We start from the raw sequence: 142,781 nt of genomic DNA on the forward strand, positions 1-142,781 counted from the left end.
TAGTGGCACTGCCAGCCCCTGCTCTGCGGCGTGCCGGCGGCTGGCTGGGGCTGTACTCTGGGCCGTCCATCTGGCATCTTCCTGAGGCACCGCACTCAGCTTTTCGCCATGCCAAAACAAATCCTAGCAGACTATTAATCACTGGCTTGGAACAGCATGCACCTTTGGTTCGGGTATGATAAGCAATGCCAGCCCTTGTCTGACATCATGTAGCCATTTGAAGAGGCCATAATTGCAGCAATTGTTAGGCATTTTTCTACTCTTCCCCCGCCCGACATCCCCCCCAGCCCCCCCCCCCCCCCTTCCCCCAATCTCTTATAGGTAATGTTATGTGACAAATGGCTTTCCCTGACGATCCCATCTCCGAGTGCTCTGCCCAAACACCACGGGCAGCCCAGCTGTGTTGCAGTGTGGAAGCATCAGGCTCACTGTACCCAGCACAGGAGGGGTGCCATAGTGTGCCAGTCTCAACTTGGTGTGTGAAAGTGATCCCTGTGGCCATGCTGGGGGAGACCTGGGGGGTTGATGGGTGTATTCTGCCGTTTCCCCACATCTGCAGTTGCAGAAGTGGCAGGGGCTGCTGGGGAAGAGGGAAGCGTGCCAGCACCAGTGCCTGTGCTCCTAATTGTCAGGTGTAGGATACAGGCAGGCAGAGTCTGAAATGCTGAACCACAGTATTCTGCTTATACCAGTGAGGAACCTGAGCCAGAGTCTCTGATGTGGGAACCTTAGTGGAATGGAGCTGGAACCTGGTCCCAGCTCTGTGGCTGTTCCTCAGCTGGTGCTGCACATCTCCATTGGCTGCTCCAGAGCTGGGGCAAATTGCACCAGCTGAGGAATGCTGCTGAAATCTCCCAGCTGGCATTCAGCACCATGGCAGGAGGCTCTATATCCCAGAAATGTGCTCTCCTGCCTGGTAGTGTGCTGGGCAGGGGCTTGTGGCTCAGGTGTAAAAGCCAGTGAATACTTGGGAGCTGTCAGCTCTCTGCCAGTGCTAGCTATCTAATTTCTGTGGGAAGAAGGGAACATTGCGGTTTGTTTCCCGTCCCACAGGGTCAGCAGCAGAATAAGCAGCATACAGGAATAAAGTGGGGGAGAAAAGTAGAAAGAAAAATGTAGGATGAGTGATTTTGTTGTGTTCAGGACTGCTTTGAAAGAGGGAGTTAGTGTTGCTGGAACGGAGTTTGCCAAGCTCTGTTTGTCAGCCATGTAGCCATTCAGATCAGAGGTACTGCACTGCTCTGCTTCTCCAAATCAGTCCCTCCCCAGGTGGCTCTATCCCCCCAACGTTTGCAATCTGTTTGTCCATGTGGGGACCTGGAGACTGAATTAAGTTGTTCTGTTTGTAAGCAGAGTAGAGAGAGCAGAATTTCTCCTATCACCTAAGGTAACCTTTGCCGGCAGGCAGATTTCCTGCAGAGAGAAGTTTGGTTGCCTCTTAATTCATCCATGGCACTGCTGTCTTGCAAACCCTAAGGCTGTCTGCTCTTCACCTGTGTGGGTAACAGCACACAGGGTTTGTAAATCCAGGCAGGCATCCAACATGCTGTCCTGAAGGTCCACCAAGCCACAGTGCGCCTCACTGCATTGCAGAGCTCCCCTGCCTTGGCTTCTGTGTGTGTGCCCATGGCACAGACTGCAATTGCCTTGTGCTTCATTTTCTACCCTCTCTCTTCTCTCCCCTATGCTTTTAATCTTTGCTTAACTTGTTGTGCAGGCAATTGCATGGCATTTAGTGCATGGTGATGTGTGTTTGGGGCCTGTGCTGGAAAACCAGCTCATTATCTGGAGTGGATAATATTAAGCACTTTTCTCTGTTGGCCATTTGATCACAAGGTTATCCTGTTTGATGGTTTTATACCCTGGAATTGATTGCAAGGGAAATATTTAGCCAGCGAGGCTGAAACGTCTGTCAGTCCCCAGGCTGCCAGAGGCAGGTGTGCTGTGGCACCCAAGGGCCTTGGGAGCACCTCAGAGGGCAACCAATAGCCCTTTTCAGACCCTCAGGTCAGGTTTTCTTGTCAGATATTGCATTAAATCCATCAAGCCAAATAGTTTTATTTTGTGTGTGTGTGTAGCCCTGCAGCAGAAAGGAGGGTAAGCAAAGATCTCAGTGCTCTCTACAACTCCCTGAAAGGAGGTTGGAAGGTTGGAATGAAGTGGGGGCTGGTCTCTTCTCCCTAGTAACAAGTGATAGGATGAGAGAAAATGGCCTTAGGCTGTGCCAGGGGAGATTTAAGTTGGATATTAGGAAAAATGTCTTTACTGACTTAATGGTCAGGCATTGGAACAGGCTGCCCGGGGAGGTGGTGGAGTCACCGTCCCTGGAGGTGTTAAAAAAATGCATAGACACAGCATTTTGGGACATGGTTTAATGCCCATGATGGTGTTAGATTGATGTTTGGACTTGATGATCTTCGAGGTCTTTTCCATTTGAAACAATTCTATGATCCTAAGTAGCCTGAGAACCAGAGTGCTCATTTGCCACAGCTCGTTGAGTAGCCACTGGTTAATGAATGCCAATATGGTATGGGCCAGCAAGATCAAAGGCTGCATTGCCCCTATGGCCCCCCGAATCTCATGGCACTTCTTGCTTTCTATATCGATGCTCCCTATTGGAAAGAGAGCATTGGACGATGCTGGCTGCCTTTTGCCTTAACATTGCCCCATGCGGGCTGCTGAGAGCCAGCCTCTGCCCAGCTCCTTGCTGCGACTTGCCCTGCCTTCATTCCCATAGGGATGCACCTGCTTTCCTCCTTTGGTACCTCCAGAAAGTACTACCTTGCTATTTCCCCCTCCCCAAGATATTTATTTCGTCCCCTTCCTGCATTTTGCTGTCAGGCAGGCTGTGGAACACGGGAGCAGTTCCAGCAGGCTTCCTCTGGACCAACACCAGTGTGGGAGCAGAGAATTAAGCCCTGCACCTGCCACTTTGTTAATATAGGCTTTAAATCTGATTATAACTGCCTGTCTGGCTCTGCATTATGGGCTTCATGATTATTCAGCATTATGTAATCTCTGATAAAAGATGCTGCATCAGTAAAAGTGAATTAAACTATTGAGTGATAGGAGTTTATCGAATTCCTCAGAGCGATGCTGTCCTCTCTTTGGCACTTTAACCTCTCCTGTGGAAGGAGCATGCCAGACGCTGCCCTCGCTAACAGCCAGGAAACCCTGCTGACTTGGGTGGAATTGTGAGAGTACAAATAAAGTTAGATTTCAGCTTAGAAAGACTTTTTTTTTTTTTTTTTTAAATAGTTTAAAGATTCAATATTTTACAGTGCCCTCTTATCTGCATTGTGTGCAAACTGCTAACGGACTCACCCAGACAGATGTCTGTAAGTCCCAGGGATGCTTAGTAAAGTTTGGCTCTTGGAGGGCTGAAGTGGGGAGAGCTGGCCAAGCTGTCCTCACTCCAAAACCTCTTGAGAGTGGGCATGCACTTGAATCCTCATGTTCTGGGAGGAAAAAAATACCCAAGCCTGTGTTTAATTCTAAGCTGAGTATTTTGTCTCATTGCTCCAAACACCCACAAGATAAAATGTTGTGTTTTTCTCCTTTGTAGGTTTTTCCCTTTCTCCACACATGGCAGATATCTGATGGCTGAAGGGTCTAGGGATTTTGCTCTGAGTTTTCCTATTCCTCCCTCCCCTCCCTGCCTTCCTTCCCTCCCTGCCTTCCTTCCCTCCCTGCCTTCCTTCCCTCCCTGCCTTCCTTCCCTCCCTGCCTTCCTTCCCTCCCTGCCTTCCTTCCCTCCCTGCCTTCCTTCCCTCCCTCCCTGCCTTCCTTCCCTCCCTCCCTCCCTTCCTTCCCTCCCTCCCTCCCTTCCTTCCCTCCCTCCCTCCCTTCCTTCCCTCCCTTCCCTCCCTCCCTTCCCTCCCTCCCTTCCCTCCCTCCCTTCCCTCCCTCCCTTCCCTCCCTTCCCTCCCTTCCCTCCCTTCCCTCCCTTCCCTCCCTTCCCTCCCTCCCTTCCCTCCCTCCCTTCCTTCCCTCCCTTCCTTCCCTCCCTTCCTTCCCTCCCTTCCATATTTTTTCCCCCCCTAGTTTTCTATGATATTGGAAACATTGCTAGGGGAAGAAAAAAGCACAAACCCAAACTGTAACTCCTGACACCCAGATGCTTTGAAATGCTTTCAAGTTTTGCAGAACTGGATAAGCAAAGCAAAGGGGGAAAAAAAAAAAAAAGTAAAAATAAACCTACATAAATTGTTTTACTTCACTGAGCAGCTAAAAGAAAAAGGGTGCTGGAAAGGGGGAAAAAAACAACACTTCAGAAATAGGGAATTAAAAGGAAGGCTCTTTAAAAAAATAAAAAGATTAAGTTCCTCTCTGATGGTTAAAATACATTTCAAAATTTCAAACTATTTCATGCATGTTTTCTCCAGTTCTGCACCACAGCTGGAGCAATGGGGTGCTGGAGGAGCTGGATCCAGGAGGGTTTGCTCCCTCCTTGCCGCAGCAGAGATTGCAGTGATGGTTTGTATACCTCCACTGGAGCAGGGTAGCAGCGGGAAGCTTGTGCCACAGAGGGATGCAGAGTGTGCATTCAGCCCCCCAGACCTGCCAGCTTCTGCAGCAGTGCATCCCAGGAGAGGCCAGGAGCAGAGGCAGGGCTAGGAGCAGGAGCTGGCCAGGCAGGAGCTGAGGCTGTTGAACTGCCCTGTCTGTGGGGCATGGCTTTGCTGGCCTCATCCCATTCTTGTCCTTTCCCTTCACTCACTTCATGAGGGATGTTTAACAACCCCCCCTCCCAGCTTTGACAACCCACTGATATTGTAGCTTTTAATATAGATGTTTTAGATCCTGAGATTTACTTTTTGACAGGTACAAGAGTGGCAGCTATAAATGCTGGGCTGGAGAGCCATTTGCATTAGTGCCCAAACAAGGGGCTGCAAGCTGCATCACTTGCTTTTAATGAAAAACTTTCCTTTTGTTACAGCATGGGCAGAACCAATATTTTCATTTCACACTGCCCATACCCATCAATAGCTGGCTGAGTGACAGGCCACACTGCCACCCTGTCGTACCAACTCCTCAGTTGCTAGGGACTGGCCTTCTGGCCTCCTGGACCCCCAGCCTGATTCCAAGAGGCAGCAAGCTGACACCAGGGGGGATGATGAAGCTCTCTAGTGGTAGCATGACTGGAAGAGGGTGCTGTGAAATGGGCTGCAGGTAGAACTCTTGCAGGGGCTTTGGCCAAAGGGGACAATGAGACCACCATGCTACCGGCTTCCCCCCTCCCAGTCAGGCCATCATGTGCTGGTGCTAGAGGTATTGGCAGGTGCATCACGATGGGAGTATTGGGCTTTGGATAAACTAATTGTGTTGCAAGGAGAGGAGCGAAGATTTAGATTTCAGAGCCGACGTGTGGCATCTTTATTAATGTGCCTACTTGAGTTCCCTGGGACGCGATGTTTTCTCCTCACCCTGGTCATCCATCTGAACTGATAATAGGACCATTAATCCATTTTGTTGACAGACCTCCACTGAGGCAGGAGATGGGGAGGGGTGAGGCTGCAATTGATGCCTGTTTTGCTCCAAAGGGATCTTGTCACAGCCTCTGGCAAATGGAGCATTAGCTGGAGGTGAAAGGTTGAAGTGTTAAGCAAGGTTTCAGGTACTATGCAACTGGCCAGCTGTGGCTTGGCTTGTTCTTGGTCACCTGGAGACCATCCTGCAGAAAGATGTTCATACAGAGGATTCTCTACAGAAGTCAAACCTACAGGCCAGGCCATATCATGCTGTGCATGGACACAGATACTGGACTTATATACTGGGGACCTGTTCAGCAGCCTCAGACCAGTCATTTAAATCCCCTTTATTCCCCCTCCATACTCATGTGGAGGTGAAGTTCCTCTGATTCCAGGGCCTGCCCAGCTACAAGGTGCCTGGCACAACATCCATCATAGCAGTGATTTCCTTTGCAGCAGCACATACATGAAATAAATAAAAAATCGAGGTCTTTTATGTATGTGATATATAAAGAAACATTTCGGTGGGAAAGGAGCTGGAAAATGAGGTGCATCCCTGCCCACTCCTCTGTGTGTTCTGCTGCCAGTGGCTCATCCCAGGTGCCTTTATATTCAGACTGATCCTGTCTGGTTTTAAATATCTCAAGCCACAGAACTTCCTCCCTCCAGGGAACCCCGTTGCAGCCTCATAATTTTCGCTGTCAGCAGAGGGGATTTTTTCCCCTGTGACATTCAACCTAAATGCTCCATTTCTTCATTTCCTGTCATCCCTTCTGGTGATGCCCCTTGTACTCTATTAAATAATTCCTTCCCTCTCTCTCTATTTACACCAACCAGATCTGTAAGGCTCTTAGTTTGTCTCCCCATGGACAGCTCTCAGCCAAGCAATATATATATTTAAGCCTTTTAATCTTCCTTCGGAAATCAGTCTCTCCGTGCCTTTGATCATTTGTGTGGCTTCTCTCTGAACTGCCACCAATGCTTCTGAGCTGAGGGAGCACCATACTCTGGCCATTCCAGAGCCTCCCAGCACTTCTATGCCATCCTCACATGCCAGCAGCTGTCTCTTCACTGTCCCCCTTGCCCTGGGTCTTTCACAGGGGTGGTGTTCTGGCTATGGGGCCTGTGTCAGCCATCATTGTCCCTTCTGCTGTGGTTTGCACTTGGGTTTGCTTCCCAGCTGCACTCACATTTGTCCAAGGTTCTTTTTGCTCTTTCCTGCCCATGCTTCTAATCTCACTAGGCCCTTTTTGTGTTAATTTTCTGTGCTTGCTGGAGCTCGCAGCACCTCCCAGTATAGCATCATCTGCCAAATTCATTAATGTGTAGTTTACTCCCTCTTTCCAGGTCATTAATGAGGGTATTAAATGAGAGCCGACCTAACCTAGATCCCTGCAGTACCCCATAAACACTCCCCCTGTTTCTAATTACCCTTTGTTTATGATCCTCCAGCCAGGTTTTCAATCCGCATGGCACAGTTCAAGTAATCAGAATTAATTTTCCCAAGGCAGGCTCCACGAATTTGGAAGCCCATTCGTACCATTCCCACCTCCCCACTCCCTCGTGGGTCGCAGTGACCCACGCTGATAGAAAAGGCTCTTCTCTCCACTGGCTTCTGCTCTCACTCCTCCGGGACAGAGCCGCCAGGAGCAGAGGTACCCTGCATCCCTCTGTGTCTCCCACGGAGGAAGGGCGTATTCTCTCGGGTGTCCCGGAGATCGGTGTCCCGGAGATCAGTGTCCCTGGAGAGGATGGTGTTTCTGGATAGATCGTATCACGGGGGACGGTGCCTCTGAATGAGTGCTGTCCTGGGGGATGCTGTTCCTGGAGGGGTTGGTGTCTCTGGGCAGATGTCAGGTGGTGTCCCGGGGAATACTGTCTCTGGGCAAATGGTGCTCCGGGGGACGGTGTTTCTGGACGGATGGAATCCCCGGGGAATTGTGTCCGTGGATGGACGTTGTCCTGGAGTGGGTGGTGTCCTGGCTATCCTCCGCGGCTATCCCAGGGCCGAGCACGTTCCCGGCTCAGCCGTGCCGAGCCGTGCCGTGCCCTGCCCAGGTCGGCGCCCGCCGCTCCGCTTCCTCGACGTGGCCGCTAGATGGCGCCGTTGTGCCTGCGAAGGCGCAGCAGGGCCCGACGGCGCGGCCGACCCGGGGAGGAGCTGGGGAGGAAACGGGGCCGGGGCTCCGTTGGAGCCGGGCCGAACTAGGAAAAAGCCGGGGCTGGGGAGGAGCCGGGGCTGGGCCGCCGCCGTGAGGGGTGCCTGGGCTGTGCCCATGGGGCGGCTGCACAGAGGAGGCGTGCCCCCACTGCTTACCACCCCCGACGGGGACTATGCCGTGGCGGCGCTAGCCAGGCACCCGGTTCCGCTGCGTTCCCCCGCCGCGGCGCCGTCTCGCTGCTATCGATCGGTGGGCACCAAAGGGCGGTTTGCCGCAGGGACGCACCGGCACTCGGCACCTCTTTGAACCTCAGAGATGGGGCGGGGGGAGTGGGAGCAGAACGACGTTTTTGTAGCCAAAAGGCTCCGAGCTAAGTGCCCCGGCTTGCATCGGCCGGCAGAGCGCCCGCAACCCGCCGGGGGCAGCACCGGCCCCGAGCCCGAGGCACGACGACATCTTCCCAGTACCCCCTTTAATTAGACCCCGGGAACTTGCGTGCCACGCGCGGAGACCCGAGGTAAGGCACCGGCACCCGGACAAAGGAAGTTTTATTTAATTTTCAAGAGAAGACGACACCATGGTGCTTTGCCCAGTCATCAGCAGCGAGCGCTGCCGTGGCTGGAGCCACACGGAAAAGCCTGGCGGTACCGGGGCCCACGCCGCCTCCCCGGGGAGACTGCCTGGCGGGGCGGCGTGCCATGATGCAGGAGCGGATTCACTCCTGCCCCACAGGGAAAGCATCTGAAGCGGCCTTGGGGCGCTCAGTGCGGACCGGTGCTCCCCTCCTCCGCCTTCCCGCAGCACTTAAGAAGGAGCCGATGGTGACCGAGGCCGGGAAAGGGCTGCTGGTGCGCCCGCAGCTGCGGGCACCGAGGCGGGCTCTGCGCCGCGGGGCAACAGGCTTCGAGCGCAGCTGAGCGAGCCGTCGCCGCTGCGCACAGCTCCGCGTCCCGCTCCCAGCCGCGCCGATCCGCCGGCCCCGCCCCGGCCCCGCCCCGGCGGCCGGCAGCAGGGCTCGGCGCGGCCCCATTGGCGGCGATTCGGTGCGCCGGCCCCGCCTCCGAGCGTCTATTGGCCGCGGATCACCGCCGCCCGCCTCCGCGCCGCCCGCCCCCGCGCCGCCCGCCGGCGCTCCGGACTGCGGGCAGTGGCGTGCGGCCGCCGCAGCGAGCGCCGGCGGGAGCGGGCTCTGCTCGGCGCGGCTCTGATCCGCTCGGCTCGGCACCCAGCTCCAGCTCCAGCTCCGCTACTGCTCCCGTACGTCATGCCCGGCCCATCCACGGTGCCGCCGGCTCGGAGCGCCTGAGTGGCCGGCGTTGGCGTGGGCGCGGGGGGTCCGCGGCTCCGGTGCGCGCACCCGCTTGCCCGCCCGCCGCCGCCGGGGCAGCCCGGCGGGAACTGTCCGCATGAGGGCGGCGGGGCCCTGAGGCGGGCGGCCGGAGGCCGTCGGGGCGCGGCGCAGCAGGGCGGCCGGAGGGGGCGGTGGCGGCGATGGGGGCTCTCCCGGCGCTGCTGGGGGCCGCCTTGCTGTGGGCCGGCGCCGGGGCCCTGGTGAACCTCAAGTACACGGTGGAGGAGGAGCAGCGGGCCGGCACAGTTATCGCCAACGTCGCCAAGGACGCCCGGGACGCCGGTTTCGTGCTAGACCCCCGGCAGCCAGCTGCCTTCCGGGTGGTCTCCAACTCGGCTCCCCACCTGGTGGACATCAGCCCCGGGTCGGGGCTGCTAGTGACCAAGCAGAAGATCGACCGGGACCTGCTGTGCCGGCAGAGCCCCAAGTGTGTTATCTCTCTGGAGGTGATGTCCAGCTCCATGGAGATCTGCGTGATCAAACTGGAGATCAAGGACCTCAACGACAATGCACCCAGCTTCCCCACCGACCAGATCGAGCTTGAAATCTCAGAGACAGCCAGCCCTGGCACCCGGGTGCCACTGGAGAGTGCCTATGACCCAGACTCGGGCAGCTTTGGTGTACAGACGTATGAGATCACCCCCAATGACCTCTTTGGGCTGGAGACCAAGACGCGGGGTGATGGGTCTCGCTTTGCTGAGTTGGTGGTGGAGAAGAGCCTGGACCGTGAGACCCAGTCCCACTACAGCTATGTGATCACAGCGCTGGACGGTGGTGACCCGCCCAACTTTGGCACGGTGGAGCTCAGCATCCGTGTCATTGACTCCAATGACAACAACCCTCTCTTTGAGGAGCCGGCCTACACCGTCAGCGTGCCTGAAAATGCTCCACCAGGTACACCAGTCATCCGCCTCAATGCCTCTGACCCTGATGAGGGCACCAACGGCCAGGTCCTCTACTCTTTCCATAGCTACGTCTCTGAGCGGGCCCGGGACCTCTTCCAGATTGACCCCCAGAGCGGCCTTATCACAGTGAGCGGTGCTATCGACTATGAGGAGGGTCATGTCTACGAGCTGGATGTGCAGGCCAAGGACTTGGGGCCTAACTCCATCCCTGCCCATTGCAAAGTAACTATCAGCGTCCAGGATGCCAATGACAACCCGCCCCTCATCAACCTGCTCTCTGTCAACAGTGAGCTGGTGGAGGTGAGTGAGAACGCCCCGCCAGGGTATGTCATTGCCTTGGTGCGGGTCTCAGACCGTGACTCTGGGGCCAATGGGCGGGTGCAGTGTAAGCTCCTGGGCAACGTGCCTTTTCGGCTCCAGGAGTATGAGAGCTTCTCCACCATCCTGGTGGATGGACGTCTTGACCGTGAGCAAAGGGACCAGTACAACCTCACCATCCAGGCCAAGGACAATGGCGTCCCCTCCCTGCAGGCCACAAAGTCCTTCACTGTCAAGATCACTGACGAGAATGACAATCATCCCCACTTCTCCAAGCCCTATTACCAGGTCATTGTGCAGGAGAACAACACTCCGGGGGCCTACCTCCTCTCAGTCTCAGCCAGGGACCCGGACCTGGGCCTCAATGGCAGTGTCTCCTACCAGATTGTACCCTCACAAGTCAGGGACATGCCTGTCTTCACCTATGTCTCCATCAACCCCAACTCTGGAGATATCTATGCTTTGAGGTCCTTCAATCATGAGCAGACGAAGGCCTTTGAGTTCAAGGTCTTGGCAAAAGATGGGGGTAATCCCTCTCTGCAGAGCAATGCCACTGTGAGAGTGATTGTCCTGGACGTCAACGACAACACCCCCGTGATCACAGCCCCACCGCTGGTCAACGGGACTGCGGAGGTGTACATCCCTAGGAATGCAGGGGTAGGCTACTTGGTGACGGTGGTCAAAGCAGATGACTATGATGAGGGTGAAAATGGCAGACTTTCTTATGAAATGGTGGAAGGAGACAGAGGGTTTTTTGAGATAGACCAGGTCAATGGAGAGATAAGGACCACCAGAGCCTTTGGGGAAAATGCAAAGACAGCCTACGAGCTGATTGTGGTGGCTCATGACCATGGAAAAACATCTCTCTCGGCTTCTGCCTTGATTTTGATATACCTGTCTCCAGCTCTGGATGCCCAGGAGTCCATAGGATCTGTTAACCTCTCCCTGATTTTCATTATCGCCCTGGGGTCTATCGCAGCCATTCTTTTTGTCACCATGATCTTCGTGGCAGTCAAGTGCAAAAGGGATAACAAGGAAATCAGGACCTACAACTGCAGGTAAAGACATCTTTGTTTCTGTGCACCTGCTGGGTCTGCTTTGATTTTTGCTTTCGCAGTTACTTTCCTATTTGCTGCTGTATACTTGTGTGTGTGGGCTGTATGTGGAGGCTTAGATTTGCTTTAGGAGCAGAAGTGAGGTTCCCGTTGCACTCAGAATTCCCTGTGAAGCTTTTGCAGAATTGTTCTCTGATAGGAGAGCAGAAATCTGTGCCCTGTAACGGCTTGACTTCATCGTGTGGCTTGGCAATCTGTTGCAGCATCCCTGATTTTACACGCTCCGTCGCACGAAGGGAGTAGGACAGTTTTACAGCGGCATGGCTGGTCCCCGTGAGCAGCCCCCCGTTCCTGCTGCAGCTCCCCGGTGTTCCCAAAGCGGGGAAACCCCCTAGCCCACAGCCGCATCCTCGCAGCAGACGGGGCGAGCAGCCGCGGTGGCATTCCTCAGCCCTGGCTGGCCGTTCAAAAGAGCTATTGTGTGCCCGATGCGGCTCCTCGCCGCGCTTGGCGATGGGGCCAACCGCTTAAAAGAGTGGGGAAACCCAGCCCGTTCCCCTCGATGTGCCGCTCCGGCAAGCCGGCACGGCCGCTCCGGCTGGGAGCAGTGGGGTGAGGGCGGATTTTTGCAGCGCTGCCTTATTTTGCGCTGCCTTGGTGCGTGTTCTCGGGTCCGAAATGCCGGAGGGGAGGTCAGCCCCGCGCCCGGAGCCGCTGAAAGGCTGATAGGGGAAATCCAGTCCCCTGAATATGTAACAGCCCGGCGATTATTGTCTCTCTTTTACTATTCTCTGTGTTACACAAGTTAGGAGACAAATGCTAACCACACATGAATATCAATCAGATGCCATAAAAGAGCAGCTGCAATGCCTCATAAATGGTTTAATCCTGTTACTAGTGAAATAGCCATGACTTCTCCATTCCTTCGGCACCGAGTGGTTTCAGAGGGGATGGATGGAAATTAATTTTGCTCTACCTTGGAAACGCACGCTCGCCCCCGGCGATTCTGCGACGCAGGGGGATGTGCGGTCTTTAAAGTTTTATTTACGCAGAAATAATGCCGGGGAGTTCAGGTTTTATCCCCCGGTTTCACAGCGTAAAGTGCGTTTATAAGCCTTTTTGCTTGATGGGGGAAAAATAATCTGCAAATAAAGGTCGGGCTGTGCTGTATTATGGGATGTCTATCTTCAAGTGAAAGCTCATATACCAGATTTCTTGCCAGCTCGCCCCATTAAATGAGAATAGGACCTGAATGGATAAAAACCACATTGTGGTGGTGCCCCTGACAGCATCACACATATGTAAAAACCCTGGGTTTACTGTGACGGCTTAGGGATTAATGAAGTGCAGTTTAATTAAATAATTGGTCAATAGAGAACGGACAGCAAAATAAATGCCTGCAGGAAATAATTTGGCTCTCGCATTGCCAAACTTAAACATTTAGGTAAACAAAACAATTAAAGCTTCATCAAGCATTGTTAGACGAGTCAGCAGCATATAGATTGTTGGCACAACAGAAATCCCTGCGTTCCCCTGATTTATTTGCATGCTCAGGGGAATGCTCGGGCTGTTATCAGTGTGCATCTGAGCAAGAGAAGTCAGCTGCAGAGACAGAGCAGTACCAGGTAGGCTCAGCAGTGGCCGTGACCGTGGGGCACCCTCTCGTGTTGGGTGCATACCTTTAGGCTTCACAGTGCCTTATTTTAGAGGTTCTTCACAACAGCTGCTGGACAGTCTTCATAAAACCTGTTAATTTATGAGGCACATGAGGTTATGTGAGAGCTGTTTGACGTGGTGGCATTTTCATGCTTTAGGCAATTAGCTTTCTGGAACAAGAGTATTTGTCTAATATTTGTATTTCCAGAGAACCTGTATTTTTTGGTCATCCCATTATTACTGTTGCAGCTATTGGATGGGTTTAATTTCATTTTTTTTTAATGCTGTTAGCATAACAAGGAGAGGAGCAAAGTCCTGACTTTCAAATGTGTAATTCTGACTGTGGGGAGCATTCGACGTGCTTCCCTGGGAAATACTGAGCTTCCCGGTGTCACGCATGTACAAATGCATCAGTGGGGCTTTGGCAGTCCCTGGGAGCCGAGCATACCAGGTTAATGTGAGGTGCAGTCATGATTGTCATTATTTCCTCAGGTGTTTGATGGCAACTTCTCTCCTCCAGTGTTTTGCAGAAGGCAAGCAAGGCACTTGAACAGTTGAGTCTTTTGGCGAGTGGGAAGCAAAGAGGGAAAGAAAGGCAGAGAAAAACAAGCTTGGAGTGTGAAGAAAAAAAAAAGGGGGGTCAAAAGGGATCATTTCTCTTAGCAAAACACAGTTGTTCTCTGGTTTCTAGAAGGAGAAAGCACTTCCCAGCAGAAGAGGGTGTGTGTACTGGGGGTCAGGGAGGAGTAGGATGTGGCTGGAAAAGAGGTTTCAAGTTATCAGGTATTATCAGAAGACAGTCAAAACAGCAGCAATTTGGATAAAGCATTAATAAACAAACAGCCTTTGGAATGTGAGAGAATAGAGCTTGCCAGCTAGGTCTGCTTCTGGGTCTGCTTTATTTACTGCTATGGAAAATGAACCAGGAAAAAAACCTGCTATTCATTTTGAATTTTCATTACAGGCACCAAATTAAATCACTTTAAAAATCCTTATTATGCATGGAAATGAATGCAGGTACCCTTTTCAGTTCATGGATTTTAACATCTCCATTTTTCTGTTCTGCAGGCTGGACTTCACTCCTAGTAACTAAATATCAGCAATCACAAATGCTAGAAAAAAACAGGGGCATTCCTCCTTCCCATTATTTTTCCTATTTGACCCAAAGGCACCATAGGTACCAAAATAAGCTGAAGACTGTCTTATGCCACCAGACCCAAAACATGACGTAATGTGCATGACTCAGAAGCCTACATGGAGATGGGGGCCAAGCCCTCCAGGTTTCTGCCTGTCTATTTAGCAGGGCAGGGTTTGGGATGCTCTCAGCTTTTAATTTCCATTCTGTCCCCCAGAATTGCAGAGTACTCCTACGGGCATCAAAAGAAATCAAGCAAGAAGAAGAAAATCAGCAAGAATGATATCCGCCTGGTACCGCGGGACGTGGAAGAGACGGATAAAATGAACGTTGTGAGCTGCTCCTCTCTTACTTCATCCCTCAACTACTTTGACTACCACCAGCAGACCCTGCCGCTGGGCTGCCGCCGCTCCGAAAGCACCTTCCTCAACGTGGAGAGCCAGAACAACCGGAACGCCGGCTCAAACCACATCTACCATCACACCTTCACGGGGCAGAGCCCCCAGCAGCCCGACCTCATCATCAATGGGATGCCGCTGCCGGAGGTGAGTGCGGGCTGGCAGCCCACTGCCCTGGGGTATCGAGATGCATGGCGTGCAGATGGAACGGTTGGTGTAAGCGCTGCCAGAACAACTTGTTGACCAAACAGGCAAAGGTGGTTTCTGTGTTGGACACCCTATGCCAAGAGAGTGATGGTGCATGGGCAATGAGGAATGGTGGGCACCCACCTTGAGGTGACTGGGGCTGGCCTAATTATGTGGTCATGGGGAGAATGCTTTCACTCCCAGGCACTGCAGAGATACTCAGAAACTGCTAGGCAGGCATATTTGTATGGACAGAACAAGCCAGGCAGCCTCCATGCTGCTGGGAGGCTGGAGGTGGCTGCTTTGCAAGAGGATTCTGAGTGTGGCGATGCTCAAGGGAGGAAACAATCATTGCCATCACTGGATTTTTTTAAAAGGTTGTTGGCTAGTGGTGTTGGTGTCTGTTGCTCTGGAGGCAGCTGGCTGTGCTGGGCATGAAGGCAGCAGAGGGTGCCTGGTGTGACCACCTGCACGCCTGGCCCCGTGCTGTCCCCTCAGCACATGGGATGGGCACACGCCGGCTGCACGGGAGGGATGTGTGGTACCTGCCCAAGGCAGGGAAAGGGGCCGCTCTGATCCATGCCATCCTCATCAGGTTCTTCTAATTCATTGTCTTTCCTGTACATCACAAGCATCATTTAATGTTGCTTGTTTGTCTCTCTTTGAATTATTGTTTGGTATTAAGCAAAACAATCAAAGGTTTGTCATGTCTCCTGCTTTGAACAAAATAACAAAGCTGAAAAAGCAGCTGAAATATTTATGGCTCACTCTGTTTTGTGTTCAGTCTGCTGGTGTAAATGCAAAATGATGCTGCTGGAGACAGTGGTGCTGCTGCTTCAGATTTATACTTGTGTGGTGGAGAGAAGAGCCTGGCCCTCTGTGAGGGTCTGCAGGACTGCTGGGGAGGGCTCATTGAACCCTGATCTTTAACCTCTGCCGAGGCGGCGGAACCAGCTCCTGAGAGGTCACATACTGATGTCAGCCCAGTTTTAGGGTGCTTAAAGCAGAGGTGGAGGTTCTAATGACCAGGCAGTGGGGAGGGGGTTGTTGAGGTCTCCATGGCAGACCATGTGCACTTTGCCATCTTCTCACCAGCCCGGTTTTGAGCCTCTCCTGTTCTTGCATGTGCAGGCTCCTTATTGTATGACATGTGTCCAAGATTACCTACTGAGATGCTGCAAGGAGGCAGTGTCTGCATGGATTCACCCACACAGCCCAGTGCAGCCACCTGGGCAGGGCTGAGAGGTCACCTGCATTCATAAGGCTACGGTAGGAGTGACTCAGATCTGGGCCAAAGAATTAAAGCTCAGTTTAACTTCTGGTGCTGCTATCATAGCTGTAGTAGAATTTCTTAGCAATAACTGAATGGGAATGACCTGGTATAAGCACTCCTATGTTCTACTTGCATGTATCCACCCACAGGGCTGAGTGGGCTCTGCTCCTCTGAAATTCTTCAATGAGGAGAGGGAGGGACTTTGCATCCAAGCCTGGATGGGAGCTGTTTGAGATAAGTCTTGTCTCTGGTCAGGTAGAAGAAAGGTAGAACAACTGCTATGAAGCCACCTGTTCCTTACAGTGTGCTTGGTCCAGGCTGGGGGTGAAAAATGCCACCCTCCATATATCAGGGGCTCTGCATCAGTGCTCAGGTTTGCCTGTGCAATTTGTGGAGTACCAGTTGGGGATAATGATGCCCAGTTATGTGGGGGATGCCTACCAAGGCTGTGGATGATCATTGCTGTTGGGATGCTGGAGGCACAAGGAATTTCTACCTTGCTGGAGCAGTGTGCTTTAGAGAGGGGTCTTGAGCATATTTCTGGCTGACTCCCTGCTACAGGCACCAAGCCTGAACATGCTGCCAGCAACAGGCAAAATTCAGTTGTAAAATCTGACATGTTGGCTTTACCCAGACAGCAGGAGGTCTGCAGTGCTGGGGAGGAGGGAAGCACCATCAAGAGCTTCATAGCTCAGCTGTTAAAGTTGCCAGGCAGGTGTGGGCAGAAGGCAGTGCTGGCCTTGTTCCTCCTTGACACAGCAGTTAGCCATGTGTGTGATCTCCAAAGATGTCCACTGACTTGTGCACCTTGTGTGAGGGAGCTGGGATGCTTGTTGCTTCCCCCTGTGGTTCCAGCATGCTGCATTTCCCCATCACTCATGCAGATGGGACATACTGAAGAGCTGGTGCCTTGCCTGGAGAGATAAATTTGTCTCTTGTAATGTATGCCATGGAGTGTCAGCTTAAAAAGGGCCCTCCAGCAGCTCCACAAGCACACAGGAGAACACCACTTGCTGAGGGACCAGCAGCTCTTCTCAGGGAGAGTAACATGTCTGCTCACTCCCTGTGTATGTTTTTGGACAAAATGGCAGGGCCAGGGCCAGGGCCAGGGCATGGTGAGGAGAAATCCCAACTGGAAGCTGCTTGGAAGTTTGGTTTAGGGTGGAAACTCCTATGTTTTTTTGGCAGAGTCCCAGCGTTATGCTTCCAGCTGATGCATGGGAAGTTACCTTGCTGGTGGCGTGGGTTCTACTGGCTTGTAAAAATCCAGGTGAGCGCTGAGGGTGAGTGGGTTCATTGATGCCTAGAGTGACAGCCCTGTCCTGGCACACAAGTGACGTGGAAATTCCATGCAAGATGCTTCCATAGAGCAGTATCACAGCCTTGTACTCACCACTGCCTGTTGCTGGCCTGGCAGGCCTTGTGGCGTGGCGTGTGAAGTGTGCTATTGGTGCACCTCCACGTGACAGCGACTCGATAAACACAATTCCTGCCCAGAGCTTCGCGAGCCAAGCCATTCCCCGCAGTGCATCCAGCGGGACTTGTCTGGGCTGCTTTGAATCGCCTCCAGTGCCGAGACAGCCGGCGTTTCCCCCGGGAGCCTTTATGAGGTGTCAGCACCGGGGAGGTACTGCTGCTGCTCCACCTCCGAGTGACTTTTGCTGATGGGAAGGCAGAGCATCAGTTGATAAAAGCTCCAAAGCAGAGGTAAACGTGTGGTTGGCGGTGTCACTTAGCATACGATGGCTGTGGCTGGAGTAAGCGATTGCAGACGTGCGCTGTTGTAGCAGCAGTGAGTTTTGCAGCGTTAGCTGGTCTTTAGTGTGAGCCTCGTTTACTTTAACATTCAGGAACCTTGAAAGAAAAGCCCTCAAGGATGGGTTGTTTGTGGAGCTTCAGGAAACATTTCCTCCTGTGCCGTGGTGTCAGGTCTTGGGGCTGGCGGTGCCGTGCTGCTGGTAATCAGGTTTGTCGGTACTCCCCACCTTTCCCTGCTGATCTAGAAAGGTTTAAACAGTGACATCTGGAGGGGCTGCAACTGCATTCTGAGAATACAAAAAGAAGTTTTGAGACAACCCTTGAAAAGCTGTTCCCTTTGGGTAGAGGCTGAGCTCAACTTGTGCCAGGGCATGGCTGCCAAGCGAGCAAAGGGAGGTGGTGAGGAACATCCCTGGGGTTCTGGTCCTGCTGGGTTCAGTGATCCCTTGGGTGTTGGAGTATCACTTGGACGCCCCGGCCTGTGGCACTTCAGCATCCTTGCAGCTGCAGGCAGTGATGGCAAGAAGTGTTTGTGAGCAGCTCTGGTGATTGTAGCTGACGGTGGGAGGCTTGGCCCCCCTTAGTGTTTGGACTTATTTTGCAGGAGGGAGAATGGGACATGTTGGAGCTGCAAGGGCATTGCCGGTCAGAGGCTCTGCTGCTGCTGCTCAGTGCATTTTTGTTAATTTTTTTTTCTTCCTGCTAAGCTGGAGGAGAAGTCAGCTTTGAAAATAAAATAGGGCTTGTTGTCAGGTTTTGCATGTATATTGCTGGAAGTTATACCAGGAAATTAAAAATCAAAATTAATAGGAGCCATTAGGCAGCCTTCTTGATCAAAATGCACATTGCACTGGGGTGATGTGGAAGCTGGTCTGAATGCCCAGCCTTTGCTGAGCCCTGGGACACGACTTGCATGTAGAGCAGCCACCCTTGGGTAGCACTTAACATGCCTGGATTTTGACTTCGTGCTGTTAAAAGGAAACAGTGTGCATGGAATGGCTGCATTTATGTTTCAGAGCCAGTTCTGCATCCAAACTCTACGCCACCTTGGGAAGCATTGTGTGCTGCCCCAGGATGGGGAACATCTCCCAGGGCACAGTGGTTTGCTCAGCCCCTCGGTCTTGCTGGGGGATGCAGTGGTCTCTGGCAGAATCCAGCAAAGGATAAGATGAGGAGATGTGAAATGAGAGTGGGCAAGCCTTATTTGAGAGGTTGGACATCCAAAGGTGGAGTTATCATGGAGGTTCTGGTCTCACTCTCCGTGGGGGTCCAGGATAGCTTGGTCATGGCAGCAGCAGGGAAGGGAAGCAGCAGCACTGCTGTTGCAGCATCAGCAGGGTGTGGATCTGGCATGGTCTCACTCTGGTGCTGCTGTAGTAGTTCCCCTGGAGAAGGTGAAGGTGGAGCAGCCACTGAGTCCTCTGGAGACCTGCATGCCCAGCAGCTCCCAGAGCTGAGTCCAGCCTCAGCACCAGGGAGGTTGTGACCATGGTGATCTGCTGTATCCTGAGCTGCTGGCCACCATCAGTAAGATGGGGAATTACTGGTTTTAGTGATAATCCTGGTCTAATCCCTCAACCTTGATACAGTCCCACGTAATCCTCACTCACACTGATTTTGCTTGGGCTCCTTGTGGCTGCAGGGATTATTTGAGCGAGCAACAGTTGCAGGATAAGGCCCTGTTGGTTTCAGATAGGCTTTTTCACTACCTGGAAAGCGTTCTCCTCCCTGTAGGAAATGGTTTTCTGAGCACAATAGAGCAATTTTCGTTTCAGGCGGCACCGGCAGTTTTTTGCTCTGGCTATCTGGCGGTGTTAACTAAAGCACATTTCTGCAACACACAAAGATTTTTGTTTTGTAAGGAATGAAATCAGCGTGGCTGTTCCTCTTTCTCTGTCATTTCTCTACTTGTCAATTCTTTCTTCCCCTCCAGCTTATCCTCCTCTTCTCCACTAGCCTTAAAAAGCCCCCAAAGTGTCTGCTATAATCACATTTTGTGTGTTACAACCAGGATGAATGTACTCACTTTAATATGCTGGGTTTGGGGAAATCAGTTTCTGTCTGGTGTAACAGACAATTTGTTATAAACCGTGCCATTTAGAAGTGAAGGGCCTGGCTTTGCTGTAACGCTGGGGAAACGTCATGATACATAATTGGAAGGGATTTGGCTTGCTTCTGAGTAATGCTGTATATAGAGCAGGGAGGGGAAAAAAAAAAAAAGAGGAAAAAAAGAGATAATTTCCAAACCCAGAGAAAGTTTGCGGCGCTCAGACATGCCAGGCTGTTGAAATAAGGCTTATTTTCAGCAGTGCTAATAATTAAAGCATTATCAGTGATGATGTTTGACTAGTGAAAGGCTGAGTTCGCAGTGAGTGTTGCCAGTCTTGTTTTCTCCTTGGGAGGTCACTGTAACTCAGCACTTTTTTCGTGCCTGTGATGTGCACCGTGATGGGTGAGAACAGGTCACAGCTCTGCGGTTCCCAGCCTCCGCATCCCTGTCTGGGATCTCACAGCACCTTCTGGCAACCAAATCCCGTGGGGTGGGAACCCCAAACCACCCTGGATGCTCTTCTGACTCACTACAAATGTGCCTTGAAATCACAAGTTCCAGCAAATCCCTCGACTTAACTACTCCCAAAGTGTTTCGTGTATCGCTGAGCATTCCCTGATCTCTGCCAGTGTTGGAGGCCAGCATTATGGAAATCAGCAGCTTTTTATTCCATCCCGAGGTCAGCCCGGCCAAATTATACATCTCCTAATGCAATCGCACCAAGAGCTCTGTTTGGAAGTGTTCATTTGAATACCTTGCAGCACAGATAAACCCGTCAGCTCCCTTCCCTGTTTATCCATGTCTTCCATTCCCATTTATCCACATCTCTCACTGCTGGCCACGCTCTCTGCGCTGTGTCTGAGGCAAACCTTTAGTTCAATGCACTTTGGCTTCTCATTAAATCATTTAGATTGGAAAAGTCATTTAAGATCATCAAGTTCAGCTGTAAACAAGCACTGCTAAACCTGCCACTGAAGCATGGATGGTCTGCAACCCCATCCCCGAATCTCTTCAGGTTTTCCAAGGATTTTCCAGCCCACAGTGGGGTCCTGGCTGGGTGGAACAGGCTGCCCAAGGAGTTGGTGGAATTACCATCCCTGGAGGTGTTCAAAAAACATGTAGAGATGGCACTCCAGGACATGGTTTAGCGGGCATGCAGGTGTTGGGTTGCTGGCTGGACTAGATAATCTCAGAAGCCTTTTCCAACCTTAATGATTCTGAAGGGGGTTTGCTGCAAGGATCCATGGCTGGGGTGTGGTGGCAGTAGCAAGCTGTATTTGACAGTAAAAACCTCATATTTGATAGCAAGACCTGGAGTGCTCCACACAGATATGATTATATCTTTATATATTGCATACTTTGTATTGTATCATATATATTACCTGTTATATACCATACACTTTATGATACACATGCTATATTTATGAGCATCTAAAAAGTGTGTCTAGAATTGCTACATACTGTACCTGTGTAAGTATGTAATAAGTCATCTATCCATATCTAGATCTCACTTGTTTCTGTACTACTGGTTTGGATTTTATGGTTCACTTTTACTGAAAGGAAAGAGATTAGTTTTCTTGTAAGTAAATTGGAGTTTCTGATCACAGAATCATAGAAACATAGAACGGTGGGGTCCTCTGGAGATGCATGTTTCTGGTACATGTTGAGTCTGTACCAAAAAACATCAAAAAAAGCTGCTGCAACTGTGTTTACATGGCAGGTAAGAACTTTCCCTTAAATCAGGAAAGATTTCTAGCAAGGGTTTTTTAAAGACTACTTTAGAAGGGTGATCTTAACTTGCTCTGTATGGCCTTTCTTACAGTAGTTTCTGAATGGACTATTCCTCTTGTACTGAGTGATTTGAGCTCCGTGGGTTCTCCCTGTCATTTACTTTGCATAAAGCACAAGCTGCATGCAAAAGTGTCCTTAAGGCCAAGCCCAGGTAGCCTTTGAATAACCCCAGGTGCATCTGCTTGGCTTCTTGGCAGGGACATATTTTCCAGCTGCCATCTCCCGAAGTCCCTCTTGAGGGCTTTGAGCCAGAGAAGCTCCTCAGCCAGGTGCCTTCCCAGGTCCTTGGGCTCTGCCCTCACTGAGGGTGCCCTGCTTGGCTTTTTCTCTCAATTCCCATCAGCCAGCAAGGGCACAGCCCTGCCTGCCCTTCATCCCCTGCCCAGTTCCATCCACAGACTGGCTCCAGCCCTGCACCTTTCCTGGGAGACCTCTTCTCACACCCCTCAGATAGTGGCTCCTGTTCTCATGAGGGAACTTGGAGGGGGGGACCCTCAGCTCTGCCCACTCCCTTTTCCTTGCTAGGCTGCATGCAGGGCTGGGCATGGCCTTGCTTCAATAAATGATTAGATATTGTTCCCAGTAGAGGCTATAGTTGAGTTCCAATCATTTTCTGTTAATTAAAATACAGGACGGTCTTATTTGTAGCATAAATAGTTGTAATCTGTGTACTTATAAGTGTAATTATAATTTAAATTAGAGTGTGCTCTGAATTGTTGATGGATGGGGTGCTCTGCAGGCAGGGCTGCTGCATGGGTTGTATCCTGCAGTCCCCTGAGGTCCTGGTCTCCACTCTCCCCATAGCCCAGCAGTGGGGCACTGAAGCTGTTGATGGCTCCCAATTTCACTGTTACAGTTGAGGCAGGGCTTGCCCATGGCACCCATTAGGGGGATTGCTGGAAAAGAGACTACAGCATTATTGCTTCAGTGTCTCCCTCTAGTTTCTAGTCTAAACTTGGAGTGAGGTAATGGCTTATGTCAGCTGGAGAAGTGATTAATACTCAGCCTTGAAGTGACACCCTGTTCAACATGGAATTATGGTGAGTTCTTGTTACGTCTGAGCGCAGCAACTGCCAATGCTGCAGCAGACAGATGTGCATTGCAGGCATTGCACTTCCTACACCCTTTGCAGGCTACCCCAGCTGCTCCTCCTCCTTGCACCCACTACATCAGGTAGGGTCCACAATAAATTGTGTAGCTCCCCGTGCATCAGAACTGTGTCGATGAGGTCCTCATCTCGATGCCCTGTTGGCCACCCGAGATCTGGCTATGAATCCTTCATGGTTCTCATGGGGATCTGGAGCTTGTCGGATTATACTGTCTTTTGTAATGGCAGGTGTATGCCACAGGGCAGGTTTTAAAATTCCCGTGTTGGTGGATTGCATTAACCCATCCTAAGTCAGGTATGTAAAATTCCATTAAGCGAAAACCCTCTGGCATTTTCTCACCCGTGCCGGATCTCTGCAGGCTATGCTAATGCAGTGCGTTTGCTCATCTATTAGGAGGATGATGGCTTTAAAATAATAACATTTATCTTTGGCAGCGGACCTACAGTAGTGCACGCTGAGTACAATTTTGTGAAAGGCTCTGCAGATGTTGCCTCATTCAATCTGGGTCAAAAAGAGTGCTTAGAATCATAAAAGGTTAGAAAGAGATCAAATAATTCGGCGGTTTTATTGCTGAATAATGTACTTGGAAAATATCATTCACCATTATTAGACTAAGTGAGTACAGAAAACACAGGACTCAATAGTCATTTCTCAGTATTGGCTGGTTTTACTGTTTTTATAATGTAGCTAAATTCCCTGTTATTGATTGTAGGATTGATTATCGATCTGCAAATCTAAATGGATGTGCTGGGGGAGCACACGGGAGTCTGACCATTAAGGACTTGGGCTTCTGCACCTCCCTGCAGCACCTGGCAGTAGGCAACACATTTGCAAGGCAGATGGCTGCTCCTTTTGGGGACCTGTCAGGATTTTGGGAGTTGTATTCACAAAGAAAGATGAAAAAACCCAAGAAAACACCCATTTTGTGTGTGTTCTTTTCCATGCCCACAAGCTTATGTAAACTTGGTCACATAAACCCATCTGGGCTGGGATGCCGGCAGCGGGATGGGGGCTTGTCGCCCACGCTTGCATCTCCTGTCACCTGCTCCCTCCTGGACTTTTCATATTCAGATTCACATCTGGATGCTCTGGCAGGGACCCAGCTTCAGTGACATTTAGTAATCAAATCCACACGGCTGTTGGCTTAGAAGCAGCATCCAAACCTGTCTGCCTGCTGAAATGCTTTTCCAGACGTTTGCAAGCGGTTCCTCTGCTTTCTTGTTTGGCCCCTGCTGTGGCTGTCCCCTGTCCGGGGGAAGCACTGTGCCTGGGCTGAGATAGTTTCCTGCACATCAGTTAATTGCAGGGGTTGGGTTAGTGAGAGACCAAAGCCATGGTCCCATACAGGCTCTGCACCCTGTGGTGAGCCCATGGACAAGAGCTGACTGTATCACTGTGGGAGCCATGGGCTCCTGCTGGGCTGGGGCTTGCTCAGCCACACGATGGATTCCTTTGTTCTGGGAAAAATAAAGAGGAATTTTGGAATATGTTCATCTCTTGTTCTCTGCAAGTTGTTGTCAGCATTAATATGCCATTAACACATGCTCATTAGGAGAAGAATGATTATACCCTGCAGAATATGGGGGAAACCTTCATTAGGCACTAACATATTGAACCGAGCTGCAAACTTCATTTGGGAAAACTCGGGAAGGTTCTGCTCAGCATCAGGTTTCCCTAATTTCTCCTCACTGGTCTGATAAAGGCACCTTGTCTCCTAGCACCTGCTTTCGGCCTGGGCTGTGAGTGATATGCAGGTGAGCACTGAGCTCAAGCTCCAGCGCTGAAATCCTTCTTGGGACCTCAAATCCATCTTCCCCAGATGGAAGGTATCCTCCTCGGAGCTTGTTTTGGCAGGCAGAGAGCCCCGTGTCCCCCCTCCAAGGGCTGTGCTGGCTCTTCAGATTAACGAGAGCTGGGAGAAGCTCTGGGAACAGATTTGTTGAGAAAGGAGGTGTCATTTCTAAACCCTTGCTTTTCACATTGTAATGACGTTTGAAGCGTTCATCTGGCCTTGCTGCCTCCAGTCTGAAGCCATAACCTGCCATGTGTGACAGGGCAATTGCTCGCCCCGGTAATGATTACAGCGGAGCCTGGCGTCGCTCCCTTGTTTGCTCGGCGCGTGGCAGCTCGAGGCATGTGCACGGTGCTCTCTTAAAGTCAATCAATAAGAATAATTGCAAGTTCAGGTGGGGGTGAGAGAGGAGAGTGCTGCAGCAGACAAATATTTGCAGATTAAGACCCTGGTTGCATGCAGATGCCTCTTGTGATAAGTAGCAAGGGATGGGCAATAAGGACCATATGTGGTATTTAATCAGAATTTATTCTAAATGGGGTAATTTTGTAGATTTCCATGGAGCTGACAGCTGCCCTCTGTATTAAAGGGGAGCCTGCTGCCTCCGTCCCTGCCCCGCTGCCCTGTCTGCCCCAGGGTTTTGCAGGATTTTGCAGAGTTGTTGTTGGGACATTGCGGTTCTGTCCCCCCTCACCTCTGCATAAATGCTGCCAGGGGGAACCCCATAGATGACTTTTCCCCTACAAACAAAGGAAAAATGGCACTTGACAAGCCTGGATTTCCCATTGTGATGATGAATGAAAGCATAGCCAGGTCAGGAGCTCAGCAAGGTGCTGCTGGAGGTGGCTCTTTCTTCTCTGGCCTGCAGCAGCTTCAGAAGCATTGATGCTGGGCTGAGTGATGCCTGCTCAGCCTCACTCATGGGATCTGCTGGAGCTCAGCTGGTTGTATGGAGACCCATGCCGCAGGTTGGAGGCTTGCTTTCTGCAGAGATGGAGACAGAAAAGGCTGGAGCTGCCCACCCCTGGCTCATGTGCTTTGGTGACCTGGTTTCATAGTTTCATAGTTTCGTAGTTTCATTCAGGGTTGGAAGGGACCACAAGGATCATCTAGTTCCAACCCCCCTGCCATGGGCAGGGACACCCCACACTAGATCAGCCTGCCCAGAGCCTCATCCAGCCTGCTCTTAAACACCCCCAGGGACGGGGCCTCGACCACCTCCCTGGACAACACATTCCAGGGTTTCACCACTCTCATGGTGAAGAACCTCCTCCTCACATCCAGCCTGAATCTCCCCACCTCCAGCTTCATTCCATTCCCCCTAGTCCTATCACTACCTGAGATCCTGAGAAGTCCTTCCCCAGCCTTCCTGTAGGCCCCCTTCAGATACTGGAAGGCCACAATTAGGTCACCTCAGAGCCTTCTCTTCTGCAGACTGAACAGCCCCAACTCCTTCAGTCTGTCCTCATAGGAGAGGTGCTCCAGCCCTCTGATCATCCTTGTGGCCCTTCTCTGGACACGTTCCAGCACCTCCACATCCCTCTTGTAATAGGGGCTCCAGAACTGGACACAGTACTCCAGGTGGGGTCTCACCAGGGCTGAGTAGAGGGGGAGGATCACCTCCCTCGACCTGCTAGCCACACTTCTCCTGATGCATCCCAGGATCTGATTGGCTTTGCGGGCTGCAAGAGCACATTGAGAGCTCATGTTGAGCTTTTTGTCCACCAGCACCCCCAAGTCTCTCTCCTCAGGGCTACTTTCCAGCCAGTCACTGCCCAGCCTGTATTTGTGCCTGGGATTGCCTCGACCCAGATGCAGGACCCTGCACTTGCTCTTATTGAACTTCATGAGGTTGGCCTGTGCCCACCTCTCCAGCCTGTCCAGGTCCCTCTGGATGGCCTCCCTTCCCTCCAGCTGTCTGCTGCACCACACAGCTTGGTGTCATCAGCAAACTTGCTGAGGGTGCACTCAATGCCACTGTCCATGGCACCCACAAAGATGTTGAACAAGACAGGTCCCAGGACTGATCCCTGAGGGACTCCACTTGTCACTGGCCTCCACTGGGACATGGAGCCATTGACAGCCACTCTTTGGGTGCGGCCATCAAGCCAGTTCCTTATCCATCTAGTGGTCCACCCATCAAACCCATGTGTCACCAGTTTGGAGACCAGGCTGTGGTGCGGGACAGTGTCGAAGGCTTTGCTCAGGTCCAGGTAAATGACATCAGTTGCTCGCCCCTCAGCTATTAATTTTGTCACCTGCTCATAGAAGGCCACCAGGTTGGTCAGGCAGGATTTGCCCTTGGCAAAGCCATGCTGACTGTTCCCAATCACCTCTTCACTATTCTTTTGAGCGAGTAATGACTCCAGGAGGGTCTGCTCCATGATCTTTCCAGGCACAGAGGTGAGACTGACTGGCCTGTAGTTCCTTGGTTCCTCCTTCTTACCCTTTTTGAAGATGGGGGCAATGTTTGCCCTTTTCCAGTCTGTGGGGACTTCACCAGATTGCCATGACTTTTGAAATATAATAGAGGGGTTTAGCAACCTCATCTGCCAGTTCTCTCAGCACCCGTGGGTGTATCCTGTCGGGTCCCATGGACTTGAACACTTTCAGGTTCTTCAGATGATCACGAACCTGATCTGCACTTACAATGGGCAGTTCTTCCTCCCCGTCCCTGGCTTTGACTTCCATAACATCAGGAGTGTGGCTAGAGGCCCTTGCAGTGAAGACTGAGGTAAAGAAGTTTCTCTTTTCATTGTTGGTCTGGAGCCTAATAATGAGAAATTCCACCAAAACCAGCGGTGACCCTGGATTATTTGTCACTGAGAAGGTGGGAAATGAGGCAGTGAGGTGAGATACCAACATGTGACACATCAGGCTTGGAAGCTTTCTGATGCCTGCCAGTGCTGCCTTCAACTCCAGTGTCATCTCCTAGCTTGTGGTGGCTGGTGGGCCGACTGGATGGACAGATGGAAAGATGAACGGATGAACAGACGGACAGATGGATGGATGGACTGATGGCTGGATACCCTGGCTGTTGAGGAGGCAGGTTGGTGGCCATCCCAGCCTCACCTGACGACTTCTTGGTTATTTCTCCTCAGATGCTAATGGCTCTCCCTCTTAGGCTGCCCTGCTGTCTGCAGGCAGAGCAGCCACAGCTCCATCTAATCATATCTCGCCACGTTGCAGAGGTGGCTGCGTCGGTTTGCTGGGTGCTGTGTGACTCATGTAATCACCGTGCAAAATGCATCATTCATAAACTGTTTAGCACGACCTTTTGTACAGAGGCACTAATTATTATTATCACAGAAGCCCAGTAAACTAGACTAGTAATTATCAGGGATTTATTTGAATGGACAGCTAAGCTATTCTTGGCAAGTTAGTCAAAGCAGTTGTCATGACAGCCACACAAATGTGTCTTATGAATTGGGTTAATTAGGGTAATTAATAACTGTTGTTTTGCCCTTTTTAACAAGGTATTGCCTAGACAGTATCAAAAAATAGCAATTGTACCTAACAGAAATAGTCTTCTTCTAGCAGCAACCTGCAAATCACGGAATCAAAGTAGTAAACCCTGTTGGGTTGTTGTTTCACAAAGAAATGTGTCATCCTTCTCCCTGTGCAAGAGCGGGGAGTGAAAGGCTCTCTTGTAATTCTTCTGCTGAGCTTCCCCTGCTGGGCACTGTTACCCAGGACTGGTCATCAGTACTATTAATATTCTTATTTAGTCATTCTTATTCTTATTCTCTTCTTTTTCTTATTCTCATTCTTACTATTTCTTAATTTTATTCATTTTCTTTCATATTATTATTATTATTATTATTAATAATTTGAATGCCTTCCTGTTCTGACTTGTGGTGGCAGATTGGTCCTTGCACATAGCAAGGGCAGCCCCACGCTGCTCTCCTTGGTTGGGGCAGGCTTTGCTGTTTTACTGGTGCATCATCACCATCCTCACCAGGATGGCTGGTGCCAAGCTGCTGAGTCCTTGCTGAGCCGAGCATCTGCTTCCCTCACAGAAGGGTTTTGCTGACTCAGTGCTTTTGGGTTTGTTGTGGTTGGTGTTGATCTTGACTAAGTCACTTTTAATTCTTCTGCTGAGCTTCCCCTGCTGGGCACTGTTATCCAGGACTAGTCATCAGTATTATTAATATTCTTATTTAGTCATTCTCATTCTCATTCTTTCTTTCTTTTATTCATTTTCTTTCATATTGTTATTATTATTATTAATTGTAATGCCTTCCTGTTCTGACTTGTGGTGGTAGATTGGTCCTTGCACATAGCAAGGGCAGCCCCACGCTGCTCTCCTTGGTTGGGGCAGGCTTTGCTGTTTTACTGGTGCATCATCACCATCCTCACCAGGATGGCTGGTGCCAAGCTGCTGAGTCCTTCCTCAGCCAAGCATCTGCTTCCCTCACAGAAGGGTTTTGCTGACTCAGTGCTTTTGGTTTTGTTGTGGTTGGTGTTGATCTTGACTAAGGCTCTCTTTTAATTCTTCTGCTGAGCTTCCCCTGCTGGGCACTGTTATCCAGGACTAGTCATCAGTATTATTAATATTCTTAATTAGTCATTCTCATTCTTTCTTACTTTTATTAATTTTCTTTCATATTAATAATGTTATTGTTATTATTATTATTAATTTTAATGCCTTCCTGTTCTGACTTGTGGTGGCAGATTGGTCCTTGCATATAGCAAGGGCAGCCCCACACTGCTTTTCTTGGTCGGAGCAGGCTTTGCTGTTTTACTGGTGCATCATCACCATCCTCACCAGGATGGCTGGTGCCAAGCTGCTGAGTCCTTGCTCAGCCAAGTGTCTGCTTCTCTCACGGAAGGGTTTTGCTGACTCAGTGCTTTTGGGTTTGTTGTGGTTGGTGTTGATCTTGACTAAGGCTCTCTTAATTCTTCTGCTGAGCTTCCCCTGCTGGGCACTGTTATCCAGGACTAGTCATCAGTATTATTAATATTCTTATTTAGTCATTCTCATTCTTTCTTACTTTTATTCATTTTCTTTCATATTAATATTGTTATTATTATTCTTCTTAATTTTAATGCCTTCCTGTTCTGACTTGTGGTGGCAGATTGGTCCTTGCACATAGCAAGGGCAGCCCCACGCTGCTCTCCTTGGTTGGGGCAGGCTTTGCTGTTTTACTGGTGCATCATCACCATCCTCACCAGGATGGCTGGTGCCAAGCTGCTGAATCCTTGCTCAGCCAAGTGTCTGCTTCTCTCATGGAAGGGTTTTGCTGACTCAGTGCTTTTGGGTTTGTGGTGGTTATTGTTGATCTTGACTAATGGTGGTAGCTAAAGCTCTTGATAACCCGGTAACACCAAAGAGTCTCAGAAGGGAAAAAACTTGTAGTCCCCATCCCAGGGAGCACCCTGGGCTGCCTTGTAGGGAATTACAGCCTGCAGCAGTGCTGCTCTCCGTCCCATGTTGGTGGACTGGCTGCTTGCTAACACAGAGCACCGTCTCCCTGGGGACTGCAAGACTTGGTGCTGACGAGTAGAGCTGGCCCAAGATTACAGATGTAACTGAGGAATATTACGTAAGTTTTGTAGAAAAGTGACCTGAATAGATGAGTGAAGGCTCTGGCTGGTTCTCCAGCTGCACTGAGCCCTGTCTATTTATATCACCTCTGGGCTTTCGGAGCCCTATTTTAACTAAAGCTTATTTGATAGCACATAAGAATTTTTTTTTTTATCAAGGAAAGAATAAGAAGGAAAAAAAACAAACCCCAACCAACCCAAATCCACCACCCCAACTCTAAAGAAAAACCACCTCTATGGAGAAGGTAGGGTTTTAATGAAGAAATATTTTATACCATTCTTCTACAACCTTAGGGCTAATAGCCTGGAACTGGTACTTTGGCTCTTTAGAAAGCCCAACAAGACAAGCCAATTACGGCCTCTGAAACATTTTTATTTTTAGTTCCTTGTAATAGCAATTCATCCTCGGCTATGGTACATTAACTGGGAGGAACAAGAAGTAGTAAGGTTTTGGCATCTTTGTAATAACCAAGGGGCTGTGTTTACCAGGCTGTTAACAATGCAGGTGGCTGTTAGGCAGGGGAGGGGGCAGCGTGAGGACAGAGAGGGCACCCACTTAGTGCCAGAGCAGATCTCCCAAGTGCTTGGATATCGTTTATTTCCCTGCAGTTTATGCTCAGAGAAAGTAGGCTCTTCCTGGGCTAAATTCCTCACTTCCCCGAGCTGGCAGCGTGGCTCAGAGGAGGGGGTTGGGCTCTTCTCCCAGGCAACCAGCACCAGAACAAGAGGACACAGTCTCAAGCTGCAGCAGGGGAAGTTTAGGCTGGAGGTGAGGAGAAAGTTCTTCCCAGAGAGAATTGTTAGCCATTGGAATGTGCTGCCCAAGGAGGTGGTGGAGTCACCATCCCTGGAGGTGTTCAAGAGGGGATTGGACGTGGCACTTGGTGCTATGGTTTAGTCATGAGGTCTGTGGTGACAGGTTGGACTTGATGATCTTTGAGGTCTCTTCCAACCTTGGTGATTCTGTGAAAGGGCTTTTCAAGATGTCACACAGAATGGTGGGAGTTCTTCACAGAAAGAGCGATTGCCTATTGAAATGGGCTGCCCAGGGAGGTGGTGGGGTTAGTGTCCCTAGAGGTATTTAAGAGGAGACAGGATGAGGCATGTAGTGTCATGGTCTAGTTGATTAGATAGGGTTGGGTGGTCGGTTAGACTTGATGATCTTGGAGGTCTCTTCCAACCTGGTTGATTCTGTGGTTCTGTGGGTTAAAGGGATCTCTGAAGATGATGCTGTCCAACCCCCCTGCTAGAACAGGATTTTCCAGAATAAATTACACTTGAATGTGTCCAGGTGGGTTTGGAATGCCTCCAAAGATGGAGACTCCACAACCTCTCTGGGCAGCCTTGTCCAGGACTCTGGCACCCTCAAAGTGAAGAAGTTTTTCCTTATGTTTACGTGGACCTTCCTGTGTTCCACTTTGTGCCCATTGTCCTTTGTCCTCTCACTGGACACCACTGTGAAGAGTCTGGTCCCATCTTCCTGACACTTACCCTTTGGATATTGATGAGCATTATTGAGATCCCCTCTTAGTCTCCTCTTTTCCAGGCTAAACAGCCCCAGGTTTCTCACTGTCTCCTTGAGAGGTAGATGTTCCAGTCTCCTCAGTATCTTAGTGTCTCTCTGCTGGACTCCCTCCAGTAGTTTGTCTCTTTCTTAAACTAGGGAGCCCAGAAGTGGATGCAGTATTCTAGATGAGGTCTCACCAGGGCAGAGTAGAGGGGTGGAAGAACCTCCCTTGATCCCCAAGGATGAGTGTGGCACAGGAGGTTTTGAGGGGAGCTGTGCCAGGCTGAACTGAGCTGAGCCAAGCCAGGTTTTGCAACCCAGTCCCCACCTGGATGCTGCATGTCATGCCATGGCCACTGAGGATAGTGATGGCAGAAGGGAGGAAGGGTCAGTCCTGCCTAGGTTTGCAGTCAGTCTGATGGCTGCAGGGTATTTTCATGGGCTGGAGACCTGCATCTTCCTGTGCAAGTATGGAAAAAGAATACAACAGGGGAAAATTGGTTTTGGTAAACAGTTTTGTTGTGAGCAATCTCCCTTCCAGGCTTAGAGTGGAAGCTGGCGGAGGCTGTCCTGGTTGCCAGCCTTCCCCTGCAGTCACAGATGAACAATCAAATGATGACAGGATGGGCACATGGGACAGCACAAGGGGCAGCACACCAGGCAGCATTTGTCTCCCTTTTACTGTCTGCCATTGCTGGGGAGTTTTCATGGAAGCTAGGCAGGAGCTGCTTTCAGAGAGCTCTACTCCAGAGCTAGATGTAGATGTGCATGGCCATGTGCCAGGGATACACATGGGACTGAATCAGCCCTCCAGTGAAGCTGTGGGATACAAATGTCTGTGAGGTGTGTAGGTTATACAGGAAGCCCTTGCTGCTTACCCAAAAATCAGAAGAAATAGGGCTGACACTGAGAAATGAGGTAGGGATGAGGTCCCTGTTGTGTTAGTCTTGCCCTTGTTGCTGCCACCTGCCATGGTGCTGGTCTTTGTACCCCTGCCTGATTTCCAACTTGCTAAGCTACAAAGCAGCAAAATAGTGGAGAAACCCTCCAGCTGGCACTGCATGCCCCCTCTCCATAGCCCTGGTGTGTCTCAGGGGTGGCCCCTTCTCCTCCAGGATACAGAAACAGAGCAAGGTGCCTTCATGGTGGCCAGCTGGCCTGGCCCTGTTTCGGTATGCTCATTGTGCCCAGCTGAGCCTAGCTGCCTGTTCTGGTGCCCAGTCCTGTTTTGGCGTGCCCACTGTGCACAGATGAACCTAGCTGCATGTTTTGATGCTCAGCTGTGTTTCGGCAACCCCCCCTCTATACCCCCTACACCCTGCCTGCCCTGAGGCTTGTGCCTGCCCAGGCATCCCATCTCTCCGATGTGCCGAGCTGGCAGAAGCATCTCACACCTTTGCTATTTTTAGCTCAGCTGCAATGATTTTTGGGTTTTCTTTTTCATTTTTTCTCTCTCTCTTTTTTTTTCCTTCTTCTTTTTTTTTTTCTTCAGTGACAAATCTGTGATTTCTCCTGTTCCCTACAAAATGCATCGGTCTGACCTGCTGCTCCAGAAGGTGAATGACAAGGAGTTTTATTTAGCCCTAGCAACGGGAACATTTAAAAAAAGGCTCCTCTCTTATATTTGTTTTCATTCCTAATAGCAGGAGGCAGGGAAAGGACAGTTCTGAAAGGTTTTTTAACAAATCTGTAAGTCATGCCCCATTACCCTGGGGCTGCTGATTAGATCCAGATTGTTTCTCGCATTACTTAGGGAGGGGTGTAGTCCACCCTGGAAGCTGCACACATGGATCCATTACACAGCTGAAAGGCCCAGGCATAGGTGATAGGAAAAATCTCTTTTGTTAGGTTTACTGGCTATTATGTCCCTGCAGGGAATTTTCCTTGGCATATGGAGGCAACACCCCCATGCAGAAGGCTGTGCCCCAGGGGGCTGGTACACTCGGCCTCACGCTTATTGGTGGGCACCTGGGAGGGAGCCATTGCCCTCTCTGCTCCAAAATCCCTCCTGTCCCAGCCCTGGCAGGGGCACTGGGCATCTGCTGGGGCATTGCCAGCCTCCTGGCCGCCCATGATCCAGGGAAGGTGTCTGCATGCCATCCCCTAGAAAGCATGCCCCTCTTTTGGGTCACTGTGTTGCTTTTCAGTCGCTTTTGGAGGAGCCGGTGCCAAGTGGGTTCCTGCTCTGGCAGTGCTGCTGGAGAGACCCCAGCACCATGGCCACCAAAGCATGTTTGGGTTCTAGGTGCCATCTGAGTGTCAGGCAGGGTTTTTGTTATTGCAGTTTTGCTCTTCATAACCATATTGCAGATTTCTGAGATGCTGACAAATTCAACTGGGTGACACTATTTGTGGCTTTCAGGAGTGTAATTATGGCTTCATTGCATGTTGCTGCTCTCGGGATTCAATCTGGGTTTCTAATCCTATACCCTTTTTGGAAATCACATCACAGCAGCTCCTTTTCTCTTGCCTCTGATCCATTTTCAGACCCCCAAAAAAAACTATGACAAAGCCTGTATTTATTTGGGGAGGGGACAGGAGTTCAGCGTGGATTAGTGGGCTGGCCCGTGCTGTAATGCAATCTGGTTTGATACTTAGACTCACTCTGATGAAGGAGGTGATGCTAAAGGATGCACTCTGGCAGTGATTTCTCAGCAATTCTTTTTATTTCATCAGGAGAAAATGGAGGCTGGACTCAGTTCCTCCGGTGTTTAATAATGTCCATCAGAACCAAATGCCCTTTATTTAAGCTACAGCAGTAATTAGAGGGTCGGTGGTGTTAAGCAGCCATGGAGTCTGGCTCTGAGGGATGTTCATTGTGCCTCATTAAATTTGGAATTAGTGCTTAAAAGGTCAGAAATAAATATTCTGTTTATATTTCGGGGATAGTAAATCTAAATGGATGCTGTGTTTGCACATCCTTGTCTCTGCTCGTTCCTGCTGAACTGAGCGAGGCACCGCTCCAGTTGGTTTAGGCAGCAAGCAGAGTGTCTGCAAAACAGCCCAACCCCAAAACCAACCCTGGTTTCATTGATCAAGGGCAGGAAAATGATCTGCTGTATTACATCTAATTATAAAACATCAATATCAGATGCTAAATGCACTTACTTTTTCAAAGACACTATGTTGTTAGTTTACAGTTTGCAATCTGCTGTATTAGAGGCTTTAGCTGTGAGCTGGGAGCTGGCTGCACAGGGAGATGCCAGAGGTCAGATCCTTTTAACCTTTATTGAAGTCCTCCTGGTGACTGGTTCTTAAATGCTCATTAATAAGAGCTGAATTGCTTCACATTTTCCTCCTGTCTTTCCTGGGGCTGTTGATACAGCAAAGGTGCATCCTTCTGACTGTCTCCCCTGACTTGTGCTCCAATGGAGCCAGCTGGAGCTGCTGGTGGGGAGTGGTGGCCAGCTGAGTCCTTTCCAATGGCTCTGATCCCACGGGGTTCTCTGAGCCACAGCACAGCTTGGCTGTCAGAGGAGAAGGTCGTGGACCCCTTGGGGTGACTCAGGCAACTCTTGCTCCACCATGTCCATCACCATTCTGCCTTTCCACTATGGTGGAAGCAGCAGTAGCTGTTTGGGTAGAGTTCAGGCAGGTGTTTAACCTAAAGCCTTGGGCTGATTCTGCTCTCAGATCTGAGATAACCACCATGCTGGGAGGTGGTGATGCTGGAGAGTGAGGAAGTCTGCATCTTTCTAAGCTGTGGCAATGGTGCTCAGGACCCACAGTTGCAGACATTGCAGATGCCATCAGCACTGGAGCAGAGGTGGTGGCAGGCACAAGGAAGGAGGATCAGAAGTCCTCAAATGGGTCAGACACTGTGCTGCTCATTCAGGCTGGTCTCCAGCCTCCAAATGGTTCTGGCTTCTGAGCAATGCTCCGAGGCAGCAGCATCCTCTACAGCAGTTGGTAGCACAGGAGCTAATTATGTGGTGTCACACACAACAGGGGAAAATCTCTCCTGACGTTCTTTGTGATCTACTCCCAGCCTGGAGCTGGCCTCCTGCCTGTGTGTAGAGAAAGCCCAGCTGTGTTGGTGGGTGTGAGAACATCAGGTTGAGCCTGGCTGTTCCTCTCGGGTCCAAGGGGCTAGATTTTGGTGCTTGATGGGGTTGGTACCGTGCCTGCTCACAGCAGGAAGGAGTCTCAGACCACTGGTTTATTTCCCATGGGGTAAATAAGCAGCTTGATGAATAGTAATGACTTTCCCTCATTGCTGATGCGTACTTCATTCATGTTTCGAACTTTTCCCTGTTTCCCAAGTGCAGCTGGAGTGATACTATTTCATCTGCATGAATTCTAGATCACCTGCAATATAGGTCAAACCCTAAGAATTAAGTGCTGATGAGGTCTTCTTGGAGGCAGCAACAGTTTTATTGCACATGCTGGAGCCTGGGATTGAGTGGCCCACAGAGAACAGGACCAGCAACACAGGAGGACCAGAACAAGTAGTTTTACAAGCCTGGCCCATCCCACAGAGAAGGTCCAGTGGATTTTGGGGAATGATTTGCCATTTCTGTTGTCCTCAGTGATGCCTGCAGCGTGAAGGGAAGGTCAGGCACTCCTGGTGCAGACGTGCAACTTGGTGCAGAGAATACATAGAATAAACCAGGTTGGAAGAGTGAGGAGCTGTTGTGTGTTTCAGGAGGATCTTCTGAAAGCCTAAAGGAGAGATGCACACTGCAGCCTTGGAGAAAGGTCTGCTTCACTTTTTAATAATAAAGGGTGACATGCAAGCTTTATTAACAAAGCATGTAGGGGGGGAAAAAAGGCTCAAGGGGTAACCCTGAAAATGTGGTGCTAAATGTGTCATTTTTATGAAGCTGGTTTTGTGAAGGGTCTCTACATGCTTTGGCAGGAGGTTGCAGCAGGTTTACAATAATTTGTAGAAAGATAGAAATGTTTTCACCCTGAAGTGAGAAGAAGGGCAAGAAAACCTGCCCTGAGATATGACAGAGTTGTCTTCCAAGGCAGTGGCTGGCAGAGGGATGGATACCTGTCACTTTGTGTTGGGAGAGACGAGTCCAACTTCCAACACCCATGGACTTTGCTGGGGGGGCTGATGAGTGAACTGAGGAGCTAAACCCTCCATCAAGAGCCCAGATCCACACACAGCAAGGAAAGCTGGATTTTCACCTCCATGAAGTTTGGTTGGGAAAAGAAAACAACCCACATTTCAAATAGCCGGAATGAGGGAAGAGTGAGAAAGAGCCAGATCCTGAGCATCTGCCCTGAGGAAAGCCAACTGGCAGGGATGGGGCTGCACTGATCTGAGCCTTCTGGCACAACTCTGGACATGTCCCCACCAACTCTGGGCACAAACCCCAGCCAGCATCCTCTATTGCTCCATCAGCCCACAGCAGTGGTCGCGCCTGGAGTTGCTGCAGCCTGCTGACCTTTCCGCTGGCACTTGCATTAATTCCCCTTAAGCTGCCTTTGGGTCCTCAGGGGTTTATTTCTGTTTCTAAGGCAGAGAATGAGCAGTGGCTAGAGCAGCACCCTGTTGCTAACGGACCTTGTGCTGAGGGGGAAGTCAACCTCCCCCAGTGTCCAGGTCAAGAAGAGCTGTGCTGACGTTTGTACATCTTCGTTTTTTTTCACTTAATGGAATTGGCAGTCCTCAACTGAAAGCAACCGCTGGGGGAAAAAAAAGGAAAGTTTAAAATTTCCTTGCTGATTGCTCCATTCTGAGTGTGTCTGTTGTTATATTTATATTTGTGTTGCTAAGGCAGCAGTTAAAAGCATTTTTCAAATTAGGCAGTGGTAAGCTGCATGCCAAGCCAAGGGCTCTCATTTCGATGGCATTGACACCACCATGCCTACGTCTGGGAAGCAAATCCTGAGCCCAGAGGACAGGAGGGTTTCTCTCCTCCATGAGAAGTGCAGGCTGGGACCACAGACTTTGTGCTCGGTGTTACTTGATGCCTTAGCTGTATTGTTTATTCATAGCACAGAGGCTTAGAGTCTGATCCTGAAGAGCACGAGTATCCTTTATTTGTGTTATGATGAGGAGGAGATAAGAATTGTCAATACTGTTTGGGAAGTCCTTGCCCTACCTGGCTCTGAACATGGAAAGGAGAGGCTGGGCTGGAGGCTGTGCTGCCCTTTGATTTCCATGGAGCAGTGCTGATCAGTGAGAAAGTGCTGGTTTGTTTGCTTCTGCCAAAATAATGAAGAGGCTGAGGGCTGGCCTCTTGACGATGTGCTTTATGGAGAACACACTTTCATCGGCGCCAGCCAGCCTTACCTTTTCCCTCTTTTTTTTGTGCTTCCACTTTGTTCTTCGGGCCTCATTAAGGGAGGGAGCGGATCCTTTCCCAATTAAAATGTTGACATGCCGGAGATGTTCTCCTTCCCCGTCATTCTGCCTCTGTTTGGAAGTGATTGCACTTTGCAGGATGAACCAGAATTAAATCAAGAGAACTTCTATTGAATAACACAAGCTATAAAGCAGCCCTTCTCCATGAAAAATCTCATTTCTTTTTTATTTTCCTGGTTTGATCCCCTAGCCTGCATGGAGATAACCTTGACAGATGATACCATGGCTGAGGAGAGGTCTTGCAAGCTGCTGGGCTGCCTTGTGCACCAGTAGCACCATACTGGTGTGGGCAGGGCAGGCAGCTCTTGCTGAGGGGGCAAACCCCCAGCCCAGGGAAGCACATTTCCCATCCTTGTGGCCCTGTCACTCCTTTTTTTGTCCCAAAGCTGGAAGTAATTAGCATTAGTCAGCTGCTTTCACTGGCGTGGGGAATCATAAGCCTGGGAACGGATGCTGTGACTGACCCCGCGGGAACTCCCTTGCCTGTGTGTGGACTTGCAGGGTTGCATTACTGATGTGGTGCAGAGCATCCCAAGTAGGAGGGGACACATGGACCAGGGTGCTGCTCCAGAGCATCAAACGTATGGCATGGGGAATTTTTGTGTCAGTGGATGACTTCAGTTGGACTAGGATTTGGTCTTCTTTTTCAGTCATAAATCAGTTGGAAAGCTCCTGCTGATGTTGGTCAGAGGGGAATTTAGCATGAGGTCTGTATCTGGGCTCTGGCAGATCTGATGGCAGCACGTGCACTTTCCTCAGCCTGCAGTGGGATTTCAGTGAGCTGGTCAAGTGTTCCCTGCAGGATGGCCTTGTGTATCCCCTGAATCCTGAAGCCTGGGCCATGGGATATCAGTGCTCTGAGCATTTGAAAGCTCTGTGATATACCTGTGTATATCGACATTTGTGACATTTACTCTCTAAGTCCTCCCACCCACCTGCTCCTCTCCCAGTTTTTCCAGGACTGAGATGTGTGCACACAAAGATGAAGCTGATGGAGGTAGTGGTGGGTGCAGAGGGTCTCACACTGCTGCTGGACAAGGCAGCAGGGCTGGCAAGGGGGCGGAGGCAGCTGAGGCTCTGGGCTTGCTGGAGCCGTTCCCAAATCCATCAGCACTGGATAATGGAGGAGGCTCTCTGTTGAGCAGGGATTGCTCTGAAACTGTCTCGGATCCCTCCTGCCCTCCTTCTCTCTGCTATCTTCAGAGCTGGTTTGCAGGGCTAGAATCTCCTGTGGAGCTGCAGGGGCCGAGGCGGGGGGGGCACACTGTAGGGTGACATCCCTCCCTCTGCAATGGCAGTGCCAGGATTGATGGATAAACCCAGGATCAGTCATTTTCTTCAGTGTTTAAAGTCTTGGCCATTGTGTATCTTAAAACTACATGTGTCCGTTTGCTCCTGAGCTCTACCCATCAAAGCCACCCTGCAGGAGCGAGGCTGCAGGAGCTGCAGGGACCAGCAGTTTGTGCAGTAAATCTCCTGCGTGACTCTCCAGCAGTAATTACTGTGTGAAAGTAATAACCGAGCTGTGCTGAGTGCTAGGCCAACTCCCCCGGCTCGCAGCTCCTTGCATGTTTCTCTCTGGGAGGTTCCTGTTTGGTAAATTGGATATTGTGCTGTATTTCAGAAAAGGTCACACTTAACCAACGCTGCCTTTGCTTTATTATCTTGGCAGAGCAGTGTAACCTCTGCCAGGGAACGATTGGATTTCACATTCGGCTCTGCTGCAGCAGCCCCACTGCCTGCATCCTGCCGTTGTGATTATGTTAGCAGCAGACTCTGCTTTCCTTTATTTATTGAGACATTAAAGATGCATGCAGTTATTTTTACCATGTTCATAATTGCCATAAAAACAGGCCATAGTATCCCAGAGTGGCTCTTCGGGAGGGAGAGCAGTTGTGGGTCTGGGGTGAGGGGGAGTGGTGGCAGAGGGAAGGCAGGATGGGGCTGCTGGGGCAGGTGGCTGTCCACACTCCTGTTCTGGGAGGACATTGCTGTCAGCCCATGGAAGAAGAGCAGAGCAGAGTCTGCTCCTTCTGCTGCCCAGGATGCCTGGAGTGATAAGAAGCATCCTCCAGACCAGGAGTGATGTTAGTGGGAGCCCAGGTGGGATCCTTGCACATCTTGGGGGACTGTGGGTGAACTGGGGTACCTGACTCCTACAGAAACCTGCATCCTCATGGATGCCTGAAGCCTAGGAAGGATCCTGGCCAGTCCATGCAGATTCCATTATGTCCTATCACATAGCTTCCACTGTGGCTCACCATGTAGCTCCCACCACATCTATCCTACCATGCAACAGCCATGGTGGTCCATTTGCAGCTCCCACCATATCCCACCATGCAGCTCCCATGCATCCCACTGTATGACAACCGCTGCATCCCACCCTACAGCCATGTACCACCATGCATCTCCCACTACACAGCATCCAGTACATCTCAGTCCTGAGTGATAACACCTTGGTCTCTTGCTTAACTTCTGGGTGCTTGTATTGGTTCCTTGCCTGCTGCAAGCACCAGCAATCTGGGGCTATGTAGTCTAGGGCTAAAGGACAATGTTTCAAGTGCAGAGTGAGCCAGTGGGTTTTGATTGCAAATGACAAATCCATTAACTTTTCTCCCCTGCTTTCACTCCCCTTCAACTTTTAAGCATGTCACCCATTGTTTGCTTTTTTATTAATAACAGAGCCCACTGTCTCTGCAAATGAAATGATGTAAAACAAAGAAAAGTGCCTACATTAAATTCTCTGGCAGGGGATTACCTTGCTGGCATTTACATATCTATGCAATAAATATTTTAACATGTTAATTATACACTAATAAGAAAAATACCTTTTGAACTTTCTGTCAAATTGACACACAGAGAACCAAGTCCATCAGGGAATTAAAAGCAATTAGTTTTGTAACAGAGCATAGACACATTGTTTCCTCTCTGCAAATTGTTCTGTGGTCACCAGACAGCCTTTTTTTATTTTTTTTTTTTGGTGAAAGCTGGTGGAAAGACCAACAGGGACTGGAATTTTTCACACCCTGCCCTTCTCCACTTGCTGGAGTCTGTCCCATGCTGGGATACAGGCTGGGTGATGGGTAGATTGAGAGCAGTCCTGCAGAGAAGGGTGCTGGTTGATGAGGTGGTTGACATGAGAAAGCAAATGTGCGCTGGCAGCCCAAAAAGCCAACAGTGTCCTGGGCTGCATCAAAAGAAGCATGGCCAGCAGGTCAAGGCAGTGAATCTGCCCCTCCTCACTGCTCTTATGGGTACTCCACCTGGAGTACTGTGTCTAGCTCTGGAGTCCCCAACACAAGAAGGACATTGAACTGTTGGAGCAGGTTTAGAGGAGGGCCATGAAGATGATCAGGGGGCTGGAGCATCTCCCCTATGGGAACAGTCTGAGGGATTTGGGGCTGCTCAACGTGGAGAGGAGAAGGCTCCAGGGACACTTTAGAGCAGCCTTCCAGTACCAGAAGGGGGCTACAGGAGAGCTGTGAAGGGACTTTTTATAAGGGCATTCTATGCTTCTGTGAACCCTCCCATGGGGTTTGCTGTTGGCTTTCTCCAGGTTGTGCACTCCCTGCTGTTTCCAGGTATGGGGAAATCAGACTTGTAACCATCTCCCTTTTCTTTTCCTCCTTCCAGACTGAAAACTACTCCTTTGATTCCAACTACGTGAACAGCAGAGCTCATTTAATAAAGAGGTACGTAGGCTCTCCTGAAAGTGCTTGGGTTTGCCCAGCCAAGCCCTGATTATTTAATGTTCTTCCTGACTGTGTTACATACCACTTAGTTTTTTTTTAATATGCAGAATGTTTCAAGAGTAATGATTTGGTTTTAAAAACAGTATTTACTGCCTACCAAGTCCCATTGCCCTTGGTTCCCAATAAAGGCAAGTCTTGTTTTCTTCTCTTTGACTCCCTCGCACCAGGAAGTTGCAGAGAGTTAGGTGGAGTGCTGTTACCCTGACAACTTTCACATTCACAGAGTTTATCCTCTTTGAATGCATAGGAATAACATGATAGACTTGGGTGGTGAGATCTCCTTGCCATGTGAGCTGAGGGGAAAAAAGCAAATAATCTTGTTTGGGGGGGGCAGGTAATTGGTTGGGTACATGCTCAGTGGTTTAGATTGAATACCAAGGCAAAACAGCACTTTGTTAGCTTTTTTCTTCCATGGGTAGAAAGGAAATCATCAGTTCAATTGCAGTTACCCTTGGGGAAATGTAACCCTTTGGATACAACACTGTTATCCTCAGATCTTAGCACTGATGCAGTAAAGACTCAGGGAGGTTAACACAAGGATCACCTGGCTGAACCCCTCTGGATGTTGTTAACCCAGAGGTGAACATCCCCCTGTGGGGCAGATGGCCAGGCTTGTCTTGGCATTCCTGGCTGTTTGTGAGGCAGTGAAAGGCACAGACACAGATCAATCAATACTCATCAGGAGGCTGCCATGGAGGCCTGCAGGGCCATCTCCCCATGCAGGATGCAGTTGCAGGAGGTGGCCAGCAGCACCTGGCTCACCTTCCCTCTTCTCCCCAGGTACTGGCCAAGGTGTGTGGCCAGCAAGTCGGAGCTGTCTGCTCATGCCTGTGCCCAGTGGGTTTGTGCACAGGGTCTCCGCAAAAGCCATCGTGGTAGCAGGGGTGTAATGGAGAGCAGCAGCCGGCCCTGAACTGTTGAGATCTGATCCAAGCAGTAAAAAAATCCAATTATCTGCCTGGCTGAGATCCCATTTGTTTACATCTTAAAAATGTAAGGAGTAAGGGAGCTGCAAGCACATTGTTTAAGCAGCTCGGGTTCAGCTGGCGAAGGGCAGGTGTATTTGCCTACGTGGCTCATGATGTTTAACAATGCTAATGCCACTGCAAGAAAGATGGTTTGCCTGTGCCGTGCTGCTCCTCGCCAGAGAGTCTGCAGGCAGGCTGAAGAAAAAAAACAAAACCCAAATCTATTAATCTTTCCTGGTTCACACCTAAGATAAAGGCAAGCAGCACTCCTGCCTGCCGCAGCGGGGCTTACTCCCAGGCTGTATTGTTTGGGAAATGCTGCTGCTGCTGCCGATTCCCCGAGACCTGCCCATCCTTTAGAGAAGTGTCAGCCACAGAAACGTGTCGTGTGGCTGCTGCATTACAGTCTGGTTCACTGCAGGGAAGATAAATGTGTTGTAACATGGGTTGCCTGCGCATTATGAGCAGCAGCTCCGTGTAGGACAGCATTTCCCTGCGCTTTCCACCTTTGTCTTCTATCTTAAGTACAAGGGGTGCTGTGCAGACATCTAAGAGCAAAAAATGTTTTCTGTAACGTACTCTGGCATCATTTTCATCCTTTACCTTTATGAAGAGGTTGTAGCTCTTCTATCTTTGGCGAGTGGATCTCCTCAAATGCAGCACTTTAATTAATCTGTTTGTACTTTTCCTGTGTTGTCTGCCTGCCTCTGGCTCATCTACGCGCGCACAAATGAATTGTAGATTTGTGGCGCTTTCTTAACTTAAAATTCTTTTGACGTCGCCTGGAATCAAAGTCAGTGGCTTCAACAGGGACATCTTTATTTAAAAGGTAATGTTTGAAGGTTTACCAATTTATATGTATTTCAGAGCTCCCCCCTCACGTGCTTTTTGCAAAGCATCTGATGGTAGGTGGTCTGCTTGGTTTCCGTGGAGACGCAAAAGGGCTTTTCAAAGTAATGAAAATCTCCAGCTCTTTGGTGCTTTGAAGCCCAGGCCTCGTCTTCCACCAACATTTCACACCACATCAGTCAGAAAGTTTTGGGGGCATGGGTGCAGGTGGACTCCCCCCAGGGGGTGCATACTTCCCATGCTGGGCTAGCTATGGAAGGAAGCATGGAGTGGGTGGCCCTAGGGATACCTTGATGGCTGATAACCTGCAGCAGACACATCTCAAGATGTCTTTATGGCTCACTGAAGCTGGTGTCCCGGGACATCACCCCTTCCACGGCAGTGGGGAGCAGCAGAAGGGTACCCAGTGCAGCCAGAAATAAACTTTTCACTCCCTCCAGCCTAGCAGCAGGGTGCTGTGGAGTGGTGCTCAGTCCTTGGGGAAGTCTGGGAACAGCTCAGCCCTCAGGTCCCCCTAGCAGTGGCTACACTTTCAGGAGACATCAAGGAGTTCAACTGGTAGCAGATCTACTTAAAGCTGTGTGAACCTGAACCCAGAATCAACTAAGTTATTTTTAAACATAAGAATGGCATCATCATCATGATGAAAAGAAAGGAAGACTATTGTTGTCAAACCGAAGTGATTAAGATTTGTCCTGTAAGCTAAACAATTAGGGTCTAGATGCTGTGTAATTTCAGTATGAGATAACTTGAGGGAGCCTAGATATAAAACCAGATAATTTAATAGATATTTTTAAAATTTTCTTTCAAATCCTGCTTCACTCTTGGCTTCCATGATACCCACAGCAGCCTAACCCACAGCCTCTCACCATGCCATGGGCAGAGCAGCCTGCAAGGAGGTGCAGGCTGGGTGCTGTGTTTTGCAGTGCAGAGGTGCCAAGTCGGGGATGCTCCCTCCATGTCCCCTGCCCCAGCTCTCCATACTGTGGGAGCGGTCCCATCCCTGCCACTCCCTGTTGGGGATGGCAGTGGACCTCCTCGTTCCTGTGGAGTGTGAGGCTGAGTGGTGACAGCTGTGCCACCACTGCAGGTTTCACTGCAATGATACAGGGTGGTGGAGGCCACCTTTTCTATCCAGGTCAGTCATGGATGTGTCTCCCCCAGCAGCTCTACATTCAAGGACTTGGAGGGGAACAGTCTGAAGGACAGCGGCCATGAGGAGAGTGACCAAACGGACAGCGAGCATGATGTGCAGCGGGGCCTCTACTGTGACACGGCCGTCAACGACGTGCTGAACACCAGCGTCCCCTCCATGGGCTCCCAGGGCCCTGAGCAAGGTGAGCCACTGCCATGCACCCTGTGCACTATCCCCTAACCCGCACATGCCCCATCTGGTAGATCCAGCACTGCTGTGGTGGGTGCACAGTAAGGATGCTTAGTGCTTGCTGAGGATAACGCTGAACATCCTCAGAGCACTGGGGAGATAGAAATTAATCTTCACGCCACGCCTGTCAGGTAAGCAAGCAGCTGGGATTATCCTCTATTTCACAGGCAGAAAACCCAAAGCTCTGAGCAGCTGCCTGACAGTGAGTGAGCAGCAGAGTTAGGATTAGGGCTGGAATTACCGGTGCTGTGCTGTGGGCTGCTGTCTGCCGGTGCTGCTCTCCAGAGTGCAGGCTGTGCTGTTCCCTTCCCGCGCTCCGCTCACTGCCCGGCTCCGGAGCTTGCGCACAGGCGCCGTCCTGGCAACTTCTCCGGAAGGTCAGCAGAGCGTGTAGGCAATTAGTCAGGCATCCCACGAGGGATGAGCTCAGGCCAGTGGGCGAGGGTTTGTGTTTTCCCCCCAAACAGGCAGCGGGGTTTTAGCTCTTACACATCTTCACGCGCAGGGATGAAGCCCTGCTCTGAAACCAGACTGGTATTTGCTGGAGGAAAGAAGTCAGAGAAATTCAGCTGAGCCCAAGCCGTCATTTGTACTTGGGCATGAATGTTGCTTTTAATGTCTGACGGATGCAAACATCCTATGCAAACATCCTGTCTTTTTCAATTAAGAAGCCTGAATTGCAGCTTGGTGCTCGGGCGCAGGGGAGCCTCAGGGCGCTTGGCTATATCTTGAGATAAGCGGTAGCTGAGGCTCAACTGGAAGCCCCACTGCTAAAAGACTTAAGGATATGAAAACAAAATGCTGTGATTATGAACTGGTCTTCAGCTGTTTAATTCAATTCATGGCAAACATCATTAAAAGCCTTTGTTTTGCTGTCATAAAAGAGTCAAACGGGGGAGAGAGAGTTCTTGCCATCTGCGCCGCCGAATGCTTTGTGGTTTTTTTCCTTCTGGAGAGAAGCTGATCGCTGTATTAATTCTCGATAGAGTCTGTTAAATGGCCATAGTTAACCCTGTAAGACTCTGGGAGGAGGGGAACGGAGAGGTCACCTACCCATTCCACACTGCCAGCCACGCTAATTGGAGAGGGATGGCATCCGTAGCGATAATGTATTTCCAGACAACCCTACTGTGGCCAGAGATGAAAAAAATTAAACATTTATACAACTGTACGGTGGCAGTTTAATTCTCGGCGGACCGGCGCCGTGTCAGGGAACGCAGGCTGATAGCCATCATTTATTATTCTTCTATTACAAAGAAATGCTTTTTCATTTCGATCAGGAGAGGGTTTCCTGAGATGCGTTTGCAGTCAGGGATGACTGTAGGAGCAAAGACGTTCATAATTGATTCCTGTCCCGTTGAATGGGCTCGGCAACATCTGTTAATTTTTTGTCACATTTCTTCAGCAAAAAAAAACCCCAAACAAACCACCCAAACCCTAGTCTCAATGGACTGCAGATAGGGTTTTACAGAGATTACATTTCTGATAAGGCTGCGTGCCGGCTCTGTTGTGCACCAGATAACAATGCAAATAAGTTAAAGAGGATGAGTTGGAGGCAGAGCTTGTCGAAGGAGTCAGATGGAAATAAATGTGGTCCAATCCGCTCTAACATCCTCAGTGGATGTAAAATACTCCCCCCACAAAATCATGAATCATGGCAATCATACCAATAAGTGGTGTGAGCAATCTGGCAATATAAGCTTAGAGCTTGACATAGTGGTAGGCCATGCTTAACATAAGTGTAGAAGTAGCTAGCAGTTGAGCAAAACAGTGCTGTGCTGGCAGCATGTAACTAAAGCAAGGTACTGGTAGCTATAAACACAGAGAGCTGTCTTGGAATAACAGGATGCACATGTCGATCAACAACCTCACCTGATATTAGTAGTGTAACCAATCATGTATAACAGTACGATGTGTGGACACCTGTGGGGAACCAATGAACTTAGGCCAACTATGCTCTGTGTGTCTATATAAGCTGTAGAGGTTCCTTAATTAAACGAACAATACTAGATCATACTGGTCGTCCGTATTGATTCCGTACTCCGGCGTCAACAATGAATATTTCCCCAAAGGCAACCTGTGTGTTTGGCTTCCAGTCTCACGATGGCCAGAGGCTTGGTGCTCTTGGTTCTGGTTCATTCCTGCCGGTGCTACATTGCCCGTCCTGTTGGACCTGGAACAGTGCAGGCAGGGATGTTAGCAGTTACTCACAGAAGCTGCAAAAATAAGGTTATAGAGAATATTTTGTGAGCTGATTTGTTGAGCAGAGACTGCAGAAAATAATGAGGAAAATTTAAATGCTGAGATGATGGTGGTAGCAGCAGTTCCTGCATGATTGAAGTGATGGGTTTGGAAGGGTACTTTTATGCCATTGTGGGTCAGAGTGGCAAGGCAGGGATGGAACAAAACAACTTCAAGGCCAAGGATCTGCAGAATCTCAGGGATGACCAGTGCCCTGAGCACACAGTCCTTAGCTCAAGGGATGCCTTTACAGCACACGACCCCACACTTTGCCTTCTCTCATCATCCCTGCCTGAACAGCATCTCTCATAATCCCAGAGAGATGTGTTGGGAACAGTCATTGGGTTTGGTTCATCAATGTTAATGAACTCCTGCCTAGCAGCCCAGCAAGGTGCCCCCATGGCCAGGCTTCGCTGGGTTTGGACTAAAGCTTGTAACACCACAAATCCTTCACGAGTGGCCAACTCTCAGACTTCATTCAGGTGATTTGGGAGATTTTGTCTGCTTGGTAGGTAATCCTGTACCTGCTGAGGCAAGATGCTGGTTGACAGAAATCTTTGCAGCTTGAGTGTAGAGGACAATCCTTCCGTGGTGGTACTGGAGAGTTAGAGTGGACCTGTCTGGCCAGCCTTCTTCACCTACTGAGGTGCTGGATTTCTTGCAGAAAGAGTTAGGCGTTGGGTGAGCATGGATCAGTCCAAGCCGCTTTAGAACACTTAAAGCAGTGTGTGAGCCCAGCACATGGCCATGGCAGCCCCAGGGACCTACTGCAGATGCTCAGGTGGCTTCTGAGCCCTCTACCCATTCAGTGCCATTTTTGGGTGGGAGTGATACCAGCTGTCAGTCCTGCTGGCAGGAACCCTTTCTCTTTCTCTGGAAACGACCCAGATTTCCAGAAAAATGGCAAACCATAGTGTGGAGGGTGTTGAGCTTTAGTGGGCAGCAGTAGGTCATCAGAAATACTGTCTGGAGCTCAGCCACGCTGCCTATTTTGGGATTAGGACTTCTGCCCAGTCCCTCTTTACCTCAGGATCTTAATTATTGATTATAAATTCATCAGCTGAAAAGATGGTTCTAATATGTACCCAATTTGGAGTTCATTATCGCCCAGGATTGTTTTCCTTCCCTTGTTAATTGATACCAAATGGGATGCTGGGGAAGGCGGGCACCGGCACCACTCCACCTTTCACAGTTGCCATTTAATTGTTTGTTTATTTGTGGAGGTGTTAAGCTCTGCTAGAAGTTTATCTGTGCTCCTTGCCTAACAGCATTCTCTGCTCAACTTCCAAACAGATTGGTTTGAGAAAGAGACATTTTCAAGTGGCTGTTGGATCTCAGTAGCATTTTGGGTTGGCTGAAGAAGCCTGCTAAAGGACAGGGATAAAATCCTGGGGTTCCCCTTCATATCTTGCCCTATTTCACTGCAATATGGGGTGAATTTCCTCTGTGTCCTGGTGTAGCCTTGACTTAAAATCCAGCACTGGGGGAAACCTCGATTTCCAGCAGGGAGGTGAAGTGTGCAGTGCTGCTGGGCAGGAGATCCACCACTCTGAGTCTCCACAAGGACAGCAGTGGGTGATGCCGGCAGCTGCGGGAGCTTTGCCGTCAGGTTTGAAGCTCCTGATGCCTGTTCCTCCCAGGAAGGTGGGGAAATCTCAGCATGAAATGTTTTCCAACAGTGCAGAGCATGGCAGTGCTTTTCCTGGGAAATGGCAGCGCGGACCAGATGTTTCGCAGGGTAATTGAAAATTCCATTTTATCAGAAAGCATTTGCTGTCAAAAAGTTTTATCTTTACTTCAACAAAGAGGTTGATTAGATCCCTCAGGACCTGAATTAGCATCTTTGAGGCTAGATAGTCTGTTTTGTGATTCAGGTAGTTATTCCTGCCTTGGTTTTGCTCATACTGGAACTTTTCTTTTTTTTTTGACATCCCTTTGCCCTCTTGCAAACATACTGTTTGTGTAGGTTGGCTTGTTTTGCCTTTGGGGGATGCATTTGGGCACCTTAGAGCTGCTTTTTTCTATTACCTTTTTCTTTTACCTTGCCTTGAGACAGTACCATACTTGTGCTCTGTAAGTCGTAGAAGCTCATGCCAAGCACAGAAACCAGAAAGGAACTATTTCAAATATGTGCTTTTCATGTGAGAAGCAACAGATTTCAAACTTGTCTTAATTCCCAGTGCCAGCCAGTATTTTTACCATCAGTTTGTAGAAGGAAGATCGTTGGCCCAGTGAAGCAGCGATTCTTGCCGTTCAGGATAAAAATAGAGTCTGAAAGAAAACAGGAAAATAATCAACACACACAAATCATAAAAAAGCCTGTGTTAGAAATAGTCACCACAGCCATAAAAGAGTGAAAAAAAAAGAAGCTTTAAAATCAAAGTGAGGGGGGTTTTTAAGCAATGTCAGTAATGTGTCTCTGCAGAGAATTGCTTCTAAAAGCATCGCTTCCATTTTTCTGGTGCCAGATCAGCAGTAAAGGCTGGCGTGAAATGTCATCTGGAAAGACCTGATCCTGCATATATTTCCACATTTGACTAACTTTGCTCATATAGGTGGTTTAATTGTGTCTGAGTCTCATAAACTCCAGCAAGATGAAGGGTTCTTTGAATAGAAATGAGTGATACTCAAATGCTTACATTAAGTCTTCTTTATACTGTTGCGCAGTATAGAAACAGGCTTGAATGTAAAGGAGAGCCGGGCACTGAAACTTTTCCTGCTGGTTACATCCCAAATTATTCAGATACATCGTCATTTAGGGGGATCAGGTTTTATCTGGAATATTCCAATTGGTTCTTATGCTCATCTCCATAGTATCTGGGTGCATTTCAGTCCTGAATTGAGAACATGACTAATGGTATTAACTGGAGGCAAACACAGGTATTAGAAACTGTTGATTTTTTAAGCTGATTTCCAGCAGTCGTTCCACCTGCAATTCCCTTTTACACTGCAGAAAAGCCTTTCTGTACAGCTGTATGTACATGGAGACCTAAGTGACATATTCAACAAATCCAAATGCCGGGTGCTGCACTGCGGCCACAATAACCCCATGCAGAGCTACAGGCTGGGGTCAGAGTGCCTGGAGAGCTGCCAAACAGAAAGGGACCTGGGGGTGCTGATTGACAGCTGGCTGAACATGAGCCAGCAGTGTGCCCAGGTGGCCAAGAAGGCCAATGGCATCTTGGCATGCATCAAGAATAGTGTGGCCAGCAGGAACAGGGAAGTCATTGTGCCCCTGTATTCAGCACTGCTTAGGCCACACCTTGAGTCCTGTGTCTAGTTCTGGGTCCCTCAATTTAAGAAGGACATTGAGAAACTTGAACATGTCCAGAGAAGGGCAACAAAGCTGGGGAGAGGCCTCAAGCACAAGCCCTGTGAGGAGAGGCTGAGGGAGCTGGGGTTGCTTAGCCTGGAGAAGAGGAGGCTCAGGGGAGACCTTCTTGCTGTCTACAGCTACCTGAAGGGTGGTTGTATCCAGGAGGGGGTTGGTCTCTTCTCCCAGGCAATCAGCACCAGAACAAGAGGACAGAGTCTCAAGCTGTGCCAGGGGAAGTTTAGACTCGAGTTGAGGAGAATATTCTTCCCAGAGAGAGTTGTTAGCCATTGGAATGTGCTGCCTAGGGAGGTGGTGGAGTCACCATCCCTGGAGGGGTTCAAGAGGGGATTGGATGTGGCACTTGGTGCCATGGTTTAGTCATGAGGTCTGTGTTGATAGGTTGGACTTGATCTTTGAGGTCTCTTCCAACCTTGGTGGCTCTGTGATTCTGTGTGTGATTCTGTATTCCAGGGCTTCAAAGGCTGGAAATACTGCTGCATTTCTGTGGAAGTTTCTACAAATTAATCAAAATACCTACTTACTAGTATTCACATATGCAGCACAAAACATAAAGTCTAACATTCAGATGTGAGTGACAGCACATCCCTTAAGATGGATAAAGGCTGTAAGCTTTCTTTACAGGGCAATGTCAATTATTACAGCTCTCCTGATTTCTGTATTGTTGCATGGATCTCTCAGTAAAGCAGCCTCCATGAGCTCAGTGGTGCTCCTGCAGTGACCAGCCTGGAGGGAGCAGTCAGCTTCTCACAGTCCTTTGAAAGCCCAGAGAAGGATTTTCTGATGAGTGGGTAAGCTGGGCTTTTGAAAGAGGAGCTGATGGTCTTACGAGTCCTACACTTTTAAATGATTGTGTATTGAGGATCTAAGTCAGCTCATGGATGGCTGTGTGGTGGTTCCTGATGCTTTTGTCTCTCTCCACCCTCCCCAAGCACCTGCTCATGCAAATGTTGCCTGCCTGGGCTCACAGGGACACATAACATGTTTTTCTTACACAGTTTTTAATGATATTTTACAGTGACAGCTCTGAAACACTGGAGCAAGTTGCCCAGTCAGGTGCTATATGCCCCATCCCTGGCAATATTCAGGGTCAGGTTGGACAGGGCTTTGAGCAACCTAATCTAGTTAGAGATGTCCCTGTTCACTGCCAAGGGGTTTGCACTACATGACCTTTAAAGGTCCCTTCCCACCCATAGCATTCTATGGGTCTATGGTCTTTTATTAGAGCAGTGAACATAACTGGGGAAAAAAAACATCAAGCACTCAAACTAACAATTCTCCTTTCAGGATGACCCTTATTGTCACCAGGTATGCTGTTCTTTGCTCCACCATAAGTGGGTGGCCTGGACAGGCAGAGTCAGACAGGGAGTCAGCCTTAGCTCCCCTCACCACCATGCTGTATCACAGCAGAGCAGGGCAGCAGTCACTCAAGGAGGTTTAAGCCACACATGACACTCTGGCTGGCATGAACAGATCCCTCGTGTTGCTTCTTCCTCAAGGTTGTACCTCTGAAGTATTGAGCATGGCTTAGAGAAGTCCTTGCTGGAAACTGATGGTGGGGCAAGGGTGATACTGAAGTCATATCCATAGCAGCAGATGAATACCAATCCCTTTCTGCAACAGCAGAACTAAATAACAAACAGATGTGCAGCCTCCTTTGTTTGCATGAGAAGCATTATCAGATATCTCACGTTCCTGGCACTCTTCACTGTTCGGGTTCCTTCCATCAAAGCTAATTCTTGCAGTGTCTCCATCAGTGAAGTTATTACTCAGTCCAGGGTCACAGGAGTTATAACCTTTAGATCCTCAAGTCCTTTCCATCGAGGCACAGAAACACTCACCAGATGTGAACACATTTTGGCCACTTTGTGAAGAAAGTGAAAACTTGGATCCATATCCCACTGTGTAGGTTTGTAAGAGATGAATGATCAAACCAGAAAGTTGGAGGGTTTCTAGTGCTTTACTGTACTTTTTAATGAGATTTTGTCAAATTTAGTTATTGCTTACCCGTATTTTTTGCTGGGTGACTGGAGAGCAATTTATAGGAGACAGGGAGAAGTGATATTTCTGATTAGAGAGTTTCAGCTTCAATTTGTGCTTGGTTTTGTTAACTGCTCCTCAACTCCAGCCCAAGCAGAAGGTTCTCAGAGAAGATCTTTGTCAGGGTTCAGCTGAAGGACGGGGTGATGTTAACCCTGGCTCTCTCAAAGCATCCATTTCCAAAGCCACTACATAATACTGGGATTTTCAAGTATTTGTAAGATAAATAAACAGTTCAGTCGAGCTTGCAGCTTCCTTTTCACTTTTAAACAAGCCCAAAAAAGGCTCATGTGGACTATTTTTCCCCCCCTTTTGCCAGTATCCTCCAAGGAAACTATTAACACTTTGTGTCTCACAGCAGTTAAGACTAGCAAAATGGTCAAGGTAATGGCCATCATATTTAACAGTAGGGAAGGTATACGAATAAAACCAAACCTTCTGCTAACACAGCAAGGCAGCACTTCCCCATCTCCTCCTGTAATCAATCTACATCGTTAATGACTCTGAAAACAGACTGAACTGCTGGGGCTGGCACTGGGAAACTTGCATTACAAACTAACCATCTCTTATTAACCTTTTGGTGTTTCCTTCACAACACTAATTAGAGCCAAATAAAACTACTGTTTGTGAAACTCTTCAAGTTAAAATACAATTTTCACAGGAAATATGGTAAACTCCAAAGCTCCTGTTTGCTTGGCCTTTCTTTTTAATGATGATGGAGGATGGCTGTTACTTGTTTAACAGAGGCTTACATGATTAATGCTGCAATGTTACTGTAATTAAAACAGCAAAAAAGGATGTGATTGGAGCCCGTGTAATTTACAGACATCTCGGCATTCTGGTGGCAGAGCAGCTCTAAGTGTTGCAAAGAGGAATCATAAAAATTTATTCTAATTAAAATTGCCAGATTGACTAAACAACAGGTGACTTATGTAACTTGCATGACTTGCTCTCGGGGTGAGAAATCATCTGAAATCAGTGAATTATACAAAGCTGTCTATTATTCTACTAAATGGGAAAGTGTGTGCTTGCCATGGCAACCCGCATCAGTTTTTCGCAGCCACTGGAAAATACAGGGCCCTTTATTAAAGGAATAATCACCACAAACAGCACGCTGACCCTCGGCTCTGCGGGCACGGGCTGCGTGGCACAGCCAGCTTCGGAGCAGCTTTTTGGGCACAAGCTGTGGCCACCAGGTTAACCCCGTCCCGCTCTATGGGAATGCACAGCCAGCAGCTCAGGGGTGAGCGGGGCACGGTACTGGACACGCATCTCTGGGGCAGCTGGGACAGGTTGGGTGCCTGTGGTTTTTTCTCCCCCCAAAAGAAGTGCAATTAAATTTATAAGGGCAGTAAAGATCTATTATTTGGGCCTCTCTTTATTAGGCTTGCAGAGGGCTGTAGGGCATGGGACTGCATCTTGCCTGGGTGCAGGGGAGGGGGCCCACCTGTCTCTGAAATATAGGTGTCTAAACTGCTCCAGTTCCAGCAGGTAACTGCTGAAGGGAGACATACCACTGGGTTTGTATGTGGGTTGTTTTACTAAATGATCTATGTAATAATATATAAGTCAAAACTCTGTAATAGTTGGCACCTAACAGCAAAGAGAACGTACAGCTTTTATCTGTCTTAAGGGAAGTGCTGCCACTCAAAACTCAGGAGTGCAATGTTTTATTTCTCATACAGCATATATGAATGTAAGAAAGTACATCTTTTTAAATGGGTCACAGAATTATGAAGAAGTTTGGCAGCCTTTCCTCACATGCAGGTATGTGGTGGAGCAGGCTAGTCTAGGAAGCAGGAGCCCAGGCTGTGCCAGGCTCTGGCTGGGTTGGTGTTGCCTTTGCTCAGTGATTTCTCTTTCCATCCTGCATTTAACCTCTGTGTCTGTTTGGAAAATAAGTTATTCCTAGCAAGTATATTATAGATATATGCTAGCCACAATGTGTATAATCACAGTAAGCATAATGTGACCCTGTTTTTTGCTGAGTATCTGTAATAGTAATGATCAGCTTCCCCACTCTCAGCATTAGCTCTCCTGGTGTTTTTATTTTTCAGCATAAACCCTTTTCTGTTCCATTTTTCTTATCATATTTTTCACCCTGTTGCAAGTGTGGAGAACAACTTGCTTTGTAAGGAGCTTCATTAGCTACTCACATGTTGTGTTTCATTAGCAATATGCCCAGCTGGCTGCGGGTGACAGCACAGGGTGAAGGGTGACTGGCGGTCACCACTGTGTCACTTCACCTTCGGGCAGTGGCAGTCATATTCAGAGCAGTCAAATTGAGATGGGCTGGGCTCAAGGCCTGGGTGTAGTAGACAGGAAAACATCTGGATACCGGGAATGACTGTCTGTGGTGAAAGCAGAGCTTCATCCTGAAGAAATCCTGGGTGAGCATCAGTCCCTGTAAGAAAAAGAAAAAAACTGAACCACACACACACAAAAAACCGTCTCTGAATGGAAGCAATAGGAAATGAAAATTGCTGAGATATACTGTCATGTGGGTAGTGGTGCTACCAACCTTGTGCTGCAGTAATTACCTCTATGCATGCAATTTGTGCTCGGCTCCGACTGATTTCCCACATCATCCGGTGCCCAGGCTGTATTCAATCAGTCCCAGCTGGAGAAAACTATCTTGGTTCATTTGGTGAGATTTCACCACAGATGCTACCTTGTGTCTTACGGAAGCACTTGAGAGCTGAATGCCACACAGCCTCCCTGGCACATGGCTGGAGGTGTGGGGACAGTGGTGGGGGGGTTCCCTGTGGAGAGGGGGGGTCTGGCTGCAAGGCAGGGAGGTGCTACATCCTGTGGGATGCTGAGCACCTGTGGCTGAAGGGGGTTAAAGTGAAGAACTTGTGGCCTTTTCTAGGGAGAAGACTTTGCTCTGCTGGGGATCTGCTGGAGAAGATGGATTTGGTGGTTGTTCTTGCATTGGTTTGTGTGGGAAATGAGAGCAAAGAGTGTTGGTTGGGAATTGTATGAGAATCCCAGGGAAGGTGGGTGTCCCATCACTTGCAAAACAAAATAGGCCATGAACTCGAATCCTTCTGACTGCTTTGGAAGTATTTAGTTCATTAAAGGGATGAGGCAGGAGAGTGACTGGTGCAAGAGCAGCAGACAGTGCTGCCTCATCTGCTGGGACAACTTCTCCAGTCAGCTGGTTTCACAGGCGAAGTGAACTGCTCCTGAGACAGGTGAGGAGCCTCCAGATTTGCCCTGCAAGAACTTTCTCAGTTCAACCAGCTGCTTCAGGACTTGATACAGCTCAGTGAGCAGCTACAAAGGGGTGTCTCCAGCTCAGGAGAAGGAATCTGGCTAGAAACCTGGAGCCAAAAGCACATGTAGTAAGAAATCAGGAAAAGCCAGGGGCCAGAAGCATTTTTTGGGAGCAGTAGGTGCCTTAGTGAAGGGTATAAATACCTCTGAGGGGGTGGTTCTAGCACAGCCAGGCGGGGCTTCGGGTGGGCACTATGTATATCCTGGACTTTGTTTCTTGGTTTTCACTCTGTATTTAGCAGCTGAGTTATCTATGCTGCTGACATTGCTGCTTACCAGCATGATTCAATGAGAGCCCAGTCTCCCTGTGTCTCCTGCAGCAGGCTCCTGAGGAGCTATCTCTGGGAGCATGGGGCTGCTGTCTGCCTCACAGTGCTTGGGGGTTGACTTCCTTGTCCTGCATCTGTTCTGACAGGCGGCGCTTCTGCAGCCGCTCTCTGGTGAGTTTTGGTCCCTCAGATGCATTGATTTACAGACCTTTCCTCTGCAACACAGCTTTTCTCGATGACAGTCCATGAAGCACATGATAACTCAGCAGCCTAAATTATTCAGGCAAATTGAATGTGTTCGGCTTGTTCCAAACTTTTTTTTTGGTTTCCTTTCAGTGCTGTCAGGAGAGCAGGTAGCCCTGATGCTTGTATCCACCTCATTCCAGTGCCAGGGAAGCACAAACAGCTCAAGCATAACCCATGTTTTACTTTGTTCATCACCTATTTCTACCTTCAGCTGTGTTTTATTTCTGGGCACGTTTTTGCCTCATAACAGTCTTTGCCACGCATCTGGGTTCACTCCCTTCTGGTGTGCTGCTGGGAAGTCACTTTGTCTTGCAGTGGAAACTCCCTTGTGAAATCCAATGAAATGTCTCTGTCTGCTCCACCTTTTAGCCACGTGTCCCTTTGTGGAAATAGGTTCAGTTGTGCAAATATTTTTGACCCATTAGTCATCACTGTGGGATCCAGAACCTCACATTAATGAAGATGAGCAATTAAGATGAACAATCTCACCTGCAATTCTCTTGTTGCCTGTTTTCTGCTTTGTCAGTCTTACTCCTTTGTTATTTGGTAGGTATGTCCAGTTAAATCACTGTAAAATCCAGGCAAACCTTTCACTGGGCAGATGTGCCTTGCAGAGACCACCAAGCCTTGGCACCTGAGGTGGAGAGGAGATGCTTTGTCAGTGCAGAAATAGCCCTTTGCTTTCTGGAAGCTGATCTGCATCAGGAACTTCTGGGTATAGCTGAAGGCAATGACTTTCACTCTCCAAAAATGTCTGGAGATTTAGGACCTGACTCAATGCCTGTTGAGTCCAGCAGGACTCTTTCAGATGAGACCACCGGGCCTGAAATTGGACCCAAGACAAATGGCATCCTCAGGGGGTGTTCTTTGCTTGAGACATCGGTCATCTCAGCCCGTGTTCAGAGGTGAACCCAGTGAAGATATCTGCTACTGAGCGCCTCTAATTCAGCAAACAAGGCAGAGCTGCTGCTGGGGGATGGAGGTTTGCCTCGGAAAATTCTAGCTGCAAATGAGACGCGTGATTTTAGGAATTAGAATAATTACCCCCTGGAACAGGTTCCCAAGGGATGTGATATATTCTGTATCACTTAGAGTCTTTAAATCACATTTGCATGTTTCTCCTAAAAGCGTGCCTAGTCACTCAAAGTGAAGGGCTGTGCTGGAGAAGCGCAGCGTGACAGAGCCGAGCAGCCCCTGCTTTGCAAAGGAACAGAGCAGGGAGTCACCGTGGTCCTGTGTGGATTAAGCTCTGCAGATCCCTGGCGGAGTGGGTTTCAACATGACTTTGACAAGAAATACTCACAGCTGTCCCCTTGGCCAGTGCTGGCTGCTGTGCAGGAATGTGCAGAACTGAGCAAGTAACCACACTGGGGATGAATCAGGAGTGAACTCCCCAGCCAAAATCCGCCTTCCCTCTCCAAACACATGTGGTCCTCTCCTGTTTGAATCAGGCATCCCCAGGGGCTGAGCAATCCTGGCTGTATCAGTGTTTCCAAGACATTCCCTCCTACCACTCCCTAAGTGATGAGGGTGTTTTTGAAGACCTCATAATTTCCTGGCCTTTCCCTTTTATCTCTCCAAACAGCAAGCAAACGAGCAGCCCTTTAGTTTGTAGTTACTGTTTCTGCACCCAGTGAGCTATCAGAGGCTGTTGACAGCGACTTTTCTCTTTTCCATGATTCTGCCTGCAGGATTTGGGGAGATAATTCATTTGGTCCTGGTGCTTTGTCAACTTGCAGCAGTTGTAATTGCCTAATGATCAGTGCTGATGCTGTTAAGCCTGTTAAAACTTTGTCCTGCTGAACAGCCAGACTGCAGCTGTCTCATCATGTCCTGCCTGCTGTGTTGGCTGGGGCCACCTCTGATGCTCCCTTCTCAGCTCTAGCTTTGCTTGTTGCTTCCCACCCCACCTCAGCTGCTGCCAGCTCACTGAGGGTGATGGATCAGCAGGGTGCTACCCATGCTTGGGAACTACATCCATGGGTACCAACAACTGAAGAGTGACCCCACAGAGAGCCAGATGCTTTCCAAGGTGAATCTTCTGTTGCCTATCCCAATGCCTGTTGTGTGCCCCAAGGAACCTTGTGCTGAGGGTGAATGTGGCTCATGACCCCAAGCCCTGGCAGGGTGGATGAGAGGAGCTCTGTGGGAGAGACTGTCATTGGTAGGTCATTGCTATTTAGCCACCTTCACACCATTTTTGCTCTTCAGTTTCTTGTGTGCCTTTTGCATCTTTCGTTATCATTGGTTTAGAGCTCTAACTGGCTACATTTCATGCCATCACCTTCTTTGCTATGCATCTGAGGTACCTAACTGGCTGGTGCTGTCTCTCGAAGCCCCCGATGCTCATCCTCGCCTCTTCCGAGGCTGTTCCTTACTTAATGGCCCACACTGAACATTAGTGCATTACCATCCCTTTTCCAAGAACTGTCTCCATCCACTCTTCTCTCGTCCCCCAGTGCCTCATCCAATTTAATTAATTATACTTAGTATATTACGCATCCTGTCAAAGTTTTTCCTTTCCGAGGTTTAATGGTTTTTTAATTCTAATGCGTGCTGCATGTGGAAGTGTTTTAGAGAGGAGGCGAGCATGCAGTGGCAAAGAGGCAGCATTACATCTGCAGACAGTGAGGGTGGATCCCTACAGAGAGGCTCCAGCAGAATTGCTGCAGCACTATGCTGCCTGCCTTCCCCTTGAGTGCTTGGGGGGAAAGTCAGGCTGATTGGCACTGCAGAGGGGCACATTTGAGTTAAACTTACCCACTCGTAGTGCATCTCACACTCCTGCCTCAGAAGCGGGCATTCCGGTTGATGACTCAGCCCTGGCACTGGCTGCGTCTTCGGGGCTGCCGCAGCCCTGTGGTGAACTCCAGTGTAATGAACCCAACTCCTCTCCTCGCACTAACTGTGTCTGAGAGGACCAAATTACATGAGTCATTTCAGCCTTGCTTCATCCCCGTGAAGAAAGGCCGTGTTAAGGATGTGGTGGGGACTGGACTAATCAGGTAACGCCGGCTGGGGCTGGTACCTATCGCTCTTTATTTCCCAGTGACAGTTAAAAGGTTTGGTCAGAAAAATGGTTCAGGAGGAATGACTTTGTGGGGTCTTATACTTACTAGCTTTGGCTATTTCCAGATAAAACCTCTCAGACTAAGAGGGTTGTGGCTTGGTGGGTTTTTTTCCTTGCCTGTCAGTGTTGCAAAGTGCTTAGGTTTTGAAAATCCAGCTGGGCTCTGTCTGTCTGTCGCACCATCACCAGGAGTAATGATGCCGTGGTGCAATTCAGCTGACAGCCCCATGAACTGGGGCTGGGAGCCAACACAATCCAGCCTGACCTCAGGGCAGCGCTGCAGAAATATGCTTTGGAGAATTCGGAAATCATCGGTGGCTGTACAGGCAGAGCTTGGGCCAGAAATCTGCCATGCTCCAGCAGCACCAGAGCACCAGCCTTGGGAGCAAGAGCCTCCTGCCCCTGCATTGGAGACTCAGGATGGGAATGCATGGCAGGACCCCAAGGTGGCATGCAGGCACCCCACGCTGGACTCAACACTGGAGCCCAAGTGCCCATGGGTTGACAACAGCTTGGCAGGAGCCACAGAACTGTGGAGCTGACTGCTTTCCTTGCAGTACTTACACAGGTCATCACAACCTCATTGCTCTGCCATTACCCTGGGTCTCTTATATTTCCAACCCCACACAAACTCAAAGGCTCTTTCTCCGTCTCATCCCCGTGGCTGTGGGACGAATGGGATAGAATAGGATGGGACCCCACCTGCATTGCTGGAAATGGATCTTGTCCATGACTTGCAGGTAATGCAATGGCTGTAGGCTTTTAAGGAGGCTTTAGATTTGACTTTTGACCTTACAGTAATTTTTTTTTTTGCATTTATTTATACACTGTGATCACTCTTTTAATTAGTGACTGTAACCTTACTTGCCAGAACAATGGGCCAGATTCCCAGGCTTTGGCAATGCTGCAATCTCTTCTGGTGGCCATGGGACCAGTCTGACTTGTGGCTGACTTTCTCTTGGCATGACTGTTACCCCTCTTTGATGTGGAGCTGGTGCCTCATTTGAGCAGTGTGTGTAGATTGGGAACCAGAGCAGAGAGGATCAGAAGTGTCCTCCGTGGGTCATGGTGCTGCATCAGACCATGAGACCGTGGGTGATGTTAGATGCTGGGCAATGTAGAGCAGCTTTTGCAGACTTGTCCCCATGGCCATCCCAGTTCCCTGTGGGATTGTATGATGCACCCACTACCCTAGACCAGCATCAAATCATAGGACATCTCTGCTTCAGAGGAGAGATCCTTCAGCATGGAAAAGTCTTGTATTCATCCAAAAAAGAGTTAAAGTGGAACACCAGGGTGGGGACAATGCTGAGCTGCAGGGTGGAGGAGTGAGAGCTCAATGTCTTGATGAGGCATGGTCAGCAACCGCTGCTTTTAGTTTAAAATGAGAAAAAAGAAAGGATAAATTCCCTAGCTATCTCCTGACAGTGGGGAACGCCCCATTGTGCTGGGAAGCCTTCCAGCTCCCTCTGCTCTTCAGAGCTGTGCACTTTTAGAAAGTACAAAGAGCTTCTCATAATGTTTTGCCTTGTGGGTATGTCTATGATTAATTCCGTGCAAGCATTACTGGTGCAATAACAATACTGGAGGTCCTAAAACTGAGAAAGGAAACACATTTGGCTTGTACTTCATACACAATCACTTACACTTAAGCTATTGATAGTTGATTGGGATCTGTAGACTGCTGGGCCGGTGCCACTGGGTTTCTGAGCGCGTTCAATGGCTGGAACAGACAGCAAGGCTGTAGGTTTTGGCAAGCTGTAGGTCTCATTAGTCAGGCTGACTGTATCTGACACGAGAGATTCCCATCCACCAAGATGAAGCTCACTTCCCTAGGCTTTGGCTGACGTCCCAACAATATTTACATGAAGGACAACAGAGGATCAGTGTTAGATTAAGGCTGTGAGTTTCCAGTAGGCAGACAGTTAAATATTCCATTGAAATACTCTTTTGATTATTTAGATAATAACAAAGTTTATGTATGTCCTTGAGAAATCTGGGGAAAGGCAGTTGTTTTATGCTAAGCATGCAAAGATGTGTTTAATCTTGATAATAGGAGTAAATTATGTATCAGCATTTATAACCTCAGCTCCTTCATTTCTTACTTACTGTGCAGAAGCACCAGAAACTTCATGGGGATGGGAGAGCTGTGCTGGGTGGGTGCACAAGAGGAGGGGCAGTTGGGGATCTCATGCAGGGTCCCACCCTGGCCCTCCACATCCCAGTGGGGAAAGGAGGAGGAGAATGGATTATTCTGCTTGTCTTGGCCAAGGGAGGTGCAGGTTGTGGTAAGATGTTCCCTGGGAGCACCCCAAGGGATGTGCACCACTACGGCTGAAGTGAGGGCAGGGATGCCTCTCTGACAGGCACTTGGCCAGGAGCTGGCCCAGTGCAAGCACCTGGGAATTGCTTCTTGTCTCATAGAATTGTTTTGATTGGAAGAGACCTCTAAGATTGAGTCCAACCTTCGACCTAAGACCCCCATGGCCATTAAACAATGTCCCAAAGTGCCACGTCCACATGTTTCTTGAATACCTCTAGGGGCAGTGGCTCCACCACCTCCCTTGGCAGCCTGTTCCAGTGCCTGACCACTCTTACAGGAAAGAAATTTTTCCCAATATACAACCTAACCCTCTCCTGGCACAATTTCAGGTCATTTGCTCTCGTTCTGTCACCCGATATTAGGGAGAATAGACCAATCCCCCACCTCACTACAACCTCCTTTCAGGGAGTTGCAGAGAGCACTGAGGAGTCCTTTCAGCTTCCTCTTCTCCAAACTAAACAATCCTGGTTCCCTCATCCAACATCTCCAGCTGTATTTTCTTTTGTGGAATTTTTATCTGAATCACTGAGCGGTGGTTTTCTGAGCAGCACTTAGTTTTGGACAGGACAGAGTAAATAGTTTGATTTATTGCTGCTGTTGGAACATGGCTGCCTGGCTGGTCCCACCTTGCCCCAACAGCGTATGTGACTTTGTCTGGTTTGGATGTGACAATAGCAGAGAGAAGTAACCTTTGGATTAATTTGCATTATCTAGTAAAGTCCCATTAAATGGCAGGCAGCTGATGTCAAAGGCATAAACGGAGACAAAGTTTTGCTCCCAATTGTGGGAGATGTGTTTAAACAGACTAGAAATGTTTCCATCTCTGCAGGGTATAATATACTCAAATGGTTACATTAACATGAAAAAAATATAAGAAAGAATGTATTTAGGACAATCCCTCTGTATCCAGTGTTAATGAAATTGCATTCCAGTAATGAAGTCAAAGGGTTGTATTCTGCACCCGGTGCAGGCAGTGCAGGAGCTGCCATTAGCATTAATGGGTGCTGTGCCTATGAATTACGGAGCTGTAATGGTTCCAGATGGAAAAGGTCTATCAGATCCCAGAGTGCTGTCCTCTCTGAGGACCAGACTCTGCATCCCAACATCCGTTAGGATGTTAATGAGCCCTGTACCCAAGCATGAGTAGCAGAGCTTCAGAGGTGAAATCCCCACCGCTCGGGGGCCAGCAGGAGCTCCACAGACCACTTAAGAAATGGATTAATTGGAGTTTAACTGGCGCGTTCCAGCGTCCCTCTGAAGGGGAATTAATTTTGCGGTGTGAGTGAGATGGGGATTGGCAGGTGGTCCCAGACAAAGGGGGCAGCCAGCATTAAATTGCCTTCTAGCCCACAATACCTTCTGGGTCTGTCTTTGCAGACGTGGTGCATGGTGTGCCCAAACACCAATTCCTCTTGCCACAGCCACCTTCTCATTCCAGTGACTTCAGTGCTTTTCCAGAGACAATCTTTTGCATCAAATCTATCTTTAACCCTCCAGTGCATAGCTAGCCCAGGCACCCCAGATGTCGGTGTGTCAGGCACCATTCATGGTACAGGGATCATTCTGCAGAATAATATTACCATTATTAACAGTAATTGAGAGCAGGGGAAGAGGGAAATGAGCCAACCCCCCAACTGGTGTAAATCAGTGCATATCCTTGCTGCTCCCTGGGAGCTGTGTATATCTGCAGCAGCTGGGAGCAAGCTCCATCACACCTCTCCACTGACCACTACAGAAGTGCTGCCCAGGAGCTGCATTCAGCCATGGGTCCTTATCAGCAATCGCCTGATAAATTAATCTAATTCACATCCCATGTTTCATTTAAATAATTCCTTGCAGGCATTTGCTTTGCCCAACCACTCTTGACCTCCTGCGTCGGGACAGACAATCCAGGATTAAAAATACAGCATTTTTTAGCTTGTATAAATCCCCAACAATGGCAAAAGAGAGGAAAAGAAAGGCTCCTCGTTGCAGTAAAGAGCATTTGTCACTGTCCCTGGTTATTAGTATCCTCTGAGCATTGTGCAAGGGAAGCCAAGCCAGGATTACATTTCTGCATTGACTGGAGATTTCTTGTTAGGAAAGGCGAAGGAGGCTCTGTATAAGCCCATAGGTCAAAAATATAATACACTATTCCCCACCTCTTGTTTCCTGATATTATGCTATTAGGGGAGATAAGGCAGAGGTGCAGAGTCTTAATTTACAAGCAAATGATGAACCATGGCTGGGGACTGTTTGTATTTTGCTCGAGCTTACTATTTTATCTGGAGTGCAATGTGGTGGATCACGGCTCCTGAGCTGGGAACAGGAGCTGCTGACAGGGTGGAGGGCAGGTGGGTGTGCTGGGAGTGTTGGGTGCTGCTCGAGGACATGCCTCACGCCTTGTGGTGTACATCCCTGAGAAGATTAAGGTGCTGGAGTTGAAAAGAAACCCTGAAGTAGCTGGGAGAGGAGTGTTAAATAATGCAGTTGCGCATTGTCCATGAAAGATGGCTAACCATGAGTAAACATCAACAGCAGTGTTTGATCCCTTCATGTTTACTATTTATTCATATTTATTATTCATAAATTCCGTCACAAATGTTAGGCCTGCACCCCAGTGAGACATTTGCATTTTATTTTAAGTTTGATTCCTCCTCCCTCCCTTAGTTTCATGAACTGCGATTTAATGATTTGCTTTTCCACATTGTTCCCATGCTGGCTCTCCCTGGCTCTCCTCTTCTTGTTTTAGGAAGAGATTTCTAACGTGGAAAAGTGATATTTGAATAGATTCCCCTAAGGCAATCAATTTACTTTTAATTTGTCTGGAACTAAGCTTTTCTTTGTTGCAATGAGAAAGGATTGAAACTGCTGTAAAATTTATTAGCTTCCAGGAAGATTTTGAAATGAATTTTTTAATGATCGTGCTGTTTGCTGTACCCAGGAGCAGTGTCATCGTGATTACAGTATAATCATACAGTTGCTGAAGAAACACCAAAATGAGGAGATAAAGCCAGGCTCCTGTACACCAGTACCTGTGGTACCAGCCCATGTACAGGCATGCGTGCTCCATGATGGCATGGGGCTGGGGCTCTGGGCTGCGGCTGCCCAGCACAATGCTCAGTCATGCACTCCAGGCAGGTTCCAGACGGGCTGCCATCCTTCCAGTCACCCTTTTTTTTCCCCTCCTGATTTTTCATTTTCAAGCAACTCCTCCGCTCCTTTTCCTTGCTCCCCATGTAATAGCACAAATGAGCTCTACTTACTCACCCCAGCAAAGCTGATCTGACACGGATTGGATTGAACCGAGCGACTGTTTGAAAATGGAAGCTCCAGGGACTATTGTCATCGCCCAAATTGCACCTTAGATTGTGTAACAGCACATGTCATCTGGCCATTTATCAGGAATATTACATTCCCAGGCACTTGCACCTTGCTACGATTTAACTTTGTCTCTTTGGCCAGTGCTGCGATTCCACTGGAGATAATTCAATTGCTTAGAGAGCTGCAGGGGTGCTTGCACACCAGCTTCCTGTTGCTCTGTGCAGGTAGGCAGGCTTTGATCAGGAGGCTGAAAGCATCTCTACACCCTGGACATTTCTTAATCCCTCCTTTTAGAGAGAAAGCCCTGTGCAGGGAGGAGCTGGAGGCTCTGTTGTACCTGTGCCAATGTCCTCTGCCAGCTCCTCCTGAGCTCCTCTTGGCGTCTGGCTTTCAGGCATCTTGGCTTTCCTGGCCAAGAGCTTTTATGGTGAGATTGGGAAGTGTTGAGGGTCTTGACTAGACAAGCATCAGGGCATTCAGTTCCTGAAGTTAGGGCAAGCCCAGTGTTTCATGTCACCTCCCTGCTTTCTGTGCCATTGTACCAGTGTCCCCACCAGTAACATGTGCTATGTGTATACAAGTAGATGAGCCACAGGTGTCATTGTCTCTCCCACCAGATTGTCCTGCAGCCGCCTACTGCCTGCCTCAGACCTCACAGGCAGGGCTGGCTGGGGCTTGTCATTTGCCTTTGTGCTGGTCCCCTGAGGTACAAATAGAGAAGGTTTAAACCTGGAACTCGGCGTGGGTTTTGCTGTACTTGTTGAGGAGCATATTTATTCTAGAGGTGGCTGTTGGTTTTATTTTGTTTCATATTTGCTATGTAAGAACTTACATATAGCAATGACACATTTTTTTCTGCCAAGCCTGACTTCATGATGACTGCTCACCTCTTCTTGGCAAGGCTTCTGTCAGGATGTTGTGTACCCTGGGGAACATTTTCAAAGTGACTCTGCCCCTAAGGTGCTCTGAGGCGAGATTCTGGATTTGTGCTGAGGGAAGGCAGAATAACTGAAAACTGGACATTGCTGCTGTGGGACCTGTACATGTCATGTGCCACAACACACAGCCACCACCTGTGCATGGCACTGGTGCTCAGGTGAGTGGTTCAGCATCTCTCTGGACAGCCTCTGTGTGACATGGGTGTCCTTACAGCCGCATGTGCAACAGGACATTCCCCAGCCTGTGTGGTGTGCTTGCTCCATTAGAAAGCCCAGCCCCAGCTCAGGGTGGCTTGCACAGCCCTGGACCATAGTGTTGCCCTTACCCAGCCTGTGCCAGCTGATGGGTTGGTGCCAGCCAGATGCATTGGGCTCCTCCACTGAGTTGGGCAATTGTGCTCTTCAGGGACTCCTGTCTGAAATGAGCTGTTTAGTCTGTGGCTTGTGCAAAGCAGTGCTGAATCACAGAATCATAGAATTGTTTCAGTTGGAAAAGACCTTAAAGGTCATCAAGTGCAACCATTCTCTAACTCTGCCAAAGTCTGTGGCTAAACCATGTCCCTCAGCACCACATCTCTGCCTCTTTTAAACATCTCCAGGGATGGGGAATCAGCCACCTCCCTGTGGAGTTTGTTCCAGTGTTTAGTGAGCTGCGGTGTTGCTCACCCAGTGCTGCCCCTCCATCGTTCCCTTCTCCTTTTACCTCTCTGGCAGCCCCACTGAGCAGCAGTTTGGTGCTGGCTTGCTCAGTCCCCTGCCATCCGGGTGCGCGGAGGCGGGGAGCTGCCTGTTTTGGCTGCCTGCCACTCGTCATTTTGTGCGTGGTGCGGTGGTTATTACCTGGGCTTTGCTTCTTGCATGAAGAACATTTTTCAGTGCAGACAGTAACAATCATATTGACTAGGGCAGGTCTAGGGCTGTAAAAGAATTTCCTGTTGTCCTATTTCCGATTGTTAAAGTGATAAAACCCGAGCCAGAAGAGCACAGTAACGAGCTGGGGAATGTGAATGGCCGTCCTGGGTGCCGTTAGGGCTGGGTGAGTCAGACCTCACTGCTAAGGGCAGCACCGACAGCCTGCCCAGAGCCTCTAACTTGCCTTTGCTCTGAGCCTGAGCTGGAGGAGGACATAAGGTGATAGCCCAGAGATCAATCTACTGGAGGAGTCCAGAGCACACCAGGGCTTGCTTGCTTTATATCTGGGATAGCAGAGGAGTGAGTGTGTGAGGTTTGTCTGTATTGGAACATGCTTGTGGCATAAATATAGTATTTTATATCAATTACAGGGTTAAGACAGTGATGGGTGGGTAGCTGGGGATCTTGTTCCTCCATGGAGGAGCAGCTGCTGATGTTCAGTGCCCTGTGCTGTCCTTGGGTCTGCTGCCAGACTAGGGCTGGTCTGGACAGCCTGGATATGTATTGTCCCCTAAGAGCAGGGTGGTCTCTGCCTGTAGGATGTGGTCTCTGCAGACTGAAGCTGACGTATGTGGTGGGGACAGGTGAAGGGAGGCAGAACATGCTGTGGAGCTACCTGTTGTCTTCAGGTCTGTGGACCGATGGTGGCTTCTGCCCTTCTACCTGTCAGCCCAGGGCATTTTTGTGCTTGTTACATTCCCATCATAAAATAAAAGATTGAAACTGTATAATTTAATGTAATGCCTTTCATCTCTTCTCCTGCCTGCATTTCAGCTGCCACTGATGTGACTTGTAGACAAGCATCTTGGTGTCCACAGCTGATCATCGCCCCAGCAGATAGGCACCACACCAGCAATCTCTAACAAAGCTGCTCTTGAAGCATGGGTCCCTTTCTGAGGTTTGAGGGATATCCACTTGCAGTGCAGTAATCAGTGAAATCCTCAGTTTGTTTTTAGCTGTGAAATGAACCAGCTTGGAGTAAATGGCTCAAGGCAAGACAAAGCTGCCTGTACTCCATCCGGGAGCATAGTTTGCCTCTGCTGTGGTGGTCCCGTACATGTGGGGCTGAGCTGTGGGGCCGGGCAGGGAAGGTGAGGAGCAGCAGCCACACCTTTGCCTTCCTGCACTGGACTAGCCAGTTCTGGCGTTTCATCTTTGTGGAGAGACTGAAGTGATGTGTACTCCAGCAACGTGCCCAAGGTCACACAGCACAATAAATCAGTGTCTCATCGGGAATGAGAACCCAAGATATTTCTGTAGCCCCTCCAGCCATCACCAAGTCTTCTGCTATCACAGCCAGACTACACAACTTTGTATGCCTGTAGCACCCTTTTTGAAGTTAAGCTGTGGATAAATAGGCAGACAGCAACATTTTCAGGGCAATTTTTCCTTTTTTTTTTTTTTTCCTCTTCCTTTTTTATTTTGCTCCAGTACTTGAAAGTAGCAGAATCAAAGTATAAGAGCACAGGCCTTCAGATCTTGGTGCAGGTTGTTCTGCATGTAAGGCTCAGAGCATCCTTCCCTCAAACTGATGTAGAGACAGCTGCCAAAAGCCAGACCTCCTGCACGGCCACCCTGCACCGCGTTCTGCACCGCCGGGTAGCTGCTCTGATACAGAGAAAAAAAGCCAATGTTTTACCCATGGATTTTTCAATTAATTGGCTTCTTCTCCTTTGAAAGAAAAAAAAAAATCCTTTTTTTTTTTAATTTTCCCCCCATAGTGAGGTCTGCCTTTTACTCGTTTATTCTCTGTAAGTGTTAAGCTGCTCATATTTTGGTGCATTGTGTTATGTGCTGAGAATTTTTATCAGCCGCCCTAGTGCTCGAATGTGGTGGAAATACCAATGTGTGTCTGAGGAGCGGAGGTTATGCACACAGATGTACAAAGCATCAAAATGAACGCTTTGCAGATGGACGGGAAGCAAACCCAGGCTGAGTCTGCACCTTCGCAGCCTTCAATCCATCAAACCGGCACCGAGCGAGCACGGTCTTGGATGGGTGATGGCATTAGTGCTTTAGTGCTGTTTTGTGTGTGTGTAGAGGTTACGATAGGAACCTGCTCTGTCTTTGTGTAGGGAAAGAATGTGCTTTATGAGGGCTAGCTGCAATTACAAGTGAAGGAAGAGTTGTAAGCTGAGACTGAAAAACAGCTGGGAGACTGTGGTGCTCAGTGGGAGCCATGGTTGGATGCTCAGCAAAGGCTGTTGAAACTCCTAGGTTTCATTCCCAGCTATGCGCATGGCTGAGCCTGGCTTTTTCCCTAGGCCCCAGTTTGTCCATCTGTGATGGAGGGATAAGGTGGTGCGGTCCCTTGGGATTGGCTGGCAGAGCAGGGATGCATGCAAGCACCAGGCATGAATGTCTGCACTGGCCTGGGAACCCTCAGTCCTGGACATGAAAAGTCCTTAGAAAGGGTTAAACTACTACTCCATATTTCAGCTCTGTAAAGTGGTGTTGGGACAGCCCCAAGTCGAGAGAAAGGATATTTATTGCTCTTGTATGAATAAAGCCCCAGTGCTGGAAATGACACATTTAATCTTCAGTGGAGTGGGCAGTCTTGGAGATTTATAAAACCTCTGTTATGTGGGAGGTCAGTGGGGATTAAGTAAAAAGTGAAAACACATATATACACCAGCAAAAAATAAAATAAAAGAAACCCCTCCCCTCCCTGCATTCCTTTCCCCCCCTCTGCAAAAAAAGTCAAGCTTAAATGTCACGTCAAACCAAGCTTACAACTTGGTGGCTTTTAGCATGGGTTATGAAGCCCAGAAGGTGCTGACTCTGAACAGCTCGGCACGTGGGACAGGCTGGCTGTGGGGGATTCGCAGCCACAGCTGCTGTCCCCAGGTCACAGGTCTGGCAGTGGCAGGTGACACACAGCCTGTTGGAAATTGAACTTCAGTCTTGGAGCAGTGGAGCAATGGCAGTGGAAATCCCTCTTCCAAGCTGGGCCCAGAAAAAAAAGATTGCTGCTTGGGGTTGAATAACTGCTGCTGGGGTGGCAGTGATGAGCATTGCCTGGCACATTCGGGGCTTCCTGCCTAGGATAGGCTGGGGGGTGGTGGGTACACCTGGCAGGGGTCCCAAATTCACCAGCCCTTGTGTTTTCTCCACACAGATCAGAGCGAAGGATTTCATTGCAGGGAGGAGTGCCGCATTCTGGGCCACTCGGACAGGTGCTGGATGCCTCGTGGTGCTGTCCCCAGCCGCGCCAAGTCCCCTGAGCACGGGAGGAACGTCATTGCCCTCTCCATCGAGGCAACGGCGGTGGACACAGAGCCTTACGCAGACTGCAGCAGCACAAAAAGGACCTTCGCCACCTTCGGCAAGGAGGGCGGTGAGCCCCTCGCTGACGAGCGGCTTGCCAACCCCAAAGGCAAAAGAACGGTGGACCCGGCCGCCTGCAGCCCCAAGGTCAGCGGCGCCGTCCGTGAGGCAGGCAACGGCTGCGAGGCCGTAAGTCCTGTCACCTCACCCCTCCACCTGAAGAGCCCTTTGTCTGGCAAGCCAGTGGCACCGTACGGTGCCGGGCACTGTGCCGGCAACCGGGAACGGGAGCCCTTTGGGAACAATGGCCCTTCCCGGCCAACCGAGGCAGAGCCTCGGGGGGCGGACAGCGAGAGTGGCGGGCAGGAGGGCAACCCGCTCCTTCAGGAACGCCGGGACAAGGACTCGCCTGGCGCCCGGAGACTAAAAGACATCGTCCTCTAAGTGACACCTGGCGAGAGGAGGGAGGAGGAGGAGGAGGAGGAAGAGCAGGAGGACGAGGAGGATGAGGGACCGCACAACTCCCAGCGCAGATTGTTTTTATGGCTTACCAATGGTTCACAGATTGCTGTATTTAAAAGCTTTCCCTAAATGTATTGTTTATAAATGAAGCTATCGTTAATGTGACAATCCCACTCGTCTCAGCAGGCAGCAGGGGTGTGCAGCTGGGGCAAAGGAGCTGGTGGTTTGCTTTTGCCGGGAGGCGGTGGGTGGCAGGGGGTGGAGGGGGCAGAGGTGAGAGACCCCTTTCCCTGGTCCTCGGGAGCGCTCGATATTCCCCTCCTCGGAGTTGATATATTTTTGTATCTCCAAATGAAGATCAATTTCCGTTCCTGGAAAGAATGGAATGGTAAATTCCTTATCCGGACATCTTTAGTAATCAGCCCGGCGGTTCTGTAGCCTGGACAAAATTGAGGCCGCTGCTTGTGTGCAACTGTTGGGAGCGACAGTAGGGTGGGTTTCAATATTCACCCAGCACAAGGTTGGTTGTATTTGAAGATGTTGCTATTTTGCTATGGACACCCCTGCATTTATGAATCCTTTTGCTGTCACATGCTTATCTGTACTATTACTGTATTTGATATTGCAAATTACTGTATGTCTAGTGATGGCAAAAGGCTTTCAAGCTTAAAAAAACACAGTCAAAAAAGGAAAAAAAAAAAAAAGGAAAGAAAAAAAGAAAGGAAAAAAAAAAAATCACAAACATCTTATTGAAACTTTGGGGAACCTGCAGTTTTTCAGACCCGGTGGAGCAAGTACTTCTTCCAGCCCCACCATTGCCTGCAGCCTACTCCGGCTCTTGCAGGGCAGTGACAGGGCATTAGGGGAAGACATTTTTCTGGGGGAAAATTCTGCCTGGATTGCAACTGTCAGATGCACTGTGCTGGACTTCTTCCCCTTCTCTGCTTCTTTTGCATAATTTCAAGGCAATGCATGGAAAGTTTTTCAAGAAGTTGGTCGTTCTGTTTCTTACCCAGTTCCCAGGTTGAGATACGCCCCTCCCCATCTCCAATCACTTCCAAGTCAAAGTCATGGAATTAATTTGAGAGATCTAAATTACCTTCTCAATTAGACACACACTTGCAAGTCAGCATTTCCCAGCCGTGCTTACGCCAAGTTTGTGTGTCTGTTGTATGTCACCATGGCATGGCTTTTAGACTGTCCTGGTTTCTTTTTATCCCTGCATCATAAGTAAGTATGGAATGAGCAATAGTGATGTTAATTTAGGGGCAGACAGGTGATAATGTAACAACACTACTAATTTAATTAATGTGCCTTCTTAATGGAGAAAAAAAAGTGAAAGAATTTCATTCTTTTTTCTCATAATTAAGGACTTTTTTATTTTGTGTGTGTGTGTGTGGGTACAAATTTACTCATATAAAATTGGTTTTAAAATGGAGCTACTTTAATAGCCTTTTTGTAGAAGGGAGAGAGGGAAGGGTTTCACAACTCTCCACTCTCTTGCAGTGATAATTCCTCAGTGAGGTATGAGTAAGGTAGGAGGACTTCAGTTAGCTAGTATTATTATTGTTGTTATTATTATTATTATTATTATTATTATTATTAACCCTTCACCAAACAGATTTTCCTACCCTAAATAATGTTTCCTAGAATATAAAATCGATTTTGGAAGGGAAAATATATAGCTCTTGCCAATGTTTGCTGTACCAGCAAGTTGAAATTAGTGGTTTCTAGAGAAATAGTCTTTCTAGGGTCTACATATCATGGCAAAATATTTGTTATTTTGATTTATTTAAATTAAAAATGTCAACAAGTAAACAAGCTCCAGTCATTATTATCCTCAAAATAAAATTAAGCTCCAGCCATTAGTTTCTTCAGGGCAGACTGATCCTGCCTGAAGCTGTAGCTGGTCTGAGACAGGTCTGCAGTCAAGTCTGTTCCCCCTGTCACTTGCTAGGGCCAGGAATTGGGAGAGAATCAACAAAACATGGTTGTCTGATGAAATTCGTGATGCTTCCCTCACTGGTGTTGATGACTACCTCATTCAGCTCCCATCCCACACATTACTGTGATGTCCTGCATCCCTCTGGAAAGTGAACTGGGGTTTTTCCCTTCTCTTCTGGAGTTTAAACCCATTTTTCAGGGATATGTTATTTCTGTTCCTGCAGTGTTTCCTGCCTGTGTACTGTTACTGCTGTCATTTATTTCTGTTTCTTTTCCCCCAAATGTGTGTATTATTGTAACACAAGCAAAGAAGAAAGCGGCTGACTTGGGGCTGTTGGAGTAACTGGATTTTTTGTGACTGTTAGCCTGGGTTTATTCTGATGTTCACCTCTTTGTGTCAGCTCTGAATGGTATTCTGGGGCTGGGGGGAAGCCTCTCATATTCTTTTGCTGAGTGACAGAGCCTGTGATGCCCCATCTGACATGACAGATCCTCTTGGCTTCACGGGGCCGGGTCCCCACATTGCCTCATCATCCACCCACCACCTCTGGCAGGATGGAATCCAGCTCCCCCTGCCCAGCACAGGGATGGGGAGCCTGTGCCTTCCCTTTTCCCTGGGCACCCCATCATCATCCCTCACTGCCTGAAAAGCACTGGCTGTTAATTTCTGCTAAGCATTGCCCTCTGCCTGCGGAGCTGCCACCACCAGCCTGGTGTTTGGGATGAAAAATAGATGCTAACTGAAAAGGAAGAAGGGGGCGGGGGGGAGGAAAAAAAAAGAAACATTTCTCTAATTTACCCAGAGGAAACGTTCCTTGCCACTCTGAATAAAAGCACAGCCAAGAAAGAATGTGAAGTAATTCTGTATTAAAAGGGGGCATTAAAGAGGTCAGTAAACCCTTATGCCTCCAAGAAAATCATTTAAACACCAGTTTTCTGTGCTGACCCAGGCTGCAGACAGGGATGCTGTATGAGGGGCCCTTCCCTGGTGCGTCCTCGCTGTGCAGGGCTGAGGGGAGAGCTGAAGAGTGGCCCCAGCTCTGCTGCTCCTGAATATTTTGCTACTCCTGTCACTGTCCCTCTGTGTCACTTGAGATGAGTTCAGGGCTCCTGGGCAAATTGCAGTCTGCCTTGCCTATTTTTTTTTTTCTCCTAGTTGCATTGAAACTGGCCATGCAAAACCGGTCAAGGCTGCAGGGCAGGTGAGGGGGGATTTCAGGGCGGGGGGGAGGGGAAGAGCAGTTCCAGATGTAATTATTGTGCTTTTTAATAACCTGTCCTCAGATTTGGTTTAGGAAAAATCGCTGGGATCTGTTGGTTTCCTTCAGGTAAACTTGTGCTCCCCTGTTTATCCAGGAGAGCAGCAATCACTGACGATTCTCCCCAAGCATGACGAGGACTCCATCTGGAACAGCCCTGGGGATGGGGACAGGGGGATGATCACACCCTGTGCCAGCCCAAGGACCCTTCCCTGCTCTCTGGGGAGCCCCTGGCTTTTCCCACCCCTGAGGCTGCAGAGCTGCGCCAGGAGGGAGTGCTGGGCAGGGAGCGACTGATGGCTGGAAAAATACCCCCCCGCCCCCGAACACTGTCCTGCTGAGTTGTTGCTGTTCCCTGTTTGTTGTGAAGCTGGAGGTGGCCTGTGTGTAGATCACACATTGTGCAGAAGTGAATTCCCATTTTTGTTTTGTTCTGTTTTGTTTGGGTTTTAGTATTTTTTCTTTCTTTCTTTCTTTTCTTTTTTAATTCCAACTAGGAAACAAGTTGCTTTTGTAAAGAACACACTGTCTGATTAATATATTGAAATTATTCTTGGGGGCGGGGGAGGGGGGTAAAAATAATTAATTATGAATGGAAACACATTTGTCTGTCATTGGGGAAAATTGATGATCTTGTTGCTACAGCTGCTTTTGCAGCTCTGGGTAATCTCTGATCCAAGCTGTGAGTTGCGGTACCCGTCGGGGAGAAGCCCGGCCGACCCCGCCGCGCGCGCTGCTGAGACGGATCCTCTGTCACCATCAGCTGATGTTCAGCTGATCTAAGCTGGGATAGAGCCTTCAAACACCCCTCACACAAACTGGTTTCCAGCAGCACAGCTCCTTGCAGCCTGGCAGGGCGGCGAGCACGAGCTGCGGGGCCTTGCAGCGGTTTAAGAGCGGCAAGCGGTACGTCTTGTCCATGGTGTCTCCGTTGCTGAGTATATGAAGAATAAATTGTTGTATATGCTGATCTGTATGTTATGTACATTTTCACAGTGATTGAATCATTGTAAACAGCAAAATGGAAAAAGGAAAAAAAAAAAAAAAAAAAAAAAGAATCACCATTCTGTCTATTTGATGAAGATGATGAAGCAGCTTTATTAAATTATTACAGTTCTGTTTCAAAATGGTGTACCTGCCACATTGGGGTTTTTTCATCTGATGAGAACTTTGTTTTCCACCTAAATGTGTTTTTTTGGTTGGTTTTTTTTTTTTTTCTTTTCTCTGCTTTGAGCATCTAATGCATTTTAGTATTAAAGCAATTATTGAATAAAATGAAAAGTAAGTGTTTGGTTAAATACATCTCCGTGGGTTTGCTTTGATGGGCTCCCTGTGCTGGGCCTGCGGAAGCATGGTCTCCTGGGTGCCACCCCAACCTTTCCCATTCCACTTCGCCCACAGCTGATAACACTGTCGTCTGAAAGACTGTAAACCTCAGGCAGAGAGTTTTTTGGCCTCAGTGAGGGGTTGTCATTGTCCTCACTGGTGACTGACTGGGCTGGGCAGGCTCTAAGTCCCATTGCAGCTCTGGCCATGGCAGAAGCCCTTTGTTTGCCCCCACAAAACTGGGCACAGTACTGGTCCTTCACACCACCAACCCATCACCTTCAGTTCCAAAAAGGGTAGGCACATTTAGGAAACACCTCCGACACACACACTTCTCTGCTGAAGCATGGTCAAGAAGAAAGGACTTATCTTCAGGAGAGCACTTTTGTGGCTGTGGGGAAATGGTAAGGAGCATCCACTGCCTCTGAATGAATGGTCTGTTCATAGACTGCTCCTACACACTGAGTGTCTGAGTGCTTTGTGGCTAGCAGGGGCAAAATGTCCTCCCCTAATGGTCTCTTCTTTCACTGCCTAAGTCAGGACGACACAAAAGTGGGACTGGAACAAGAGCAGTGTTATGGAAGCTCCTTCCCTGGGGCAGGAAGATGCTTGGCTGCATGCCTGAGCATCACCTTGCATAGTTGTGGGGCACACAGCGGGCAGGAGGTAGCCAGGGTTAACTACACCTGGATGTCACCCCATGATAAAGGCTCTAGTGATGCAGCAGGATCTGAGTCAGATCCAGCACAGGTGTGTGTTAGCACAGGGATCAGCACCAGTGCCTGGGGCCTGGATGCACCCTTGTTAGTGAGCCATTTGGCAGGTGGGTAAAAGAAGATAAAGCTGGCTGTGGAGGGGAGGCTGGTTGTAGTTCTTGTTGTGTTTGGGCTGGCTTATGGATGGATGCTCATGGCTACATCCATGGCCGAAGGGAGAGTGGGCTGTGTTGCAGCATCCTCCAGCTATGTCTTCTGCCAGAACCAGGGACCCAGATCTAGAGCTGTGCCAACATCGTGGGCTCATCGCCTAGGTAGGAATCAAGTATGTTTGTCGGGGAATGGCCCTTGAACAATAGCAATGAGGGATGGAGGGGGGAAGGCAGCAGCCAAGAGGCTACCCAGGTTGCAGTGGGGCAATGCCCCCCCAGCCTGGGGGGCCAGGCACATGCTGACTGCAAGCTGAGAACTGAAATGAGGCAGAAATCTTTCCAGAGGGAGGACTCTCGTCCTGGCATCCCTCACCCAGAACCTGCTGGGACCCTGTGGGTGCTGAGCTTTCTCCTGATTTAATAACCCCCCTCTAAAGCCAGACAGCTTGCTGTGCTAGCTGTAGGCTCTTGCTCGCAGCGAGCTGGGGGCTCGGAGATGTCAAGTTGGTGACATGTCCTCGCCGTGCTCCCCGGCCAGCTGTCGCCATCCTCTGTCCCCGCTGGCACACCCCAAAGAGCTGCAGCGTCTCCTCTGCTGAGGCAGCAGCGGGAACGGAGGGTTGAAGTTCGCATCGATAACAGTGCCAGGAAGGGCCGAGGTGGGCGGCGGGGGGAGCGCGGCTGAGCGTCCGCTACAGATGAAAAAGGATTCTCTTTGCAGCGTGCCTGTCTGGCGCTGCTGCTGGGGTGTGCTGAATTGTGCTGCTCGACAGCCTTCCCTGCACCCAGGGCCAGATCCTGAGCTGAAGCAAGCCCCGGAGAGGTCCCTGGAGCTGGGCTGGCTTTGCCAAGGCAAGTCTCTCTCTGACACCACGGGGCTGCAGGCTTTGGTCTGTACCATGCGTGGCTGATAAACAGGCGCAGTCGGTACGGAGAGCTGGGTGCAGCGGGTGGGCTGGGCTGCCCAGGGAGCTGCTTTCTCAGCCTCCCGCCTGCCCCCCCAACCACCACAGATGTGGAGGGACCCAGCTGGGTTTCCCTGAGCTCCCCAACATCTGTAGGAGAGGCTCCCTGAGGCTTTGTCAGTGGCTGTCTGTCCCTGCTCTCTTGTGGTATAGAGCTTCTCCGGGTGCTGTGCTGCATTCCAAGGCACAGAGCCCCTGCCCTTGCCCTGCTGTGCCCCTGGCTGTGGTGAGGGGCTCAGCCATGAAAGCTGTCTCGGTGAAACCAGAGAGAGATTAAATTAGCAAAGAAAGCAGGCAGCCTTCACCGGGCAAGGTTCAGAGCTGGTTCATAGGCAGCGATCTCATTTCTGTCTCTTCTGGATGTGATTTTGTATTATATTTGATGTTAAACTGGAATATCTAAATAGATCCAAATTGGATTAACAAGCAATGAATTATCATACACTTTGACTGTTAAGCCCACAAAGACAAGAACAAATAAATTGAAGGGATCAAAGGCCTGAAAGCACAGAGCAAAAATATATATAATGTATTTCTGTTTGAAGCAGGAGTCTGCAAACATAGAGCACTGTGGGCAGTGCAGGTCTCTGTCCTGCATTTTTGTTGCTCCTGGATCTGGGTTCAGCTCCCACCTCTTGATGTCCATGGGGCAAAGTGTAGGACCACTTGCCCACCATAGGGCTGCTGCCATTGTTTGCCTTGGGCAAACAGCAAAGCCCAACTTCACTGCCAGCCCCAGCAGACCTGCTTGTTTAACTTGCATCTGTTTTTTGTTTTGTGTTGTTGTCCTTTCCCTTTGAACGTGATGTTACCAGGAGTCCCCGAAGAGCCATCAGAGAGCAGATACAGGCAGGTGAACAATTCTAGAGCTCACCTCTGCTGCTGTGCTGCTCCTGCCTCTGTTCTCCCAGCTCTTGCTGACAGCATGGGCTGTGGCAGGAAGAATGGCTCTTTGGGGACAAACTCCAAGCTTTAGGGTAGCCATTACACCATTGAGAGGGGTGTCTGGGCTGCTTCTGCAGGGATGTGGTTGGTACCTGCTGTGCTGCAGCATGATCAGTCATTGCAGCACACTGTTTCAAAAAGAAAAAGCCAAACCCCAGCAAAGCACTGCTGTATGACTGCTGGAGAAAACTCTGCTGTGGCACTTCCCATTAATACAGATAAAAAATTGAGACACAGGGCAAACAATATTAACCCCATCACTGATCAAGCTTAAAAGCTTTTCCCAAGAAAAATTGTCTCTGGGTTGCAGTTAAATAATGGGCAGGGGGGTGGCTGCCTGCAGAAGCCTCTTTGCCATGGATCCTGTGCTGTTTGTAGGTGCTCCTGCCCAGGGTGAGGGAAGGTGGCTGGGTTGCAGCAAAGGGGCAAACCCAAGCCTGATCCCTTTGCAAAGTTTTAGGACAGAAGATACTCAGTGTTGGCCCAGTGCTTTAGGGGCAGATAGTGCAGGAGCAGAGCAGCTCTCTTGGTGGGAGCCAGTCTGTGCTCCCTGAGGCTGATGAGTTGTCTTCCGAGGCCAAAAGAAAAAAAAGAGTTGTGATAATAAAACCTTAATGAGATAGAAGCTTAGTGCAAGGATTTCCAGCTTCCTGCACAGGATGGGTGAGTGTTGCTTGGTGGGAGCTCACATGGCCTAGAGGTGGAGCTAACTGGGGCAGGGGGTCTCTGCACCCTTGGAGCAGGTGACTCCCCTGCTTCAGAAGAGCTGATTTCCCCTTTCCAGCTCCAAATCTCTGTGTTCCCCACCTTTCCCTCATTCTCCAGCCCTTCCTCAGGCAGCTCTCCTGCCCATGCAGATACATGTGGTACCACCAGCATATTTCACCATCACTTGCAGCAGCTTTGCAAACATGAGCCCCCGGCATATCAGACCTGCTCAGCCACCTTACTCCTGAGGCAGATTCATGGGGCAGGGGCCACCTGGGAAGGGCTGGGCGTAGAGGTAGTAGTGGGGTAGCTGAGTAGGGGTCTCTAGGGGTGGGGTCTGCATGGATGGGACAGCAGTAGCTGGATGCTGTGAGAATCCCTGCACTGCTCTGCTCCTTCGGTGCCCATGTGGAGAGCAGACAGAGGCGGGGTTGTTTTGACTGGAAAAGGAAAAATGAGCAAACAACATTCTCCAGGTTCCTTTCTATCTTTTCTTTTCTTCTTCTTCTGCTTTTTTTTTTTTTTTTTTAATCTTTCCTGATAAGGAAAGAACCGGTTTTTTTTCTTCTTTTTTTTTTTTTTTTTAAACCCTGCCTCTGTTGCACACTGACTCAAAGGCTGTTCTTTATCTGTTTGATTCTCTGTAAAATTGATCTTATTCTCTTTGGAGGAGTTAGGTTTAAATCACAGGATGAAATCCTGGTCCCAGTGAATCAATATCAAATCTCCTATCAACCTCAGCCTGGGGTGGAGATTTTGGCCATGGGGCTTTGGTTACACAGTTCCCGGTGGGAAATGTCATCTATTGATGTAGGACGTTTTCGTCCTCGGCCAGCAAGCTGTTCCCAAGGTCTCTATTAAAGTGTGTTTGTTCTGTTGTCCTTCTGCTCCAGCCCCACCTGCCTGCACTTGTGATCGAGGCAAGGGCTCATGTCTCCTGCTCTAAATTTCAGTGGGAAGCTTCCAGCCCACCTGCCAATTACCTCCCCAGCCCTCATCTTGCTCACTTGCTGCCTCTGTTGCAAAGGCACTGATGGGTGTGAAGGCATAGGGCAGCAATGGTCAGCCTGGCTGGGTGAGACAGGAGGTGTGCTCAGCAAGGATTGAGCTCTGGCTCTCTGCATAGTCCTTCCTCTATCATTTATCTCAGCTTCCAAACCCCAACCTCTGCATCTCCCCATGCCCCTTCTCTGGCCAATGGCACAGGGAAGGTGTCCAGCATTGACACCTACAGCTGCACGTTGTGCTTCTCTGGGGGAAAAACCCCTCACCTTTGTTGGGGGCTTCCTGTTGTCATAGCACCCACATCCCACCTCCTTGGTGGGTTATGTGGGCTTGCTGGGCAGCCTGAGCACCCACTGAGGCCATGGGCAGGATGCTGCCCTTGCCAGAAGAAGAATCATCCTGGTTCCCCTCCACCTGCAGTGGGTTTGGCAGTATTTGGAGTGCTGGGGCTGGATGGTTGTAGGGTCCTTACCTCTGTGGTGGTCGCAGCTCCCCTTCTTGCTGCCGGCAGTGTGAGGTTCCCCTGAGGCAGACAGTACAGCTAAGCTGTGTCTTTATCGGAGGATACTGGTAGTGTTCAGCTGCTTTTGAAGTCTCCAAAGAGAGCTGGGATATTTCTTGATCTGCTCTTAAATAAGTCATTGCCACTGCTGTTAGCTCGCATTAAGCACCGGAAGATGCCGGGTGCGTGGGGCTCGGTGTGCGCGGCTCAGCTCCCTGGGACGGGAGCCTGTCTGCGCGGGGCACACAGCCGCGGGCCGTAGCCTCGGGAAGAGACTTCGGGGTTTTAAATATTTGATGTGAAAAGTTTATTTTAGCCTGAGCCAGACCCGAATTGCTGTGCCTCCGGAATGCAGTTGGTAGGAGGAACAGCCTCAGCTGGATGTGTTTGTTTTGCACCCTTGGTTTCTCTTGGTGCTGCTGCAAATGCATTGCCAGGTCAACCCCAGCCCCGACAGATCCCCGACCCCAGGAGCTGTGTCTGAGCTATGCCCACTGCCTGCAGAGCTGCTGCCCAGCAGCACTCTGCCTCCATGCACAAGTTAGGGCATCTTATCTTCCAAAGGCACTGACAAAGGTGTGCTTGGCCTTGATTGCACAACAGTTTGCACCCAGATACCCTTTTCTTCTGTTTCTGTGCTTACCCTTAGCTGTGGGAAGGAGGAGGCTTTGCAGAAGGCTGAAGCAATGCCTGGTGTCCAGGAGACATTTGGTGCTAACTGCAATGTTGACAGGTCAGACTGTGGCTTTTAAATGCTACTTTTTTGCTTCTGCCCATTCTCCTTGGACTCTCTTCCCACCAGCAGCACCTTTAGCATTTATCTCATTCCAGTCCTCTAAGCAAATCTTATCTCTACATGTATTGCATCTTTGGGAATAGTAATTTTCAAGTCAGCCTTCATATTACTCCATATTTGTTACTCCTTTGCTATCAAGGGAAATTCTGGCTCGTTATTAGTTCTCTGCCTGATACAAAACATTTAATTTGAACAGAAACCACCAAGAGAGAGATACATATTGTTTTTCATAACCAAAGTGTCAACATCTTGACCAGACCGTAGCTGAAGCAATCTTTACCATATGGTGGATTTTTATACTTTAACGTCACATCTGCATCCCCGCTGCCTCGCCTTTCATTCCAGAGATGCTGTGCTGGTGATAAAAGGCACTGTCTGCATGTCCTTCCTCAACACAATCACAAAAGGACCCCTCAGCAGATAAGGAACTAAACCAGAGATACAATAGCTGTGGCTTCCCACTGGCTTTCTACTCAATAGCTTTCTGCTATGCAGGGAAAAAAAAAAAAAAACCCTAAAAAGAAAAAATGAAGAAGAAAAAGAATAGTAATGACAGAGCATGTGTTGGGAAAATAAGTCCCTGTAAATCCCAGGGAGGGCATGGCTGCAGAACATGCTGGGAATGGTGACTTAGAACTGGGCTGATGATGAAACTGTGGGTTTGTTGTGGTTTTGTTTTTTTTTCCATTTCTGCCTAGATTCCTGGCAAATGAGATGCTGCAAACAGCTTTGCTGAAGCTCAGGAGCCTTCTAAGAATCCAAACCTGGTTTTTAGGAAGGCAACGGGGCAATGTTAGCCTTGGCTTTTGTTACAGTGTAGTGCAAAAAAATGCATTAAACTTGGATTAATTCTGGTAGGGACGGGTCATGGGAAGTGGCTAGTTTAAAAGCTTGTTTGCAGGCAGAGTGCAGTGGGAAAGCATCTGTACCTGCCATCAAACAGCAGGCGAAGGTTTGGAACAAAGTGCCTGCGAGCTGGGGTCGGGGCCATGCTGACAGCGGTCGAAAGTGTTCAGAGCATCACCTCCATTTTCTGCTTGCTCAAGCGCTGCCTCAAAGCTGGTCTCAAACACTTCCACTGCTTCTCCCCATCCCTTCTGAAGGATGCCAGGAGCTTCATTCCTTCAAGCATGCTGGGAGCATCAGTCTTCCTCCTGGCAGCTGAATTTCTTGTCATGCCCTCAAAATTGGCTACAAATGCCTATTTTGATTGTATTGAGGTTGCACAGTCCCTGACACCAGCTCTTTCTTCTTCTCACCTGGCTGGCGCAGAGTTTTGACCTGTAAACAGGAGAAACTGAACTCCCATCCCCATCCCAGCTCCGTGCATGCTTCCGTGGCTGACATTGTAACTCATGCATTTTCTTAAACTCTTGCCTGTCCTTTTTTCTGCCTCTGGGACCTCAAGTCTTACCCACCTGCCTTCTCACGCCTCTTCCCATGTCCTCAGCAGCTTTACAGAGGCTGTGGGCTGTGGATGCAAGGAAGAACAGGGCTGGCCTCCATGCTTGGCACATGCCCTGAACTCCTGCCTCAGCATTTTGCATGCCGCATAGGATTTTATTGTGCTGCTTTAATGGGAAGTTATGCCGCTCTGAACCCCAAATACACAGCTTTGTAAGAGTAGTGGCTGGAAAAACCCACAGATAATTCAGTCCTGCCTCTCTTAAGTGAAATAGGATGTTAATACAATACAGTGGAGAATCACTAATACAATCCTATTTTTATACCAGCACTTTCATGTCATATTAGAAGAAGATTCGACTTTTAGATCTTTTTTAGCAATTTAGCACAGCGAGGATTTCATTATACTGACAGAACTATTGACAAAAAGAAACACATTAGAATTGGGAGGATAATGGTCCTTGGGAAGAGGAAGTTTTGCAAGGCTTTTCATTTAAGACTGGACAAAGTAACAGGCACTGTGCTGTGGGGAATAATCCTGCATTAGCAAAGGGGTGGACTGGGTGACCTTTTAAGTCTTGTCACAGATTAATAGAAGTCGGAGATGGAAGAGACTTTTAGGTCACATCAAACGCTTCCTCCATCCCAGAGCAAGATTATGTCTTGATATATTTGACGGTGGTTTTTTTCCACTCCTGAAACTTCCAAGTCACGAAGCTGTCTCTCCTTAGGGGTCTCTTTCACACTATTTCACCCAGTAAGCGTGCGCTTAACTTTGCGCGCCATCATTAATTCCCCTGAATTTAAGTCTCTGCAGGATTTAACAACTTTAATTGGATTACTCTCAGCCTGCAAAGTTAAGCACCTGCATAAGGCTCTGCAAGAGGGAGGTTTAACAGATCTTAGCATTAAACTTCTTCTCACTTTTCCACCTTAATCTTGATTTTATTTCTTTTTTTCTTTTCTTGCTTCCCAGTCCTCTCACCTTTCCCTTGCCTGGCTCAGCTGAACCTCTCCTCCTTCTGACAGTTCTCACCTTCCCTGATGTTGGCGATGCAGACCATGCAAAGCTGTGACTGTGACTACAGGCATGTGAAGGCTGGAAAGCTGCGTCACCACCAGCGGCATGGCTCCTGGCACCAGATCTAAATTGGGTTTGCTCTTGCTGAATGGAACAATTAAAATGCTTTCCAATGTGCCCTCACCACCACCCCCCCACTTTGGAGCAAGAAGCTAAGAAAGTGTGGGGATGCAGCCTGGGATGGTGGCACCACCCAGCAGGCAATCTGGTGAGGTGGTGAACCGCTCTTGTGACAAGAGGAGGAGAAACTATCCCCATTCCATCTGCTCCCAGCCTTCTCAACTAGGTACCCGCTTTCCACACCGAGAGCAGATGTTCCTGCTGGAAATAGGCTTCCCTTCTGAAGTTGGAGCCATCACTTTGCATTAGAGCCTGCAAGCCTGCTTTCTGCCTTATAGTGCTTTCCCTGCTGACAGGGTGTGAGGCACAAAACATTTTAAATGAAGATCTTTACAATTGTGAACATGCTGCAATAAATATTAATGCTAACTTGTTAAATGGCGAATCAGCAATTTATATAATGGCTGGGGATGCCTCTCCTTAAGTGACACATGGTGGTTGGGTGTTGCTCCATGTTTCCAAGCCTTAGCTCACTGCTGCCTTTTGGAGAGAGGTGCTGCCTGCTCACCTGTTGCCCTGGGGACATGGTCATGCCATTACCTGGGGTCATGTCCTGCCACTATGGCAAGGGCTGCAGTACAAGAGGGTTGAAGCCGGAGCTGCTCCAGCCAGGAATGCTGAGTGTTCCTCTGTATGAACCATCCTGGGTGTCTGAGGGCTGCCCTGCAATGCCTCTCTCAGCCCAGCATCCCAGGCATGTTTGCAGGTTCCCTCTTCCTCTGTTGAATTGGCTTGAAGGCTGAGATGAGACCTCATGTACCTCCGTGCTGAGGGGTGCAGATGAGCATTGGTAGAGTTGTCTTAATTGTTGGATAAAAAGCATCTCAGAGGCATGACCTACTGCTATTCATTAATGTATTACATTAATATGATGGGGATCTGAATAGGCCTATCAAAGCAAATGCTCAGGTTCTATTGTTTCCCTGGGGAGCTGGGGGGTTGTAAATAGAGCCTGGCCAGGCTGCAGCCCAGCTCTCTGGCTGCCTCTTGCTTCCTGAACAGCCATGTATTGTCCAAGCAGGAGGTAGATTTTCAGCAGAGACAAAAGCAACTCGAGTTCCTTTTTTTAGATTTTAAGCCTGAGTTCATCCAGTGGAGACAATTTACTTCTCTTTGTTGTTTCCAGCATCATTCATCCCTTCTGTTTGTGCTCTGTGGAGGCTGAGCCTGGGATATCATCTGAGAGAAGTTTCTCATTCAGGATCTTTGATGTTAGGTTTGTTATATGTATATTTGAAAAGTACTTCTGTGATGACAAAGCTGGGTACTGCTCCTACTGGGCTGATGTGTGTGTGAACCATGCCAGTGAGCGGCAGTGATTAATCCAACAGCACTATGTGCTTCTGCTGCCAAACGGCTCCACTGTGGACAAACAGCAGCACACTGGATTTAAATCGGTGACAAAGGGGATGGAGCAGCTTTCCTTGCCCTCAGGTGTGGAGGAGTTTGTAGGGGGCACCAGTTTGAGCCCCACAGTGAGCCAGGCTTTCCTGCCTGGAATATGAGGAGGGCTGATGGGGGTGGACTCCTGCTCTGTTTTGCTTCCAGCCCTCAGTGCCCAGCAGAGCCAGTCTGGCCAAGACGTGTGAAATCCATCTCCAGGGTCTGTTGCAGGGCCCCAGATGAGCCTGCAGAGATGGGCTGACTTGCTGCACATTTTACTGATTCAAAGACAGAGCTCCACATCCCCTGCAGGTATCTACCCCCGACCAGGAGGGCTTGGTTGATGCCTGGATCTAAATCATCACTCAAACGCCTGCCTTGCTGCACGCAGCTGGATCACTTGCAGGCTCCTACCAGGGTGCCATTGACTCCCGGTTTGCTCTTTAGCATCTCCCTACCTGTGAGCAGAGCATGAGTGTGGCTATGCGAGCCCAGCTCAGGACTAAGCTCCATGCTCAGCTTCCAGCATTGGTTAGCAGCAAATGCTGGGGAGAAGGTCTTGGAAAGCAAGGGCTGATCTTTCCCATGGCAGAGCATGCTGACTTCCAGCAGTAAGGAGCCAGGGGCATGCTCCCAGCCAGGGATGGCATCCAGGCTGCTAGGCTTGGTAGCCAGCTGATCTGCTCCCCCATTTATATGCCTGCTCTCTTTTGAAGCAGCTTGTGCTCTTGGCTGCCACAACATCTGGTGGTAATAAACTGTACCATGTCATTGTGTTCTGTGTGGAAGAGAGTTTCCTTTTTATTTGTCAGCTTAAATTTACTACCTAATCATTTCATATGGCCAAAGATGGCTTGGGAATGTCATTGTGGGACCAGTGGTAATTTGCAGGGTGTTCATTTTGCCACAGCCTATGGTGCTGTAAAAGACCTGACACCCACAAGGACACGCTGAATGCACTGAGCAGGCTGAGGTGTGACCTGACATGTGGCCCTGCCAGCCTCTGTGTCCGTGTTAGATGAGGCTGAAATCTGGTTTTGTTTGTTAGATGTTACATAAATATAATCCAGATCTTTCACATTTGCTACTAATTGGCTTGCAAGGTCTGCTTGTTTGAATTGTGGAGCTCTCAGAGAAATGGGTGACCTTTGGCAGTGCTAATGTTTCCTGTGAAATCCCCAAAGCTTCATGCGTTCTCTCACTCCTGCTGAGCAAACCTGCTGAGAGGAGCTGCTTCCCTGGTCTCCCATGCCTACCCCCTGTGCTCAGTTCCACTTCCATGGCATGTGTCAGGAGAGCTGCTTTATCACAACAAGCTCATTAATGAGCAGCAAAAGTCTGGTGCTCAGAGTTGTTAAGAAGGAGCTAGTGAGGCAAAGCATCAGCTCTTTTGGTGGCTTCTGGCAAGCTTCTGAGGAAGCATTCAGGGCACTGGCATGCCTGAAGATGCTTTCCAGGTGAAAAATGGAAAACTGGAGGACATACTCTGTCCTGGAGAGGAGCACACAGGTCCCTGCAGGAGAAAGTCCTGGCAGAGTATGGATGGTGATTTGCAATGGATCCTGATGTGAGCGGCAGCCAGCACGGTGCTCTGCTCCATCACTTCTCAGCCTTATGGCTGAGCCAGCTGCACTATTCAGTGTGGGGATGGGGGCTTGATGCCTCTGGAGCAGCTCAGTGAACTCTAAGCTCTCCTTCTGTGCTCCATCACCAGTACCAGGCCTTATTTTATAGATTTAGTTCTTTTATCTGGTTCTGCTGCTCAACCCAGCTCAGCACTCCAACAACCAAGTGCCAAAGTAGGGCCAGGGAAGGGCAGTGTGGCTGGGGTAAGGGGGGGAAGTAGGACAGCACCCTAAGCCTGTCCCAGAGGCAGCAGCCTGGAGCTCAGCAGGATTTATGCTATTTCCCTAGCAGGATGCTTAGCTATTCCTTTCCCATCAATCCTCACAGCATCTCTTCTTATTATTCCTTTATTCGTATTGATTTTAGTTCACTGGAACCTGAGTTGCTTGGTGTGTAAATTACTGGAGTCTGTCTCTCCTTTCTGTGTGGCTCTGCCTGATTTGGGGTGTAATTCCCAAAACAAAATCCCCCCGAAAGAGGGGTGCCAAGCCTCCCATGACAGCCCACCCACCACCAGCCGTGTCCTGGTGGGGCTGCTCCCCTTTATCCCTGCTCAGCCTCCTGTAACGCCTCTGGATTCTGCTGCTGACAGGGAGTTTTGGGTGACGCATGCTCAGCCCCTGCTATTTGTGCTCCCAGTTACCCGCTTAACCATGGTGATTTACATGGCAACCCGATGAGGCCTGGCATTTCAGTGCCTTTATGCATTAAGCAGCATCAGCTCCCATGTAATTTAATTGTCTGTGTTTTAAACATAAATCAGCAAACTGTGGGCTGGAGCTGAGCAAACTCCTCACTGGGCATGAAGGCTGCTCCTGCTGACGGCCCTTCTAGTGAGACATGGCCTGTTCTGCTGTCCCTGCTCCCTGGGTAATTGTCATGGAGAAAATTTAGGCTCAGACAAACCTTCCCTTAGGGGTTCTTGATTTGAGCTGCATGAGTTAGACTGGAGCCAAAAGATCTTCAAGTGGTGGGATTGGCAAGATGAGTTCCCACATCCCCCTTTGGAGCTGGCTCTGCAGCTGGGGCTGCCACCCCTCAAAGCTCCTTAGGAACCTAATACCTCAAGGACTCTCAGTTTTGTCTGAAATTGGCCAAAGGGCTCAGAATTCATTAGGCACTGTGACTAATAGTTGTGACTCAACCAGCCTCATTTCCTGAGGAAATTGGGCTAAACCCCCATGGCTGCATGTTTTCCGCCCCATCAGACCTGCCCGGCTACGCTCCCACAGAGCTGCTCCTCAGCAAGGCTTTGATCCCCCTTCCCCTGAGCCAAGTGTCTGGGCGGGTGGGGAGCAGGGGCTTTGGGTTTTGCTCCCCTTTATTTGTGCTCCAGCTCCCAGGTTTGAATAGGGTGAGAGTGCTCACGCTTCCCCGAGGCTCTGGGATGTGGGGCTGGGGATGACGTGATAACTGGGTAAGAATGGGAACCAGGACATGCTAATGGAATGGGGCTTGGGCAGGGGAGGAGGCTGCCCCTGCCCTCCCCTCCATGCAACTTTGCCGATGCTGGGAGAATCCTGCTGTCAAATTCCCACTTCAGCTGTGTCTCTGCTCGTGGTGGTGGGAGACGTGCACCAAAGTCCTCAAGGGCTGCTGGTTCTGCTGTCCTTCCATCCCCAGCAGGCAGCTGCTGCACTAGCCAAGGCACATGCCCAAGGATGAGCTGCATCTTCTGGACAGGTCCCTGGGCTGTGGGGCACAAACAGGGTGATGCCCCATGCTGGGAAGGTCACAGCTGCAGGCTGAGTAAGCCAAGGTGATGCTCTTCCCAGGGCTCCTGCTGCCCATCCTGTGGACCCCTGCCTGTCCTGCCCGCAGGCCCCCTGAAGCACTGCAAACATATGAGGGCAATTGGGCTTAGCTCTGCTCATGTGGCCACCCCAGCAGCTCCCTTCCCTTCTCTGCAGTCTTTCTTGCACCCATGGCCAGCTGCCTGCAGCACGTGGGAGCAGCAAATATGGATGCAGTGAATGCTTGTGTGTCTCATCTCTGGTAAACATTTTGCCCTTCGTTTGCACTCTTTTGCAAAGCATTTTGCAGGCTCTTTGGAGTGTACAAATCCTCCCATGCAGGGTAAATCAAGGACCTGAGGGAGGTAAAAAAATAACTTAGGTAAAATATAAACCTTACACTGCCAGGTCTTACCAGATGTGAGCTATGGTCCACAGTATATTTCTACTAGATTGGTGCTACAGTAATAAGTAGCTTCCTCAGAGCAGCTTTTTGTAAGCTTTTTTGTATGCAAGTGCTGTTTGTAGTGTAAAGCAGCTTCCCAGCAGCAGCAGTTATCTCCTGAAGCAGTATGGCATCTACACAGGCTTTCCACAGTGGGAAGGGGCTGAAAGGGTCGTGCTGCAAACCCAGGTGCAGCCCGGGCAGGAGCAGCCTGGCAGCCAGGTTGCTTGGGAGTGGAGCCTGGTTCTGCAGTGACAGGAGCTGCGCTGCCTGGCTTTGGCAGGAGAAATCTGTGGAGCTGATTACCATAGCTAATTCAGCTTTGTGATTTTCACCTGAGGGGCTGGTGTTTTGGGGATGCAGCAGGTGAACCAGGCTGTGACCTGCACAAACACGTTAGTGGGCTGGAGCCAGGAGGGCACAGGGTAGCTGGGAGCAATTTATTCCTTTAACTACATTCACAGGCTGCAGGCATGAATGGATAATATTTTATGTTAATGTACTGGTTTTATGCCCATGGAGAGACTTGTCTTCAGTCTTGATCATAGGTCAGCATGTGAATATATGGCTTGTGCCAAGCAGAGTCACCCTGTTTCCCAGGATGGGCTGGAGGTGGCTCCTGTGCATGAGAACAGACCTGTGCTGCAAAACCTCTTCTTGCCATAGCTGTACATGCTGGTTCCAGTTGAGTACTTCCTTGGCTGTGCTCAAGAACAGGGTGAGTGCTGGGCAGCTGGCCACAGCCAAATAGGGTCCTGCTGGGGCTTGTGGACATGGGACACTCACTCACAGCAGGGTTATGCCTGCTGGCTGCAGGAAGTCTCATGGAGCCACTATTATACCAGAAAGACATGGGTGTTGGTGTTTCCTCCTGAATAACAAGTGATAGGACAAGAGGAAATGGTTTCGAGTTCCACCAGGGGAGATATAGTTTGGATATTAGGAAAAATTTCTTCACCAAAAGCCTTGTTACACCCTGGAAGAGGTTACCAAGTGAAGTGATAGAGCCCCCATCCCTGGAGGTATTTAAAAGACACGTAGATGTGGCACTAAGGGATGTGGTTTAGTGGTGGACTTGGCTGTGCTGGGTTAATGGTTGGACTTGGTGATCTCAAAGCTCTTTTCCAACTTAAACAATTCTATGATTCTAGGTAGCACTGTGTTGTACAGACACTAATGGACCTGGATAATGCAAGAGTAATATAGAAACTACATCCTGCCAGCAGACATGTGCTGCTAGTTGTACTTACAGCAGGTCTTGATTGAGCTTGGCTGCTGCTGAGGGATTCTTCAAGCCCTCTCCAAACTCTGATGTGCAAACCTTCCAGTCTCACTGCCTGGCCAGGTCAGAGCCATCTCCCAGCTGCAGACTTTGCTGCTTGTGGCAGGCCTTGTGCAGAAAGCAGGAGCATGGGGAGGGTGGTGAGCATGGCCACCATGTGTGGTCCAGCCACTGAGCATTGTCCATCACTGCCCGGTACCTGAATATAGTGACTGGGCTGCTGGTAGAAGGTGCTAGCCAGGCTCACTGCATTTCTCATCCAGAAGTTCCTGTACAGAGTCACAGGATCTCAGGTAGTGATAGGACTAGGGGGAATGGAATGAAGCTGGAGGTGGGGAGATTCAGGCTAGATGTGAGGAGGAAGTTCTTCACCATGAGAGTGGTGAAGCACTGGAATGGGTTGTCCAGGGAGGTGGTCGAGGCCCCGTCCCTGGAGGTGTTTAAGACCAGGCTGGATGAGGCTGTGGCCAGGCTGATCTAGTGTGGGGTGTCCCTGCCCATGGCAGGGGGGTTGGAACTAGATGATCCGTGTGGTCCCTTCCAACCCTGAATGAAACTATGAAACTATGAAATTGTTTTGGATGGAAGAAATCTTTCAGATCATCAAGTTCAACAGTCAACACCTTCGCTGCCAGATCACCACCAAACTATTTCCCTCAGCACCACATCTACACATCTGTTAAGTACCTCTAGGGATGGTGACTCCACCACTTCCCTGGGCTGTGTTGGCAAATCTTGTGCGGAATAAATTTTTTCCCAATATCCAATCTAAAACTACCCTGGTGCAACTTGAGGCCACTGCCTCCTACAATCTGCAAGAAGGCTTTGTTCTGAATATTTCCTGTGATGAGTACTGGGCTCACTTTGACAATTTGCTGTGTGTGTTTCATTTTGTGTGCTTTTAGCATAGGATATCCACTCTTTGCCCACTACCCAGCTTTACCCTTCCCCCCGCCCCATGGGGTGGTGCTCCAGTCCCGGCCAGGCTTTGTTGGCGTGTTTAAGGGGTTGGAGCCTGCCTTGCTGCACCGTGGGCAGCTTGGGGCAGGGAGAACAACAAAGGGAAGCAAAGAATCCCTCTTCAAAAGGCTGGGGAAGAAGGCAGGTGGCCAGTGAGCGTTGGGGTGGGAAGACAAAGAGCTGGGAACAATGGGAGCTCCGTGGAGCACAAACATTCACCCCTCTCATTATCCACCCAGTGCCTGGAGGAGTCACAGCCAGGGGCTGAACTCTGTGGCTCTGGAGTCAGAACAGGGAAGGAATGGCTGGAGGTAAAGAATTGGGTGCCACAGTGCAGCATCTAGGGGTGATCACTGACCAGTGCCAGGGGACAGGGCTCCTCCAGATGCAGACATGCACAGAGACAAACTCAACCACATGAGTGGTGGGACCATGTCCAGAGGCAAAAAAACCCGACAGGCTATAAGGATGGCACTAACCCTGATGGTCAGAAGCTCAGCAGCAAAACCAAGAGGCAGGGGCCCTTCAGGGATGTCCCATGATTTCCATAAGGAAGATTTTAGCTCCCAGTGCATCTTAAATGGTGTTGGTGGACACATGTAGCCTAAGGAACAGGTGCCCAATAAGAGGAGTCAAGGTGCACTTCAGGTGTTTCACTTGGAAATCTCCCTGTGGTTCCTCTGAGGGATCATGCAAAGCTGCATCTAGGATGGAGAAAAACAGCATGCCTTTTGAAGGATGACACTGTCAGGCATCAAGTAGAGGGAAATAAACCCCTTGGCCAGATGAATTCCGCAGGTCAGGCATTGGCTGCTAACAAATATGGTGTTAATGACTAGACTTTTGTCATGTACCCGGCATAACTATCCCAGGGACCTGCTGGTACACAGATGGAGGGCAGGAGTAAGTTTTATCTTAGCACACCCATATTCAAAGGTGCTGCTTTGTGATGCCAATTTTTTCCAGCTTTTTCCATTCATCTGTCTCTCTGTGATGAGCAACTGTTTGTGTCAGCACAAGGGGTTGTTGACTGCACTTGACCTGAGCTGCTTTGACCTGCACTTCACAATTCACAAAGGCTTTTCTCTACAATGATTAACTCTGTGGTGTAATATTAAGGCTCTTTCTTCCTCCTTACATGCCTGTTACTGTTAGGTGGGAAGCTTTAAAGGGCCTGCTGGAACGTCTCCTTGCTGTCTGGCTCCAGTCTGCTGCTGCCCTTGTTCCTCCTGGAGCAGGAAACCAACCCACACGCTATGGCCACCAGAAATAATGCAAAGAGAGAAAATGCACAGGGGAAGATTATTGCAAGAAACCAGGTGCCACAGACTGCACAGTGGTGTTCTTGGTGGGATTAGGCATGAGAACAGGGTCACCAGGACTTACATCCCTTTGTGTTCTCTGCTGCTCTTCATCCTCCAAAACAGAAATTTGTGGCCTTTCCCAGTGCTGAATTAGAAGGAAGAAACCAGAAGCTTCCAGGTTGTGAGAGTAAACTGTGGTTGAAGGTTTTTCAGAGCTATTTCACTGATTCTCCCATAGATGGAGATAGTAATTTTCCTCCATGCAAACCCCTTGGTTTCACATTGTTTGGGACTCTGGCTTTCTGGAAACATTTGGAAGTGTCTGGTCTGAATCCTAAATGGCTTTGGGCTTTCCCATCATTAATCTAACTCCTGGTGTCACATGGATAAGAGCATAGGGGTTGTTTAACCTGGAGAAGAGGAGGCTCAGGGGAGACCTTATTGCCATCTGCAACTACCTGAAGGGAGGTTCTAGTCAGGTGGGGGTTGGTCTCTTCTCCCAGGCAAGCAGCACCAGAACAAGAGGACACAGTCTCAAGCTGTGCCAGGGGAGGTTTAGGCTGGGTGTTAGGAAGAAATTCTTCACAGAAAGAGAGATTGGTCATTGGAATATGCTGCCCAGGGAGGTGGTGGAGTTACCATCCCAGGAAGTGTTTCAAAAGAGCCTGGATGAGGCACTTAGTGCCATGGTTTAGTTGATTAGATGGTGTTGGGTGGTAGGTTGGACTTGATGATCTCAAAGGCCTTTTCCAACTTGGTTAATTCAGTATTCTCTATTCTCTATAGGCTGGCCATTCAGCTGGGGTCTCACTGGGCAAAACCATTTGCTGAAGCTAGATGCGAACTCCATCAGGACTTTTGGACTTGCACAGCAGAAGCAGGGACCTCTCTGGGACCTCTCTTTTCCTGCTTATGTGGGTGCAGAGGATTAGTCTCCTTCCTGACTCTCTTTGTAGGATCTGAGAAAGAGGGCCATTCCCCCGCCTCCCCCCAGCTTTCTCTGATAATTAATTAAATAAATAGAACCCTTGAGCAAATGAAATGTCATTTCACATTCAGGCAAATACATTTGGGTTAGAAATCTAGGTCAGAATGTAAATTATCTTGCTGCCTTCTTGAAGGTGAAGTCCCTGAAATGATCTCAATTTAACTGAAATTGGGGATTTCCTAGGTTTTTTTTTTGCAAGCACTTTATTTTTCTTCTAATGAATACAAGGAGAAAAAACTTTTCTGAAACTGCCAGGGGACACAATCTCTCTTGAATGGCTGTAATATTGTGTCATAAAATAAACCTTAACAATAAGTGCCTTATGCTCCTAGAGACTTCATTTTGAGCATGACATGTAGGGTGCTAAATTTGGTGGAAAATCTGACCAGAAGTCAGAAAATCGATTATATTCTTTTCAAACTTGCTGCCTGACAGAGGAGCCTTGATTTTGGTGCCACAGAGAAGAAGGACCCAAGGGTGGTCCCTGCGTAGGGCCACGGATGCAGCATGTGTCCTGGTGTTGGTGGCACCGCCTTGTGCTGTGGCATGAAGACCATGTCCAAGTGCATGGAAAGGTGGAAGGAGAGGGATTTTTTTTTTCCCCTGGTGCCATTTCTTCCATTTCTGGACACTGCTTTTCTCTCTGGCCCTGCTGAAGTGGTCCCAGCCTGCATGGCTCAGATGGACTTGAGCCTGCAAGTGGAAGCTGCAGCAGAGGCAGTGATGCCCTGCGCGGGAAGGAAGACATGAATTCAGTCTTGTGTTTGAGTGCAAAAGAAAAACTTCCAGTATTGCACTGGGGCTGTGACCATTTGTACAGCAAAAACTACATTAGCACTCTAAATTATTTGTAGGAAAGTGCAACCAGGAACACGAGCTGCAGTCAGTTCTGAGGAATTCAACGGCAGGATCGCTCTGCTCACTCTGCCCCCTCCCTTCTCCTTTTCAGGAAATTAAATCCTTGAGTGTTTCTGTTTACCACACAGTCAGTGTTTGTTTGTCTCAGTGTTAACATTTCCTTTCTTTTTTGTCTTTAATCAGCTGCAATTATTCAGTTATATTCATGGGCAGCACTAAAATAAAAATAGGTGCATTATGAATATTAAACTCCTGCAAACAAAGCCCTGAATTAGATGATTTGTGTGCTCTGTGTACATAAGTTTTTCTGCTTGGAGTATACAGTGAGTCATTTATTTTTTCCCCCTCCTTTTTCTTTCATTTCTTATATGCTCAGGACTCATCTTGTGATGTGAGCAATGTGAGCCCTGGAGGGAATGGCCAAGGGAAGGGAGATGGGGAAATTCTGGCTACCCTTGAAGCATCACTGTGAGGTGGTGCTCACAATGGGGTCTGCAGAGGGGATTCTGCAAAGATGAGCTTTAAATTGCACACCTGGATTGCAATTGGGAGAATGAGGCTGGTGAGGAAACATTTTCTGTTGCTCTTCCCAGAGAGAAGCTGTCTCAGCCCCAATGCCTGAGCCCTGCTTTGGGCCAGCCAGGCTCCCTCACCCCCCTGAAGCCACAGCAGAGGGCTCAGCCACTTGGCATCCTGTTTGATTTTGAGAGTACTCTCACAACCAGATTCTTCAATGTGGTCATCTGCAAGGAACTTGCATCACCCATGGTTTGGGGCAGCTGAGCAGTATGGGGTTACACAGGGTGGGTTTTTTTTTGGCTCTAGTACACTAGAAGACAGAGTGGGATACATGAAACTGGGTTCGGGAGATTTGACATCCCTCCCTGCTGCCATGATGTGCATCATCTTGCATTTCACTTTGTTGGCTGGACTGGAGAAAAGTTGGACCTGCCACCAGGGCTGGTGCCTCTGCTCCCATGGAAGTGCTTTTGTGGGCAAAGGCAGGGTTAGAACACTAGCTTTCCCTTTCTTTTCTTTAGCCTCAGATTCTTTAGGGTTTGTTGAAAGGAAGCTGGGATGAACCTGCCATCACTCATATCCCGTGTCGTGTCTGGATGACTGGCTCTTTACATTTTTAATGGTATTTTGTATTGCTTTTCTTGTACTGCTCCTGGATATTTTGCAATATGCATCTTTGTGGATGGATGCAATGAATCAATAGCGAATAATAATCTAAGTCTGGAGGGAACAGAGTTTGCAAAGCAACTCACCATTCACACTTGTTGGAAGTGCAATGAGAAATCACCATGATAAGGCCAAGCAGAAAGAAAATGACCCGGGAGAAGGACAAGGAGGAAATCCAATCTCTGAAAATGAAAATGGATTTTTTTAAAGTGCTGTGTAAAGTTATACATTTAATTCTTTTTCTTTTAGCATCAAACATTACAGCAGATTGTGCTAAGCAGCTTCCTTGCTCCTGCTGGCTGACTCTCAGGAGCTGGGGTGTCTTAGCAATGTCCTTTTTGTTTTCCTAGTAGTGCTCTGATTTTCCCTCTTGTTCTTAAAGGATTGGATTTGGGAGGCTTTTAAAATCATGCCATCAGCTGGGGTGAGTGGTGACTTTGCCATTTGAGCCCTGCAAGTTGCCCGAAAGGTAAAGCTTCCATCTTTAGCCTGGCTCCGCACCATCCTCGACACGAGCTCCTGCCCAAGGCTGTGCCTCCTGCCACCATTCCCCCTGGAGCTGAAGATGGACTGTGCCTCTCAGGCTGCTGTGCCCTGATGAATGTCCCTGGCGTAAATAAAATCTGTTACAGGGGCTTGAGCTGATGTCCAAGTTCGTCCCTGCTCCCTCCTGCTGCCCACTCTACAGCTGGGATGAATTGTCTCAATCTATCACAATTACCAAGACACTTGAACTAAATAACTTCGTAAAGATCCACTGGGAAAATTCATTGGTTTGAGACTTTAGAAATGGATTTTATTTACGGTGTCCAGAGAATCGTAGGGAAGATGTGAGCTGGGCTGTGGCTTTTATGGAGAGCAGCCCAGCCCCGCTGCACACACTGCTTGCACCCTGTCCTTGCAGCCTTCACCTCCTCCAGGACTGGGGAAGCCTCCAAGTCATCATGGAAGGCGGATAAATGACATAGCAGTGCATAACGGACTGCAGAGGGAGGTTCAACCCCATCTTTGCTGGGAATAAAGGGATAGGAGGGATTTTATGTCTGAGGGGAATGGTGCCTCTATCTTGGCCATTTTTCTATATTCTTTTTGTGTCTGAACTGCCCATACTCATCATTCCTATCAGAAAGAGAGTGGCCAGCAGGACTAGAGAAGTTACCATCTCCCTGTACTCACCTCAAACACTGGGTTTATTTTACATAGAATCACCGAATGGCTTGAATTGGAAAGAACCTTAAAGATCACTTAGTTCCAAACCCCCTGCCATGGGCAGGACACCTTCTACTACACCAGGTTGTTCAAAGCCTCATCCAGCCTGGTCTTAAACACTTCCAGGGATGAGGCATTCACAACTTCTCCAGGCAACCTGTTCCAGTGTCTCACCATCCTCGGAGCTGGCAGAAGGAGCCACGGAGCAGCATAGTTTTCCACTGTTCCAAAATGGGGTAGTTGGTGATCTGCTCAGCCGCCTGGACCCCCACAAGTCCATGGGACCAGATGGGATCCATCCTAGGGTGCTGAGGGAGCTGTCAGAGGAGCTGGCCAAGCCGCTCTCCATCATTTTCCAGCAGTCCTGGCTCACTGGAGATGTCCCAGAGGACTGGAAGCTGGCCAACGTGGTGCCCATCCACAAGAAGGGCCGGTTGGATGAGCCAGGGAATTATAGGCCTGTCAGCCTGACCTCAGTGCCAGGCAAGATCATGGAACAGGTCATCCTGAGTGCATTAACACAACACTTAGAGGATGGCCAAGGGATCAGGCTCAGCCAACATGGATTTAGGAAGGGCAGGTCCTGCCTGACCAACCTGATCTCCTTCTATGATCAGGTGACTGCCTGGTGGATGTGGGGAGGCCTGTGGATGTAGTTTACCTGGACCTCAGCAAGGCCTTTGACACCATCCCCCATAGCAAACTCCTGGCCAAGCTGTCAGCCCATGGCTTGGACAGCAGCACTCTGAGCTGGGTTAGGAACTGGCTGGATGGCCGAACCCAGAGAGTGGTGGTGAATGGTGCCACATCCAGCTGGCAGCCAGTCAGTAGTGGAGTCCCCCAGGGATCAGTGCTGGGCCCCATCCTCTTTAACATCTTTATTGATGATCTGGATGAGGGTATTGAGTCTATCATCAGTAAATTTGCTGATGACACCAAGCTGGGGACAGGAGTTGATCTGCTAGAGGGTAGAGAGGCTTTGCAGAGAGACCTCGACAGGCTGGACAGATGGGCAGAGTCCAATGGCATGAGATTTAACACATCCAAGTGCCGGGTTCTGCACATTGGCCACAACAACCCCATGCAGTGCTACAGGCTGGGGTCAGAGTGGCTGGAGAGCAGCCAGGCAGAGAAGGACCTGGGGGTGCTGGTTGATGGTAGGATGAACATGAGCCTGCAGTGTGCCCAGGCAGCCAAGAGGGCCAATGGCATCCTGGCCTGCATTAAGAACAGTGTGGCCAGCAGGAGCAGGGAGGTCATTCTGCCCCTGTACACTGCACTGGTTAGGCCACACCTCGAGTCCTGTGTCCAGTTCTGGGCCCCTCAGTTTAGGAAGGATGTTGACTTGCTGGAACGAGTCCAGAAAAGGGCAACGAAGTTAGTGAGGGGCTTGGAACACAAGCCCTATGAGGAGAGACTGAGGGAGCTGGGGCTGCTTAGCCTGAAGAGGAGGAGACTCAAGGTTGACCTTATTGCTCTCTACAACTACCTGAAGGGGGGTTGTAAACAGGCAGAGGTTGGTCTCTTCTCCCAGGCAGCCAGCACCAGAACAAGAGGACACAGTCTCAGGCTGCACCAGGGGAAGCTCAGGCTGGAGGTCAGGAGGAAGTTTTACACAGAGAGAGTGATTGCCCATTGGAATGGACTGCCCAGGGAGGTGGTGGAGTCGCCGTCACTGGAGGTGTTCAGGAGGAGACTTGACAGGGTGCTTGGTTACATGGGTTAGTTGATTAGGTGGTGTTGGGTGATAGGTTGGACGTGATGATCTTGAAGGTCTCTTCCAACCTGGTTTATTCTATTCTATAGTAAAGCACTAGTTTTGGGCCCCTCACTACAAGAAGAACATTGAGTTGCTGGAGTATGTCTAGAGAAGGTCAACAAAGCTGGTGAAGGGTCTGGAGAACAGGGCTGGTGAAAAAGTGGCTGTGGGAATTGGAGTTGTTTAGTCTGGAGAAGAGGTTGAGGGGAGACCTCATTGCGCTCTACAATTCCGTGAATGGAAGTTGGAACAAGGTGGGGGAGTCCAGCTCTTCTCCCTAGTAACAAGTGTTAGGACAAGAAGAAACAGCCTCAACTTCAGGGAAGGTTTAGATTGGATATGAGGAATAATTTCTTCCCCAAAAGGGATTTCAAGCCCTGAAACACACTGCCCAGGGCAGTGGTGGACTCCCCATCCCTAGAGGTATTTAAAAGCCATGTAGATGTGGTGCTGAGGGACATGGTATGGTGGTGACCTGGCAGTGCTGGGTTGACAGTGGGACTGGGATGATTTGAAAGGTCTCTTCCAACCAAAATAATTTTGTGATTCTCCCTTTTTTCAAAACTAATGTGAGCATCTGGGACTTGCCAGAGATAGGATCGAGTTACAGCAGCATAACAAATTACCCCCTGTCAGCTGAACCTTGATAGCCAAGTACGGATGTGCTCTTACCCTGTGATCTTTCAATGACATTTAAACTAAGCTGTTTTAAGGATTTAAGAGCAGTCATAACAGGTCATAGCAAAGGGCCAGCCAGCCTGAGCTGCTGGCCTTGGGATGGGCTTTGGCTGAAGCCCTGGGAAGCGCGTAGGAAGCGGCAAACCTGCCCTACCACCTCCCCAAGGCCTCTTGCAGCCCCCAGCACTGTGGTGGGGCTGGATAGGATGCCTCAGCCCACGAGGGAATTTTCTCCTACTCATTTCCTTTCTTTTCTTGAACTCAAGTAAATTTGCATCATCTGCAAAATCCTGTGGTGAGATATTTCAAAGCTTAACCCCATGGTGGGCTTAGGGAAATTTCCTGGTTCAGATTTTTGTGTTCCATGGATCATTTCCACTGTTGTTTGAGGAGTGCAAATGTGATAGTTGCTGTGCTCTCATGTCCCAGCCTTTGACTCTTGTCTTTTGGTGCCTGAACCTTGTTCATTCCGGGAGGCTGTGTACAGCAGCAAGTACCCAGCAGATACAGCAGGGTTCCCGTTCTCCTCCCATTACCTGTGTTTGGATGCATCCCTATGTGCTGCCGTGGCCATGCTGGGCAGAGAATAGCCTGACCCCGCTCCAGTCTTCACTGCAGAGTGGTGCATATAGGGAATAGTCATTTGTCTGGAATGATGTGAGCGGTAGTAGATGAATAAATCGTGCTTATTTAGTGCTGTCTGAGGGAACGTGCCCTGCTCGCCTGCAGCTCGCCGTTCTCTGGAAGGCAGTCATGCAGGCTCTGTCGGGGATAACACTTGTTCCAAGTACTAAATGCCAATTTGGCTCCCTTCGTTCGTTCCCATTTTACAATTAACTGTCTCTCTGCTGAGCGTGGCTGGGCTGGTGAACCTGGGCCCTGGCTGGATGCTGGCTCTGCTGCGAAGGGGCTGGTCCTGCCAGGGAGCTGGGCTCTGTCACAGCTGGTGTCGGTGCCACCGCTGTGCTGGCCCTGCCCAGTGGACCTTCCTTCCCTTGCTAATTCAAATGAGATAATCTCCGTTTAGCTACTGCATGCAAATCCCTAAATATCATAATTTTGATTTCCTCCCCGGCAGTTTAAAGGATTATATCTGGGTTATTTTTAGCCCAGATAATTTCCTTGATCTGATTTACAGGCTATGCTCAGAAGGAGCTATAGGCAGGTGGGGTGCAGGAAGGAGCCGTGGTGGGGTTTAGCATTCCAGTCCCAGGCCACAGCCTGCACTGGGGGTGGTGACAGAGGAACTTTGCAGGGCATAGGCATAATGTTTGCATCTCGTGGAGAATGATGAGTTGTGTCATTGCAGCCTAGTTGGGCCTGCAGAGGTGGACTTGGTGCTGCAAAGTGGTCACTCATCTTTTGATGGGTTTTGGGGAAAAAAAAAAGCTGTGATTTTTGTCACCTTCCTCTCAGAGCAGGTTTAGGACAGACAGGCTGTGCAGGGCAGCCTTTCACAGCTCTGTCTATCTCTTTAGCACCTGTCCTCTCTCTCCTTCATCTCCAGCCAGGCGGCACAAGGTCCCTGGTCTGCCTCCTCCCTTCCAGCCTGAGGAGGAGCATTTTATCCTGTGCTTCAAAGGCAGCATCAGCGACACAGGGAGCCCCCTTGCTCCTTTCACTGGGGGATTTAGCTAATGCTCTCTCCAATCCATTTTGCTTCTCTGCAGCTTAGCATGGATTTTCATCTCCATCTCGTCAGCCCACTTAGGGTGTGCAGCCCTCTGCCAGCCTGGAGTTGTTTCAGCACTGCCAGCAGCCTGCCCGTGCAAAGGGCTCCTTGGGGGCTGAGGCGTAACTGAGGGTGCCAAGCATCAGGTGAACACAATATGGAGGAACTCCAGAGTTAGGAGAAGGAGTTTAAAAATAAGAAAATAGCCTGCTGTGGCACATTTAGGCTTCAGTGACCCTTCCTGTCCCTCCCTTGTGTCTGCAGATTCTGTGGGGGAGAGAGGGGAGGGGGGGAGGGCCTGGATAAAGAGCCCATGGAGGAGCAGCAGCACCAGCTGCACCATCGGTCCAAGCCATGGCTCTCAGGCTGGTGAGGCTTCCCTGGTGATGGAGCAGGAGGTCTGGCTTCATCAGTCATGTCACATTACATTATGCGATGCAAGGCAACACGGCATGACTGATGCAACCCAACGTTAAATGTCATAGAGCAATGGATCAGCTCAAGGCTACGGTAATTTTATGTGCCCATTTAATCTGGTATTTAAAAACAAACACTCCCAGCAATCTGCATCACACGCTGCATTTTGCAAAATTGAGCAGCAAATCTGCACCGAGCGAATTATGTAATTCTGTCATCTCTCAGCCTGACCTGCGTGCGTGCAAACCCTCTCAGCGGGTTCAGAGTCGGGGCTCTGACTTTCCTCTCACACCACCAGCATCACCAGGGAGGTGCCTGTGGAGCTGGTGCAGTGGTGGGGTCCTCACCCTTCAGCCAGTGCCAGAGGCGGGTACTGAGGGCACATGCCACTCTGCTGTTCACAACCGCTGGCCAGGCTGCCACTCTCATCATCTGCAGAGGGAGCAGCTCCTGCCACCACCTGCTTCAGGTAAATCAGATCATAGTATCATAGTATCATAGTATCATTCAGGGTTGGAAGGGACCACAAGGATCGTCTAGTTCCAACCCCCCTGCCATGGACAGGGACACCCCACACTAGATCAGGCTGGCCAGAGAGCATCCAGCTGCACCTTTAAAAGATGGGCTGCTCTAGATCAGCCATTTACACTCCTGGGCTGAAGATGCAGAGTTTTGCCTGAAGTTTGTTCTGGGCACACTTATCTGAGATATGGCAGGCGCAACACGGGGGCTGAGGCTCTGCCCTGTGGCACAGCTGCACCCACAGCTGCCTGCAGCTGCACAGAAATTCGTTGCTTTCCACTTCCTCGTGGCCTGCAAATGCATATGCTGCCTGTCCACTCCTCAGCAGTGTGGGCTCTCCTGCAGACTCAGCCTTGTTGTGCCTTTCAAAGCATCTTGATGTTTTGAAAGGGAAAAGCCCTCCCCTGTTGTTCTTCCTCCCAGCCCTGTGTCTGTGTGGCCTTGGTCTGGCTTTGCTTGGAGGAAAAAAAAAATCCCTCAAGCACTTGCCTACTCCAGCCAGAATGAGGGTAGCACTTTGACATGAGCTGAATTTTAAGCAGGTATGTAAGGGCTGTCCTGGGATGCTTTCCCAGACCAGACCAGGGCAGACCTCTCTAGAGCAGAGACCATTCCTCCTTTTAATGGCTGTAACAACAATAATGGTAATTAATGTTTCCCCAGCCTGTCATAGCACCATCAAGTTTTATGACCAAAAGAAGTGCTTCAATCCTTTCGTGTTGTCGGGCTCCTCGCCCATATCCCTGCACTCGGACAGGAAGCAGCAGCTCTGCCTGTGAGTTCCCAGCCCTGCCCGGCCTGCTGGGTGCAGGGAATGCTGCTTTTCCTTAAAGAGGCAAAAAGAAGAAAAAAAATTAAATCAACCCAAACCAAAGGAGCAAAACCCACACTGCACCATTGCCAGCTGTGCCTATATGAGTGAGTGTTTTCTGGTGGTGGGTGCCAAGGAGCTGCCCTGGGCATCAATCCTTGTGGGTCTCTGCTCACCCCATCCCTGAGAGCTCTCATGGTTTGGATTTTGGCTGTGCTTTGCAGGGCTCTTGTTAGCATTTGCAAAACACATTCAGGTCAGAGTGTCCCCTTCCTGACCAAGAGCAGATCTAGGGAGGTTTTTCTTCCCCTCTACTATGCCCAGGTGAGACCACACCTGGAATACTGTGTCATGTTTTGGGCTCCCCACTTCAAGAGAGACAAGGATCTGCTGGACAGAGTCCAACAGAGAGCCACAAGGGTGATTAAGGGACATGAGCACCTCCTCCCCTGTGAAGAGAGACTAAGAGCCCTAGGGATGTTTATTCTCGAGAAGAAAAGACTGAGAGGTGATCTCATCAATGTGCATAAATACCCAAGGGGTGGGTGTCAAGTGGAGGGGGCCAATCTCTTTTTGGTGGTGTGCAATAGTAACACAAGGAACAACAGGTACAAGGTTGAACATAGAAGATTTCACCTCAGTGTGAGGAGAAACTTCTTTATAGTGAGGGTGAGGAGCCCTGAAACAGGCTGCCCAGAGAGGTTGTGGAGTCTCCTTCTCTGGAGGCTTTCAAAACCCACCTGGATGCATTCCTGTGCAGACTACCCTATCCTGCCCTGGCAAGGAGGGTGGACTGGATGGTCTCTGGAGGTCCCTTCCAACCTCTAATGTATTGTGATACTATGAGTGTCCTGTTGAGGTCTGGAGTGGTGCTACCTGGGAGAGCTCGAACTTTCTCATCAAAAGCCATCTCCTTTCCAAGACTGGGTATTTCCTAAGTGCTGTGTCTCAGTCAAGACTGCACACTGCAAACCAAACTAGAGCCAAGGGCAGAGGCTCTGGTCAGACAGGGAAGAGGTGCTGCTCTGCACACCGGGATTCCTTGTTTATGCTCACAGATGTGGCACAGACCTTCCCGAGGGGCTCTGTGCTCTGCAGCATTTGCTGCTATTGCTGAGTTGAGCCAGGATTTTTTCCTCTTTAATTTCTGGAGCTGCCTGGCAGCGTGCAGGCAGGTACAGATCGGGAGCAGGGCTGGAGCAAGCCGTTCTGGAGAGGCTCTGCGGCAGCCGGCAGCACAGGCAGATGATGTAGCTGTCTGCGGGGTGTGTGATCGGCAAACCCATCTCCAGGGCTCGGGAGGTGGCTGAAAACAGGTAGATGCTTTGCAGCCTCGAAACTCTGGGTTGTTGTTGGTTTTTTTTTTTCCCCACATCTTGAATCAGAAACATGCAATGAAAAATTCATATTTCAGTTCAGATCTTATTTTTGGCTCGAGATCAGAACGAAAGAAAATGTTAAGTGGGGAATCTAATGTGCATTTATATTTGTGTAACTCCCTAGCAGTGGAACTGCTTTTGTGTCTTATGCAGCTCATGCCAAAGTGAAGGATTTGCTCTTTCATTTTCTGCCTGGGGTGAAATTTTACAGTTGAGATTATAGGATCCTGAAAATAATTGTTGCCCCAACCTTAACTCGTACATTATAAATGAGGATGCATCATACTCAGCATGACTGGGAATTACAGAAATTAAGGATGAAAAAGACCTCATCTCCCAGCCAGTGTAGATTATTTTGTACAGAGTGTTTGATTTTTTTAAAGTATCCTTTCCCTTTCAGATGATGGCCATTTTCCTTCCAGAGCTGTGCTGCTAATGAATGCCTCCATTTCAAGCAAGAAGCAATGGCAGTGTCCCCACGCTGCTCTTCTCAAAGAAAAAAAAATGGAAAAAAGCTCTTTCTTTGCTTCACCTTCATAGTCTTCTAGCCTGGGGAGCTCAAAGATATTCAGGGCTGAGATGGAGGCACAGGTTTGTATTTCCAAGGGTAGCTGAACACCAGGGCTAACAGCACATGGCCGGCCGGGCAGGTGCTGCCAGTGCCCTGGAAGTGGGAGATGATGGCACCTGGGCATGCATTGTGAGCTAATGGCAGCCTGTGAGCATGGGAAGAAGGAAGCTCTGGCCACATCCCCACCAGAGACCTTTTGGACGTTCTCTTGTCCTGTCCTTGTATGCCTTCATGCCCTCACGCTGGCATCCCCATGGCTTGGGATCAGGGTGGCAATGCCACTGGGTCCCTGCCATTCTGCCAGGACAGCACCAGAGGAGAGGATGGAAGCAAACCCACAACTCTCATAACACTGTTTTTCTCCTAAGCCTATCAGGCCAGGTTTCTATTGCAAGAAAGAATAACTGGAAGCTGTGAAAGGGAAGTTTTCTTTCTATGCTTTCTGTTTCTCCCCCTTTGCCTGTCCAGGCTGGCTCCTTTCCACCCTCCTTCCACTTCTCTTTGTTGTCACTAAAAAGATTAAACTTGTTTGACCAGGTTCTGAGTCAGCACAGTTGTAAGGGGAAGATGAATGAGGCTCTTTAACCCTGCTTATCCCTCAAAATGCCCCCCTCATGGGAAGAAACACACACACGTATGCTCCAGGAAACATTGGTTTTAATGTTCCTTTTATTTTTAAGTCATTCTTTCCCCCAGTCTTATTTCTACTTCTGTCAGATAATGGGGCTGCTCTCACTCCTGCTGCTCTCTGTGCTGAACCTTTCTCTGCTTTTCCACGCTGAAAGGGCTCTCCCTTTCTTCTGGATCTTCTGCAGTAAGCCAGAGCAGGATGCGTGATCCTGAAAGGGCAAAGCAGCTCTGTTCTCTTTTGTCCCCCAAACCTTTCCCCTCTCAGCCCGACTCACATCTTGATCCTTTTTCCCTCCGTCCTCTGAGGAGGCTGCCTTCAAAACACTTTTATCCTGGTAGTAAAAATTGTAAGTGTGAAGAGAAATCTGAAAGATGATGCAGAGAGTTGGGGCTTGTATCTGGGGAGAGCAGGTTTGGGATGGGATGGGATGGGATGGGATAAGATGGTATGGGATGGGATGATGCTGAACAGCGAAGGGAACCCATTGGGGTACACATTGACCTTGGCACTTACATAGAATGGTTTGTGTTGGAAGGCCCCTTTCAGATCATCTAGCTCCAAACACCCCGTCATGGGCAGGGACACCTTCCACTGGAGAAGGTTGCTCCAGGCCCTGACCAGCCCAGCACTGAACAGGGAGAAGGCAACCACAACTTCCCTGGGCAACCTGTTCCAATGTCTTATCACCCTCACTGTAAAGAATTTATTCTTAATCTCCAATATAAATCCAGCCTCTTCCAGCTTCAGGCCATTGCCTCTCATCCTGTCACTATGAGTCCTTGCAAAAAGTCCCTCCCCAGATTTTCTGTATTCCCCCTTAAGATACTGGAAGGCTGCTATAAGGTCTCTCCAGACTATTCTCCTCTCCAGGCTGAACAGCCCTAACACTCACAGCCTGTCCCCACAGGGAAGGTACTCCAGCCCTCTGATCATCTTCATGGCTCTCCTCTGGACCTGCTCCATCAGTTTGATGTCCTTCCTGTGTTGGGGCCCCTAGAACTGGATGTAATACTCCAGGAGGGGTCTCATGAGAGCAGAGTAGAGGGGCAGAATAGCCTTCCTTCTCCTGCTGCTCTCACTTCTTTTGATGTAGCCCAGGACACAGTTTGTGCTCTGAGCTGCAAGCACTCATTGCCAGCTCCTGTTGAGTTTTTCATCAGCCGACATCCCTGAGCCCTTCTCCTTGAGACTGCTCTCAACCTCCTCTTGAACCACTGTGTGGTCAGACTTGACATGTCCCATCCGTATCTTCTCTGTGATCAGCCTCGTGGCAGCCCAGACAGTGCAGCTGCCGCCTGCAGCGAGCACCAGCATCCCAGCAGGTTGCAGCCCTTTGCACTGCAGCCAACATTCCACTTTGCCAGCACCTAGACCCAACCAAAGAGCATCTCCAGGCCCACTGAGATAGATCCCAAAGCAGAATGAAACTTCAGGGCAGGATTTCAATCCCCCAGCTGTGCTAATTGCTCCTGGCATTTCTCTTCTGTTTGACAGCCTGCACCCAAAGCTCACAGAGCTCCGGGAAATTTCTTATGCTGAAGGCTCAGGAGAGGCAAATATTTTCCAGTTTTCTGTTTGGGAGATAAACAGAAGTAAATGGTGCATCCATAATCCTGGATTCTGCTTAACAGATGCCTTGTGGTGGTACTCTCTGTCATTTGTGTAGGTGACTTTTACAATGAAAAATCCCATTTAAGCCTGACCTTTCACGTTATGCACCATAATAGACTGTGCAACCAATTCACATCCTCCTGGCAGGGACACCAGTGAACTGGAATATTAGTTGTTTGAGGGAAGGGAACACTTGAATTTGGAAGATTCATTCGTTGGAAGTTGTGTTTCTAACTATGGGTCCATTATGGAGAGATCTTTGTGAGCAGCAGGTGGAAGGGAGGGTGTCCCAGCCTGCCAACATTGTGGTCTGGTTTGAGTGGGCATCTTCCTGGAAGGCCAGTGATTTGAAATTGGGAAGAGGTCTCCTAGGAGTCATTCCTGCAGGGATGTCTGCTTGTTGACCAGGGAGCAGAAGGAAGAAAACACAAAGATGTCAAATAAGGTAGAACAAAGATCTACTCTCCACAGCGAGCATGGGGCAGTGGTGGAGTATTTGGCATGAAATGGATGGGGTGGGGTGCAATGGTGTGAGATGAGAAGGCACATCTTGAGTACTGGGTTCAGTTTTTGGGCCTTCACTACAAGGTGATCCCAAGAAAGACATTAAAGTGCTGGAGAGTGCCCAGAGAAGGGCAATGAAGCTGGTGAAGGTTCTGGAGAACAGGTCTTGTAAGGAGCAGCTGAGGGAACTGGGATTGTTTAGTGTGGAAAAGAGGAGGCTGAGGGGAGACCTTTTGAGTCTCTAACAACTCTCTGAAAGAAGACTGAGTGAGGAGAGTGTTGGTCTCTTTTCCCTACTAACAAGTGATAAGATGAGAGGAAATGGTCTCAGGTTACACCACGGGAGGTTTGGGTTGGACCCTACAGAAAACGAATTCACTGAAAGGGTTCTCAAAGGCTGGAACAAGCTTGCCAGAGAGGTGGTTGAATCCCCATCCCTGAAAGTGTTTAAGAGATGTGGTACTGAGGGACATGGTTTGGCACCAGGATTGGTAGAGTTAGGGAATGGTGAACTCGATGATCTTAAAGGTCTTTTGCAACCAAAACTGTGCTATGTTTCTGTTCTGTGAGATGGGGTGAGGTGGGGTGAGGTGGGATGAGATGGGGTGAGGTGGGGTGAGGTGGAATGAGATGGGTTGAGGTGGGATGAAATGGAATGAGATGGGGTGAGGTGAGATGAAATGGAATGAGGTGGGATGAGATGGGGTGGGAAGGGGCGATGTCTTGTTCTTGCTCTCCAGCACCTTCTTGCTGTTTGTCCCTGCTCTGGCTGTGGGGCAGGAGAGGCAGGCTGTGCAGGTGGGCCTGTTTCCAGCCCAACAATTAATTATCACCAGTGTTTCCCTTGTGAGGCTCTTTGTGCTGCAGCTCCCCACGTTGGCTGATGAGGCTGCTAATTCTCCCAGTTGCTGCTGGCTCGCCAGGCCGCTGCGGCTGCCGCTTGAAGCATTTATGTTAATGCGCTATCAGGCAGCCACATCCCATGGCTTATCATTTTCATCAAGTCTTGGTTTTATGGTTGAAAGGAATTACTTTCAAAAGACCATTACCACCTCCCTGTTTCTCATGGCCTTATGCCTACCTGCTGTTAAGCTTTTATAAAGGCATAATTTTTTTTTGTGTAAAGCTCATAAAAGCTGCTACTCAAGTCCCATGCTTGAGTCCACTTCCCTCACTTTCTAGCTGGGACTCTAACTTGGGCAGCAGTGATCCTGGCTGATGCTGCTGGGGAGCTGGGCAGTGAAGGAGAGAGCAGCTGCGTTTTCCCTGGTGAACCTGTGGCTCTGCAGGGCTGCATGGTAAAACTTTATTAGAATTAGAATAGAATAAACCAAACCAGGTTGGAAGAGACCTTCAAGATCATCGTGTCCAACCCATCAACCAATCCAACCCACCCAAACAGCTAACCCATGGCACCAAGCACCCCGTCAAGTCTCCTTCTGAACACCTTCAATGACGGCGACTCCACCACCTCCCCGGGCAACCCGTTCCATAGCGCAATCACTCTTTCTGTATAGAACTTCTTCCTAACATCCAACCTGAACCTCCCCTGGCGCAGCTTGAGACTGTGTCCTCTTGTTCTGGTACTGGGTGCCAGAGCAGGGTTAGAGAGAGCACACTGATCATGAGGATACCCCAGGTCCTTTTCAGGGAGGCGAAGGGGACATGGGTGTGCTTGGCCATCTCCAGGCATGGCTTCAGGCACAGAGAAGGCAGGATACTGATCACCCTGAGCCCCTATAGAATCACAGACTCATTTCAGCTGGAAAAGACCTTTAAGATTGAGTTCAACTACTGTGCCAAACACCACCATGCCAAAGAAACCATGCCCCAAAGTGCCACATCTGCACTTCCAGGGATGTTGACTGCACCACTTCTCTGGGCAGCCTGTTCCAATGCCTAGCCACTCTTTCAGGAAAGAAATTTTTCCTAATATCCAAGCTAAACCTCCCCTAGTGCAACTTGAGCCCATTTCCAATCATCCTATTGCTAGTTACAAGGGAGAAGAGATCAAGCCCCACCTGGCTCCAACCTTCTCTCAGGCAGTTGTAGAGAATGTGAAGGTTTCTCCTTGTCCTCTTCTCCAGCCCAAATACCCCAGTTCCCTCAACTGCTCCTTATAAGGCTTGTTCTCCAGACCCTTCACCAGCTTGGTCTTTTCATCCCAAGCACATGTTTTGGCACCTCCTTTACCTGGGAATCCTCTCTTCCCTTTGCAGGCAGATGGCTTCTGCCCCTCGGGCAGTGCAGTAAGCCCTGGGCTGAGGCAGACGCTGCTTTCTGCAGCCTGCCATCAGGTAAAGGTCTCCTTTAGCATTCCTGCTGCATCTGCTCCTGCTTCATTTTGTGTTTTTGTGCTGGTGAGTGGCGAAGGGGCAGGCAGCTACTCACACTGCCTGATAGTCACTTGCCAGTAACATAAAACTCTTATGCACCAATATATCAATCAGCGTTATGTGTCAGCCTTGACTACTGCATTCAGCTTCCATCACCCAAACAAAATCACACTGTAGCAGCAGAGAAGAGGGCTAATACTGATGACTGGAGGCATGGCTGGGCATACAAAGCACAGGTGGGTGGCTGGGTGGCCAAGCCAGCTGCTGGAGCTGAGCAGAAAAGCCAGGGGAGATGCAAAGTGCAGGTGGTGGATGGGATTTGCCAAGCCCAGCTGGGCCTGCAGTGTTTCCTGCCCCGTGGGGATAGCTGTGGTGGCTGGAGACAGGCAAGAGGGTCCCTTCACACTCACTGTCCTTCAAGGGGCCAGGACATGCTGTAGGTGCCAGAAGGACCCTGTGGTCCTGGGCAGGAGCAGCTGGGGTGCTGGGTATGTGCAGCTTCCCGAGCCCCTTGCCATTAGCCTCTGTGCCTGCTCCTCCCCTTTACATCCAATTAGAGTAATTGCAGCTAATTAAAAGGAGGTAATGAATTTCTAGAGAGGCATTGCCTGCTGTCCCAAGTTCTCTTTTCACTAAGGCAGTTTGAGCTGCCTTGGGACAGTTGCTGCTCATTAACAACTTCTGCAAGCCCAGATGCCAATGGTTGCTCCTGGGCAGGAAGGGTGGCTGTGTCCCAGTCCTGACAATGGTAAGTGTTGCCTTCTGTGGGAGCTGAGAGCCTGGGGAGCCCACACAACCTGTGCTGGGCCAGGCAGGTGCAACCAGCAGCAAATGCTGAAGTCTGAGCTATGTTTTGGATTAAATGTCAATGAAAATTTAAATGTGACTGGGGATTAGCCCCCAGGCCCTTGGAAGCCTGCTAATACAGTGCTTGGTGTCTGCATCCCTCTGGCTTTTGGAGAGGAGAAGACTTGTGGCAGGGATGGTCCCGGGGTACTCCCTGGGGTTGCTGCAAGGCTGCAGAGGTGCTGGAGCTGCCCCTTGTCTCTGGCAGCTCTGAGCTTCTGCTTGGTCTGAGCCTCTGCAAGGATTGCTGGATGTGGCCATCAGTGCAGGGTTGGTGGCATCCTTGTGGTGCTTCTCCTGGCTGGAGCAGCACTGGCATTGGCTCTCTCAGTTGTGGTCATGCCTGGGACAGAGGTGCTGTGGTATGGGAGGTCTCACAAAAGCAGGAAGCTCTGGGCTTTGTGTATCTTTGCATTAAACATGCGAGTGGCCACCGTATCTCCTGATTATTTAATTTGACTTGGAATAAGAGGTATTTGTATTCATTCCCAGAGATGATGTACAGGCCTGATCTTAAACTGATTTAGACAGTATTGTACATCAAGAAAAATGAGAATGGGAAATCTAATGTATGGTGGGTTTTTTTTTTTTTGAAAGAGGGCACTTCACAAACCTGCACAGAATTACAAGTGATAGGCAAATGCTGTCTCAAAAGTCTCTCTTAAATGACAAAAGGACATGAAGAATAGGGCTGCTCAGTAGCACAATACAAGCTCCTATAATATCATCACTTGCTTCCTCTTGAGTAGTTTGTAGTATGAGGGTTTTGACAGATGTCTTCTGTCAAATCTTCCTTTGGTAGCTGGAGGTGTTATCAATGTCTCCCATGCCCTGTCAGCAACCACCAACCTCTTGGGCAGGGACCTCACCTCTCCAGGTATCTGTGAGTCCCCTGGGCATGTTCACCCCTCCATGTCCACAATTCAGCTCCAGACTCATTATCAGGGCTTGTCTTGTGTTTGCACTTTAGCTGGGCCAGCTATAAGCCCATGTCATCCCTGATGTCTGTGTGGGAGGTGGATCATGAAGCCTGAGTGTTCTGCAGCTTGAAGCTCTCTTTGGGCTGGTTTTGCCAGGAGTGGCTCAGGCTTAGGAGCATGAGCAGAAGTAAGCATGCAGCAGGCAGAGCCAGGTGAGAAATGCTGTTCTGCACATGGGTAGGCAGCATGTCCTCTCTTTGAACATAGATATGTGGAGATACAGGTGCTGCTTGCTCACACTCAGCTGCTGGAGCCTACAAGAAAGCTGGGGAGGGACTTTTTAGGGCGTCAGGTGGTGATAAGACAGGGAGAATGGAGCAAGAATAGAAATGGGTAGATGCAGATGGTTTATTAGGAAGAAATTCTTCCCCATGAAGGTGGTGAGACACTGGAACAGGTTGCCCAGGGAAGTGGTGGAAGCCTCATCCCTGGAGGTTTTTAAGGCCAGCCTGGATGTGGCTCTGAGCAACCTGATCTAGTGTGTGGTGTCCCTGCCCATGGCAGGGTTTTGGAATTAGATGATCCTTGAGGTTCTTTCCAACCCTGACAATTCTATGATTCTAACATGCCTGGTGTTGGGTGGGCTGCAAGCCAGTCATTGTGAGATGTGACATCAGTGGCTCTAATAAGAGCCCTCTGGATAGGAGTTAAAGCACTGACTGTGGCCTAGTGGGTGCTGCAGTTGCTGCAGGTTCCAGGTTCTAAGCAGTCATTAGAGCTGATGTGATGTGGTGGGGGGAGGCTGGAGTGGGTTTCCTGTCGGGGTCAGAGCACACACACACCCCTCACAGTTTGCTTACCACGGCATTCGCTCTCCCCTGCCTTCCCAAACCATCACAGAGCACTGCTGTGGGCTGCTAGGGAACAGCTGTATTACTGGAGGTGGCTGCCTGCCTGTGGGAGGGATAGTGAGCTGATCTTTCCTGGGAATTTCTTAGGAACAGTGCAAACCTTTCCATGGAAGTAAATATGCACTGGATGAGGGCCATATTTTGACCTTGGCTGAATATGAGGTTTTAATTATCAGCACTGGCTGTGTAGCACACAGCATTTTGCCATGAGCTTTGCAATTTCCAGGAATTTATTTTATCATTGCTTACTCCTTTTGGGCTTTGTGTTTATGAGCATGAAAAAAAAAACAAAAACAAAACAAAAAACCCCCAAACAAAACCAAAACACTCTACAACAGGTATTATTTTTTTTCACCTAAGCAGCGTGCTGAGGTGGGCTGCAATTTTATTTACATGCTGCTCTTTAATGCAGCTTCTTTACTGTGGATATAAATACAACTTACACCTTACAAAATAATGCATTTTCTTGCTCTGAAGAAACGTGTGAGATCTCAGCTCCAAGGAGTCACAACCTTCGGTGAGTGCTGCAGGGTGCTTTGGGGGTCAGACCTGAATTCACAACTCTCTAATGCCTGCTCCTGCATGGTGGGAGGAAAAGAGCCATCACAGGCAGCGTGGCTGTGCCAGGGCACGACCTCTCCCACCCCACCTCATTGCAGCAAGATGTCTTCAGAGGTGTAATTGCTTCCTCCTCGAAGTGCTTGCTTAAGTCCCAGACAGGGTGTTTCCTGGGCTGACCCTCCTAGAAAAGCAGGGAGCATTGGCAGGCATGTAACTTTGAGCTTTCAGGAACGCTTGTTACTGTTTAAATATGTAATAATCAAATGAAAATGGTCTTTTGCCGACTCATGGGAGTGTTCCATCTTTGGAGTGGCATGAAGTGATTTAGCCATTAAGGTTAATGCTTGTCTTCCTGCTGTCTGTTGAAACTCTGGGCTAGGCAATGCAAATAGCTTAGCCAGTACTTTTAAAGGTCATTGTGCATGAAAAAAATAAATATCATACACTGCTCATGGAAATGTCCTTAGTAATCACTGCCGGCTCAGGGGAGGAGGGATGAGGCACTCCTGGAGCATTTATCTCATCCTGCTGATAGTTTGGTGGCAGGCTTTGAATTTGTGGCAGCTTTATCTGCAAGTTGGCATCCCCTTCAGTACCTCCCAGTGCGGTTTGCTGGCTGAGTAGTGGTGGTGCTGTTATTGAATATGGGGAGATGCCATCACCAAGGCATGCACTCCAGTGATGGGTACACAGGGCAGGTTTCACCTCCAGTCTCTTCTTTGGGTTTCCTGCAGTAATCTTTTGGGTTCAGATCTTCCCTTCTTTGCCTTCCCCACAGGATGTCTTGCTCCTAATTTATCTAGGAGTAATTGTAATCCTTTTCTCCTCAGACAACTGGCTACCTCAGTGCATAATTAATTTATTAACATACTAACCTACTTTAAGGAAATAATCGCTTTAGGGTCACATAATATCTCAACCTGGTCTCATGACAAAGGTTTTCAGAGAGCCTAAATTCCTCAGTGTTAGGAAGCATCTGGCTGGGTGCCAACTGCAGCATCCTCTTCCCATTATCACAGAATCAATAAGGTTGGAAAAGACCTTTGAGATCATCAAGTCCAACCTGTTACCAAACACCTCATGACTACTAAACCATGGCACCAAGTGACACGTCCAATCCCCTCTTGAACACCTCCAGGGATGGGGACTCCACCACCTCCCTGGGCAGCACATTCCAATGGCTAACAACTCCCTCTGAGAAGAACTTTCTCCTCACCTCAAGCCTAAACTTCCCCTGGCACAGCTTGAGACTGTGTCCTCTTGTTCTGGTGCGGCTTGCCTGGGAGAAGAGACCAATTCCCTCCTGGCTACAACTTCCCTTCAGGTAGTTGTAGACAGCAATAAGGTCTCCCCTGAGCCTCCTCTTTTCCAGGCTAAACAATCCCAGCTCTCTCAACCTCTCCTTGTAGGGCTTGTGCTCAAGGCCTCTCCCCAGCCTCGTTGCCCTTCTCTGGACACATTCAAGTGTCTCAATTTAGTCTCACTTCCCACAGCCACCCTGGTGCTGACCCCCATCCTCAGCCCAGCTGAGTGAAACCTTAGTGTGAAGGAGTTCTGCTCATAATGGCACCAGAGGAGCCAGTCCTTTGGGCAGTGTCCACTGGTAGTGCCTTCCTCTTGGTCTTTCCTAAGTGGAGTTGCCAGCGTGTGACTTCCCAGAGGAGGAGAGGAGGGAACCCTTGCTTTGCAGCTGCTCTGATGTGGGTGTTTAGCAACAGCTCTAATAGCCTCCTCTCTCAGAGAAGTCAACTATGTCCTCAGCTCATTACTGCAGCCCTTCAGAGGAAGAAGAGAGAAAAGGAGAAGATCCTATTCATTCTGACTGTTTCCAAACAATACAAAGAGGATGGGGACTCCTGTGTTTGTAGTGAGCTTATATAAGAAATAAGCAATAAATGAGGAAATCCTGGTGACCTGCAGTGTGCCCCAAGCCCTAATATTTCTGGTGCTTGACTTACTGTGTACAGAGCTGCAAAGTAAAATGAAAGCGGCTTTTAAAATCTCTATTCTTCTCTTCTGCTGTGAAAATCCTGCCTCTCTTTGTTGAGTATGATCTTTGTTGGTGTTTTCTTTGTGCCTGGAGTAATTTTTGTGTTGAGAGTCTGTTGTGGCGCTTCCCAGCACCGCCGTGCAGTCATTGTTCCTCCTGACACTGACCCTTCCCGGGAAGCGCCCGCTCTGCGGCTGCTACACCGGCTGCCAAGCGGCTGCACCAGGCAGGCAGGAAGGAAGGAGTGGTGCCCTGAGTGCTGGCATGGGGGACTGTCAGAAAGACTCCCTGTTCCCCCCATAGCAAGTGCCCACAAGCTCCTGGGCTCCTTGGAGTCTTGCTGCAGCCAAAGGATGTTATAAACCCTATGGAGATTGACTCTGCCCTGGGAGATTGAGAGGTGGTCCTGCTGCAGTTGAAGGTTGAGGAGTGAGTAGGAGTAACCCAGGCCAGCCCAAGGCTCTCCTTGTGCTGGACTGGAGAGATACAGTCCTGCAATTTGTGCTGGAAAAAAAGTTGTCTCTTCTGAGAGAGTGCTCCTCAGGTTCCTGAGACTTCATTCTATGCCCTATAGAATGGATAGTAATTAATATGAATAAATATATGTAGATTAATTATCTCAACCTATCTGAACCTACAACTACCTCAAAGGAAGCGAGAGTGAGGTGAGGGTCACTCTCTTCTCACGTGCAGCAAGAACAGGACAAGAGGAAACCATCTCAAGTTGTGCCAGGGGAAGTTTAGATTGGATGTTACAAAAAAATTTCCTTGCAGGAGGGTCTCTGTGGCATTGGAACAGGCTGCTCAGGGGAGATGGTGCAGCTACCCTCTGGAGGTATTTAAAAGATGAGTGGATGTGGTGCTAAGGGACATGGTTTAGTGGTAGTGGCAGGATTGCAAGCTCTAGGTGAGCAGCTGTGTTTGATGACCTCAGGGGTCTCTTCTAACCTCGACAGGCCTATTGATTCTATGAAGGTTCTGAGAAGTCCATGTTTGTGGCTCAGCAAGATGTGAGCTGACCTTAATTCTGGTGCACTGAGCAGGATGTGCTGAAAGCCTGGCACTTGTGCCCATGGCTCTGCATTATTGGTGGTCCGCAGGGACAGCTGAGATTACACTCCATGCATGGTTAACTGTGTCCTGTACATCTGCACAAGAGCAGGCCTTGCTCATTGTATTTTGTAACTTTCCCTGCTTCTAATCTGTAAACTTCACAGTCTGGGTAACAGATGGGGACAGCTTGGATGTTGCAGATACATTTTGATGTATATGGGCTTGAGCCAATGTCCTGTTGAAGCTGAGGGTTGTCTTCCAGTCTCTGGATCATGGGAAATAAATTAATGCAGGCTCTGGGGTCATTACAAATACTCATCTTGTCCAAGGAGTGGTGATGTCTGGTATGTGGCTGGAATACTACACCTTGTGAAGACATGCTGTAGTCCAAAACCATTCTCAGCTGTTCCATCCCTGATGCAGCACGTGTTCTTGCCAGGAGGTTTTCAGGCCTGACTCAGGAAAGCAAGGGAGCACCAGTAGGAAGATAATGAAGAGATGGAGCTGAGGAGGAGTACCCCTGGAGATATATGTGTGGCTTCCATGAGGCCAAAGCTAGGGTCCAGGCAGGACATTTTGCTGAGCCAGGTCCTCTTCTGAGAGCAGTCTGAGAACAGCAGTGGGTGCATGCTGAGGACTCTTCACACTTGCCAGCAGGGTGGCTAGACCTGCTCCCCAGTTGGCAGTGTGCAGGAGGTGAGGAGATGCCCAGCTCCTGCTTTGATCCACCCTCCAGCAGGATTCCTGAGGACCTGGTGCAGATCCTCTGCAAGGCTTAGCCCAGCTGGGTGATGAGTTTGCCTTCTGTAACATCCATGAGCTGCTCTGTGCCATCACAGATGCAGGACGTTCCCTTCTTTCTGTCACTTGCTTGTGTGTAGCACTCGTACCTTGGCATCACTCCAAGGTATTGCAGCCTGGGTAGGCAACATGATTTATTCTTTTTGTCCCTCTGTTAAAAGATGTCTCCTGGGTGTTTGGAGAGGCCAACCCGAGTTTGCACACAACTCGACTGTGTGACTGCGAGCTGATAAGTCATGCAGAGAGACACATCACCCTGGCTCAGGATGCTGTGGTCATCCACAGCTTGGCTGGTGGTGCCCTCACTGTCCCCGCTGGCTCTGGGGACACTGGTGCAGTGCTGTGCTGCACCCATAGTGAAACCTGGCCATAAAACTTTGTGTCTCTCTGTCTGGAAGGAGGAATGGGGGATTCAGCCCTCCCTTTCTCCCCTCTCTCTCCACCACATTTCCTTGGGAAAAAAAAAAAAAAAAAGGACTGCTTTAAACTTCTTCCCTGGCTGGTCCTGCTGAGGCAGAGCTCAGCGAGTTGCATCTGCCTGTCATGTCACGTTAGCGTTTGCTGTGAGCCCTGCCATGACATCCCAACCAGACTGGCGTACCATGGAAATAAAGTTGCTCTATGTGAAAATGGAAAAGTTGTCGCTTTCCAGAAAACAGGCTGGAGAACATCAGCTGCAAATGGGAAGGGGGGGGGGGGGGGCGGGGGGGAAAGAAAGGTTTGTCTGAGTGGATGAAGGGATAGCTTTTAAAAGGCAGACCCTGCTTCCACCCATGTCAATGGGAAGCCTTACACAAACGTTAATGGCTATGGAGTCATGCCCTAAAGCATTATATTTTTTGGGATGATGTCAGATCGTAGTATCTCAAACGAAGCTTTTGTGTTCCTATAATAAGGTCCTTTTTGATTCAACTACTTAGGTTAGCTCTTTAGTGAAGTCACTTCACCTCTCCCTGCCCCTGAAAAATAGCTCTCATGAAAGCTGTGAAACTTTATCGAGTGCTTTGAGATCTATAGGTGGAGTTAGACTATCGGGGATGTATTGTTAACACTCTCTCGCTAGAGAATGATTTGAAGGAGAGAAATGTTTGTGATTCTTTGGGCAGATCTGCAGAGGGTGGGGGAAAAAAAAAAAACCCGAGTAATTTGTCCCCTATTAAAACACCACAGAATACTCTGACTCTGGAAGAATTTCCCTTGTGCTTTTAGAAACCCCCCGAGTACAAAGCATCCACCCCCTGATGCTCCAGCCTAAGCTGTATCTTGTAATCTCTGCTGTACCCTTTTGGGAAATTTCCCCACGGCTTTGTGTACACAAGAGAGACTCTTCTAAGGAAAATTTATTAAAAAAGACAATTTTTTTTCAAAAGTGGGATTTAAATAGTAAGCTAGCTGCATTCTGTCTGTCAGCAGTTCTCTCCTGTCATGCGTGGTGGATCCTGTTCTTGAATAGATATCTATCTCTTGTCTGGCATGTATGCATCTCTGATAATGTGGGCCAGTAGCTGGCTGTAGTGATTGAAGATAATCGTGGGGCTGCTTCTCTCCAGCTGGTTTGTGAATGTCTGGAGCCATCACTCTGCACAGACAGCCACTGCTGCTTGCACCATCCTCACAGATCCTGGATGCTGGGAGAGGTGACCTTGCCCTGTAGTGGAAGAGGAAAGCTCACAAAATGGCTCCACCAGCTCTGCTCGGGGAGGGCACCTCCAGCTGGCCACAAGGACAACCACTTTTAGGTATGCTAGTTTGTACAAACTAGAACATAGGAGCTTTCACTTGAACTTCAGGAAAAACTTTTTCACTTTGAGGGTGACGGAGCACTGGATCAGGCTGCCCTGAGAGGTTGTGGAGTCTCCTCTGGAGACTTTCAAAACCCAATTGGTCACGTTCCTGTGCAACCTCATCTAGGTAACCCTGCTTTAGTAGGGGGCTTGGACTAGACACTTTCTGGAGGACCTTCCAGCCCCTACTGTTCTGTGATTCTGTGCTGCTGCTTCCTGTTTGCAATGTGGGTGTGTTTCTGTAAGTTATGTTTCCATCCAAGGACACATTTTGAAGCAGGCTGATAATGATTTTTATAATTGTGGTGGTGGCCATGCATGGTGCTTATGGAGAGGACACTGAAACTTGTCCATGTGTTTCCCTGAAGTGCACAATGGCTGGCTGAATACTATGGATTCTTTTTGTGTTGCTCTGAAAAATACTGTCTATAGGGTATGTTGCAACAAATGATACAAGTCCCAAACACAGCACTTTCAGAGGCAGTACACAACTTGATAATCTCATTATTTTGCACTCCTACACAATATAAGAGAAACATCAGATCAGCCTTAGGTGTTACCACAATAGAAATAATTAATAAAAATCCATCTGCCACCTATAATGTCTTTAAAAAGCAATAGAGAACATGCACAAGCTACTCTGAAACAGTTCTGCCTCCCAGGACTGGAGCTGGGGCTAACATCTTCTGCAGCTTCTCACCTGAAAAAGCAAAGAATTGCTTGGCATTCAGATTCACTTTGAACGTTGTGAATATTTTATAGCCGTTTACTGGCAGAAAGTGGTGAATTTTTAAGGGCTTATTTGTAAAACATGATTTTTGAGCTTTTAGGAAGAGCTGTTGGTACCAGGTGCTCATTCTCAGGGTTACAGGTAGCCGAGCAAGGCACAGCACTTACTAGAGAGCCTCCCTCACTAGTGTCCATGGCCATCTTCCCACAGTGGTCTACCAGCCACAGGATTTTGTCACAGGGGAATGATTACATCAGACTAACAAATCTAACTGACCATACGTTGCTCTCTTGGTTTTACCAAGTGGGGAGGGATCCACAGTAGATGAGGGAGGGCTTTCAGAGAATAATAGAATAGAATAATAGAATAAACCAGGTTGGAAGAGACCTTCAAGATCATCACGTCCAATCTATCATCCAACACCACCTAATCAACTAACCCATGCGACCAAGCACCCTGTCAAGTCTCCTCCTGAACACCTCCAGTGACGGCGACTCCACCACCTCCCTGGGCAGTCCATTCCAATAGGCAATCACTCTCTCTGTGTAAAACTTCCTCCTGACCTCCAGCCTGAACTTCCCCTGGTGCAGCCTGAGACTGTGTCCTCTTGTTCTGGTGCTGGCTGCCTGGGAGAAGAGACCAACCTCTGCCTGTTTACAACCCCCCTTCAGGTAGTTGCAGAGAGCAATAAGGTCACCCCTGAGTCTCCTCCTCTCCAGGCTAAGCAGCCCCAGCTCCCTCAGTCTCTCCTCATAGGGCTTGTGTTCCAAGCCCCTCACCAACTTCGTTGCCCTTCTCTGGAACATTTTGTGGGAAGCATTTCTCCAGGTGCCCTCCCACTCAACCGGAGAAGAGCAATCACAAGGATTCTATGATTCTATGGTAACTCTGTGGCATGCAGAGTATTTGCCCCTGTAGCACGACTTGGAGGATATTCCAAGGATATTTTGGGCCATAATTTGAATTTGGGGTAGCCTAACTCAAGTTAGAGTGTTTCTATCACAGCTTTCCTCCTGTGATAGCTCTGGGACTATGCCCCGGCTCAGACCAGAGCGTGGCTGTACTTTGACCTGCCTCCTGTAACCAGCCGTCCATGCTAGGGTTGAAAGTGCCCAAGCAGGGAGAGGGGAGCTCTGACTGAGACTCTGGCGTACCCTGAGGGTTTAGCATTACTAAGCACCGTTTAAAAGCAGCAGCAGCAGCAGGAGCTCTGTATTCATAATGAAAAATCCTTCAGCAAGGGAAGCAGTATAAGGAGATAGAAGGGAGCTTGCCCAGTTGGGAGTCATTTGCAGATGGTTCTGGTTCATTTGTTGACTACTTTTTCTCTGTCTTCATCAACCACCACTCTCCTTGGCTTAGCAGCACTCTCTGAACACATTCTTTGCTTTAAGCACCTGAGAAGTCCCATTGACTTCAATGGGGCGACTAATGTGCTTGATTAAAGGTAAGTACCTGCTTCAGTGCTTCCTAAATCTGAGGTCTGGGAATAGAAATAAATGGAAGAATCCTGCCTGCAGTGGGGGGGGAACTTCTGGGGAGATATTTTCTCTGGAGGTAGAAGAAACAGGTTGCAGGGCAATTTTTTTTTGTCTACATGTCAGTGTCTTCAGCAATATTCCTTTGGACAGTTATCCACACTGAATATGTGGCTCCGAACTGAGACATGGTTGCAGGAAGAGAAAATTTATTTCACTGCTGTGGCTTGGTATGTAAATGTAAGAAAACTATGAAGGTATCTCCTCTCTTGGGGAGAGGTGAAGAAGGCACTTTTTACCCTGTTAATTTTATATTAGGATTGATTTGAATGCTGGAATGCTGCAGAAAATCTAGGCTGCATGCCTGGCTTGCTGCTTGACCTTGGTCAAACCCTATTATATGGCTCCCTGTGTGCAGTGCATGCCTCAGTTTCCTTATTGCAAGATGGGGATGAGGCAGGTCTCAGTGGGGAAGGGCTTTACAACCTGTTGACAGCAAAATTCTACCTATAGTGGTAAGAGGGGACAGGGTGAACTTGTTGCTGGTGCAAAGTGCCCCCACTGTGGTGCCCTGAACTTCTGCTGCTGTTGCCTGGTGAATGAGAACCGTGACAGGAAATCCCTTACTGTAGCTGAGCCTCATACATCCAATGGATGCTGAACTTAATGGACTGACAGCCTGAGATGGCCTGGTGATCTTCTGTCTCTAGTAGTTTTACCTGGGGTGTTATATAGGTAAAACAGAAGACAAGTTTCCTGTCCTAGAGTATCTGTAGTATAAAGTCATTGCTGAGAGAATCAGAGCAGACCCAAAATTTTGGAGGAGGAAGAGGAAGGTGAGGAAGCCCATCTCACCTTTCAGAGCACAAGGACACGGCAGGATGACCCTACTCACTGCAAAACCTAGGTGGCAGAGGTGTAAAACTGGCACTCCCTGACCACTTTGCCTGAGGCTACTTTCTAAAGCCCCTGGGCTGGTCTCAGAAACCTGAGCTCATTCCCTGCAAGGGCTCCTGTTTGAGGATGCCAGGTGGGAACAGGTTGGCTGTAAACGCTCTGCCCCGCGGTGACAGCGAGTCTCTTTGAGGAGGGCCAGGACAGAACTAATGGGCTACTAGCCTCAGGGGACTAATGGGCTGGCTAATGAGGACATGGATTTTGACATCGCAGAGCAAATAAGAATTGGCAGGCATTAACCTCAGACACGTCTGCTACCTAGAGAAATCCAAGCCCCTCTCTCACTCTTTGTTCTGTTTAGCATATTAATGTTTAATTCCATTAGCATCAGCAGCAGTGGCTGCTGTTCCGCCCGGGAGCTGCTTGGATGAGCTTTGGGAGGTGCCACTTTTGGAAGGGGGACCCCTTGGCTGGCTGGGAGCCAGGATCAGGCCCTGTCCCGACTCATCAGTCACTAACACCATCAGGGCTCCCAGCAGCTGCCTCTTGTTTTCACTCCTCTGCTAATTCAGCATCAACTGCTACAACCACTCCACAGGCTGTCTCCTTCCTGACACATGGCTTCTGTGTTTTATTTCTGCTCACTGGAGGGATTTTCCATCTTTCTTTTTGTCTCTCCTCCACTCCCACCCCTTTCCCTGTCATTTTTAGGGTACAATTCCTACATGCCTCCTGGGAGAAGCAAGGTTGCAGGGGCTGCTTCCAAGATGGAAATAGGACAGGGCAAGAGCTCCTCACAAAGAAATGAACCATGTTGATTCATCTCCTGCAGCCTCTCTGCTCTACCCTCCTTGCTAAGTGGCAGTGGCAGCAGCAGCATGGTGTTCAGTGGTGCATTTCCCTGCGTTCGACCCAGCAGTCCTGCACCTCTGGAGAGAGGATTGTTCGCAGGAGGACAGGGGAGAAGCAGACTCAATGTCTGGTGTGATTCCTTACAGAGCTTAGAAATCTAATCAGCGTGGTGGTGTTCTATTTTTCTCTCCTTTCCCCCCTTAATGTTTCCCTTTTAACAAGATATTAAAAATAGGAATATTAATTTGGCAGATGGTGCAATTGGGCTTTTGGCAGGAGTCTACACACTGTGCTGCGGAGTCGCAGACCTCCGTCTCCGTGCTGGAGCACTGAGTGATGCTCTGGCTCTTCTCCAGGCACTGCCTTCCTCCAGCTCCTGCTCCCTCCTCCAGTTCCCCCTGCTGGGAGAGCCGTCTGGGGTGGAGGGAGTTTCCGTGGGTCCTTCCCCCTGCCGCAGCCAAGTAGGTTTGATTTCTGACCGTTCTGAGCCATCACCAAAGGGTGGAGAGCTTGTTTCTGCTTTAACTGCAGCCAGGTTTAATGGCAGTGGGAGCAGCCTGTGTGTAGTGCATTACTTCTATAAGGGGAAGGTTAGAATCACAGAATCATTTTGGATTGGAAAATACCTTTACAATCAACCCAACCCCACCACGCCCACTAAACCATGTCCCCAGGTACCATGCCTATATGTTTTTGAACACCTTCAGGGATGCTGACTGCACCACCTCCCTAGGCAGCTTGTTCCAATGCCTGACCACTCTTTCAGTTAAGAACTTCATCCTAATGTCCAATCTAAACCTTCCCTGGTGCAACTTGAGGCCATTTCCACTCATTCTATCACTTGTTACGGGGGAGAAGAGATCGACACCCATCTCACTGCAACACCTTTTTGGGTAGCTTTAGAAAGCAAGGTCTCTCCTCAGCCTTCTTTTCTCCAGACTGACCAGCTTCAGTTCCCTCAGACATCTCTTGGCAGCCCTGTTCTCCAGACCCTTCACCAGCTTCATTGCCCTTCTCTTGACCCACTCCAGCATCTCACTGTCCTTCTTATAGTGGTGGCCCTAAAACTGAATGCAGTACTCAAGGTGTGGCCTCACCAGTGCCAAGTACAGGGGGACAATAATTTCCCTGCTCCTGCTGGTCACACTATTCCTGATCCAGCCCAGGATGCTGGTGGCCTTTTTAGCCACCTGGGTACATGCTGGCTCATCCAGCAGGCTGTCAACGAACAGCTCCAGGTCTTTCTTTGGCAGGTAACTTTCCAGCCAATCTGTCCCAAGCCTGGAGTGTTCATGGGGTTGTCATGACCCAGGTTCAGGGTCCAGCACTTGGCCCTGTCAAATCTCACATGATTGAACTTTGGCCCATTGTCCCAGCCTGTCTTGTAGAAGCTTCCTACCCTTAAGCAGATCAATACTCCCTCCCAGCTTAGTGTTACCTGCAGACTTACTGAGGGAGCCCTCAGTTTCCTCATCCAGATCATTACACTAGACTGGCCCCAATACTGAGCCATGGGGAACACCACTTGTGACCAGCCTCCAACTGGATTTAACTCCCTTCATCCCCACTCTTTGGACCTGGCCATTGAGCCAGTTTTTTACCCAGTGGATGCTCAGTCCTGAGTTTGTGTGATGTTGGTGGGCGTCTTGGGCTTTCTGTGGCATGTGGGCCCTCCTCAGGAGGGTTTGCAGGAGCTGATAGGGCTTGTTTCAGATGCAGCAGGGAGAGTATTTCCAATCAGAGTGATATCACAGACTTCTCTGGACACTGTATGCTTTTTTTCCCTTTTGCTTCTTTTTTTTTTTGCTGGTGTTCTGGTTGGTTTCAGCCCCATCCAAGAGGAGGGCTCCAGTCTTTTATTGCTTTTGATTGCCTGAATTTTCACAAACAGCGCAGAGTCAAATTCCTCCTAAATTTTGTTTGCTGGAGCTTTGGCCTGATGCTGCAATTTCACCAAGGGCAAAATGAACCCTAATTAATCCCTGCATTTATGTTGCATCCCTTGTGCCCATTTGTAGCATCCTATTATTTTGCACGTCTCTCCCTGTGCTGCTTCTGAGACTAACCTCAGACCAACCCCAGCTTCTTGGGGCTGTAACTCCTCCAGCCTCAAGCAGGATTCTGATAATGGCAGGGAAGGAAAAAAAAAACAGAAGAAACAAACAGCTTCAGGTCTCACACTTGTAGTTCATTTTTCATAGGCATGCAAGGATTTTTTGTTTTCCAAATCTTTTGGCATTTTTGTTACTCTTTGAACTCCTTCCAGCTTGTCTGTCTTTGTTACAATGTGATGCCCAGATCTGTGTGAGCTGCTTCAAACAGCAGCCTGATGAGCGCTGGGAAGAGCAGAATAATTACCTTGCTGGGCTGCAGCAGCCTGATGTTATTGACTTCTGTTCAATCGATCATCCCCCCAGACCACTCTCTGTTGTGTAGCTGTTTGGCCAGATATCTCCATACAGGCTCTTTCCTTTTGTTTATTCCTTCCTATGTGTTAATCTTTTGCATTTGTCCTGCTGAATGTCTGTATTGATCGCAGACCACTTCTTTAATTTATCAAGCTCGTATTGTATTTTATTTCTGTCCTGCAAATTATTTGGTCCCCTCCCATTCTGGTAAAATGTTCAGATTTGATTAGCATACCCCTGGTTTGGTTTCCAAGCTGTTAATAAAACCATTGAATTGTATTGACCTCACAGGGCACTCAGTGGGACCCCACTTAACATTTCTGCCCACCGGACTCTGAACCGTCGAGGTAGCACAGATGTATTTTTAATCAGCAGCACGTCTTTGTTCTGGTAGTTCTTTTTATTTGCACTATGTAAAGAGCCACATGATGCTTTAATAATAAAAATGATGATCTGTGTGGCTCCAGCCACCCGCCTGAGGTGCTTCCTAGTGATGGATATGGTATCTGACACGATGGTCTCTGAGCCCTTGTCTGTTGAGCTGCCGATACCAATGGGCAGGAGCTGGGTGAAATCTGAAGTTAAAAAAATCATATTGCATTGTGGAGAAAAACACCTCCAAGGCCTTGATAGTGTGGCAAGGCTCCTCTGTTCCCCAGAGATTTCCCACCCAGCGCCTTGGGCAGGCTGAGGGCTTGGATCTGTAAAGCCCTGGTTGTGTCCAGCAGCTCTCTGGTCCTGCTCTGGGAAGGTACATCAGCAGGCAACCTGCATAGAGTCCTGTGGACTCTCATTAATCATGAGCAGGATGGTGGGCAGTTTGCAGAGGCAGGGGCTTGCAAAGCTGGTGCCTGGCAATGAGGCTGGTCCCTAGAGAGAGGGGTAGACCCGAAGGGTCAAATTTCTGGCTCTGGGCTGGGTGGCAACATATCACACCTCCCCTGGCTCTTTCAGCCCCCAGTTAGTTGTCACCTTGCAACCTGAGGCTTTTCTCCTCTTCCTGTTTATGCTTAGCAGGTTTACCTTCCCTCCTTTGGGGGCAGAAGCTGCCTTTAAGAAAAAGAAGAACTGACAGAGAAGGAAAAAAAATAATCTCATTAACTCAATTACATGCTTCTGACTGCCAGAACCAGCTTGTGTTTCACATGCCTGCATTAGGTAAGTGCTGCTTGCCAGTGCTGGGTACTGCTCCATTTACCATTGAGAGATGTCTCCAAGGCCAGCACTTCCCTCAGTTTTGGTCCTGGCTGACACTGCAGATCTCTGGCTAGTGAAGGTCAGCCTGTTCCTAGACCACTGAAAATATGTTCCCAGAAAATCAAGCCTTAATAGAAATTAATCCTATTTACCCTGACACCATTACAAAAACAAGTTGGAGCTGAATTGCTCTAGCAAGCTTGTCTGGCTTTTGACATCGTCTTTGTGTTTTGGTGGGGACTCCCCCTGCATGCTTCATTAAATGCCCTTCCATTTTATCTGGTGTTACAAGTGAAGAGAAGTTGGTCTGTGCTTATCCTGATTTCCTCTATATTCTCTTGAGAAATGGGGTGTTTTCCCCCCTCACCCTCCATCACCCTTCCTAAGGTCCTGGAGATGCCCACGTTCACTCACCTGGCCCTGAGGCTGAGCATGGCTGTGCCCCACTGCTCCATTCCTCTGTGAGCACCATGTGCTGGTGTTCCTTCCTCTACCCATGACAGCTCATTTTCCTGCTAACTGTTATTGAATTACACATCCTCTTAATTGTCTCCTTTTCCTTGAAGACTAAATCAAAGCAACTCTTTAGTTTATTAGTCTCCTTGCTGTCTATCAGAACTGACTTTTTTTGACTGAGCTTGTCAGGTGGTGCTCCTCCTCCCATCCTTCCTAGAGATGCTGAAGGAATTCACCCTCTGGTGCTGTTTTCATGCTGCAGAGTTGCATTTTGGGGAGCCTCCATGGTCCTCAGCAACAGCTGCTCACAGCTGCGTGTGGGGATCAGCTGAAATGAGGGGAAGGATTGCCGTGTCCTGTCCAACCCATGCTCTCCTGTTCTGCATCCCTGGTGGACAACAGAGCAGCTCCCAGAAATCCTGAAGCCAAGATCCTGGCTGAATGTGACATGGCCAAAGTCACTGCTCATCTAGGCAGAAACACCTCTTCCCACTACCTCTGCTTCCAGGCAGAGCTCCTCCTGGTAGCACCACCACTCACTGCTTGTCTCTCATTCCTGCTGCACACTTGGCTGAACCACACTCCATCTCCTACTGTCCACTGTGTCACCAGTGCTGGTGCCACATTGACAGGTGGTGGTGGGCACTTAAGCTGGAAAGTCCTCTTCCCTCTCTGTGCAAAGCAATGGCCATGCCCAGCTCAGCAGTTAGGCTTGGGCCCAGCTTTCCCCACAACTAAGTGCTTGATGGGACTTCTAGTCCCACCTACCTAGTGGAGATGGTCATGTCCCCATGCAGGCTGCCTGTGCCAAACCCAGCTCTTCCGGGGCACTCAACCTTCAGGAAACCAGTAGCTCCTGCCAGGATAATAATAATCAAGGATCTTAAAGTCAAAGGGGTCAAGATTCATTTAGGACTAAATGCTACTCAGGAGCCAAACTCTGTTATTATCACACCATGTAAGAGCTATGTCCCCAAACAATCTTTTTTCTTCTTTGGGACTCCCTACAGAGTGCAGCAGTAGTCCTACTGTTTTGCAAGAGGCTGCAGAGATGCCCTCAATCCAGCTGCATCAGACTTCAGCTGCCATGATCAGTCCCTATTGTGAAAGTAAGAAATACAGGTCCTCTCTGACACCCTGCCTTGCTGCTCAAGTAGCTCTGGCTCTTGTCAGCTCTGGAGATGCATGACTCTCCTTAGAAAATATGCTCTACAGAATAATCACAGAATGGTGGGGGTTCAAAGAGACTTCCGAAGATCCAAAACAGAATCACTCAAAGTCAATTACACAGCAACACATCAAGGTGAGTTTTGAATGCCTCTGGAGGTGGAGACTCCACAACTTCTCTGGGCAGCCTGGTGCAGTGATCCAACACCCTCAAAATGAAGAATTTTCCCCTTATGTTTGCATGGAACCTCCTGTGTCTCTTTTGTCTATTGACCCTTGTCCTGTCACTGGACACCACTTAAAAGTGTCTGGCCCCATTCTCCTGATGCTCATCCCTGTGAGGTTTATCAGCATTGATGAGAGAGCCTGGGGGAAATGAAACTGAGAGGTTAAACAGCCCCAGGTCTCTCAGCCTCTCCATGTAAGGTAGATGTTCCAGTTCCCTTAGCATCTCTTTGCTGGACTCCTTGTAGCCATGATAATTCTCCATGGCATAGCAAAAGCCCACTGCTGGTGACAGTTACCCAGGTGTGACCTTACCTCCTCTTTCCCACAACATGTTACCCATCTGTGGAGGCAGAAACCAAACTTGCAGGCTTTCCATTTGAATAGAATAAACCAGGTTGGAAGAGACCTTTGAGATCATTGTGTCCAACCCATCATCCAACACCATCTAGACTGCTAAACCATGGCATCAAGTCTCTTTCTAAACACCTCCAGTGATGGTGACTCTACCACCTCCCTGGGCAGCACGTTCCAATGGGCAATCACTCTCTCTATGAAGAATTTCTTCCTAGCATCCAGCCTAAACGTCTCCTGGTGCAGCTTGAGACTGTGTCCTCCTGTTCTGGTGCTGGTTGCCTGGGAGAAGAGACCAAGCCCCACCTGGCTACAACCTCCCTTCAGGGAGCTGTAGAGAGCAAGAAGATCTCCCCTGAGCCTCCTCTTCTCCAGGCTAAGCAACCCTAGCTCCCTCAGGCTCTCCTCACAGGGCTGTGCTCCAAACCCCTCCCCAGCTTTGTTGCCCTCCTCTGGAGACGTTCCAGCAAGTCAACATCTGTCCTAAACTGAGGGTCCCAGAACTGGCACCCTAGGTCTTGTCAGTTCTGTGTAAAATGTTCCAGTGGAAAGCTGCAGAACTAGTCTGGTGTGAGAGTACAGCTGCATTTGAGAATGGCTGGCAGAATCCAGCCCACAGAGGCTGACATATGGTAAGGCAATATACATTTCCTAGCATGTGGATTCAAAAATTATTCCTACAAGGTGCTGAGTTACATTGATTGTATTACTGGATTATCAAATGATTAAAGCCATTAACAATCCACTCTTGAGCAATCAACGTAACAATGTTTAGTTGCCTTGCAGTAACAATTAAAAGATGAAGCAATTTGCAATAATTAGGTAGTATCTGGAAAAAGTAGTCCTCATTAAGAGAAGTTAAAAAGACTTTTTCTTGTGGTAGAGATGAACCTAGCAGGCCAATTTCACTCCTCCTCACCCTCACCCCCCCCCCCTCTGCATTTAAGGAAAACAATCTGTTCTTTTTAAGCTTTTTATTCCAAGAAAAGATCAAAGGGGATTTAATGACTGGATGGCTCCCTCTGCACTCAGGGGGTGGTGGGAATCCTGGGACCACAGAACTGAGGTTGGGAGCTCCTCTTCACAGGGAAGCTGTCCTGAGTCAGTGCCGAGTCATTGGGCTGTTTTGCTGCCCAGCGGGATTTCAGACAACAAAGTCTCAGCAGTTCCTCTCACACAGGAGGTTCTCAGCAGCCAGCACTTGTTCAGGCATAGGTCTGACTCTTCTCCCCACTTAGCCCCTCACAGAAGACCATTCATTGCTTCCAGGCTTACATTGTCTTGGCAACCCATCAGGTGTCAACGGGGAAAATGTGGGGCAGAGCAGACTTGGGCAAAGGTGAGTTGTAGATCTGTGACTGGAGTAGATGATAGTGTGTTCTCTTTGTGGCAAGGGAGCCAACCACATGCAGAGGGGTTGGGGCTGCTGCACCAGCCATGGGGTGCTGCACACCCAGGTCCTGCACCAGGGGATTGTGTGGTTACAACAACCACATGTGGATGGGCTTGTGTTAGAGCTCTCCTCTATAAGATGAAAATACATCCCCAAGGCTCAAGAACAGGAGAATGAATAAAAGCTCAGCATTAATTGTCTTTATACTTATTTAGCTGAACTCAAGGGATCCTACAGGAAGGCTGGAGAGGAACTTTTCATAAGGGTATCTAGCAATAGGGCAAGGGGGAATGGTTTTAAGCTGAGAGAGAGTAGGTTGAGACTGGATCTTAGGAAGAAGTGTGAAGGTGGTGAAACACTGGAATAGTTTGCCCTGGGAGATTGTGCATGCCTCCTCCCTGGAGGTGTTCAAGGCTGAGTTGAATGAGGCCTTGAGCAGTCGAGTTTAGTTGAGAGGTATCTCTGCCCATGACAGGGAAGCTGGAGTAGATGATCTCTAAGGTCCCTTCCAGCCTAAGCCATTCTGTGATTTTGAGATCATATGTCAGGATTTTGGAGTATCTGATGCTAGCTGCACCACTGTCCTCCCTGTGCAGCGTGCTGGTGACCACTGGTATTTGCTGTAAAGGGAAGGTTATCTTTCTGGGTGCCAGTGCCTCAGAAGGTGCTGTTTTCTCATGCAGATAAAAAGTAGCCGTGTCCCTCTTCTGCATCCAGCTTCCAGGCACACTCTTGGTTGGTATTCCTTTGTGTGTAATGCTGTTAGCTTCAGGGAAGAGGAGGAGGAGGGATGTGGCATGTGCTTTATAGCAACAGGCTCTGTGACAAGCCTAGGTGTGCAAATTTTGGTCTCTCTGTGTGTAAGTGAAAAATAGTCCAGTGCCTGTGTGTGAAAGTGTACTGAGGATCTTCCAGAAACAGGTTTGTCTGGTCCATAGCTCATGCAGAGATGAGAGTGTTGCTTCACTGTCAAAGAATCTCCTTGGTGACAGTCCAGTCCAGAATGTCAAACAGATTTTCTACCTGAAGGTATGCATGAAGATGTTCAGGTCAGTAAGTAATTACAGAAATTGGGATCTGGCTAGTACCCTGGGATTCCCTCTTCTGTGCTGGCAGACCAGGCAGTGGCCAGGATCTCTTCTGGCCAGCAGCAGGCAGGGCTTTGATTTACTGTACCACCCAAATGGCAGCTGGTCTGTGGCCTCCAAACCATACTGAGACACATGTGTCCCTGGAGAAATGCCATCTATCTCCACATGGAGTTTATAGCTAGACTGATGGTACTCAGGAGCTCACAGGCAAAATGGAAACACAGCAAATTCAGAAAACCAGCTTGGGGGAAAGAGCACACACATAGGATTGCCAAACTTGCCTGCAACTCCTTGAAACAGAGAGAAACACACCGAATGAAATGGCCTCCATCACATGTTGAGCCTACGTAGCGTGCAGACATGAAGGGAGAACTTGGGCTGTACAGCTCCCAACACAGCGCACAGCCTCCAGAGTGAATATGGTGAGGGGGGAGGGCCTGGATTGCCACTGGTGATGCAGCACCAGTATGTCCTCCTCTGCTGTGTCCATATGGAGTACCATCTGGTGGCAGGATGCAGACTGTGCCTTCGCGCTTCCCTGGAACACGCAGCTGCTGGGCTGCGCTTTGCCATTCGAGGCACAGAAATTAGAAATTATATCAGATACTGTAAAGTTGTCATGAACGATCTGAACTGATAGGAGCCGATGTTCTTTAGCAAACTACCGCTGTCATGAATAGAAAATGAGAATGGATTGAGCTACATTAGGACTGTGAAAGTAAATCATCTGCAGTTTCTGGAATATTTAGAAATACAAGGATACCCTAAAGGTATCCTTTGCCAGTGGGAAGATTGGAGTGAAAAAGGCGCTTAAGACGTGGGTAGGCAGGAAAGATGCCATCACTCTGATTATTTATACAGTCCTTGGAAACAGAAGCATCTGATGGTCACCAGTACCTCAGACAATAGGACTTAGACTCTTTAAACCCAAGCAGCATTCTTCTACATATTGCCCATAGCTTTTTTGACCTTCAGTATTACAGATAGAACGGGGCTGACACCAAAGGGAGATCAGTCCACGTTCACTGTTGGGTGTGATAGATGTAGATCAGACAGGCTTGTTCTTGTGTGCAATGAAAGATGAACGTGGATTACAATGCAGGTGTAGCAATGAGGACCCAGCTCCATACATCATTGTCACTTGTTGACATTGGTGGACACTGCTTGGATACATCATCCATTTTATGCCCAAAGCTTTTGCATATCAAGCACTTCAAACAGGAATCAAAGCTGAATGGTCAACAGCACACATGTGGCTGGAAGGAGCCATTGGATCAGCTGCAGTCAATGTGATTACATCAAATCTTAGGGAAAAAGATGCAGGCAGGCTTGGCAGCCTGGCTGGGGCAGCAGTCCTGGGATCTGAACATGAGTGTTGGGGTCTGTGGTGCTCTCAGGCCAGCCAAGAGGGTGACAGGGCAGTGGCTGGGCAGTATGACAGAGCCACCAGAAACTTCTGCCTTGGATAGCTTTGGAGTGAGCTCTGTCTTTAAAAAGAGAGGATATAATGTAAAGGCAGAGTGACTGACTGACATTTTGGTGTTTCCCTTGAGTGTCATTCAATGTATTCTAAAGAACACTTCTGGTTACTATACTCAGATGAGAAAAGTTATTTTTCCAGTATGGTCCTCCTTAATGCTTCCTAACTTTTCTTTACAAACACCAACCTGCTCCCTCACCCCCAGGGAAGTGTTGGCTATTAATCCTGCCTCTTAGAAACCTGAAGGGATCCCAGTGTTCCTTATTTGAGTTGTCTTTGAGACTGTGTAACCAGGCATGCAATGAGCCTCTTGGGTGCTGGCACAACTCAGCACACAGAAGCATCTGACTGGTATCGGAGGCTGGTGGGTTAACACATGGCAGGAGAATAAGACCCTCAGTGTTGGATGCAGAAACCTGCAGGCAGTAGTGGGAGGACTCACATCAATGGTGCTTTGACTTGGGATGAGCAAGGGAAGAGGTAATGTGGGAGTCTGGGAGCAATGGTGCAGACATTGGTGATGGACTAGCGTTAGTCTTTGTATTCATGTCTCAGGCTTGGTATTCAGACAGCTTCCCAGAGTGATGGACTCTGCTGAAATAATTTATTCTTGATTCCTGCAGTGCATGTGCATCTTTCTGCCTTTTATTCACAAATAAAAGTTATGTGGAATGGTGTCTTACAAGAACAGAAATATATTTAGTGATTCAGGCAGTGTTATAAAGCATGAAAATGAAGCTCATGTTGTCAGTCAGTGGTATGCCAAGATGTATTTATACCTTTGGTCATAATTTCCTTGCTTTAAAATACCTGGTTCTGGGTTTGAAGTTGCACAGGAAGAGCAATAGCACTTAAATAAGAAATGTAACAGAGATGCTTTAGAGAAAAACTCTGTATGTGTGTCTGCCTGTATATATAACATACACTTTGTAATATCTATTTATCTGTCTGTAATAGGTTTTAAACCAAATATGCTGCCAGTGCAAGACAGAGCCTTGTACTTGGCTGAATTTGTTAGGAATTTTCAAAGTCTGGGTGTTCAAAGCCTGATCATACAAGTCCTGCATTGACAACAATTATTAATGCTGAAGTTTTTATTGTAATGGGGCTAGACACCCTGTTGTACTGGGCAACACACAGCTGCCTCCAGCAGCTTATGGTGCTGCTGCTGCCAATTAAGAGAAATAGGTTATTCCCATTTTGGAAATGGGAATAAGAGATATATTCAGAACGAACCAGAAACTCTGCAGCTGAGTAAATAAATTGAACCTCTGTCACCCGGTTCCCTCCAAGCGCTGCAGTCATGATCCTGTCCCACCTCTTGTCTGTATCCTAGGTTTCTAAATGTTAAGTCCTGAGCTCAGTTTGGCAGAGCTCTGTGGTGCTTTTATGCCAGTCTTGAAAACAGTAATTATATAATTGCTTGCAAAATCACCTATAGGGAAAGATTATACAGTTCCTCACTCTGATTGCTGCTATGGTTCAATCTCCTGGAATGCCTTTCAGACTGCTGCCTGAGACCCTGGCTGTGCCCAGGTAGATGTGAGGTGCTCCATGCAGGTCCTCATGTACTATCATAATTGCTACCATATTTCTGGCTTTATCCTTGCATGGATTCCCCTGTGCAGAAACAGGAGAGAAAAGCTAAGCCCAGGGATTCAGAGCTGATCCCTGGGAAATGAATTGTTGGGGAGGGAGTGCCATGACTGTCTCTCTTGTGCTGTCTGGCCACAGATGATATGGAACAAAGTGTGTTGGGTGCATAAAGCAATGTGAGTGCTTCCCTGCTTTGATATATGCAAGAACAACTCGTCCTTCTTTCCTCAGAGAAGCAAAATGCATGTCTGCCCTCTCAGTAAAGCGAAAGTCCGAGTTCATGACCCATTCTCCAGTTCAGATGAGCATCCCTGGCTGGCGACTTGTCATAAATTCTCATTAGGGCTAGTGTTGCCACAATGATGGGTAGCTGGGGGTCTGCAAAAGAGAAGTCAGCTCCTGACTACTCAGTCATACTCAACACTCGGACTAATTTCTGGTTGCAATGGCGTCTGCTCAGCAGCATGTAGAGAGCACAGTACGTGGGGAATTAATTATCTCTATACTTCTCCGAGGGAGTGATTCTGCTGCTGCCCTGGGCGCCGCAGCGACACTGCATCGTTTTGAAGCATCGGGGTCAGCCCTGCCTTTCTGCTGCTGCAGCGGCTCTAGGGCCGCTGGGTCAGAGTTTTGCCCCCATTTCTGCATTTTCCTCTGCTGAGGAAGCAAAGGCAGCTCCTGGGCTGTCCCTCCGGAGGCAGAGGGTGCCGTGCTGGTGGCAGCCCCAGTTCCTGAGAGCTCGCTGTGCTGTGCTGGCAATGAGGTTCAACCTGCCTGAGAGCTCTCTGCATCCACAGCAGGAGTTTATTATTTTACTTTTTCTCCTGCTTGATCTTGTATTTTCACCTTGGGCTGCTGTGCAAATAAGCTGGGAGATGGTTGCGTGGTGGAGTTGGACCAGAAGCTGGCCAGAGGCCCTTTGCATATGCAGTTGTTTGATGTCTGTTCTCCCATCCTGCTCTATCTACAGCTGAGAACTTTCTGCAAATCCCAAATTCATTTTATGAAAACTTACTGAAACTTTTTCTAAATGCTTCCTTGTCCCTGCAGTTCTTGGGGAAAGGTCAAGTTGTTCTCATCAATGTATTGATTATGCATTTCTCCTGCTATTGATCCTGGTTAAAGACTGTCATGATAGGTGCCCTGGATACTAATCTCTAAATGCATGTTTTGAGGCTGCAGGAAAAGAGGAAGGATCTCCTAAAATGACTTTAAGGTTTACTGTCTTTTTTTACATGTCAGCCAATGATTTACCCCCATAGCAGAGCCCTGAAAGCTTGGGGAAAAGATGATTCCTCTGATTTCAGAATTTTTGATGTTAGGCATTTGAGGGAACAACAAAGCTTTAGTGACTGTGTGCAGCTTGAAAGGATAAGTGTTTTTTCTCTTTCCCAATGTGTAAAAAAAAAAAAAATCATCTCTTTTGTACCAAAAACACAGAAGAAAATATATAATCCTTGTTGGGATTCATCCATGTGTAGTGTAGCCTTTATGGTCCAGGTTCAGCAGTCCCTTACAGTAGTTCTGTTTCTCATTACTGATGCAAGGTTGTGGTCTATGACTATGTTTTTGCTTCTCTTACTATAGGGCAAAGGCCCCAAGGTGACAGATGTTTTTGGTTGATTTTGTGTCCTCTGGTGTTGCCATGGCTCTGCTGAGTGTCGAGTTTCACTTTTGTACCCTCCACGTTCAGTCCACTTCTGCCATCTTCATTGTGAATTCGTTTCAGGCTGCAGGGTGTAGCACAGCAATTAGCATCCTTCCCTGAACAAGCACTGGAAAAGAGACACCAGGGGATTGAACTAATATCCCCTCTGCAGGAGTTTCTTGCAAAGCAGTGGCCAGGAGCAGAGGAGAAGGAGCAAGCCTCAACCAGAGTCTAAAGCCATGGAATGGCAAGGGGAAGGAAACCCCCAGGCTGGGAGGCCAGGCCAAGTAGGGTAATCATGCCAGGATGTGTGGAGTAGTAGTTCATCTTCACTGTATGAAGCAGATAATTTAGGAAGAACCTGTGGCTGATTCTGTTTGAACAAAAGTGGGTGGTTCCCAGCAGCACACCTGGCAGATTTCTGCAGGGCCCTGTAAAGCTGTGAGCTCCCGGAATGAGGAGAAGTCCCAGACCAGCCTACTCCCGTAATACACAATGGTTCAGGTGGACAGCATGTGTGCTATGGTCTTTCTGAACACACTGCATGGAGATGAAGGGGAAACAGACCTGCAGACCCAACCAAGATACCCTAAAATTGTTTGGCTCTAGTTAAGAAGTTGCCAAGAAGATGGCAATCAGAATCATCTTTGCTGTTGGCAGTAGAATAATTGAACGTGCCAAGAACTGGTGCCATCCATGACATCTGAGACCTTGAAGGTTGTAAGCAGAATTAACACACCAGGACACTGCCAATAGTTGACCAAATCAGAGAGGTGCCAGCTCCAGCACTGGCCTGGCACAGCCCATCCTTGCTTCTGTGTGTGGGGTTTGCTCAGCCATGTTTCAAGACAGAGCAGTTCTGCAAAGACAACATTGATCTGAAATTTAAATCCGATGTAGGAACTTAAGCATTTTAAAATGCCTCTGAATCAATGAAAATGATTGAAGGCAAAATCCAGATGGCCACATAGCTGTATCATATAATACCAGCCAAAGGTTGTCTTTGTCTGATCAGGGGTGTCTTTTAACATAGACTTAGTCTTCAAAGAATTTTAAATGCTGTAAAATACCCATCCTAGCAAAAGTCTTTAACACAAGCTTTTTTTCTGCCCCCCTTAGTAATTGTCAGTGCTGTCACTGGGATTGTGATCTAATCCTTTATGGATGTTTTTCTGCTTCATGCTTCCTAATGTTCTGGGAGTGAGTCATGTGCATTGGTGAGCCCAGCCACCAGAAGCAGATCTGACTGGGAAAATGCATAGACATTGTCTGAGAATACTCTCGTGGCCTCCCAGTGTCTGCCACAGAAGACCATCACAGCAGTTTTGGCTGCATAAGCCAGAAGGCACTAGATGTGATGGGTATTTAGGATTTGTTTTCAGAGCATAATCCTACTAATACTTTCCTCTCCATTTGGATGCCCTGGTCAGTGCAAACATCACTGGAACAGGCTGGCAAAAGTCTGTTGGATGATAAGGTGAAAGTCAGTATTTCTGATCACATACAGGGACTTGAGAGACAAAGAGACAGGGACCAGAATTTCTTGCTATCTTGGAGGCCCTTGCACTGTGGAAGTTGTGAATATCTGGGACTTGTTTAGGGTGTGGAACTTGAGGGAGAGGCTACCATGAAAGTTCTGGCTTCTGAAGGCTTGACTAAGCCCATGTCTATGTGTGTCTGGGGCATCTTCTTTGGTGTTCAAAAGGGGATTGGACATGGCACTTGGTGCCATGGTTTAGTAGTTGTGAGGTCTTGGGTGACAGGTTGGACTTGATGATCATTGAGGTCTTTTCGAACCTTATTGATTCTATGATTCTATGACATGTTTCTATTTAGTATAAAAAAGAGTGTCCATCCCTTAGACTGCAACACCACATGCCAGCAGAAGGCATTTTGGATGCAGTTGTGCTTTAGCTTAACTATGCTGCAGGGACAAAATTGTTTTCTGCAGTTTCTTTTGAACCTCCTGCTAATCATCTCCAGACAGTGATGTCTCCTACCTCTTGCATTGTAAATAATTGTTGCATTTATTTTTGCTACATGACATTCCTGAATGTATAACCTTATTAGGTATCTCTTTCCCAGGGGTAGGGAATTCCACTCCAGGAAAAGGCCTCTTGAATGGGAGCTCTTACAGAGCTCATATTCTTTCCAGCTGAGCATGTCTCGAAGCTGCAGACCAAACCAGCATGTTCCCCATTTCAAATACATATATTCTGGGCAGCCCTGAGCAGTGCAGATCCCTGCAGACAGCCTCCTTCATTGTGAGGACTGACCATTTATTCCATTTTTCACTTCTGTTGCTATTGAGCAGTTCTCATTTCAAGAGAAATTCTTTTCTTTTGCACCATGACTCCTTAGCTTCTTTAAAGCCCTTTGGTGAGAAGCATTGCTGAAAGTGCTTGGAGGTACATTACCTCAGATGGATCACAGAATCAACCTGGTTAGAAGAGACCTCCAAGATCAAGTCCAATCACACAACCCTATCTAATCAACTAGACCATGAGTGCCTCATCCAGGCTTTTCTTAAACACCTCCAGGGACCCTGACCCCACCACCTCCCTGGGCAGCCCATTCCAATATGCAATCACTCTTTCTGTGAAGAACTACTTTCTAAGATCAAGCCTAAACTTTCCCCTGGCTCAGCTTGAGACTGTGTCCTCTTGTTCTAGTGCTGATTGCTTGGGAGAAGAGACTGACCCCCACCTGTACACAACCTCCCTTCAGGTAGTTGTAGAGGGCAATAAGGTCTCCCCTGAGCCTCCTCTTCTCCCAGCTAAACAACTCCAGCTCCCTCAGCCTCTCCTCATAGGGCTTGTGTTCCAGACCCCTCACCAGCTTTGCTGCCCTTCTCTGGACATGTTCCAGCAACTTAAAATCTTTCTTGAATTGAGGGGTCCAGAACTGGACACAGGACTCAAGGTGTGGCCGAACCAGTGCTGAGTACAGGGGCAGAATGACGTCCCTGCCCCTGCTGGCCACACTATTCCTGATCCAGGCCAGGATGCCATTGGCCTTCTTAGCCACCTGGGCACACTGCTGGCTCATCTTCAGCCCACTGTCAACCAGTACAGTGATTCCCACACCAGTGATGCTGCAGAAAGTCTGTCCTCGAAGGTGACCCGTGCACAGCAGCCTGACATTAAAACCAGCTCGATTAGGTAGTTCTAAATGGGTGGCCTCAGTGACAATATCTTAACCTCTGCCTCACAGTCTAAATTTTCAGTTTTACACCAGCTGCAGGCTGTGAATCCGAGCACGAGGCACTCAGCTATTCCAGCAGTGAAGACTATGCATGCACACATGTATACATAAAGATTATTTCCACCTTTAGATTGGAATAAAAATTCCACACGAGCCATTTGGGACCACCCAATCTGTAGATATTATTGAGCTCGAATCCTGTCTCCTGAAAAGTCCCTGTTGTAAGGTTTTGATTGTGTCTCAGAAACAGCTAGAGGAATTGTGTTTTAATGTGGTTTATTTTCCTCTCACGGCTCTGGGTAGGCACACACCCACATGGGGCTCTTCCCCATGGTAGTGTCATCACATTTGAACCCTCAGTAAAAGAGTTTTTGAGCAATGGAATCCGTATGTTTAATTTTGATATTTCGCTGTTGTTTTCTTTCTGTATACAAATTAAGGTCTCTGCCGGTACAAATATAGCCTTCTGGTAAGCCTGGAGATGTGGAAATGGAAATTAGAGCCATGCAAAGCGTTTTGTTTACTGATCTCTGTAAGGCAGGAGTTTGCTACACGGGCTGCAGTTTTCTGCCTCCTGAAAGTTCAGCCCAGAATTGTGCCAAAACCCAAAAGACAGCAGGGTTCCTGGGCCCTGGGTATGTGGACATGGGTGAGGGGAGCTATCTCAAGTGGGGGCAAAGTCACCCTTTCATGTGCTGTGCAGTCAGAGGGGATGGTGAGGTCTGAGGTTTGGCAAAAATCAAGGCAAATTGGGTCCTTTTGCACGTACTAGGGACGTCTGTGTTAGGAGATGCTGTCTGGGACACTGTGCTATGATACACTGTCTGGGACACTCCTAAGGACTGATTGTTGTCCTGATGACCTAAAGCAAGTTACCAGAATGTCACTTTGTCCCCCAGCCCACAAAAGGAGTGTTTATGTGTCTTTTATGTTTCTTTCCTCTGGAGGTGGGGGTTTTGTGCCCTCTGCTCCATGACAGCAGGGCAGGAGCAATACAGACCCTGATCCTCCTCCTTGCATTAAGTCATGGTCTGGAAAAGCAGCAAGTCCTGCTTTACATCGGGGTATGGTAATGAGATATCCATGTCTTGAATGATAATGTTTTAATACAGACACATAAAACTTCCTGCCTTAAGACACAGAATGATCTGTAACTATTAGGGATTACAGTTGAATGTTCCTGTTGTGGGAGTTTGAATCCTAAGGCTGCTCTTGGGATTTTAATACTCTTGTCTGGAACAGCTGGTGCCAGTGGAAGAGTGCTGGATGAGACAGGCAGTGGGCTTTGTCTTGTCTCCCATTCTTCTTTTCATATATTTTTTATTGTTGTCTGTGAGAGATGTGCCTGTGTTACAAGAGATGAGCAGACAGCAAGTGATATGGACTATCAATTGAGAGATTAAAGAGGGAGGCAGGAGAGATCAGGGACATGGGAATGCAGCAGGTAGGCAGAGGAGAACTGGAGATCAGGAGATGGCATAAACAGATGGGGCTTTTGGTGGGCCATGAGTGCTGGGAGCAAGGATATTGAATGGTGGAGAGGTAGTTGGACAAAAACTCCAGAGGCAAATGAAAATTTTGGGACACGGAAAAACAGTGAAGGGAACAGGGTTGAAATGGGCAATGAGCACTGGACAAGAAAGAGGCAGGGAGTTGGACAGAAAGAGAAGTCAGCAGAAGATATCTGGGAGAGATGACATCCCTGCACTGCATGGGATCTGCACCCAAAAGGGGGAAGAAACACTTTCTTATCACTACAGCATCAGCCACAGGTTCCAGGTGTGGAGCAGGACCATGGTCTATGTGATGCTGTACAAAAGCCTTGTCTCCAAACTTGTAACTTAAGAGATGAAGCAAACAGAAATGCAGACACTAAGATGAAAAAGTAGAGGATAATGAGGCCATGGTCTAAACATGCTAGTCACCCTGTTAGGCACTGTTGGCAACACATCAGCAATCTCATCAAAGCCTACCTTTTTGTAGCACAATCTGGCTTCATAGGGAAATGTGTGGGGAGAACAACAAAGTGAATGTTTACAAAACCTCTGAATAATCATGAGGAGTAAGCAGAGACAGTAAGAAAGTGTTTCCTGGGGAACAGGGCAACAGAGGCTTGCACCACGCAGTTAAACAATGGGAGCGTCAGCTTGGGCTGTGAGTCATGGTCAGTCCTTCGGAGATGTACAGGTTCTGTTTGGTTCATCAGGGATCAGCACTATGGGAAGGCTGTACAGAATGGTGTCGTGGTCAGGGAAAATGCAGATTCTGGCAACAGTGTTCATCATGAGCTTTAATTCCTCAAGATCAGGGAAGATGTCATGTTAACAGAGATCTGATGTAACGGGAGTGCAGACAATAGCTCTGTGTGGCTGAATATGAAATGCACAGAGACAGAATGCAGAACTTAAAACAATTCAGACATATTCTGGACAAGAGGTTGCAAAAGCTCCAAGTGGAGGCTGCTGTCTGAGTGTGGTGCCTTAATGACCAGCAGAACAGTGACAGTATGAGAGGAGAATGATCATATGAGGGTAAGGGACGTCCCTCCTGTAAGGGCAAGATGGTTACAGAATCACAGAATCATTTAAATTGGAAAAGGTCTCTAAGATTCTTGAACCATCCAACCATCAACCCAACACTACCATGGCCATTAAATCATGTCCCCAAGCGCCATGTTTTTGAACACTTCTAGAGGTGGTGACTCCACCACCTCCCTGGGCAGCCTGTTCCAGTGCCTGACCATTCTTTCAGTAAAGCAGGTTTTTTTTCTAATATCCAACCTACACCTCTCCTGGTGCAACTTGAGGCCATTTCCTCTCATCCTATCACTTGATGCTGGAGAGAAAAGACCAAACCCCTGCTTCACTCCAACCTCCTTTCAAGTAGTTGTGGAGAGTAAGAGGGTCTCCTACAGACTAAACCTCTCCATTTCCCTCAGCTACTGTTAATAAGATGTGCTCTCCAGGCCCTTCACCAGCTTTGTTCCTCTTCTCTGGGCATGCTCCAACACCTCAAAGTCCTTCTTGAAGTGAGAACTGGAGGTGTTAGCCAGTACCTACCTTTCCCCTACATCCCTGCACACAAGCACATGAGCTCTCACACTTTGGAGCTGGTGGCTCATGGAGACATTTGAAGTTCTCCCTGTTAATTTTTTTTTTTCTTGTTTATTTCTTTTTTGTTCTGGCACCAGAGCAGGTAGGAGTTGAGATTTGAGTGTGTGAAGAGATCCAACCCTTCCCAGGGATATCCTTGACTAGTTTGAGTTGATCTCACTAGTCAGTGTCAGTTTCTCGCTGCTCCTGAGGAGCATTTGTAACACAGGGTTAGTTGATAGGAGGTCTGGTGGGAAAGGACAGATGACAGTTCTGGCATGCAGTGGCAGTGTAGAAAATGTCCTAACTCTGGCTGCTGCCCTGGGCAGGTCTCACTGGACTCCCAGAGAAGCAGGAATTGGGGAAATATGAGAGCACTGCCTCCGTTCAGGCACGGTCCTTGTGACCCTGTGGGACTGAGGCATTTGAACAAACCCTTTGCTTTGAGGGGAGAAGCTGGATCCACTCTTTGTGGGGAAAAACAAGGGCAGCACACAGTGGAAAGAACAAGTTATCTGCCTGTGTGTGAGCCACATTCTTTTAGCACAGGAAAGATGCACCCGGGGCAAGAGAAGAAATAACTCTAATCACCACCCACCTGCTTCTCTCAGGCATCCTCACTAATGCCTTGGTTCAGTGTGGTGCTTCACCAGCTGCAGCAGACCGAGATGAAGAACTGCAGTGCACAGCTCCTCCACTTACCCTTCTTTCATCCTCCCAGAAAGCTCACAAACAACTGAGCAAGGGAATATTGCAGGGCTGCTGTTTATCTGTAGATAAAGGGTGCAGGTGCACAGTGCAGACTCACAGCTGCTGAGACCACCTGTCCTCCTCCCCAGCTGGGCAAACATCTGCTTAGATGCTTGAAGGAGATGATTCTGTTGGTCATTTATACCTAACTCATCTTGCTTATCCCAGGATATGGTATGGAAGGAGCAGAGAATCCTAAATCCCGAACTGTGTGCATCAAACCCACAGTGCTGGGTTTTCATTCAGCATTTGTACCTTCAGTTTGGCAGCCAAAAATCCATACTTACCACCAAGGCAAAAGCCCACTTGCCTGTGGCTTTTTGTACCAGAGGTCTGCAAAGACTTCAGGACATTCTAAAGCTCTTCTGCACATTTTAGGGCTTGGAAAGGGTTAATTTCTCATATATTTCTCAGCATGCATCCCATACCGCTTTACTTGATGCAGTGTCATTCATCACAGCATGAGAAGTACTCAGCAGAGGTGTGCAGCCACCACCCACTCCGGGGCCAGCTATGGCAATCATGCTGTGGTCCTGCTCTGACAGTGCGTCACCATCTTCCTCACACCCATCCTCTGAGCTGCTCTGGGAAAAGGCTTCTCAGCCAGCCTCAGGAGCAGCATTAAAGGAGGGAACAAGCTGGCAGGTATCATTTTTGAGCTGTTCCTATCTGATTTATTGTGAAAGTCAC

General features: G+C 48.9%; 1 protein-coding gene across 1 annotated transcript; it reads left to right on the forward strand.

Annotated features, from left to right (window-relative positions):
• Positions 1-9,115: 9,115 nt before the first annotated feature.
• Positions 9,116-73,571, forward strand: PCDH19 (protocadherin 19). The gene is made up of 5 exons (XM_068151837.1): positions 9,116-11,265; positions 14,271-14,598; positions 41,417-41,475; positions 44,520-44,689; positions 69,810-73,571. Exons 1-5 carry the CDS (start codon positions 9,125-9,127, stop codon positions 70,400-70,402), a joined length of 3,291 nt encoding a protein of 1,096 aa, XP_068007938.1. The 5' UTR covers positions 9,116-9,124; the 3' UTR covers positions 70,403-73,571.
• The last annotated feature ends 69,210 nt before the right edge of the window (positions 73,572-142,781 follow it).

The sequence above is a fragment of the Melanerpes formicivorus genome, unplaced genomic scaffold, assembly GCF_026170545.1.
Source record: "Melanerpes formicivorus ecotype bairdi unplaced genomic scaffold, bMelFor1.0.p_v2 SCAF_22, whole genome shotgun sequence".
NCBI classification, from domain to species: domain Eukaryota; kingdom Metazoa; phylum Chordata; class Aves; order Piciformes; family Picidae; genus Melanerpes; species Melanerpes formicivorus.

Coding starts and splice junctions, on each gene's coding strand:
- PCDH19 (XM_068151837.1), top strand. CDS start 9,125: ATGGGGGCTCTCCCGGCGCTGCTGGGGGCCGCCTTGCTGTGGGCCGGC. Junction 41,476..44,519: donor AGAGCTCATTTAATAAAGAG/GTACGTAGGCTC, acceptor CTCCCCCAGCAG/CTCTACATTCAAGGACTTGG. Junction 44,690..69,809: donor CTCCCAGGGCCCTGAGCAAG/GTGAGCCACTGC, acceptor TTCTCCACACAG/ATCAGAGCGAAGGATTTCAT.